The sequence below is a fragment of the Gossypium hirsutum genome, chromosome A01, assembly GCF_007990345.1.
Source record: "Gossypium hirsutum isolate 1008001.06 chromosome A01, Gossypium_hirsutum_v2.1, whole genome shotgun sequence".
NCBI lineage: Eukaryota > Viridiplantae > Streptophyta > Magnoliopsida > Malvales > Malvaceae > Gossypium > Gossypium hirsutum.
The window spans coordinates 10,920,323-11,064,501 of NC_053424.1; the positions used below are offsets into that span (position 1 = coordinate 10,920,323).

At 34.5% G+C, this 144,179-nt stretch overlaps 13 protein-coding genes, 2 long non-coding RNA genes, 2 other non-coding genes and 1 pseudogene across 18 annotated transcripts in view; 9 read left to right on the forward strand and 9 right to left on the reverse strand.

Moving 5' to 3' along the window:
* The first annotated feature begins 29,384 nt into the window (after nt 1-29,384).
* Nucleotides 29,385-31,998, forward strand: LOC107917792 (polyubiquitin). Its single transcript, XM_016847108.2, has 2 exons — nt 29,385-29,581; nt 30,227-31,998. The coding sequence occupies exon 2, from the start codon at nt 30,227-30,229 to the stop codon at nt 31,826-31,828; it is 1,602 nt and encodes a 533-aa protein (XP_016702597.1). The 5' UTR covers nt 29,385-29,581; the 3' UTR covers nt 31,829-31,998.
* Nucleotides 31,999-38,115: 6,117 nt separating this feature from the next.
* Nucleotides 38,116-38,612, reverse strand: LOC107917127 (2S sulfur-rich seed storage protein 1). Its single transcript, XM_016846509.2, has one exon. It carries the CDS (start codon nt 38,564-38,566, stop codon nt 38,147-38,149), a length of 420 nt encoding a protein of 139 aa, XP_016701998.1. The 5' UTR covers nt 38,567-38,612; the 3' UTR covers nt 38,116-38,146.
* A 3,775-nt stretch (nt 38,613-42,387) lies between these two features.
* On the forward strand, nt 42,388-44,281 carry LOC107916788 (protein translation factor SUI1 homolog 2). Its single transcript, XM_016846161.2, has 5 exons — nt 42,388-42,781; nt 43,399-43,480; nt 43,555-43,760; nt 43,851-43,904; nt 44,059-44,281. The coding sequence occupies exons 2-5, from the start codon at nt 43,444-43,446 to the stop codon at nt 44,101-44,103; spliced, it is 342 nt and encodes a 113-aa protein (XP_016701650.1). The 5' UTR covers nt 42,388-42,781; nt 43,399-43,443; the 3' UTR covers nt 44,104-44,281.
* Nucleotides 44,282-45,829: 1,548 nt separating this feature from the next.
* Nucleotides 45,830-46,772, forward strand: LOC107917532 (MYB-like transcription factor ETC1). Its single transcript, XM_016846865.2, has 3 exons — nt 45,830-46,069; nt 46,300-46,387; nt 46,489-46,772. Exons 1-3 carry the CDS (start codon nt 46,012-46,014, stop codon nt 46,574-46,576), a joined length of 234 nt encoding a protein of 77 aa, XP_016702354.1. The 5' UTR covers nt 45,830-46,011; the 3' UTR covers nt 46,577-46,772.
* Nucleotides 46,773-47,624: 852 nt separating this feature from the next.
* LOC121205284 (uncharacterized) lies at nt 47,625-48,662 on the reverse strand. The gene is made up of 2 exons (XR_005900372.1): nt 48,236-48,662; nt 47,625-48,152 (listed from the first exon to the last, which is right to left on the reverse strand). It is a non-coding gene; the product is annotated as an uncharacterized lncRNA (long non-coding RNA).
* A 566-nt stretch (nt 48,663-49,228) lies between these two features.
* LOC107917576 (uncharacterized) lies at nt 49,229-50,473 on the reverse strand. The gene is made up of 4 exons (XR_001689756.2): nt 50,365-50,473; nt 49,902-50,241; nt 49,449-49,617; nt 49,229-49,347 (listed from the first exon to the last, which is right to left on the reverse strand). It is a non-coding gene; the product is annotated as an uncharacterized lncRNA (long non-coding RNA).
* Nucleotides 50,474-52,439: 1,966 nt separating this feature from the next.
* Nucleotides 52,440-55,406, forward strand: LOC107916579 (DDRGK domain-containing protein 1). The gene is made up of 9 exons (XM_016845857.2): nt 52,440-52,595; nt 52,826-52,958; nt 53,040-53,148; nt 53,682-53,788; nt 53,884-53,985; nt 54,094-54,255; nt 54,574-54,630; nt 54,789-54,825; nt 54,942-55,406. Exons 2-9 carry the CDS (start codon nt 52,839-52,841, stop codon nt 55,145-55,147), a joined length of 900 nt encoding a protein of 299 aa, XP_016701346.1. The 5' UTR covers nt 52,440-52,595; nt 52,826-52,838; the 3' UTR covers nt 55,148-55,406.
* A 2,219-nt stretch (nt 55,407-57,625) lies between these two features.
* On the forward strand, nt 57,626-59,820 carry LOC107916938 (protein translation factor SUI1 homolog 2). Its single transcript, XM_016846314.2, has 5 exons — nt 57,626-57,869; nt 58,933-59,013; nt 59,099-59,304; nt 59,385-59,438; nt 59,529-59,820. Exons 2-5 carry the CDS (start codon nt 58,977-58,979, stop codon nt 59,571-59,573), a joined length of 342 nt encoding a protein of 113 aa, XP_016701803.1. The 5' UTR covers nt 57,626-57,869; nt 58,933-58,976; the 3' UTR covers nt 59,574-59,820.
* Nucleotides 59,821-66,401: 6,581 nt separating this feature from the next.
* On the forward strand, nt 66,402-67,988 carry LOC107917921 (thiamine thiazole synthase, chloroplastic). Its single transcript, XM_016847337.2, has 3 exons — nt 66,402-66,999; nt 67,094-67,582; nt 67,660-67,988. Exons 1-3 carry the CDS (start codon nt 66,577-66,579, stop codon nt 67,819-67,821), a joined length of 1,074 nt encoding a protein of 357 aa, XP_016702826.1. The 5' UTR covers nt 66,402-66,576; the 3' UTR covers nt 67,822-67,988.
* Nucleotides 67,989-70,654: 2,666 nt separating this feature from the next.
* Nucleotides 70,655-73,421, forward strand: LOC107917922 (COBRA-like protein 10). 2 transcript variants are annotated; one of them, XR_001689853.2, is made up of 3 exons: nt 70,655-71,432; nt 71,531-73,019; nt 73,130-73,421. XR_001689853.2 is itself a non-coding variant. In XM_016847338.2 (2 exons), exons 1-2 carry the CDS (start codon nt 70,853-70,855, stop codon nt 72,952-72,954), a joined length of 2,004 nt encoding a protein of 667 aa, XP_016702827.1. In that variant the 5' UTR covers nt 70,655-70,852; the 3' UTR covers nt 72,955-73,421. The 2 variants fall into 2 exon arrangements, 1 of the variants encoding a protein (XP_016702827.1); XM_016847338.2 differs by having other exon boundaries at nt 71,531-73,421.
* Nucleotides 73,422-77,472: 4,051 nt separating this feature from the next.
* LOC107917278 (rab GTPase-activating protein 22-like) lies at nt 77,473-87,150 on the reverse strand (annotated as a pseudogene).
* A 4,970-nt stretch (nt 87,151-92,120) lies between these two features.
* LOC121208308 (small nucleolar RNA R71) lies at nt 92,121-92,227 on the reverse strand. Its single transcript, XR_005903264.1, has one exon. It is a non-coding gene; the product is annotated as a small nucleolar RNA R71 (small nucleolar RNA).
* Nucleotides 92,228-97,919: 5,692 nt separating this feature from the next.
* Nucleotides 97,920-98,026, reverse strand: LOC121206614 (small nucleolar RNA R71). The gene has a single exon (XR_005901679.1). It is a non-coding gene; the product is annotated as a small nucleolar RNA R71 (small nucleolar RNA).
* Nucleotides 98,027-125,987: 27,961 nt separating this feature from the next.
* LOC107917279 (FBD-associated F-box protein At5g22730) lies at nt 125,988-126,826 on the forward strand. The gene is made up of 2 exons (XM_016846649.1): nt 125,988-126,269; nt 126,545-126,826. Exons 1-2 carry the CDS (start codon nt 125,988-125,990, stop codon nt 126,824-126,826), a joined length of 564 nt encoding a protein of 187 aa, XP_016702138.1.
* Nucleotides 126,550-127,994, reverse strand: LOC107917523 (germin-like protein 9-3). The gene has a single exon (XM_016846859.2). The coding sequence runs from the start codon at nt 127,839-127,841 to the stop codon at nt 127,212-127,214; it is 630 nt and encodes a 209-aa protein (XP_016702348.1). The 5' UTR covers nt 127,842-127,994; the 3' UTR covers nt 126,550-127,211.
* Nucleotides 127,995-129,374: 1,380 nt separating this feature from the next.
* LOC107917593 (germin-like protein 9-3) lies at nt 129,375-130,307 on the reverse strand. The gene has a single exon (XM_016846916.2). It carries the CDS (start codon nt 130,267-130,269, stop codon nt 129,604-129,606), a length of 666 nt encoding a protein of 221 aa, XP_016702405.2. The 5' UTR covers nt 130,270-130,307; the 3' UTR covers nt 129,375-129,603.
* A 5,814-nt stretch (nt 130,308-136,121) lies between these two features.
* LOC107918184 (electron transfer flavoprotein subunit alpha, mitochondrial) lies at nt 136,122-139,591 on the forward strand. Its single transcript, XM_016847716.2, has 8 exons — nt 136,122-136,450; nt 136,555-136,737; nt 136,941-137,152; nt 137,832-137,995; nt 138,264-138,422; nt 138,580-138,632; nt 139,126-139,266; nt 139,422-139,591. Exons 1-8 carry the CDS (start codon nt 136,379-136,381, stop codon nt 139,497-139,499), a joined length of 1,062 nt encoding a protein of 353 aa, XP_016703205.1. The 5' UTR covers nt 136,122-136,378; the 3' UTR covers nt 139,500-139,591.
* Nucleotides 139,592-143,742: 4,151 nt separating this feature from the next.
* The window catches only part of LOC107917620 (vascular-related unknown protein 4), a 923-nt gene continuing 486 nt past the window's right edge, over nt 143,743-144,179 (reverse strand). The window contains exons 2-3 of the mRNA XM_016846935.2: nt 144,022-144,093; nt 143,743-143,947 (exon numbers count right to left, since the gene is read on the reverse strand). Coding sequence (XP_016702424.1) covers nt 143,831-143,947; nt 144,022-144,093 — 189 coding nt within the window. The 3' untranslated portion in view covers nt 143,743-143,830. The remainder of the gene's footprint in view (nt 143,948-144,021; nt 144,094-144,179) is intronic.

Below are 144,179 nucleotides of genomic sequence, written 5' to 3' on the forward strand. Positions count from 1 at the left end.
GTTACCGCCAAAGGTATGTGACTGCGTTCGCACGTGCGCATAAAACAAACAATTTTATAAAATAATTTTAAAGCGTGGCTTTACTGCAAGCGTACAGGTCAGTTGTAATATTTATAGTGTTGCAATAGAACAGTAGAGTATTCCAAATATTGAACCCAAATGAGATGACGATTGAGTGATAAATAGCATACTCTATAAGTCTAAGCGGCTATTGATACGATTTTATAGTACGGAAAATCATAAAAAGAAAATTTTGCAAGCAAATTGAATATGCTAATCTAAAGATTAAATGGCAAAGAGTATAAAGCTAAGAAATTAACCAAATAAATTACTAATGGTGGTTGGTTATGTGGCTCACTGTACTTGAACGAGGGACTTAAATCACTTCAATTACTAAGTGGCTCCATTTTATCTTTAGATCTCAATTTTACCGACTTAGACAAATTAATGTGATTTATCTCTCAATCTCACCAGTTAATCCAGGACTAATGAATTGGTGCACAACAAGATTACCTCTTGGTCTCACTTGCCTAGATATTCCCTTAGGGGCATCACTTCCTAAGATTTTAGGTCTATTCGATTTAGTCCAATTTATAATGATTTAGTCTTTTGTCCAAAAATAAGCTTACCCACATATCCATCAACCAACCCCCTTTTAAGTTTAGCTATTCATGTTGAAAATAAAGAGAATGAACATGAAAATGAAGAGCAAAGAAGCCATTAAAGTAAAGCTTAATAAAAATCTAAAAATTTAGATTTTTATATAAGAAAATTTAAAGAACATGAAACTAAAGCCATTCAATAAGAAAATTTAAAGCAATAAACATAAAAAGAACAAAATTTAGCTGATTGAAAGTAGAAGAAACTAAAATACATTAAACAAAAACTAGAAATGTCTTACAACCAAGGTACATTGACTGAAAGTGTAAATAAACCTAAGCTACAGTGATAACTAACTTAACTAACACTAAAAACATCAAGAATAAGAAGTAAATGCAGAAAAATAAACTCTAAAACTAAGAAGGAAGAAGAGAAAATGAAAACCCTAGAAACATTGCAGGAAAACAAGAGAAAACCTAGAGAAAACAAAGGCTAAAATTAAACTAATGTGTGTCTTCCTCCTCCTTAGCCAAATTTGGTTGTTTTAGGCTGAATTCTGATGAATTTTTACTTTCAAAATTACCTCTACATGGGCCTTGGGTGATTGGTGGATTGGGTGGAAAAATACTACCTTTTTTTGTCCAATTTTGTCCCCCTCATGATGTCGATGTCATGATACCCAAAAGAGGATATTGCGACACCTTGGGCAGTTTCGAGCCTTGAAGTCTTCTTTGAAGGGTGGATATCGCAATACCCAAAGTGGATATCACGATACCACTGAAGGGTGGTCTTCAATATTTCATATTATTGGAGGTATCGCAATTTCAAGGTGTAAATATCGTGATGCCCTTTTCTTTGGTGTCATTTTTGCTCGTTTTCATCCTCCAACACGTGCCTCCACCACTCAACCAAATGTTAGCCCCCCAATTGCACTTTTGGCGAAATTAGATCACAAAATGAGTAAAAATGAGACATTTTCACTTATTAACTTAAAATCTAAAAATTACGAAAAACTATGCAAAATACACTACTTTGCCTGAGAATAAGCTCCTTAAGTATACCAAGAAAGCTTAATTTTCCATATCAAATTATGGCAAATCAACACGGTACACCGATTTGCTCGAACATTGTCCAAAATGGGTTCTGTAATGTGATTAGTTCGGAGTCAACTAAAAAGATTGACTGGTCAAACAACATATGTATCGAATTCTCTTTTATATTTCTCTCGATTCTTATAGGGCATGAAAAGAACAATTTCTGTATACATTTAACACTTATCAAGATCCACTAAAAGGAATTGAATATATATATGGTATGAAGGGAACATTTAGATGGGTTTTCTTCCTTTTGTTCCACACTCTGGTTTTTCTTCCTAAACCTAAATATTCTTTTCTTCTTCGTTAAACTGGAAGTTAAGGTTTTTAAGGTAATCGGTGGATGTTTCAACCTCCTAGTATGTAACGCCCCAATTTTCGGGAATTCTGTGAATGTTGGCATAGGTTTAATTATGTTAGTGGGCCTCTAGAAGGCCCAAGCTTAAGATAGAACCCGGCAATTTTAGTTAATTTTTGTTCCATAAGAAAAAGGGGGTGAAATTATGAAATAGAACCTATGTGAAAATGTTTGAAAATGCTATAGGCTAAATTGAAGTGGCCAAATAAATAGGAGTGCAAAATAGGAGGATTTGCATGACAAACCTCCCATTTTACATGAAGTGGCCAGCCATCATGTTGTTGTAAACAATATGAGCACTTGATATCCATAATTCATGGTACAAATTGATAATGGGTTAGGTAAATGTTCCATGATAATGGATTAGGTAAATATTCCATGATAATGGGTTAGGTAAAAGTTCCATGATAATGGGTTAGGTAAATGTTCCATAATGGGCATTTCATGTCTTTTGTATTAAAGAATTAAATTGATAAATATGAAATTTTATTAAAAGAAAAAGGGGTGAAAAGAACAAAGTTTTGTTCATCTTTGTTCATCATAGCCGAAAGTTAGAGAAGAGAAAGGAGAGGAGAAAGCTCTTGAATGTTCGGTCACTTGGGGAAGAAAATTGAAGGTAAGTTCATGGTAGTTTGCTTCTATCTTGATGTTCATGAGTTCTTCTTGATTCTACCTTAACTCTTGAAGCATATTTTGGTTTTTAGTTGTGTTGTGAGCATTTAGTCATGAATTAAAATGAAGGAAATGGTTGTTGTTTCATGTTCTTTTGATGAAAAATGGAAGATAGGTGAAGTTTAGCCAAACAAATGAGCATGCATGTGACTTAGATGCTAAAGGGAAAAATCGGCTAACATGTTGTGCTTTAAAATGATGAAATGGAGATTATACTTAAGTAAAATCATAGATATGTGATGATTGATTGGTGATATACATGTTTAAATAACAAGCATGCAAGTTAGGTGTGAAAGAGTGATTTGGTAATAAATCTGCTTGGGACAGCAGCAGTAATGTGATTTTGGAAAATCACCATAAATTGTGGGAGATGAATTAAAAGCTGAATAAATTATGTAATTAAATCTTATTGAGTCTAGTTTCAAATGAAATAAACAAGAACATATTTTGAATTCTGTACAATGAGAAATTTGATTCGTAATGAAGAGTGGTCAGATTTGTCAAACAGTGAAACATGGGAAACTTTGAGAAAAATCTGGTATTGATTGGCTAAACCAAAAATTCTGAAAATTTTATAAATAGAAGATATATGAGTATATTTTTAGGGAAAATTAACGGCACTTGATTTGGAGTTTTGTAACTCCAGTTATAAATGATTTAGTGACTGTTGCTCAGGAAGACAGCTTGCAGTGAAATTATGATTATGTGGTAAACACTGACAAAAATTTGTTAATAAGTTGCTTATTGATTTCTTATAAGCTTACTCTGATCTGTAGGTGTGGTTGGCCGAATATTGTAAGGGGTTAATACGTAGTTCGTATTTGAATAGTTAGATTAACGTGTTAGTAATTCAATTGTAGGCGGTTCGTGTGTGGATCTCGTCAGCATATCGTCGCAAATAGGTGTGTAACTAACACCCTCTTATAGACTAGATCGGCACAAGCCGAAAAGTCAAAATGCCGAAAAGTCGATATTTTGAGATCTTGCGAGTGTGTGAATGCTCATGAGATTAATAGTGTGCTGTATATGGTAAATTAAAGTGCTAAGACTGCAGAATGCGTGATTCTGTGCATTTCGATATTTTTGGGCTTAATGGGCCAAAAACGGGATAATGGGCCAATGGGCCCAAATTGGTAAGAAAACGCGATAAGTGTTTCTGATCATACGTAAATGGCTATGTTATGTATGAAAACCTTAAGAATAGTTAAATTACTTGAATACCCCTATGTATGCAAAATTACTATTATACCCCTAGGGTTACTTTTGACTGAAAAGCATGACGACCTGATTCTGTATGATGTATGCCATGATTATATATCTGTATGGGGACTTGGGCTATACTATAGAGGAAGCGTCCTGGTGGCTATGCCACAATTATCTGATCTGGTGGCTCTGCCACATATATCTGTCCTAGTGGCTATGCCACAATTATCTGATCTGGTGGCTCTACCAAATATATCTGTTCTGGTGGCTCTGCCACAATATCAGTATCTGGTGACTTCGTCACAATATCTGGCAGCCTCGCTGCGATTTCTGTGGTGTGTAGCGGTTGGGTGGGTCGAGTAGTCTCCCCACATGGTGTAAGGCTGGTACGGGGGTTTTATGGATAAATCTGGGTTGGGTTTCTACATAAACATGTAATATCTGTTCTGTTCTGTTATGGGCCTATGGGCTTTATTCTGAATTCTGTTCTGGGCTAAGGCCAACTTATTCTATTTCTGTGGTTTGAGTTGATATAGGCGATGGTTGGGTTAATTTACACACTGAGTTTTCCCAAACTCACTCATTTTATTTTCATCCACGCAGGTAATCCGCAACCATAGTGGGCTTGGAGCTGTGAGGGAATTCGGAGTGGCCACCCGTTCTGAAAGTTTGATTTTCTTCTGGTGAACTGGACATCCTTTTATTTACGTTTGAACTTTTGGGATTTTTTTTAAAATGTAATAAGGCCGCTTAATTATTTTTGATGGTTTTAATATGTATTACTAAGATAGGTATTACTTATTTTAACTGTTGAAATTGGATAGCTTTAGGGCGCGTTTTCAAAAACAATAATTGATTTCAAAATAACACGACAACAAGCAAAGCTTCCGCAATGAAAGTAATTTCCAAAATTAATCACTTTTCCTAAAAATGACTTAATAAAATCGGCTTCCTAGAAATATTCATGACGTTAAGGTGTGGCAATGGCGGTATGCATGTCTAGGATTGGATCCGAAGGGAGCTTGGTACTTAAGCAGTCCGATGGACTCACCACCTCTTTTCCGGTTTTCTACCTGGTGCACAGTTTCCATTTACTTTAACCTATAATGAAATTATCTTTTAAAACACTAAGTAAGTTTTTCTGGATCAACAATATAAAATGTTTTGAACGCTTCGATGTGGCATGTCAGATCCGGTCATAACGTCTGGGCCGGGTTTGGGGTGCTACATTTAGTGGTATCAGAGCCTAGGTTGCAACAACTCAGCTGTGGAATGGGTTTACAAAAACAAAGATTTTCGAAAGTGAAAATTTTATAAAGAATGCGAAAAACTCGATTTTCAAAATTTAGATCTTTAGAAGATGGCATTCCGAATCTCCGGCTCAAGTTTGTAAGTATTACTCTGAACTTCTCTGAATATTTTTCTGAATTATCTGTCTGTACTAAAATCCTGGTAGGATACTCTAGATAGGATGATACTGAAACCATAGAAAAATTTGATAAGAGATTGAAACTGTAGCTAGACTTCGATTCTACGAAAACAAACTTTGAATTACTATCTGATTCATAAAACATCTATAATAAACACTGGAATATTGAATCAATGCATAAAAATTCGTAATCAAGATAATACGATATGAGTACAAGCGCCGTTCGTGGAAGAGGCCGTGAACGGGGCCGAGGAAGTGCTTCAGCGAGATCTTCGTATTCGGGATATATGCCGGCGGTGGATGCACCGGTACCACCGGCAACAGAGGTGGAGTCTCATGATCGTGGTGCCGGGATGACGCTCTGTCGCAGGCAATGCTTCGTGTTCTGGAAAGGGTTGCTGGGACAAGTTCAGGCATCGGAATTCGATGATCAATTTCTGAACGACTCTGGGCTAACGGAGCGGAGATCTTTAGAGGTGTGTCTGGTATCACCTCGAATGTGGCAGAATATTGGTTGGAGGCCACAGAACGAATTATGGATACCTTGGATTGCTCTGTGAAACAGAAGCTGAAGGGAGCCGTATCGTTGCTACGAGACGAGGCTTACCAGTGGTGGTTCACTGTGAGAGAAGGAACCCCAGCTGATAGGGTAACTTGGGAACTGTTTAAGATGGCCTTTAAAGGGAAATATGTTGGAGCGAGTTATGTGGACGCCCGCAGGAAGGAATTCCTGAATCTGGTGCAAGAAGGTAAAACAGTTGCCGAGTACGAGGCCGAGTTTCTAAGGTTGAGCCGGTATGCCGTGGGCATAGTTGCTATGGAGTATGAGCGAAGTGTGCGCTTCGAGGATGGTCTTAGAGATGACCTCAGGGTGTTGATCGCTCCGCAGAGGGAGCGAGACTTCGCGGTCTTAGTGGAGAAGGCAAGGATCGTTAAGGAGGTTAAGCGTGCTGAAAAGCAAAATCGGGAGAAGGATCAGAACCGTTTCTGGAGGGATTCATGACCCTCGGGCGGTGCAAATAGGATTGTTAAGAGAGCAAGAGTGGAGGAACCAGTTCGAGCAGTGCTGATGAATGTGGTCAGACCATCAATCTGTGGAGACTGTAGTAAGGTACATTTGGGCGAGTGTAGGAAACGCTCTGGTGCTTGTTTTCGATGTGGATCTATGGAGCATAGAGTACGGGACTGCCCTCAGAAAGCTGATCAGGTTCAAGTTGCTGAATAGAGGATTGCTCAACCCGTAAGGGGTAGACCCCAACCACCGAGAGGACGTGGATTAGGTAGGGGTGGAAATGGAAACGGTCGAGGTCGGAGGGCACCTGGCAGGGGTGTCGAAAATGCTGAAGCTCGACAGCCAGATTTGGTGTATGCAGCTCGTCATCGAGAGAAAGGGGACGCACCTGACATCATAATTGGTACGTTCTTGGTTTCTGGCATGCCATATACTGCTTTGGTGGATATTGGATCTACTCATTCCTATGTTGCATGTGCCATATCTGGGTTGTTAGGTGTGCACTCTGAGAAGATAGTGAGTGGGATATCTGTGTTAAGTCCTTTAGGTCATTCGGTTAGGGTAGACAAACTATATAGGGATGTACCCTTAGAAACTCAAGGCAAGGTTTTCCCTGAAGATTTTATGGGGTTACCGTTCGGAGAGTTTGACCTCATTCTGGGAATGGACTGGCTTGTTAAGCATAGGGCGACTTTGGATTATACTACAAAACGAATGGTGTTAAGGACCACTGAGGGTGAGGAGGTTATGATGATAGGCGAGCGAAGGGATTATTTGTCCAATGTGGTGTCAGCATTAAGAGTCGAAAAGTGGATTCGGAAAGGTTATGAGACCTATTTGGCATTTGTAAGTCAGTTGAAAGGGGAGGGATTGTCAGTGGATAAGGTTAGGACTGTAAAGGAGTTCCAAGATAATTTTTTCGGAGGAGCTTCCAAGATTGCTTTCGAACCGAGAAGTGGAGTTTGGAATCGACTTATTGCCTAGAACGGCACCAGTGTCTATCGCACCGTATAGAATGGCACCGAAGGAGTTGGTGGAGTTAAAGGCACAAATTCAAGAGTTGTTGGATAGGGGCTTCATTAGGCCAAGCGTGTCTCCATGGGGAGCACCGGTGCTATTCGTGAAGAAGAAGGATGGTACAATGCGGATGTGCATTGATTATCGCCAGTTGAACAAACTGACAATTAAAAATAAGTATCCACTGCCAAAGATTGACGATCTGTTCGACCAGCTTAGAGGAGCTTTTGTATTTTCTAAGATCGACCTCTAATCTAGATATCATCAGTTAAGGGTCAAGGAGGCAGATATCCATAAGACGACATTCAGGACTCGGTATGGTCAATACGAGTTTTTGGTTATGCCATTTGGACTGACGAACGCTCCTGCAACATTTATGGATCTGATGAATCGGGTGTTCCAACCATTCTTAGATCGATTCGTAGTCGTCTTTATTAATGATATCCTGGTATATTCTGAAACTGAAGCGAACCATGATGAACATCTCCGTATAGTGCTGCGAGTGTTAAGGGAGAAGGAACTCTTTGCGAAGCTCAGCAAGTATGAATTTTGGTTGAGGAAGGTAACCTTCTCAAGACATGTGGTCTCTGCTGAGGGGATTAAGGTGGACCCTCGGAAAATTGAAGCGATTTTGGAGTGGAAGCCACCTAGGTCAGTGTCGGAAATATGGAGTTTCCTAGGACTGGCAGGATACTACAGAAGGTTTGTGGAAGGTTTTTCTGTGATGGCAGCACCTCTGACAAAACTCATAAGGAAAGGAGTACCATTTGTATGGACTGAGAAGCAGCAGGAAGCTTTTGAGAAGTTAAAGAAAGTTCTGACTGAAGCACCTGTGTTGATTCAGCCGGAGTCTGGGAAGGATTTTACTGTGTATAGTGACACATCACACGTGGGTTTGGCCTGCGTGTTAATGCAGGAGGGTAAGGTGGTTGCATATTTATCACGACAGCTTAAACCTCATGAAGGGAACTATCCTAGTCATGATTTGGAGTTGGCGGCAGTGATATTTGCACTTAAGATTTGGAGACATTACTTGTACAGGGAGAGGTGTATTATATACACAAACTATAAGAGTCTTAAGTATTTGTTGACTCAGAAGGAGCTGAACCTTAGGCAAAGGAGATGGATTGAGTTGCTTAAAGATTATGACTGCTCGATCGAGTATCACCCAAGCAAGGCTAATGTGGTAGCCGATGCTTTAAGTCGTAGAACTGTATCTGATCTGAGAGCAATGTTTGCTCGTTTGAATCTGTATGATGATGGCAGTTTGTTGGCTGAATTGCTAGTAAGGCCAACCTGGGTGGACCAGATTAAGGAAAAGCAGTTGGAAAATGAGTCTTTGGTTGCTCGTTTTCAACAAGTTAAGGAAGGGGAAACTTCTGAGTTCGGTTTAAATGGTGATGGAGTTCTGTGTTTCCGAGGAAGAATTTGTGTTCCGAGGGACTCTGATTTAAGGCAGACAATATTGAAGGAAGCTCATGGGGGACTATGTGTCATGCATCCTGGAAGGAATAAGTTGTATCATGACTTGCGAGAATTGTACTGGTGGCCTGGACTTAAACGAGAAGTAACGAAATTTGTAGGGAAATGTCTGACATGCCAGCAAGTGAAAACTGAGCATCAATTACCTTCTGGACTGTTGCAGCCAGTGAAGATACCACTTTGGAAGTGGGAGAGGGTAACTATGGACTTTGTGAGTGGGTTGCCTTTGACACCATCAAAGAAAGACTCGGTGTGGGTAATTGTGGATAGGTTGACCAAATCAGCCCATTTCATACCTGTACGTACTGACTTTTCGCTTCAAAAGTTAGCCAAGCTGTATGTGGTGGAGAGTGTACGACTTCATGGAGTCCCAGTTTTGATTGTCTCTGACCGAGATCCCAGATTCACATCTCGGTTTTGGTAAAAGTTTCATGAGGCGTTGGGGACGCGATTGAACTTTAGTACGGCTTTCCATCCCCAAACTGATGGTCAGTCAGAGAGGGTTATTCAGATTCTGGAAGACATGTTGAGGGGATGCGTGATTGACTTTCGAGGTAGTTGGGAGGATTACTTGCTGTTGGCAGAATTTGCATACAATAACAGTTACCAAGCGAGTATTCGAATGGCACCGTATGAAGCACTGTATGGACGAAGGTGTCGTACACCTAGTTGTTGGACTGAACTAGGAGAGCGACAAATTCTTGGACCACAGTTGGTAGCTGATACTGAGGATAAGGTCAGAATAATTAGGGACCGGTTAAAAAAACCATCTGATAGGCAAAAGTCGTATGCAGATTTGAAGCGTAAGGAGATTGAGTACTCAGTAGGTGATATGGTCTTCTTAAAGGTTTCTCCTTAGAAGAAGATATTAAGGTTCGGTAAGAAGGGCAAGTTGAGTCCGCGGTTCATTGGGCCTTATCGGGTTTTGAACCGAGTAGGCCCAGTGGCTTATCAGTTGGAATTGCCTCCAGAGTTAGACAGGATTCATGATGTTTTTCACGTCTCCATGTTAAGGCGTTATCATTCTGACCCTGCTCATGTCCTGCCAGTTGCAGAAATTGAAGTTCAGACTGGTTTGACCTTTGAGGAGGAGCCTGTACAAATATTGGCTCGAGATGTTAAGGTTCTTAGAAGGAAATCTGTCCCGTTAGAGAAAGTACTTTGGCGTAATCATGGAAGGGAAGAAGCTACTTGGGAATCAGAAGAGACTATGCGTCAATAATACCCTCAACTAGTTGGATCAGGTAAATTTCAAGGACGAAATTTCTTTAAGGAGGGTAGAGTTGTAACGCCCCAATTTTCGGGAATTCTGTGAATGTTGGCATAGGTTTAATTATGTTAGTGGGCCTCTAGAAGGCCCAAGCTTAAGATAGAACCCGACAATTTTAGTTAATTTTTGTTCCATAAGAAAAATGGGGTGAAATTATGAAATAGAACCTATGTGAAAATGTTTGAAAATGCTATAGGCTAAATTGAAGTGGCCAAATAAATAGGAGTGCAAAATAGGAGGATTTGCATGACAAACCTCCTATTTTACATGAAGTGGCCAGCCATCATGTTGTTATAGACAATATGAGCACTTGATATCCATAATTCATGGTACAACTTGATAATGGGTTAGGCAAATGTTCCATGATAATAGATTAGGTAAATATTCCATGATAATGGGTTAGGTAAATGTTCCATGATAATGGTTTAGGTAAATGTTCCATGATGGGCATTTCATGTCTTTTGCATTAAAGAATTAAATGGATGAAATATGAAATTTTATTAAAAGAAAAAGGGGTGAAAAGAACAAAGTTTTGTTCATCTTTGTTCATCATAGCTGAAAGTTAGAGAAGAGAAAGGAGAGGAGAAAGCTCTTGAATGTTCGGTCACTTGGGGAAGAAAATTGAAGGTAAGTTCATGGTAGTTTGCTTCTATCTTGATGTTCATGAGTTCTTCTTGATTCTACCTTAACTTTTGAAGCATATTTTGGTTTTTAGTTGTGTTGTGAGCATTTAGTCATGAATTAAAATGAAGGAAATGGTTGTTGTTTCATGTTCTTTTGATGAAAAATGGAAGATAGGTGAAGTTGAGCCAAGCAAATGAGCATGCATGTGCCTTAGATGCTAAGGGGAAAAATCGGCTAACATGTTGTGCTTTAAAATGATGAAATGAAGATTATACTTAAGTAAAATCATAGATATGTGATGATTGATTGGTGATATACATGTTTAAATAACAAGCATGCAAGTTAGGTGTGAAAGAGTGATTTGGTAATAAATCTGCTTGGGATAGCAGCAGTAACGTGACTTTGGAAAATCACCAAAAATTGTGGGAGATGAATTAGAAGCTGAATAAATTATGTAATTAAGGCTTATTGAGTCTAGTTTCAAATGAAATAAACAAGAACATATTTTGAATTCTGTACAATGAGAAATTTGATTCGTAGTGAATAGTGGTCAGATTAGTCAAACAGTGAAACATGGGAAACTTTGAGAAAAATCTGGTATTGATTGGCTAAACCAAAAACTCTGAAAATTTTATAGATAGAAGATATATGAGAATATTTTCAGGGAAAATTAACGGAACTTGATTTGGAGTTTCGTAGCTCTAGTTATAAATGATTTAGTGACTGTTGCTCAGGAAGACAGCTTGCAGTGAAATTATGATTATATGGTAAACACTGACAAAAATTTGTTAATGAGTTGCTTATTGATTTCTTATAAGCTTACTCTGATATGTAGGTGTGGTTGGTCGAATATTGTAAGGGGTTAATACGTAATTCGTATTTGAATAATTAGATTAACGTGTTAGTAATCCAATTGTAGGCGGTTCGTCTGTGGATCTCGTTAGCATATTGTCACAAACAGGTGTGTAACTAACACCCTCTTATAGACTAGATCGGCACAACCCGAAAAGCCAGTATTTTGAGATCTTGCGAGTGTGTGAATGCTCATCAGATTAATAGTGTGCTGTATATAGTAAATTAAAGTGATAAGACTGCAGAGTGCGCGATTCTGTACATTTCGATATTTTTGGGCTTAATGGGCCAAAAACGGAATAATGGGCCAACGGGCCCAAATTGGTAAGAAAACGCGATAAGTGTTTCTGATCATACGTAAATGACTATGTTATGTATGAAAACCTTAGGAATAGTTAAATTACTTGAATACCCCTATGTATGCAAAATTACCATTATACCCCTAGGGTTACTTTTGACTGAAAAGCATGACGACTTGATTCTGTATGATGTATGCCATGATTATATATCTGTTGCATGGGGACTTGGGTTATACTATGGAGGAAGTGTCCTGGTGGCTATGCCATAATTATCTGATCTGGTGGCTTTGCCACATATATCTGTCTTTGTGGGTATGCCACAATTATCTGATATGTTGGCTCTGCCACATATATCTGTTCTGGTGGCTCTGCCACAATATCTGTATCTGGTGACTTCGTCACAATATCTGACAGCCTTGCTGTGATTTCTATGGTGTGTAGCGGTTTGGTGGGTCGAGTAGTCTCCCCACATGGTGTAAGGCTGGTACGGGGGTGTTATGGATAAATCTGGGTTGGGTTTCTGCATAAACATGTAATATCTGTTCTGTTCTGTTATGGGCCTATGGGCTTTATTCTGAATTCTATTCTTGGCTAAGGCCAACTTATTCTATTTCTGTGATTTGAGCTGATATAGGCTATGGTTGGGTTAATTTACACACTGAGTTTCCCCAAACTCACCCCTTTTATTTTCATCCATGCAGGTAATCCCCAACCATAGTGGGCTTAGAGCTGTGAGGGAATTCGGAGTGGCCACCCGTTCTGAAAGTTTGATTTTCTTCTAGTGAACTGGACATCCTTTTATTTACGTTTGAACTTTTGGGATTTTTTTTAAATGTAATAAGGCCGCTTAATTATTTTTGATGGTTTTAATATGTATTACTAAGATAGGTATTACTTATTTTAACTGTTGAAATTCGATAGCTTTAGGGCACGTTTTCAAAAATAATAATTGATTTCAAAATAACACGACAACAAGCAAAGCTTCCACAATGAAAGTATTTTCCAAAATTAATCACTTTTCCTAAAAATGACTTAATCAAATCGGTTGCCTAGAAATATCCATGACGTTAAGGTGTGGCAATGGCGGTATGCATGTCTAGGATTGGATCCGAAGGGAGCTTGGTACTTAAGCAGTCCGATGGACTCACCACCTCTTTTCCGGTTTCCTACCTGGTGCACAGCTTCCATTCACTTTAACCTATAATGAAATTATCTTTTAAAACACTAAGTAAGTTTTTCTGGATCAACAATATAAAATGTTTTGAACACTTCGATGTGGCATACCGGATCCGGTCATAACGTCTGGGCCGGGTTTGGGGTGCTACATAGTAAGTCTAATAGCTCTACATATTATGATTTCGAAAGAGTAAAGGTGTTACAAAAACATAAATACAACAGGGAATGAATAGAGGACCTTGCATGAGGGTTGTCTGTAATTGATATATTGGTAAACTATCTGTAAATGGGGTTTTAATGGTAATCCCATGTTCTTTTAAGTAGTTGTTACTGCTAGTTTGGGAAAGACAATCTAATTTAGAACTCCAATCTGTAATAAAGGTGAGTTTTAAGTGAATCTTTAACATGAATCATATATGTTAAATTTACAATGGTTATTTGTATATTAGTGTATTCTCGAAAAACTAACTAATAAATGTGTATGTGAAGTATCATAAAGGTTCTGCATGTTTACAAATGAGACATATGAGTTGTTGCATAAATAAGATAATGTGTTGTATGTACTCATGTGAAATCAGGTATGGAAGAGTATGAATTTTTCAAGAGTGTGTGAATGATTCTAGGTAAGTGTGTTCTATGTTAAATAAGTAAAGCAACTATTTGTGATGCCTCTGGTAGGCCAGGTACATTGCCAACCGGACTGACAGATCACAATATGCAGATATGTGTAATACCTTGTGGTAGAGACCCATGAAATCATATGAGAAAGAAAATACTTATTGTAACACCCTCTACCCGATTCAGTCACCCGACCCAAGCTATAAGGTATTACAAATATAAAACTTTGACATCATTCAAAATTTAATAAAAAATAACTTAATAATTCATTTGTAATCATTTTCCATATTATTCAATCAAAACAAGACTTAATTCGATCATATGAAGCATTTAAAACAAATCAAGAACAATTTTGGATTAAAATAAAACTTTTACAAAAAATTGAGTAAAAAGTGTAAACAGGGGTCATACAATTGTGCGACAAAGCTCAGCCTGTGTGGCTCAAGAACATGGTCGTGTGGCCAAACTATGTAACAAACTATGCCCATGTAACTTAGGGTCACACAGCCGTGTAACTCTTTGAGGTCATATGAACAATCTTGTACCCAAAATCAAGAGACCGCACAATCGTGTCTTACGACTGTGTAGGGCACACAGTCGTGTGGTAGATCATGTCACAGGCCGTGTGTACCCAAAAATAAGTTTAAACTTAAGCCATTTCAGCTACAATTTCTTACATACCAAGTCATGCAATTGCTATCACATAAACCTATTCAAAATGTACCAAAACATGCCAAAATAGACCAATTCACATTTAACCTATGTGCCTAACCAATATGCCACAATTGGCACCACAATTCAAACATGAAACATCAATTATTCATGCTATTCAAGTCAATAATTCCAACATCAACAATTATCGGCATTCATAACCAAAATATGCTATTACCTAAACACATATAAAGTCATTCGAAACTTGACCAACATCATCTCATTACCATGTATCAAATACGTACTAAACATTTAATACATCAAAGTTTCATATAATATCATTCACAACCAAAATACCAAAACATGACCATTAACATAACATCCTATATACATGCCACAAGTAACCAACTATTGAGCTTTAAAATCTACCAAATTTAGTAACAGTAGATGTGAGCTTCTCGCTAATCTGATTGACACGTACTGAACATCCAAAACCTATAAAAAAAAGTTCAATATGAGATACTAATAAACCTATCAAAATTCAACCTATACAAATAAACTGACCAACTCAAATTCAAGGGCCCTCCGACGAACTCAAACTCAAGGGTCCTTGGACCCACTCAAAATTAAGAGACCTTCGACCAACTCAAATAGCAGGATAATGTGCATCAATGCACTCGAACCCACGTTTTCCTCCATTGGCAACAATGCCCATGCCAATCGAGTTAAGACTCAATTGACTTAATTTCGCTAAGCCTTCCAAGCCCATTTTGATTGCAATGACCCATTGGACAACATAAATGTAGCTTGCAACCACTCCAATGCTACATAGGCACACTTTTGCACTACTTAGGTGCCCTCAAACCTATTGCCTCAATAGGACACTACACTTGCTCCAACAATCCTCAAGTGTACTCTAGCTTGTTGTCTGTGGAAGCTTTCATTGGTTCTAGCAGTGGGAAATGGAAACGATTCTCATGTTTAAACAGAAGTATACTTTGATTCTAAATTGTTGGAAATATACTATTACAAAACAAAATTGTTAGCCCTAACAAGAAACCAAACTAAGTGTAAATGAAATAGCAATCATTGTGTCGTGGAAGAACCACTTCCTTAGAAGCAAATTAGCCCTGGTCAGTGTAATTGCGTAGTGGACGTTGTTGCCCAAAATTGACACAGTACTTCAATATTCGTACACCTGAATAAAGAAGGTTGAACATAATTGACATTGCTTCTCTAGAAAGGAATGGAAATTGAAAAACAAAAGCAGTTGATCGAAAAATAAACCAGAAGAAACAGGTGAAACCACACTAGATTCAATTCCTAGGAAAGATTGGAGGGGTCAAAGATGATTTTGCTTAAAACCTATTTTCCTAGACAGAATTTCCCTCTCGTGTGATTTCGCAGAACACCAGAATTTAGAGAACAGAAGGATAAGAGAAGTTATTTTTCTCTCTATTTTTCTCTTGTTGTGTTCTGTCTAAAATGAGGGAATGACATCATATTTATACAATTTTTTGAAGGGCAAAGTAGTAAAATATGTACAAGCAAAAAGGTAAAACTGAAACTGGCAGAAATAGTTTCCTAAAATTTGCAGTAGTTAAATAAAAATATTTTCTGCAATAGATTTTCAAAATCTAAACAAATTTATTTTCTGAAAAATAATACGTAAGTTGTGCCCAAAAATAATCACGTGTGGTACATGTCATAGACACATGTTAACACAAATAGGGATTAAGTGACTATGCACACGTGCTAAGCCTTTAACTCCATTACTTAATAAAGGAAAGAGGCAAATTTATATATAAACCCTCTTAGAAACTTATGTCTAACCAACGTGGGATTACCCAGTTCTTTTACATTACCAACAATTGGCTTGTTCTGTTTGTTGATAACCTTTGTCCTAGTGAGGTAGTTTCGCCCGCGATATGGCTTGAGTCCTGCTTTATTATTTTTTAGGTGGTGAAGGCCTGACGCAAGTGTAATTTATTTTATTCTTGTGTGACTGGTCTATACGCAAAGCATTCATACCATGTCTTTAATTGTAATTTCCAATGAACTTTTTATTGTTCTTGAGATCTTTTATATCCCTTTCTTTCTTTTGATGTTACAATAAATGAAAATTTGTTTTGAAAAAAAATTCTAAAATACTTAAATAAATCTAAACATGAATAAAGAAACCTTAAAAAAATATATTATATCTAAAATACGTAAAATTTGATTAATATCAATCCGTGTAATAAATAAGTTAAATAAATAGATTTAAAGTTAAAAAAGTGAATGATTATTGTCGAAACTATTTTTTTGAAAAACGGGAATCGACTATTTAAAATGAAAGTTTGGAGTCGCCACCGATCCTTTTTAATGAGGTGTGATCGGGTCACCTCAAAACGTGGTCGTTTTTCAACAAACAGATTGATTTATCAAAACAACGATTCTAGTCTGCGAAAATTAGAAAAAAAGGCTGGGGAGTCGATTACGTGCGAGGAAGGGTTATCACCCTCGTTACGCCCAACTTTGGTACCTAATTGATGATTCATTATCTTAATGTCGAAAATTGAAAATTTGACAAGAGTTTAAAATACGATCCCTCTTAGTGTTAATGCTTTTTTAAAGTATTTGGATGAATTAAAACATATGTCAATGACTGTTTCATCTCAAGGTAAAATGTTATATCCAGTACGTTAGAACACAACACCCCGACCCTCGAGTATGAGCTTGCCTTCTATTTCATTTAAAACTCATGTATTTAAATTTTAAAAAGGATATTCGAATATTTAGATCAAACAGAAAGTCGAAACCCAGTACGTTAGGGCACGACTACTCAAATTTCTAAATACAAAATATTGCATTTGTTTTATTTAAAACTCATGTATTTTAATTTAAAAGGATAATCGATTACTTAGATCAAATGAAAAATCGAAACCCAGTTCGTTAGGACACGATCTCTCGAATTTTCAAGTATCGAATATTGCCTTTACTTGAAAAATCCAGATAAAAATAATAATAAATAAAATAATATAGAGATAAAAAATGGAATAACAAAGAAAATTCAAATGAAAATTTAATTGAAATTGGGAGTGGGTAAATAAACACATGTACAACAAAATATTGAATGGAATAGTTTAAAAATAGGACGGATAATAAAAATAATAGTAATGATAATAATAAAGATAATGGTAATAATATTAAAAAATTAATATAATGATGATAATAGTGTTAAAAAATAATAATAATAAACAAACGACATATTAATGATAATAGATAATAACGATAATAATAATGGAAGTAATGAAAATAATAATAATAGAAACAATAGTAATAAAAGTAATAATAAAATAGAAAATAACAATGATACATTAATAATAATAATATACGTGCTAATAATAATAACAATATAAAAAAATAATACTATATTAATAAAAATAATAATAGTAGGTTAATAATAATAGTAATAAAAAGGTAAAAAATAATAAGGAAATAATAAAAATACTAGTACATTACTACTACTACTAATAATAATAATAAAGCAAACAGTAATAGTATATAGAATAATAGTAAAAGTAATAATAATAATAATAATATTAAAAGTAACACTCTCCCCCTCTCTTCTAAATCATCGGTCCGGCCTTACTCTGGTCCCCAGACTTCCACACACCGCCGTCGGCGCCACCGTACATGGCGGTCGGACTAAAAAAAACATTTTTTCGGCAATTTCAAAATGGGTAAGCTTTCTCCCCTTTATTTTTACTTTTGTATTAAAAAAATTGAAAGATAAAATAAAATAAACAAAGAACTTAAAATGAGAATAAACGAAAAAAACACCCCTTTTGCTTTGATTTTTGATTAATCTCGTGTATTTCTTGTATTGAAAGTCTCTCTTTTTCTTGTATTCGAATCTCTCTCCTTTTTTCTCCAAAAAATAAAGCCCTCTATTACAATGATTTTGAATGGCTTTTATAACCAAATTTTACAACTTGTTTGCTAACCGATTACCTCTTTCTTTTTGCAGGCAAGTAGGGTGATGGAGTTAGTGGCAAGTAGGGTGATGGAGTTAGTGGTTGGTTTAGTGGGGTGCTAATTGGACTGTTAACTTATTTGGTGTTTTGGGCTCTGTTTTTTGGGCCCGGGCAAAATTTAGGTCCTAGAGCTGCCCCTCTTTGCTCGTTGTCATGTAACGGGAACGAAGCAAAGACTTTAAAAGGGCCAATTTTGCCAGGTCTTGCCGAGTCTTGATTTCTTTCATGTTTCTTTTCTTCAAACAGTCTTGTTCCAAACCACTGCATCTTCAGGGGTGTAGGAATTTGTTCTTCGATTTGCTCCAATACTATTTCAAAGAGAAGAGATTTGTAGCTTGAAGCTGCCCCACTGCAACTTCAGGGAGATAAGGCTAGTGGCTTAAATTTACTCCATTGTCGCTACATGGAGATAAGATTCGCCCTCTTCGATCTGCTCCACTACTACTTAGGGAGATAAGATCTACAATTTTCAGTCTGCTCCACTGCAACTTCAAGGAGATAAGACTTGTATCTTGAACCTGCTCTACTGCAACTTCAGGGAGATAAGGCTGGTGGCTTAAATCTGCGCCATTGCCACTACATGAAGATAAGATTCGCCGTCTTCAATCTGCTCCACTGCTGGTTAGAGAGATAAGATCTGCAATTTTCAGTCTGCTTCACTGCAACTCAGGGAGATGAGGCTAGTAGCCTAAATCTGCTTCCCTACTACCTCGGGAAGATAAGATTCACCATCTTCGATCTGTTCCACTACTGCTTAGGGAGATAAGGCTAGTGGTTTAAATCTGCTTCCCTAGTACCTCGGGAAGATAATATTCGCCATCTTCGATCTGCTCCACTACTGTTTAGAGAGATAAAATCTGCAATTATTAGCCCGCTCCGCTACTGCTTAGGGAGATAAGGCTAGTGGCTTAAATCTGCTTCCCTACTACCTTGGGAAGATAAGATTTGTCGTCTTCGATCTGCTCCACTACTGCTTAGGGAGATAAGATCTGCAATCTTCAGCATACTCCACTACTGCTTAAGGAGATAAGGCTAGTGGCCTAAATCTGCTTCCCTACTACCTCGGAAAGATAAGATCCGCCATCTTTGATCTGCTCCACTACTGTTTAGGGAGATAAGATCTGCAATCTTCAGCCTGCTCCACTACTGCTTAAGGAGATAAGGCTAGTGGCCTAAATCTGCTTCCCTACTACCTCGGAAAGATAAGATCCGCCGTCTTTGATCTGCTCCACTACTTCTTAAGGAGATAAGATCTAAAATCTTCAGCCTGCTCCACTACTTCTTAGGGAGATAAGACTAGTGGCTTAAATCTGCTTCCCTACTACCTCGGGAAGATAAGATTCGCTGTCTTCGATCTGCTCCACTACTGCTTAGGGAGATAAGATCTGTAATTATCATCCTGCTCCACTACTACTTAGGGAGATAAGACTAATGGCTTAAATCTGCTTCCCTACTACCTCGAAAAGATAAGATTCGCCGTCTTCGATCTGCTCCATTACTGTTTAGGGAGATAAGATCTGCAATCTTTAGCCTGCTCCACTACTGCTTAGGGAGATAATGCTAGTGGCTTAAATCTACTTCCCTACTACCTCGGAAAGATAAGATTCACCGTCTTCGATCTGCTCTACTACTACTTAGGGAGATAGGATCTGCAATTATTAGCCCACTCCACTACTTCTTAGGGAGATAAAGCTTGTGGCTTAAATTTGCTTCCCTACTACCTCGGGAAGATAAGATTCGCCATCTTCGATTTGCTCCACTACTGCTTAGGGAGATAAGATTTGTAATTTTTACCCTGCTCCACTACTGCTTAGGGAGATAAGGCTAGTGGCTTAAATCTACTTCCCTACTACCTCGGAAAGATAAGATTCGTCGTCTTCGATCTGCTCCACTACTACTTAGGGAGATAAGATTTGTAATTATTAGCCCGCTCTATTACTGCTTAGGGAGATAAGGCTAGTGGCTTAAATCTGCTTCCCTACTACCTCAGAAAGATAAGATTCGCCGTCTTCGATCTTCTCCACTACTACTTAGGGAGATAGGATCTGCAATCATTAGCCCGCTCCATTACTGCTTAGGGAGATAAAGCTAGTGGCTTAAATCTACTTCCCTACTACCTCGAGAAGATAAGATTCGCCGTCTTCGATTTGCTCCACTACTGCTTAGGGAGATAAGATCTGCAATTATTAGCCCGCTCCATTACTGCTTAGGGAGATAAGGCTAGTGGCTTAAATCTGCTTCCCTACTACCTCGAAAAGATAAGATTCGCCGTCTTCGATCTGCTCCACTACTACTTAGGGAGATAGGATCTGCAATCATTAGCCCACTCCATTACTGCTTAGGGAGATAAGGCTAGTGGCTTAAATCTACTTCCCTACTACCTCGAGAAGATAAGATTCGCCGTCTTCGATTTGCTCCACTACTGCTTAGAGAGATAAGATCTGCAATCTTCAGCCTGCTCCACTACTGCTTAGGGAGATAAGGCTAGTGGCTTAAATCTGCTTCCCTACTACCTCGAAAAGATAAGATTCGCCGTCTTCGATCTGCTCCACTACTACTTAGAGAGATAGGATCTGCAATCATTAGCCCGCTCCACTACTGCTTAGGGAGATAAGGATAGTGGCTTAAATTTGCTTCTCTACTACCTCGAGAAGATAAGATTCACCGTCTTCGATTTGCTCCACTACTGCTTAGGGAGATAAGATCTGTAATCTTCAGCCTGCTCCACTACTGCTTAGGGAGATAAGGCTAGTGGCTTAAATCTACTTCCCTATTACCTCGAAAAGATAAGATTCACCGTCTTCAATCTGCTCCACTACTACTTAGGGAGATAAGATCTGCAATCATTAGCCCGCTCCATTACTGTTTAGGGAGATAAGGGTAGTGGCTTAAATCTGCTTCCCTACTACCTCGAGAAGATAAGATTCGCCGTCTTTGATTTGCCCCACTACTGCTTAGGGAGATAAGATCTACAATCTTCAGTCTACTCAACTACTGCTTAGGGAGATAAGGCTAGTGGCTTAAATCTGCTTTCTTACTACCTCGGGAATATAAGATTCGCCATCTTCGATCTACTCCACTACTGCTTAGGGAGATAAGATTTGTAATTTTCACAAGTGTTGTTACACCTTCCTCTCGGGGACATGTCCTGTAGACTCCATTTCATATGCCTATGTTTATGCCAAATGATTAGGATACTATGATCAGAATGAATCAGATGCTCCTAACCAAAATGCACTGTGAATGATATGAATGTAGAAATGTCATGAGAATGATTCCTTTTTAAATGCATAAAGTGTCATCACTCGTTATAAATCAGAGTTTTATCACCGACGTATTATGCTGCCTTCTTTACTCAGCTAGTATCTTCGATAGAAAATCATCTTCTTCAATCCATCCCACTGCAACTCAGGGGCATAAGATTTGAATCATTCCATCAATTTGTTCTATTTCAGCATTCTCCGGGTGTCATGACCAGATGTGTACACCCGATATTTTCATGAAAGAGGAATATCATTTCTCTTTTCTCAAGAATGATTGCCTTTTATGCCTCGGTTGACCTTGCTCGTTTTCGTTATTGACGCTATATCTTGTCTTCTTGTTCAACTGATATCTTTGTTTGAAAAATCCGAAAAGATAATCTCAATTTGGACTCAAATATTTCCAAACAATAGTCTTGTTTCGGGATCCTACACTGTTTAAAAACTTGTAGAGTAATATGCAAAACTCCTTTTGTGAAAGTGTTATTAGTCCATTAATCATTATTTCCATACGAGCGCTTGAGAAAGATTATAAAGATAGACAAAACTGAAATTTATTAGGAATAAAATTTGAAAAGAATGGATTAATCAAAGAAAGCAAACATTGTCAAAATACAAAAATAGGAAAAGGAAACAAATAAGTGCCCTAGATATCGCAGCATGAGCTTCTTTGTACGAACTCTTCGAGGACCATTTTGAGCTTAGCATGTGCACGGAGATCTAAAGTACTTTTTTGATGCCCCAAAACATAGCATACTTCCTCTTCGTTAATTCAAGCAGAGCAAGACTACCACATGCCTCATCTTCGATCGAAATTTGAACTGCCTTTTTCGGGCTTTCAATTCAAAACCTTTTTGGTCTCAAGGCGCCCTTTGCGGGTTTTCACCTTAGCCTTTTCTTTTAAGCGAAGTACCTCTTGACTGAATCCTAATTCATTGAGTTAGACAAGTTCTTGCCGTCCATCTCAATTAATATCAACACTCCTCTAGAAAAAGCCTTCTTTACCACATCAGGTCCTTCCTAGTTTGGCATCCATTTCCCTCTAAAATCTTTCTGCATGCGGGGATCTTTTTCAACGCCAGGTCTCTATCGTGGAATTCTTTAGGATGAACCTTTCTGTTGTAAGCTCACATCACACGTTTTTGGTATGTTTTGACTATGACGAGTAACTTTCAACCTCTTTTCTTCAATTAAGTTCACTGGATTCTTCTGCTTCATCCAATTCTTGACTCAATTGAAGCTTAGAGAGAAGAAATCTCGATTTTAATGGGTAAACCGCTTCCATTCTATAAACGAATAAGAAAGATTTTGCCTCGGCAAAGGTTCTAGCCAACGATCGATAAGCATAGAGGGTGAATGGTGATTTCCTATGCCAATATTTACAAGTCTTGGTCATTTTTCCCACGATTTTTTTTGCCTCTGCTGCGCTATTCATTTTAGGGTGATATGGTGTCTGGTCTTGAACAGACTACGAACTTTCGATATCATGCTATTGTGCATTGTCAGATGTGATCCTTTCTGGCATTCACTGTCGACACATAATCTTTTTTCTTTTCTTTTTTTACAGAATTTGATGACTGTCGACTTTGTAACATTGGCATATGAAGCGACTTTCACCCATGTAGTAAAGTAATCGAGGACCACAAAGATGACGATGTTTGCTAGAAGCTTTTGACGAGATCGGCCCAATAATATCTATGCCCCACATAGAGAAAGTCTTTGAAGGAATGAAGAAGGCACATGAATCTTGTCTCTATAAATTTGGTATTTACGGCATAAATGATGCGATCCCCTTTCATGGTGGACTAGCAATACCTGAACTTCATAATTTGTCTGGCCATTGTAAAACTATTAGCATGTGTTCTTCAGACACTCTTATGGACATTTTCTGAGATTTTCTTAACCTTAACAACATCCACATGTCTTGGTAACCTAGGCGTATCTTGATACAATCATGCGAAAATATTTTGGAATAACTCAATGACGTCTCGTTTTATCTCTGTGGTGATATAGGCTCCGATCTTCGCCTCTTGCTCACAATGTCCACTGACCTTTTGTAATATAGGATCTGTTTTTTCATCTTGTTCTACCATCTTTAACAAATCAGAAGATAAGTCACAATCCCTGTCATCTTCAAAGTCTTGAGATCCCCCTAAACACATATCTCACTCAAAATGAGACTCTGAGTCAATGACGACGTCATTCATGCCATTGATATCTGGGGACCTGTTGTAGGTATAAAGGCAGATTCCAAAGAATAAATGATTCTAAAGGTGATTATTGATTTGGTATGATCATGAATGAAGAATAAAAGAATATTTGAAAGAAAGTCCAATGAACAAAAGAATCTAAGAACAATTATTTGTACAACATGAAATGGAAAAAATAAAAGAATATTTACTTAAAAAAATGTATTTTATTGAAATAAAAATTCTGGACACAAGCCTATTTCACAAAAGGATTCTTATTGCTTCTAGGCTTAAAGCAACAAGCATGTTTTGAATATTACTCTAAATTAGTTCTATAAATACAGGGATCTCTTCCACAGTCCCATTGTTCAAAACACTCCCAGGTATGCAAGGGTTTGGAACCTTTTATTCCCCGGTTCCCTCTTCGGATATGTCATTCAGATTCTCTGATATTCCTTCCAGGCTTTTGACTTATTTAAGTCATTGCAACTCTTTTACCCCCACTTTCAAATATCGCATTTACTTTATTGTTAGAGCGATTAGGCTTTGAGGAATCGTCGAACTTCATAATTCCCATTTCAATGAACCTTTCGACCAACTTTTTAAATTTAGTACAGTTTTTGATTGAGTGTCCCGTTATTCCCGCATAGTATTCACATTGAGTACTTGCAACGTACCACTTAGGATATTAGGGTTGCATCAATTTTAAGTAAACAAGGGATACAACGTGTGCATCAAATAGACTTTTGTATAGCTCCCGGTACGTTATTGGAATAGGAATAAACTAAAGTTTCTCCGTATTTTACTTTGTATTAGGCTTTTGTCTTGGTGAAGCTTACTGGCCCGTGGCCACCGTTCTCGGTTGACTTACCGTGATCTATTTTAAACAAACAATGCTCACATTGTTGACCTTATTTTCTCTTTTCTTCGAGGCCGACCTCTTGATGCTTTCCCCAGCCTCTATCTTCCACACCTTATTGCGTTCTCTATTATTTCAACGAACATCACTATATGCGCGAAACTCTTAGTTGCGCTTCCCAGCATGTGATTAATAAAAAGGTGCTTTCAAGGTATTAATGAAGAGCATGGTTGTTTCTTTTTCTAGCAGTGGCGGTTGGACCTGTGTAGCGACTTCCCTTCACCTTTGAGCATATTGCCTAAAACTTTCACTCGACTTTTTCTTCATATTCTGTAACGTGATCCTCTCAGGTGCTATGTCTGTCACATGACCATGCTACTTCATGAAGGCCTGTGCTAAGTCCTTCCATGATTTAACTTGGGTGCGATTCAGCTGATTGTATCATTTGGCCGCAGCCCCAGTCAAACTGTCTTGGAAACAGTGAATTAACAACTGATAATTATTGACATGACCAATCATCTTCTGACAAAACATCGTGATGTGAGCCTCAGGGCAGCTAGTTCCGCTGTATTTTTCAAACTCCGGCATTTTGAATTTCGGAGGGAGCACTAGATCTAGAACCAAACTTAACTCATTAGCATCCACTCCACAATGATAATTAGCGCTTTCCAGCGCTTTGAATTTCTCCTCTAGTCATTTGTATCGGTATTCCAATTGTTTCGAGAGCTCCACCCTTGTCTTTTCTATTTCTTCATCGAGATCGAAGACAACGGGATTAATTAGGTTATTCTCCGGATTAGAGCCTGAGCCGACTTGGTAATTCATAGGAGCCGAATCACCAGCCTGAAATTGTTGGGGCTTGATTGTAACAGATGGCCTTCGTGTATACACCTCAGGTTGTGTCTAAACATTTGTCGAGGTAAAACCCGGGGGTAATAAAGATCTTCATTATCATTCCCAGTATTGACCATAAGGCTTTTTCCTTTTTCTTGCCCCCAAGTCAACAACTATGTCAATTGGTTCATCATGTTATTTTGGGATTTTAATATTTGGTCCCTCAAATCCAGTTGGATCTTAGCTAGTTGTTCTTGCATTTCCTTTTGCATTGGTTCCAACCTTTCCAGTTTTTCATCCATTGCTCTAGTTTTTCTTCATGTATAGTAAAGATGCGCACTTGGTAGGTTTTTATCGGTTTCCAGATTAACTGAAATAGTTTTTTAACTAATTAGGGCCCTTTTGTGACACTCAATGCATATGATAAAATGCAATGCAAATGCATGAAATGAATGCAAAAAGAGACGTTGATTCTAGTTCAATTCTGTTAGTACAACTTTTGTAGATAACAAATATCTTTACATAAAGCGAAAACATGTACGGCCTTGCCCGTATACACTAGGCGAAGACATCGATTTTTTTCTTCATATTTGGATGCTAAAATCAAATCTTGTGAATTATCTCCTTTTTGCTTGATCTGGGCTGCGACTCCTTGCTCACTCATCCTCGTGATGCTCGTCAGCTTCTTTAAGTAAGCCGAGATGTTGACGGTTCTAGAATAATCTTTGTTGGCTTGAATCTTGAAGCCAAGTAGTGTACTTCTCTGCGGACTCTCATCCTTCTCTTGTCGTGTTTACTCGGACTATATTCGGACGGCTGTATTGTATTCCGCTTTATTAAGAAATTCATTTTCCATGACAAGCTCTTTATTTAGCAACTGAATGTAAATCAACACATTTTTTCTATGATGAAAATGCAATGCAATCAAGACAAAAGAAAACATGTTAGCATAAGAGAAATAAATAACCAGAATAGAGCACCTATCCGAGTAACCACTAGGGTTTGGTGTGGCTCTACTTAGGGTAGGCTATTAGGGCTCTCTATATGCAGTTCAGCTCTAAGGGAAGAGTACCTGAACCGGCAGATTCCTCGATCCTCCCCTATTATAGGTTCATATGGACCGAGTTCAGTTCAAGGGAATACATTTTCCTATAGCCATGCGGAGATGAAAATCTCACGAAGACATAGGTACGGATGTATCCCGAAAGCGGTCCACTATCCCATGCGGAGGTGAAAACCTCACGAATGCGTAGTTTCTCACTCCCACTTAAAAGGGCGTGACCAACGGTCATGCAATGCAATGCGAGGGGGTATAAAAGCTCGAAATACAAAAAACATGAATAAAATGATGAAAACCATAACACCAATGAAATGCAATGAGAGGATCGTATGTTTAAAACTAAATTTTCAATTTTTTGACAAAAGGACAGAAAATAATCAATTTTACGGCTTGACTCTTTTATTGGTCCCCAGTAGAGTCGCCAAGCTGTCGAAACTATTTTTCTGAAAAATGAGAATCGACTATTTAAAACGAAAGTTTAGAGTCGCCATTGATCCTTTTTTATGAGGTGTGATCGGGTCATCTCAAAACATGGCCGTTTTTCAATAAATAGATTGATTTATCAAAACAACTATTCTGGTCTGCGAAAATTGGAAAAACAGGTTCGGGAGTCTATTACGTGCGAGGAAGGGTTATCACCCTCGTCACGCCCAAATTTAGTACCTAATTGATTATTCAGTGTCTTAATGTCGAAAATTGAAAATTTGAAAGGAGTTTAAATACGATCCCCTTTAATGTTAATGCTTTTTTAAAGTATTTGGATGACTTAAAACGTATGTCAAGGACCGTTTCATCTCAAGGTAAAATGTTATATCCAGTACGTTAGGACACAACACCCCGACCCTCGAGTATGAGCTTGTCTTCTATTTCATTTAAAACTCATGTATTTAAATTTTAAAAAGGATATTCGGATATTTAAATCAAACGGAAAATCGAAACCCAGTATGTTAGGGCACGACTACTCAAATTTCTAAATACAAAATATTGCCTTTATTTTATTTAAAACTCATGTATTTTAATTTAAAAGGATAATTGATTACTTAGATCAAATGAAAAACTGAAACCCAGTACATTTGGACACGATCTCTCGAATTTTCAAGTATCGAATATTGTCTTTACTTGAAAAATTCAGACAAAAATAATAATAAATAAAATAATATAAAGATAAAAAATAGAATAACAAAGAAAATTCGAATGAAAATTTAATTTAAATCGGGAGTGGGTAAATAAACACATGTACAACAAAATATTGAATGAAATAGTTTAAAAATAGGACAAATAATAAAAATAATAGTAATGATAATAATAAATATAATGGTAATAATATTAAAAAAATTAATATAATGATGATAATAGTGTTAAAAATAATAATAATAATAAACAAACGACATATTAATAATAATAGAAAATAACGATAATAATAATAGAAGTAATGAAAATAATAATAATAGAAACAATAAAAATAAAAATAATAATAAAATAGAAAATAATAATGATACATTAATAATAATAACAATATAAAAAATAATACTATATTAATAAAAATAATAATAGTAGGTTAATAATAATAATAATAATAATAAGGTAAAAAATAATAATGAAATAATAAAAACACTATTACTTACTACTACTACTAATAATAATAAAAGAACACAATAATAGTATATAGAATAATAGTAAAAGTAATAAGAATAAAAATAAAAATAATATTAAAAATAATACTCTCCACCTCCCTTCTAAATTATCGGTCCGGCCTTGTTCCGGTCACCGGACCTCCACGCACCGTCCTCAGCACCACCGTACATGGCGGCCGGACCTAAAAAAAATCTTTTTTCGGCAATTTCAAAATGGATAAGCTTCCTCCCTTTTATTTTTACTTTCGTATGTAAAAAAACAAAATAAAATTGAAAGATAAAATAAAATAAACAAAGAACTTAAAATGAGAATAAACGAAAAAAACACATCTTTTGCTTTGATTTTTGACTAATCTCGTGTATTCCTTGTATTGAAAGTCTCTTTTTTTCTTGTATTTGAATCTCTCTCCTTTTTTCTCCAAAAAACAGAACCCCCTATTACAAAGGTTTTGAATGGCTTTTATAGCTAAATTTTACAACTTGTTTGCTAACCGATTGCCTCTTTCTTTTTGCAGACAAGTAGAGTGATGGAGTTAGTAGTAAGTGGGGTGATGGAGTTAGTGGTTGGTTTGGTAGGGTGCTAATTAGACTATTAACTTATTTAATATTTTGGACTCTGTTTGTTGGATTGGGGCAAAATTTGAGTCCTACAATTATGATTCACTGTTCAAATTATGAAATAAATTAAAATATGTTAAAAATCGTTATAAATAAATAAAATATGACACATATAATCATGTCGAAATTTGTGTAAGATGAGCTATAAACATATAAAATTCAACTATACTAAATTTAAGTTTAAACTATATTAATAGTGATCCCATTATTAATATATTTTTTAAATATTTTATGTTGAGATTTTATTCCTTATTTATCTCTTTAAATGTGAGGTAACCTTAAAAAGCATATATTTTAAAAAAATTATTAAAATTTTTACTGATTTGATGATAAGATATTTATAGTTGTAAATAAGATTGGAGTCGTACTGCTCATCTTACTATTAAGAATTTATCCTTCTCCTATAATTCATAAAAAACCACAAAACTACTTTAATTTTGAAAATAATTCTAGAAGATTCTAGTATTTTTTGGGAGCAAAGAAAAGCCATAAACGGCAGCGTCGTCTTAAAGGCAAATATCTACCTTTCTTAAATCTCTTGGTCAAAGGAAAGACCAATCTTAGCGTGTAATCCAAGGTGATCCAAAATTCTACATAACACGTGGCTTCCTCTTTTCCGTACTTTTCCTCATTAAGTCGGCAATCTCCTCTTATAAATCTACGTTTTTCCTCCTAATTTCGCATCAAGTTCACAATCGTCTTTTCTTTTAATATTTGTTCAAAGCTTTCGATTACAAATCCCTCGCGAAAGGTATTCTTTTGTTTTCATCTTCTTTTCCTTCTCTCGATTCTTGATTTTCTTTTTAATTGTTGTCGTTGAACTTTTTTTGGGTATATTTTTGTTCGATTTATTAAGGATTTCGATCTTGTTGATTTCTTCAATTCGATCGGTTTTGAGATAAATATTAGCATCTGTTTGTATAATTATCTCTTATTTTTTCGAATTCAAGATCATAAATCCTCGGTTGCTTTGGCTGTATAATTGATTGTTAATATTAGGGTTTCATCGTTTATTGCTGATCTAGTTTCTGGATCTAAGTATAATTGAATTTTATTTCTTTCTTATGACTGTAATTTTTTTATGTTATCGATCCGTTGATTTTGTGCTATTTATTGGTGAGTCTAAGTTGGGTGGTCGGCCCAAATTGGATGTTATTGTTCATGTTATTCGATTGGTAGATTGTATGAAATAAATATTGTTGATTTCGGTTTTTAATTGCTTGATGTATTATTCATAATTTGTGGTGTAAGGTGTTATTTCAACTTTATATGTAGGTATAATCTATCCAGAATTTGATCTTGGTTGCTTCTACTCTACTTTTAGTTTTTTGCTCTTCAAAAAATGTTATAATTTCGTTCATGCGAAGTAAATCTGTGTTTCTTGTCGACACAACAGATGCAGATCTTTGTGAAAACTCTTACTGGTAAGACCATCACCCTCGAGGTGGAAAGCTCCGACACAATTGATAATGTCAAGGCCAAGATCCAAGACAAGGAAGGGATCCCCCCTGACCAACAGAGGCTTATCTTCGCTGGGAAACAGCTTGAGGATGGCCGTACCCTTGCTGACTACAACATCCAAAAGGAGTCCACCCTCCATCTTGTCCTTCGTCTCAGGGGTGGCATGCAGATCTTCGTGAAAACCCTCACTGGCAAGACAATCACCCTTGAGGTTGAAAGCTCCGACACAATTGATAATGTCAAGGCTAAGATCCAGGATAAGGAAGGGATCCCTCCTGATCAACAGAGGCTTATCTTTGCCGGTAAGCAACTGGAAGATGGTCGCACCCTTGCTGACTACAACATTCAAAAAGAGTCTACCCTCCACCTTGTGCTTCGTCTCAGGGGTGGCATGCAAATATTTGTCAAAACTCTTACTGGCAAGACAATCACCCTTGAAGTGGAAAGCTCCGACACAATTGATAATGTCAAGGCCAAGATCCAAGACAAAGAAGGTATCCCTCCTGACCAACAGAGGCTTATCTTTGCTGGAAAACAATTGGAGGATGGCCGCACCCTTGCTGACTACAACATCCAGAAAGAGTCTACCCTCCACCTTGTCCTTCGTCTTAGGGGTGGCATGCAGATCTTTGTAAAAACGCTCACTGGAAAAACCATCACTTTAGAGGTGGAGAGTTCTGATACAATTGATAACGTTAAGTCCAAGATTCAGGACAAGGAGGGCATCCCACCAGACCAGCAGAGGTTAATTTTTGCTGGGAAACAACTTGAAGATGGCAGAACCCTTGCAGACTATAACATTCAAAAGGAATCTACCCTCCATTTGGTGTTGCGTCTTCGTGGTGGTATGCAAGTTTTTGTGAAGACCCTCACAGGAAAGACTATTACCTTGGAAGTTGAGAGTTCTGATACGATTGACAATGTGAAAGCTAAGATCCAGGACAAGGAAGGTATTCCACCGGATCAACAGAGGCTGATTTTTGCTGGCAAGCAGCTGGAGGATGGGAGGACCCTTGCTGATTATAATATTCAGAAAGAGTCAACCCTCCACTTGGTGCTTCGCCTGCGTGGTGGAATGCAGATATTTGTGAAAACTTTGACCGGTAAAACCATTACGTTGGAGGTGGAGAGCTCCGACACGGTTGATAATGTTAAGGCCAAGATCCAAGATAAGGAGGGTATCCCACCTGACCAACAGAGGTTGATTTTTGCCGGAAAGCAGCTCGAGGACGGGAGGACTCTTGCGGACTATAACATTCAAAAGGAGTCGACCCTGCATTTGGTTTTGCGCCTTAGAGGAGGGATGCAGATATTTGTCAAGACCTTGACTGGGAAAACCATCACCCTGGAGGTTGAGAGCTCGGATACGATTGACAATGTAAAAGCAAAGATTCAGGACAAGGAGGGAATTCCCCCGGATCAGCAGAGGTTGATCTTTGCTGGGAAGCAGTTGGAGGACGGTCGAACCCTAGCTGACTACAATATCCAGAAGGAGTCTACTCTGCATCTTGTCCTTCGCCTCCGTGGTGGTTTCTGATTTGGGTCCTTTTGCCATTCTGCCTTTGGTGTGGTCTTGTTTTCTTTTTATTTCATGATGTTTAGCCATTAGATAAACTGTGTTTTTTAAGGTAATGATACTTTGGTGTGAAGTGGTTAGAGAGCCACAACTCACTTACTATATTAAATAAGGTTCGGACTATTTCATAATCTCCTATCCTAATATACTTTGGTGTGAAGTGGTTAGAGAGCTACAACTCAGTTACTATATTAAATAAGGTTCGGACTATTTCATAATCTCGTATCCTAATATACATTCATCTTGCTTGTTTCCCTGTCATGTGTTCCACAGGCATGTGCATTGTTGAGTGGTGAATGGTATCTAGCCTTTTGTTTTACGCCATAATCACTGTATCAGTATCTAGCCAAATTTGGGTGACTGAGTTGACGAATTCAATGGTAAAACAGATTCCATATGGGCAGACATTAGCTTTCATAAATAAATCACTGCAGCAAAACCAACAGTATTAATTTCTTCCCTTTTTCCCAAGAAACTAACCACAATTAAATAACTTCTCAATAACTTGCTGTATTTTTTTCAAAAGATGGAGGAACTATGGCCCCTGGAAATTAAGGTTCTCAACTGCCAAACTTTTGAATCGAGTATCCATTCATGTATAAATGAGATAACCTAAAGGTGAACCAGTTAATGGTAATTAAACAGTATTTACCCTCTAGTCCATTACCTTTTCAAATGACACAGAATTTCTTTGTTTTTACACTAATCTAAATCTCTTAAATTTATATTTGGATCTCATTCTTACTCCGAGTAAAAAAATTTTGTAAAACTATTTTGGTTTTCCTCTGAACTGACACAATCGAAGACGAGTATGAAGATGGTGGTTTCTTGCCGTTTCCATCATTCTTGTTTACTTGAGGGTTAGAGTGGTCAGCACTAACTCTAGTTGACTCTGGATCTGCTTTGGGCAAATATGTTTCATCAGAATGTAACTTCCAAGGTTCACTGGATTTCAGAATCAACGACACTCCTCTAGAGAACTCTGGTATGCTCGTGGTGTCGATTAAAAAGCCTTCAAGTGTCGCAAGTGATTTCAGTTGCTGCCCTAAAAGAACTGATGAAGAAGAGGAATGGAGGGTTTGATTTAGGGATTTTGATTTGGCAGCATTGAATTTGATAATTAATTTCGAGATATTTTGGACTTGACTCAAATTTGAAATTTGTAAAAAAATTCTAGTTGATTCGATTAATTCGATTAAAATAATTCAAAATTCGAATTTTATTCACCGCCTTGTTTCAATTGAATTAACAGTTGCCACCTTATTTTCTTTGATCAATTATCATTAGAAATTATGCTGTCTGTCTTCTTGAATGAGTTTTTCTTTTGCCAAGGTTTTATTTAACTCCACACTTGTGTTAACATTAATGGGAGACAACATTAATGGCAAACAATACAAAGTGGTGCAAGTTTAGCACCCTAAAGTTGACGTTGAAAAGTGGCATGGGATAATTTTTTTTGGTCCTTGAGATAATGGGCTATTTATTGTTTGGTCCTTAAACCTCAACTATAAATAGGCCTTCTCATTTCTCATTTCAATTCATCCCAACCAATCTTTCTCTCTTAGTTTTCTCTCTTCTCCCATTTGAGAATTCTTAAGGAATTCTATTTGTTTGTAATACTTTGGAGATAGTAAAGTTATCATCTGGTGTTAGTGCCCGAGGACGTAGGTATAATTTACCGAACCTCGTTAAAACTCTTGTGTTCTTTCTTGTCCTATTTTTCTTTCAATATTTGAGGGTATAATAGTAGTATTTAATTGTGCTATTAAATTACTATAGAAGGGATATTCTGTCTAAGGAAAGACTTGGTATTTAAGAGATCCATGTGATCCACCTCTCTTTCCTGGGAATTGAACTTTGTGTGATTTTTTAGTACAATAATTTACACGCTTCCGACCCTATTGGAACAACAAGTGGTATCAAGAGCCGAAGGTTAATCGTAGTATGCTCTGTGGTTGCAGTTTGAACTGATCTTCCACATCAGAAAAGATTTCCTTAGGTATATTGAAAGATTATGGAGAAAACGGTCGGTGTAGGAGCTTCAACATCGTCCATGTGGACAAGACCGACAATTGCAAATGCAAGATTGGCCGTGGAGATCTTTGATGGCACGGGCCATTTTGGTATGTGGCAAAGTGAGGTTCTAGATGCCCTTTTTCAGCAGGGTCTAGACATTGCCATTGATGAAGAGAAACCAGATGATGTACAGGAGAAAGATTGGAAGGCGATCAATCGGTTGGCATGTGGCACAATTCGATCATGCCTTTCTCGAGAGCAGAGGTATGCTTTTTCAAAGGAGACTTCTGCAAATAAGTTGTGGGTGGCACTTGAAGAAAAATTTTTGAAGAAAAACAGTCAAAATAAGCTCCACTTGAAGAAAAGACTGTTTCGCTTCACATACGTCCCAAGTACCACAATGAATGATCACATCACCAAATTTAATCAGTTAGTCACTGATTTGCTGAATATGGATGAGACATTCAAAGATGAAGATTTGGCTTTGATGCTGTTGGGGTCACTTCCTGAGGAGTTTGAGTTCCTAGAAACTACTCTACTTCATGGCAGGAGTGATATATCTCTAAGCGAAGTCTGTGCGGCCTTATACAGTTATGAACAGAGAAAGAAGGACAAACAGAAAAACTCAATCAGAGATACAGAAGCTTTAGTAGTCCGAGGTCGTTCATACACTCGGAAGAAAACTCAAAAGGGGAGATCAAAGTCAAAGTCCAGACTCGGGAAAGATGAATGTGCCTTTTGTCATTAGAAAGGCCACTAGAAGAAAAATTGTCCAAAGCTGAAGAATAAGGGAAAAGCTGCTGTAGATGCTTGTGTTGCAAAGCATGATACTAGTGACTCTGAACTATCACTGGTTGCATCATCATCGTCGTTCCATTCAGATGAGTGGATATTGGATTCGGGTTGTACCTTTCATATGTCCCCTAACCGGGAGTGGTTCTCTGATTTAGTAGAACTAAATGGAGGAGTTGTTTATATGGGCAATGACAATGCCTGTAAAACTGTTGGGATAGGTTCAATCCAATTAAAGAATCAAGATGGATCAACCAGAGTTCTGACTGATGTTCGGTACGTGCCCAGTTTGAAGAAAAATCTCATCTCATTGGGAGCCTTGGAATCCAATGGTTCAGTTGTTACTATGAGAGATGGGATTTTGAAAGTGACATCTGGCGCACTTGTGATATTGAAGGGCATCAGGAAAAATAACTTGTATTACTACCAAGGTAGTACAGTTATTGGAGCAGTCGCTACAGCTTCCGGTAACAAAGAATTGGACTCAATGCAGTTGTGGCATATGAAGTTGGGACATGCCAGCGAAAAATCCTTGCAAATTCTGGCAAAGCAAGGATTGTTGAAAGGTGCAAAGGCTTGCAAATTAAAATTTTGTGAGCACTGTGTTCTGGGAAAGCAAAAGAGAGTGAAATTCGGCACTGCTATCCATAATAGAAAAGGTATTTTGGAATATATTCACTCAGATGTGTGGGGGCCTTCCAAAACACCTTCGTTGGGAGGAAAACACTACTTTGTTACTTTTGTTGATGACTTTTCCAGAAGAGTTTGGGTGTATACCATGAAAACTAAAGATGAAGTGCTTGGAGTTTTTCTTAAATGGAAAACTATGATCGAAAACCAGACTGGCAAGAAAATCAGGCGGCTTAGGACGGACAATGGAGGGGAATATAAAAGTGATCCGTTCTTCGATGTGTGCCAAGAGTATGGTATTGTTCGACACTTCACAGTTAGGGATACACCACAACAGAATGGAGTGGCAGAGCGTATGAATCAAACATTGCTGGAGAAAGTTCGATGTATGTTGTCCAATGCTGGGTTGGGCAAGCAATTTTGGGCTGAGGCTGTGACATACGCTGGCCATCTTGTTAATCGTTTGCCATCATCTGCATTAGAAAGAAAAACTCCTATGGAGGTATGGTCTGGAAAACCGGCTACAGATTATGATTCCTTACATGTGTTTGGAACCACTGCATATTACCATGTGAAGGAGTCAAAGTTAGATCCGAGGGCAAAGAAAGCTCTCTTTATGGGAATCACTTCTAGAGTGAAGGGATTTCGTCTTTGGTGCTTAAGCACAAAGAAAATGATCTGTAGCAGAGATGTTACCTTTGATGAATCTGCCACATTGAAAAAGGTAGCAGATAAAGATATTCAGACGAGCAATACTCCACAGCAGGTGGAGTGTACTCCAAAACAGGTGGAGTTTGAGCAGATGGGGATTTGCCCAGTTAATAAGTCTAATTCTCCAGCCACAATGGAGGAATTAGAGGTTGAAGAGGTTCTGACCCAAGAACCACTAAGTACACCAGAACCAGTTGCAGTTGCAAGGCCACAGAGAGAAATTCGTAAACCTGCTCGATTTACTGATATGGTGGCCTACGCCCTTCCCGTTGTTGATGATATTCCTATCACTTATCAAGAAGCAATGCAAAGCTTAGAAAGTGATAAATGGAAAAGCGTCATGGATGAAGAAATGCAGTCTCTCTGGAAGAACAATACTTGGGAGTTGGCGCAATTACCGAAAGGTAAAAGGGCAATCGGATGCAAGTGGGTATTCGCAAAGAAAGATGGATCTCCTAGCAAGAAGGATATTCGCTACAAGGCAAGATTGGTAGCTAAAGGCTACGCTCAGAAGGAGGGAATTGACTACAATGATGTATTTTCCCCTGTTGTGAAGCATTCCTCCATTAGAATTTTGTTGGCCTTGGTAGCACAGTTGAATTTGGAGCTAGCTCAACTTGATGTTAAGACAGCTTTCTTGCATGGTGAGTTAGAAGAGGAGATCTATATGACTCAGCCCGAAGGATACACAGATGCTGGTGGTAGAAATTGGGTTTGTAAGCTGAACAAATCGCTATATGGATTGAAGCAATCCCCGAGGCAGTGGTACAAGCGATTTGATAGCTTTATGAGAAGGCAGAAGTACACAAGAAGCAAATATGACAATTGTGTATATTTGCAGAAGCTGCATGACGGATCTTTCATTTATCTACTCTTGTATGTTGATGATATGTTAATCGCTTCGAAGAGCCAAAATGACATAGATAAGCTGAAGGCTCAGTTGAATTAAGAGTTCGAGATGAAAGATCTAGGTGAGGCCAAGAAGATTCTCGGCATGGAGATAAGTAGAGATAGACCGAGAGGCAAGCTCTGTTTAAATCAGAAGCAATATCTGAAAAAGGTATTACAATGTTTTGGTGTAAATGAAAACACAAAACATGTAAGTACCCCACTTGCTTCTCATTTGAAACTTAGTGCTCAATTATCTCCGAAAACTGAAGAAGAAAGAGAATATATGGCGAAAGTCCCATATGCTAATGCAGTTGGGAGTTTGATATATGCGATGGTGTGTACGAGGCCTGACATTTCACAAGCTGTTGGAGTTGTGAGCAGGTATATGCATGATCCTGGAAAAGGACATTGGCAAGCTGTGAAATGGATTCTACGGTATCTTCGAAAAACCGTAGATGTTGGTTTAATTTTTGAACAGGATGAAGCACTTGGTCAGTTTGTAGTTGGATATGTTGATTCCGACTTTGCTGGTGATTTAGATAAACGTCGTTCAACTACGGGGTATCTGTTTACTCTTGCGAAAGCCCCAGTGAGTTGGAAGTCTACCTTACAGTCTACAGTAGCTGTGTCTACTACAGAGGCAGAATATATGGCAGTTACAGAAGCTGTTAAGGAGGCTATTTGGCTTAATGGATTGTTGAAAGACTTAGGAGTTGTTCAAAGTCACATAAGTTTATATTGTGACAGTCAGAGCGCTGTTCATTTAGCGAAAAATCAAGTCTATCATTCAAGAACCAAGCATATCGACGTAAGATATCACTTTGTGCGGGAAGTCTTTGAAAAAGGAAAAATTCTACTTCAGAAGATTCCGACAGCAGATAATCCCGCAGATATGATGACCAAGGTGGTAACAACAATCAAGTTTAATCATTGTTTGAACTTGATTAACATCCTGAGAATTTGAGCACCTTCAGGTGTATGGCGCTCGAGAGTGCATTTGTAGGCACTACAAAAGATAGCTTTATCGAATTTGGAGAGTTGAAGGAAGTGTGTGAAGATGTGATTATCCTAATCAAATCTTCAAGGTGGAGATTGTTAACATTAATGGGAGACAACATTAATGGCAAACAATACAAAGTGGTGCAAGTTTAGCACCCTAAAGTCCACTTTGAAAAGTGGTGCAAGTTTACCACAGTAACTAAAGGAGACATTACATTTATTCTTGAGAACATATTTTGTCTAAATCAAACTGCGAGATGGCGTGTCACACCTCCCAGGCTCCATCTCACATTCGGACATTATTTTCTTGGTAACCTTTTGCATGATCTCTCGCATCTGTTTGCTCCCCATTTGTCCTTGCATCTGTTGCATCTGTTGCATCGTTGCATGTCTTAGACCTTGACATCTGCATTGCGTATCCATCTTCTCTAGCTGCTGGCAACATGAGTCAATGTACCCGCCGGCTATATTGTCGCTGCCTTCGCCACCCAACTCTTCCTCCATGTACTTCTGGCAGTGCTTCAGGTGGGCTTGCTTCCTTATCTGCTGTTCACAGCTATCCCGATTTTCCTCGCTTTCGACCGTCACAGATGTGATTGAAGCATTGGCAAGGAACAAAATGAGAGCAAGGGTGGCTAAGTAAACTGCGAGCTTTGCCATTGTTGATTTATCCTGGTATGGAGAAAATAATCAGATGAGAAGGGTGAGAAATGGAGTGGAGGTGTGAAGGTAATTTATAGGAGAGTTGAACCTTTGCATGGGGAATACGTGTGATGTTGAAACTTGAAACCTAACACGTAGGTTAATTTCTGCATGCAAAAATGGACACATTTGTTTGGTTGGTTATGAAACTGCCTTAACTGGGATCGGTAGTATTCAGGTTCTCGATGTAATTTTAATATCTCCTGGGGATAAAATGGTTTCACTTTGCATCGGTGATCCAATTTGGAATCAACCCACAAACACTTAACACAATTTGGATATTTTTCAAGCCCATGTATATGTTCAAAATTTTAAAAATATATCATAAAAAAGGTTTGCGGTGCTTGGAAAACCTCCTTAAGTTGATCGTTACTCTCACAGACTTCATTAGGTCAACTTCAAAGATGACCTCACCAACATCTCACTTCACCTAACATTGCATGGCTATGAAATATACAAACCACCTTTTATGACTTAAAAAGTGGGTCTTTTTAATTTTCCACCAACTGTAGTGGTAGTTTAGATACATTTTAACACCTAATGAGTTTATTTTTTAGGTATTTTATAATTAATTATTGTATTTTCAGTAGTAGTAATTTAGGATTTAATTATTAATAAAATAAATATTTTTACGTATTTTTTGATGTCTCAATGACCTGTAAAGGTCAATTTAGGCCTTGATACTGATTAATGGCTAATTAAGTGTGTAGGATGTCAAATCAGGTCAAGAATCTTGTTGGGGATCAACTCAATTAAGCAACAAATAAGTAAAAATAGAGGAAGAAATTGAGAAATTGAACACACAAATTTAACATGGGAAAACCCCTCCAAAGAGGATAAAAAATCACTGGCAAAGATAAAACCCGGGCCCGATCCGACTTGTCTGTATTAATTTTTATATTATTTTTATATATATAATTCATCAAAACTACTAAAAATATCAAAATAAATATTTTCCAACAAATTGAAAATAAATTTTAAAAAATATGTATACTTAAATAACACTAAGATAGATGCAACTTAGCAAGCAAATGCCTCTAAAATAATAACAAAATTAAAAAATGCCTCTAAAATAATAACAAAATTATCAATAAAATAAGTTTTATACAATATCCAAACAATAACAACAAAATAGTAGCAACATAATAATAAAATAGTAGCAAAATAGGGAGAAAACAACAAGAAAATAGTATTAAAAAAAATAACATTTTTTTTTCCTTTAGTGAATTTGGACCGAGTCGAACCTGAGCCAAAAATGCCTTACCTGAGATAAGACCCTTTTTTTTTACATTTTTTGTTTAAACTCATTTTTCGAGCCTATATTTTTACCAAAATCCTCCCACATTTGGAGCAGGCTGGGTGGCCCAACCCATGAACAGGTCTATCTTCATCGTCAATCTTAACCTCAATATTCTTTAAATCATTCAAAAGAGTAATAAATTGACTAATGTGATAGTTAAGAAGCTCACATTCGTTCATGCGAAACGTAAATAGACGTCATTTCAATACTAAAAGGTTAGCTAGAAACTTATTCGCATAAAGAGTTTTTAATCTTTTTCACAAGGCGAATGAGGTTTTCTCCATCAATAACTTTTGCAATACCATATTCGCGAGACACAATTGAATTGCAGATAGAGCCTTTTCATCAAGCTCTGCCATTTTGTCTTATCTAGATTTTCAAGCTTTTTCCAAGTAACAACCTTTTTCAGGCCGATTTGAACTAGAATTGTCATAATTCGAACTTACCACATATTGAAATTTGTGACACCATCGAACTTCTCAATGTCAAACCTTATTGTTGACATTTCTAAATGGGTTGATCTATGAAAATTGAACTAACTCTGATACCACTTGTTGGGGATCGACCTGATTAAGCAACGAACAAGTAAAACATAGCGAAAAAATACACAAATTTAACGTGGAAAAACCCCTCCAAAGAGGATAAAAATCTACGAGTAAAGATAATTTTACTATAATGACAAAAGAACGAAGAGTATAAAAGATGGAGATAAAAAACTAAACCCCGAAACTCGAAAACAAAAAATCTTCAAAACGTAAACACAAAATTCTCTAAAAGTATTATGAGCTCTAATCTTTAATGGGTGTATTTTCTAAGGTTGTAAAAGAACATTTTTATAGGCTAAATTCGTAGGTCAAATAACAATAAAATAATCTAGACTAATCAGAGTTCGATTAAAACAAATAAACAAAGTTTAACTGGGAGATTATCTCTTAAATTTGACTGAAATATGAGTTATACTCAACAAATCCAAGAAACAATCGTCGGGTCGAGATACAAGAAAGCTCGTGTTGCAACATGGAACAACAAAATGACAAAGGCTAAAAATTCATTCGACATTGTGACGTGACAAGGAGTTTCCCACGTCACGATGACGCAATGAAGACAAATTAAAATGAAGTTGATTCCTTGGATGACACTTTTGAGATATTTCATTATTTGGACTCCAAGCATTTATCAAAATATTGCATTAATTAGAATCCCAAAGTGTGTCTAGGTTAAATTGTCACCAAGTCACCCGTAGCATATATAAGTAACCTTAGGATCACCTGAATGGTGGGCAAACTTAGACAGACAATTTTTACTAATCAAATTTCTTTGTATTTTTTTTTATGTTCTCTTCGTAGGAACCTCTCTTCGATGTGAAGACATTTGAAAGCTGAGATTTCTCCGGAATCACGCTTCAATATATTTATTCATGAGCATTCTCTTATCTCTTCTATTCTATTCTTTTATTTACCTTTCGTTAATCTAGTCAATTACTGTTTATATAAATAGTAGGATAGATTATTGTGCTTTATTTACATCTTGCATGATTCAATTTTATTTGTTAAGTAGTTATTTATTTGAAATTGGTTGTTTATTCAAGAGTACTTAGTATATAACGGAGTAACACCCCTGGCAGAATATCTAGATAGGTGACACCGGAAGGGTATCTTGTTGTGTATAACTTGTGCCAAGTAGTGAGATCAAAAGAGTATTCGTATACCTAGGAAGAGACCGGAATAGTGACTTAGGTGGTAATCCTTAGTGAAGATGAGACAGGAAGGATATTCTTAGCTAAGGGTGATAAATAACTTAATTGAGAATAATTAATTATTTAATTAAACAATTAAAAATTTAATCGATAATAGGCTAGAGGCTCGCATTGTTGACACTATGAGAATGAAAAGATCTCTTCTTCCAATCTCTTAAAAAATCATTTGCAGCTTCAACTTTAAAGTAAATTATCATCAACCACAAAATCCATTTTTATCCATCTCAATAAGAAATCTAATATTTTAAAAAATTAATTAAAAAATACCAAAATATTTCAAAACAATAAAAGATTGTTAAAAATTTAAAAAAAAATTGTTGACTATATTTTGATAATCACTAAATTGCCTGTTACGTCATAATACAACCTCACCGAAAAATGTATAAAATTTGGGTCAGTTTTACACATGATATTTATATCATACATAGTTTAACTAAATCACATTTTATCAACCTTAAATTTAGCTCAAATATATCAATGTTTACCAATAAATAATTCAAGCTCGTTTAAGCCAATCCATATTATTTTTATTTTTAAAAAAGAATCCTATTTTTATTTAATATTTAATAATTATATATCTTTTACAATCATTATATATTTTTCTTTTATCAAATTTATAAATATAAAAATTAAATATATATTTTAATATTTATATTATAACGTAGCATTTTTAATTTTCATATGGTATAAATTATATAATATATAAAACAAAAAAAAAAATTTAAACTTGAAAATATATCAGATCAAGTTCGTATTTTCAGTACCTATGTATTAAAATTTTTTGTGTCTAAAACAATTTTTCGAATTTAATTTTTTTTTTCCAAATCTTTTCAAATTCCAGTCAGCTTCTATACTTTTGAAATTCATAAAAGTTTGAGGGTTTGAATTTACAAATTAATTGAGACTAAAGCCTGTAATTTAGTTGAAGTACAGGGACGAAGCATAAAAATTGATATTTTGTAATTACGAGATATTTTGCTTATATGTTTTCTCTCTTCCCAAATTAACCCTCAAAACTCAGCGTCAGAGAGCTCAGACTTCGATCATCAATTTTAGGGTTTTTTCTATTATTTCATAATCAGATTCTTGATTATCCAAAACTCAATCTTCAGATCAGGTTTGTTTTCGCCGCTCCTTTACTTTTAATTTTATTTAGAATTGCAATCGATGATTTGATTGTGTAAATTCTCTTTGATGCTTGTTTTGGGTTTTATGTTTAGGGTTTTATTGTCCTAAAGGTCTTATCAGGGTGTTAATCGAAAAAAAAAAGTGAAATTTTTCGGCTCCTTTTTCTGAAACTATTATCACAACACTTGTTGGTACTCTTTGGGCATAATATAACTAAGCAATCCCTGCCTTTCTTACCAGAAAAAAAATTATTGATATAATTTAGCATTCCTTTTTGGTTAAAATTCACTGTTACCCTCTTTAGGTTAGATCAACATAATGGGTGCCCCTTTTGCGGAAAATGTCTATTTTTTGTTCGTGGCTTATGCTTGAAGCTGCAGAAATCTATGTATGAATCTATGGTGCTTTATCTTTGTGTAGGTTTTTACTTGACCAAGAATGCTAATTTTTTATTTTCATGAAATGTTTGTTTATGCTTTGATAGTTTGTTTTCCTTTTAGCAGAAAGTAATTTGATAAAATGTTTGATTGAGAGATGTGAAGAGAGATAAAACTTTATAATCTAGTCAAATGTAATCACTGATCAACATTTGGCCTTGCAATGTAGGTCTTAGTTTTCTAGTTGTTGGGTTCTTTCGACGAGCTAAGTTTCATGTCTGATCTTGACATCCAGATTCCTACTGCCTTTGGTAAGCATTTCCCTCTCATACCAAATTGTCTCGGTATCGAAAAATCTAACTAGTACCCATTGTCGTTCTGCTAGATCCGTTTGCTGATGCAAATGCTGAAGACTCTGGTGCTGGTGCCAAGGAGTATGTGCATATTCGTATTCAGCAGCGGAATGGTAGGAAAAGCCTGACCACGGTCCAGGGGTTGAAAAAAGAATTCAGCTATAACAAAATTCTTAAGGACCTCAAGAAAGAGTTTTGTTGCAATGGCACTGTGGTCCAAGACCCTGAATTAGGACAGGTGTGTGTCTAACCACCTAAGAAAGTGATCGACTTTGGCTTCCATCTTTGCTCTCGGTTGTTAAGTTTATTATACTTGGGTTTTTTGTAGGTTATTCAGCTTCAAGGCGATCAAAGGAAGAATGTTTCCACCTTCCTTGTTCAGGTCATTGCCGTTACCCTTTCATTTAGATATTCTGAAAACCAGCTAGAGTTTTCCAATTTCGACATAACTATTTTCTTTTGGTTAGTCATGCATGTGCTGAGCTTCGTATTTTCAATTCACCGCATGTTTAATTCTTATTTGCTTTTGTGAACAGGCCGGTATTGTGAAGAAGGATAACATCAAAATCCATGGCTTTTAAAGTTGCAACAGCTAAAATTTCTTCGAGTCTATCCTATTCTGAAACTCCTATGTATGTAATGTTATAATATGTTTATAGTGGTGTGATACTGATAAATGCACCCTGTGACTGTGTTTCTTGTTGTGCTTTCAACTCTTTAGCCCTATGTGATGTTGAATGGCGATATTAGCTTTAATTATTTCTATTTCTCACATAGTTGCTGCTACCATCATCTTTAGTAAAAACTATTTGACAGGTTATTCCCTTTCACATCGTATTTTGCCAGATTTTTAAGCCTTAGATTGAATTGGTATCGGCATATGAATAATAGGTTCTTAAAGTTGACCATGTTCCCAATGCTTGGTTACTGGATAAGTTTTTGGTGCATTTCTTTTACTTGTTTTTGCTCGAATAACAGTTAAAAGAGGAGTGTAAGTCAATAGTAATTAGTTTGATAAGATTTTGTAATTTAAGAATTCCAAACTTTTGAATCGAATATTGCTAGAATTTCGTTGGAATTTGGGCACACCATACTAGCTTCGCTTTGACTAGTGGTTGAGGTCGCAAGTGATAGTAGCGAGTCTACTTTCTTTTTTGGTGGTTCTGGTTGGTTTCCATGATGTTTTGGTGTCATTTTTTTGGCAATTTTTATGGGGGCGTGCATGCCGTTGATGGTAAAATTCCGCTTGGTCCCCGATCCTCCTGTTGTATTTTCTCTGAACTTTTCAGGCCTTACCGACTGTATCGTTCTATTCTTTAATGGATTGAGATGTTAAAATAAATAAATAAATAAATCTATATGTATAGCATTAAAAGGAGAGTCAGGCTTTGATAATTCGATAGAGACAGTTCTCAGATGTTATCTTACCCTACCTATTCTTGTTCGGTTATGATAAAGTAAATGGTTAATATACCATTTGCTACTTTTGATTTGGGTACTTAATTTGAATATTAAAGCCAATTAAAGTCAAATTTAAGTACTTAGAAGAGAAAGAAAAAGTCAAGTATCAAATTGAATATCGAAATTAAATTCAAATATCAAATAATATATTAACCCTAAAGTAAATAAAAACCACAAGCGAGTTTCAATGAAATCTAGTAGCATATGGCTAGCATACAGGGGAGTTCCAAGGTGAGGTCCATAAAAAGAACCAACGTATATAAATTGATGTAAAGTGAGTAAACCACTTTTTCCTGCTATGCAAGCATGCTGCAATGGTGGGTCCTCCCCATGCATATTTTGATGAGTAGTACACAACATTTCCCAACCAAGGGAATAAAATAATCCTCCCTTTTTGTTATCTTTGGAATTACAAGATTTGGGTGTTGATTTAGAACGTCACAGGGACTGTACTTGCAACGTTTTTCTAATTACAAATGGACTGAAATAGACCCCAAACCTCAAATCACAAGTTTAATTAAATAAATCTGCTTTGAAAATGAAGTTTTTAAAGTGTTCATCTAACTTTGCAAACAATTCTCAGCTGTAATATCAGTTAAAAACACCATGAGTCTTCTACAGAACAGTGCAGATGGATGAGAATAACCTGTTGAAAAAACTCTGGAAACAACATGATTGAATCGTGGCAAGAAAACTATTTATTAATGTTTCCCAAGTACAAAAACTGATTTGGATGCTACTTTTGGCACAATACACAACCTTTTTATTTATTTATTTAAACCAATGTGTTATGTCTGAAAAATCAACTTTATATCCCTACTAGTATAACATTTCACCTAACATATACCATCACCAAATTCCTTATTCCATTCGCCAACTAACTTTCCATTTCCCAACTAACATGTAGGAGAATTTTTTTTTTTTTTTTTTTGCTATATGATCACATTTGGAACTGTATTTAAATGCCTCTAAAACATCTCCTAACTCAAATCTCTATTCTGACTCTCTGACTCATAAATATTAAGAAAATGGCTGAATCTGAATATTCTTCGAGTGAAAATGCATCTACGGACTCCAACTCCATAGGTAAAATTTCCTTAGCCTTGTTCTTCAAAATCCCATGTTTTTCCTTTCCATTACTGTTGAGATTTTTCCTTTTTGCATCATTGCTTCTTCTTCTTCTTCTTCTTTTTTGAATGCTTTTGGTCTATGACAGGATAAAGCTAGTCTTTTTCTTATCTTTTACATTTTGCAGCTATTAAAAGTTTTTTGTTTTTGTAAAGCTTAAGTGAATTTTTCTAAACTCGATTTTACAGCGGAACAAAGTAAACAAGATTTGGAACTTCAATTCTCAGAAGATGAGGAAACACTAGTAATCAGGATGTTTAATTTAGTTGGAGAAAGGTACATGTTTTGTGTATATATCTTCAACCATGAGCAAACTGGGTTTATCTTTTTAACATTTTTATGTGAAAAAAAGGAGGTTGAATATGCTATTATATCAGGTGGGGTTTGATCGCTGGGAGAATCCCTGGAAGAACAGCCGAGGAGATTGAGAAATATTGGAACACAAGATACTCAACAAGCCAGTGAAAAAACATTCTGGGAATTTTGCTCAACTTTGATGGTAGACAGCATGATTAATTATGATGTTATTGTTGTAACATAGGAATGTTGAATGTAGATGTAAGTTGGATGCGTTTCTCGTATCCTATACATCCCTTCTATTCCAATTTTATTTCCCTCTAGTTTTTATAAGAAATTAGTGAAGGAAATCATATTTATTTAATTCCAGATTCTCTAATATCCTATCATCATCATCATCATCTATTCAGCACAAAATTGCAGCAAATTAGTTCTTGTTGTCTAATGCATTTCTTTTTAAAAACGAAACACAATTCCAGTACTAATGGCAAAACAAATAATAGCGCTTCCAATATGCAACACTCAGAGTGCGTTTGGTTCGCTGTATTGGATTAGAGATGTATTGGATTAGAAGTGTATTGGATTAGAGGTGTATTGGATTAGAGGTGTAATAGCAAATCAACTGTTTGGTTGAATGTAATGGAATAGATGCGTAATAGTAATCTTGTGTTTGGTTGAATGGAATAGAGGTGTAATAGCATAGTGGAAAAAACTAAAATGACTAGAATACCCTTAGCATAAATTTATTTTGGTAAATGATTATTGTTATTGTTATTTAAATTTTAATAAGATTATTATTATCAATAATAAATATTTTAATCATATTTAAACATAATTATTATTAAACATATTTTAATTAAAATATATAATTTAATAAAATTCTTAATAATTACCAAAAAATTGTTTTGGTAAATTATTATTGTTATTGTTATTTAAATTTTGATAAGATTATTAATATGAATAATAAATAATTTAATCATATTTAAACATAATTATTATTAAATATATTATACTTAAAATATATAATTTAATAAAATTCTTAATAATTAATATTCTTATATGAATTTACTCAAATCATAATATATTATATGATACTATAAAAGATAATTTGAAATAATTAATATTAAATATATTTTAATTAAAATATATGATTTAATAAAATTTAAAATAATTATAACTAATAAAATTTAATAAGTAAGAATTGAACTCTAAAAAATAAAAAAACATAACCATATCGAATTATCATCAAGAACTCGATTGAATTTACAACAATTCTGAATTAAACGGAAGTACTGCCTCAATATCTCACTTTCAACTAAAAATATAAAGCAAGCATTCAATAGAAGAAATTCAAGCCGATACAATATCTCTTTCACCTTGCTCTCAACTCCAATTGGCCTTCCATGAAACCGATTCTTCACTTCAAACAAAATAGCTCACCAATCTAGCAGGAAAACGAATACTGTCCAAAGTTGCCATTGAAAATAACCTCCAACTTCATGTGTCCATTCCACAAGTTAAGGGAAAAAGCAATCTCTGCCAATTCTGGATTTATATGATGCATTGATAAATCAGGAAATAGAAGGCCATGAGGTAAGGTTGCTAAAAAATCACAATGAATCAAAAGTAATTTACCTTTCCAGGAAGGCTAAATTGCCAAGAGCACATGTTTCCTCTAAAGCACCAAAAACCAGAAGACATATTTGTTGACAAGTTGCAGTACTGCCTCAAGATCTTAGTTCAACTACAATATAAAGCAAGCATTCAGCAGAAGAAATCAAAAGCTTACTTGTTCCTCGTTTTCAGCAGAAGGGAATCTCTACTTACTCTGCCTATGTCATGAGCACCAATGCCAGAAACTAAACAATGAAGCTGAATGATGTCCATCACTGATCCTATGAATTAAAACAATCAATGCAATCAGCTAAATTCAGAAAAACAATTCAGAAAAACAATTACATGACAATGAAACATGAAACATGAAATAGTATAAGAACAATTTTATTACCATAATCCAAGTTTTGGTTAGTTCCCATTGCAACGGTAACATAGACACAGAAACATGCTCAATCATAATGACAGATACAAACACAATAACATCAGTCGAGGAAGATTACCACCATTTGATTGATACGCATGAACCCCGCAATAGTACATTCAATGACATAGAGTTGCAACCAGTAGCTAAGGTTAAATCCAGACGCGCCATTGGCAGTTTCTAATGAAACTCTGAGTCAGTTTTGTACACCTCTTCTTAGACTGCCTACGACTCTTTCCCATTTGACTATCTCTAGATTTCAGAAGGATGACTTACAAAGATCATCTATGTGACTGTGTCTGTTATAAGAGAATGACACAATAGCACAGTAATTGTCTAATAATAACTGCAGGTATGCAGAGAAGAGAACAACAAAGTGAAATATTAATAATATTTGGGCTTTGCATAACTGAATGCATGAGGAAATCATATGCGAAGTGCTTGAATTATATTCCTTATAAGCTCACGGTTTTCTTTGGATTCCCCTCTGGTTCATCCTCACCAAAGAAACGAGATTCATAGGTTCACAGATTCACAGATTCTAACATGTAAGTAGTAGCACGAATTGTAAACAAAGAAAAGGATTTCATGAAGTTTATTACAATTGATTCTCCTAATTTGTGGTTGTTAATTGCATAAATATTATATTTGCATGAGCTTGCATTGTATTTTCTTACATTCCAAACATATGAAAATGGCACCTATCCTTCCTACAATTCACCTTTTAACAATTATAGACCTAGTAAGAAACCTATAACAATCACAAAAGGCACCAGCACTACTAAACAAACCCACACCAAAATAAAAGGATAAGCATTTACAAGTATTCTGAACAAGATCCAAGTTAGTAAGCAACTTTCCCATGTTTAGTTGTTACATGGCATGTTGAACATCTGCTATTCTGCAAAACTCCAAAAAAAAAGAGTACTTCAAAAGCTGCTTCAAGGTGTAATTCATAATTTGACGGGACACTAGGATGCGAGATTGGAAAGAAAAGAGTACCTTTGTGCAAAATGGTTAAAATATAACTGTAGAAGCTAAAAAGAAACTACATATATTTCTACAACTTCTGCTTTGACCTCGTCCTCATTCCAATTTTCTCATTCTCATCTAGTTTGGGAACTACGTTGTCTTCAAGCTTTGTGCCTCCTTCTGACACGTCTTTCATTGGCTACAGAATAAAAACACTTATGAACCGCAAGGATACAAAATAGAAAGACTGAAAAAGACACCCAAAAACAAAAGAACCTGATCAACTTGTATAACTATTATGAGAAATTTAATAACTTGATCATAAATGGGGAATGCTACTGTTAAAGACCCGGGGAACACAAATGAGGGGAAAAGCAAACAAAATACAAATGCACATTGTAAATAAGAGCCTAGTAAAATGTTGATACTGTCATCTGCATGCAAGAAAAAAGGAATTTGCATATAGCTAGAATCAGCCTTTACCTGATAGGGCTTGGTAACTTGAGAAACCCTTCCCCAAATGTGCTTCTTGAACAATTACTGGATCCCTAGATCCACCATTCTCTCTTGAAGCACTTGCAAGACTGCACATTCCTCCACTTTGAGGAATACCCTGCATTGATTCTGCTACAATATCCTGCAAATGATCAGTATTTCCTAGATTGGAAGAATCAACTACAACCTTTTTTCAAAAGTCTCTTCCAAAATCTCTGTTATTTTATCAACAACCAGTGCATTAGTCTCATCAGCTCCTCCTTGACTCTGATCATATGACAATGATACAGGCTAATCTGGAAGCGAATTTGGTTCAGTTGAATTTACACTGAAAAATAACAAACGTAATTGTAAACAAACCTCAGTTATCTGAATCAAGAAATAATCAAAATATCAGCACATTGTTAAATAACATGCCAAAAGAAATCAATATAAGAGCAGAAGTGGATACCTGTGAGCACAATTCTCTTCTTGAATTACAGAAGCATCTTTTGTTTGCCTCCTTTTTTTAGTACCACGTGAATGTGAGCTGTCAACTCTTATTTTCCTTCCAGCTTGAATCCCTTCTTCAGATACTAAAGACTTTCCCGCATTGCTTTTTTCAAATCCAGATTCCAAATGATGAATTCCTCCTTGACTCTGATAGAAAAAGGAGAAATTAAATGAAAATTTGTAACATAGGGTAGAAAGAGTGAAGAGAAACAGAGGGATTTTCCATTACTCGAGTGGCGAGCTCGAGAGACTGAGCGTTGTCGACGATAGAACCAGCTATGGCTACGGTGACAGTGGGGATATCGTCGGCTTTTTTGGTTTCACTGGTTGAGAAGAAGAAGGTCGACTGGTTGAGAAGGCAATCGAAAGAGTGGCAGAGCGAAAAAGAAAAGAAAGGAAACGGAGGGAACAAATCGGCAGCAAAGAGGCATAATGGACTGGGAGGAAATCGGCAGAAAACAAAAGCAAAGAAATAAGAAAGGAAATCGGATGAAGGAACAGAAGAGAAACAAGGGGATGGGGGAGGGCAAATCAGGGAGGTGATGCTCAATCAGTAGCTAATCTGGGCAAAGAGGGGGGAATAGAAATCGGTGGTTTTCACCGATTAAGAAGGTAATGGATTAGATGCGTATTACCAATACATCAAACCAAACGACGTGTTAGAGAGGTATTAGGTGGGGCCCACCGATTAGGGGTGTATTGGCTTAGCCAATACACCAAACCAAACAAGCTGTCAATTTTAGGAAGGCTAAAAACAATTCTAGATGTCACACATTTTTATCCACTCATTTTGATAACATCGGATTTTGTTTTTTAAATTAGTTAGGTTTATAAAGAAATCGAAATAATTATTAAAATATCTTTATATATATATAATATTACTTTAAAATATATGATAACAAAATTTATAGTAATATTTGCCTTAACATAATTACACTTAGAAAATAATTAATAATATCATTAAAAATTATTATTTTATTTTGATAAAAAAAAAGAAAATCAAAATTAGTGATATGCCGGGATAAAATAAAATAAAATAAAATAAAAATTATGTTAGTGATATATGGAGTGGAAGTGAAGGTCCTATTCTCATCTCTAACTAAAATTGTATATTCCATATCATAAAATATTTGTTTCATTTGGTTACTAGGATAAAAAAAACTAAAGCTTATCCTAACACCTCAATTTCTTATTAAATACTGCTCCACGTCTTCAAATTACTTATGTTATTTGAATTAAATATTATTTATCCAACTATGTATTTAAATTTTATTGCATAACAAAATTTAACTCTTAACATTTAAAAAATTCACACCATCACTGCATTAAAATATAATTAAATAAAAATATTATATAAAATAAAATAAAAAATACCCCCTCCCCCACTCTCTTCCCCACGCTCCCCCCTCTCTCCCTACCGTACCCTCCCTTTATGATTTTATCTTCTTTGTAATGGGTGGTGGTTTTTGAATCATCTCCGTTATTTGCTTTGATGGGTGTAAGGCTTTTTACCATTGTGGGTTTTCTTTTTCTTTGATTTTCTTTTTTTAAATTATTGTCTTTGCTTCCATGGAAAGTAGTAGATTGGTGGGATTGACTTATTTTCTCCATAGAGACGAAGGGTTTTTTTTTTTTTGGGGGGAGTAACCCCTCAACTTATTTCACACCCAATTGAGCCATTGTTATTAACTCAAAAAACTATTTAAGCATTTCTCAATAATTTTCATTTTTTAATTATGTTGACAGTAAAATAAACTAATAAGCTAATCAGATAATAATAAGTGGTCGCCCTAGATTTAATCTTTCATTGTTAATAAAACTATAAAAAATCATTAAAAATGTAAAAAAAATAAAATTGTAAAAATCATAACAAGTTATTGCAAATATAAAATTTATAAAAAATACTACAAAATTATATAAAAATTTTAAAATATATATATAAATCACAAAAAAAAATTATGAAAAAAAAAATAAAATTCTTGAATTTAAAAATAACAAGTTATAAAAATATATTAAGAACTTAAAGTTTTGTTTAATTATTTTTCCTTTGGCGGAAATTGATCCTCTTGTTAGTTTGGTCAACACCTGAACGACGTCGTTGCTCGATCCTTTATATTCCTCTTCCTTGTTAATAATCTGACTCAATCGACGGTGTCTCCTTGAATTCTTAAAAATTGCCTGAAACCTCAGGTAATCTAAATCTTCCTGCAAATTCACTCTTTTTTTACCTTTCTAAGCATCCAAATAGGGAGCCACTACCACTAATCGATCTGGGTTTTCTTTCTTCTTTCTCAATTTAGTGAAAGAATCTAAATATGACAATTATTTGACTTATTCCTTCTCTTTGTTAGGGTTTTATATTTTTGATCATTCAAATTTACACCCATTTATTTTGAATAGTAATTATTTTCTATTGGCAGTTTCTTAAAAAAAATGGAGGAAATAGTAGCTTTGTTTCTTTCAATGTTTCTCGTTCTAGCATTGGTTCCGTTATATATATGGAAACGCCGTCAGAATACTCGACCAACCGTTGAACATGTTGAAGAACGGCAGGTATGTTTGAAGTTATTCTAAAAGTCTTAAATTTGTTTTTAGTTCTGTGTTTTTCTTTATATTGGTTGGTGTGGGTTATAGGCTCCAAGAAGGGAAAATGTAGTACGTGGTGGGGCCGGTGCTCGTAGTAGGATGCGGAGGAGACCAGCTGCAGGAGGAGCTAGCTCGTCGTCTGCTGCAACTGCTGAAGGTTTGTGAATTGGATAGAATTCTGAAGTTCGAATTATTGTTGAGAATTTAACAAATTTACTGATTAATGACCATTGGGACTTTCCTGCCATAGTTGTGAATTCCGTGTGTGAAATAAGTAGAGGAGAATATATAAATTTGCCAGGATGTTATTGTTTCTGCCAATTAGTGTATTAATTTTCAAATAGTGGTATGTTTTCTCTCACTGATGCTTTATAGGGACTGTTTATAAGTGGACTAAGGACATAGCCAGCAGTGATTTATTTTTTATGTTCTGATGAGTTCTTTGTGAGGACTGAGAGTAAGCGTTGGTTCTTTTGTGAATACAAACAAAGCTTTATGTTGTCGAAAAGTCGTTGCAGTCATGTAAACACTTCTTAGTAAGCCCAGGATCCTTTTCTTCTCTTTGGGAAGGTGCCAAAGGATGCAACTGAATTTAACTCATAGGACAGTCTAGTCTTCTTATGCTCTTTTCTCTTCTTGGGGTTAGTGGCACTGGTTTTGAGCATTCTGTGTACCAAAATGTGAATGCAGAAACTGCTGATGGAAGTGAGGAAGAAGAGGAAGGAGATGGATATTATGAGGCTAAAGCATCCAAGAAGAAGGAAAAGAAACGGCAAGAAAGGGATGCACAACGAAGGGTACATCATTATCATCTTATTGTTTACTTATCTATTTTCTGTTTTACTCGGACTGTTGGCCACTGTTCACTAAGTTCATATGATTTTCGGTCAAGGCTGAAGAGGCTGCTCGTGAGTCAAGGCAGACTAAACAGGATCAATATGCTGAAATGCGGAGGAAAAAGGATGAGGAGCGTGAGGCAGAGGAACGTAGGCTGGTCTGTTGATTGCCTTCATCTTTGTAGCATGATGCATACAGAATCCAAACACATGACCCCTTTCATATATGATTTTCTGGTTCATTACATTTGCTATGGTTTATGCAGGAAGAAGAAGCTCAAGCTCGAAAGGCCAAGGAGGAAGAAGCTGCTGCCTTGGAGTTTGAAAAGTGGAAAGGAGCATTTTCTGTTGATGCTGAAGGAACCACAGAGAACGAATTGCAAGATGGAAGTCAGGATTTGCTTTCTAATTTTGTGGAATACATTAAGGTACTTTTGAGCCCGATATCTAAGCTAGTTAGCCATCCTAATTTTGTTTTTGATGAATGCTCAAAATTTTTCTTTGGCTGTTCTTCAGTCTTCCAGATCTCTTCCTTCTGGTCTTTTTTCATTGACAAGTAATTGAATTATCAAATGTGTATATCTGTTGCATGGAACATAATAAGCATTTTCAAATTACACGAGCTGCATAATGATTGAATTAGCATCAGTCCACTTTATAATTTTATTTGGTCCTAATAAGTCTTTGGAATGTATATTTTCGTGTTGCCTTTTGTTTTTTTAACCTATTTGTATATGATCGTGCAGAATCATAAATGTATTCCTTTGGAAGATCTTGCTGGAGAATTCAAATTGAGAACCCAGGTATATGATCTTAATAGCTAAGTAAAACCCTTTCATATGTGTACTTTCGGCCTCTTGATATATTGTAAAACCCATCAACGGAATGTGTGTTGCTGTTTTTTTTTAAATCCCATCCCCGTTTGCTTCTATTTTTAAAGTACAATGATTGTTTGATGCAGGAATGTATCAATAGGATCACCTCCCTTGAAAGTATGGGTATGTAACTATTATCTATTATCAATTCGGGTACTGACTTTAGGAAATGGATAATCAAAATGCTTGTCATCTACAATGTAATGATTTATGTGATCCTTTATTTGGTGTGTGTGCAGGGCGACTTTCAGGTGTCATGGATGATAGAGGGAAGTATATATACATCTCAATGGAGGAGATGAAGGCTGTAGCTGACTATATCAAGCGTCAAGGAAGAGTAAGCATTTCACATTTAGCTAGCAAATCTAACCAGTTCATCGATCTAGAGCCGAAAGTTCAATTTACAGAGGAGATCAGCACAGCAGAGGAAATCACTGTTGCTTGATTCAATTGTACACTCTTCCCTTCTCAAGAATATGTAGGACAAGTTACACTGAGGAAAAAATATATAGCAATTGCATCATGAAAGATGCCAGTTTGAAGGATTTCGTTTATACTTTTTTACATGTTTGTGGCATAAAGTCTAGTTGTGTTTCCGTTTAGAAATCTAATTTTCTTGGCCTGTAAGGATGGATGAGTTTTGTGGTGCTGTAATACACATGCAAACTATCATTAGTTGAATGTAAGATAGGTATTAGCATAAACATGAAAATTTCAATGATTTTACTTTAAGATAACTTGAACTGAAATGAACTTATGGCGTTGTATTTCATGAAGATCATGCATTAGAATTTAGAATCAATAGGGAAATTGGCATCATTTGAATTTGTGATCACTTTAATTGAGATGATGAATTTTCTGTAAATTTTTTGTTTAATATTTATCTCCTATTGGGTTGAACGGATAACCTTTGGACCATTAGCATGCATGAAGAAGGAAATTAGTATGAGAATTACAATTAATGATCATTATAGTGAATGTAGAGGGTTCTTTCCTTTAGGTAAAGGACAAACAAGTAAACATGAAGAGATGACGGAGAGACCTTAGAAAACAAGTGCAGAGATAGAGATAGGTGAATGTGATGGAAATGATAAATAAATCACAAGGGATGGTGAAAGCTCTAGCTGTTGCATAGAAAATTTTTTTAATTTTTAAAGTTTATCTAAACAACTTGAAGAAAACGTTTAAAACTCCATTCACAGTCTCATTAGAAAGTTATTAAAGAGTGAATGTGTTGCAAATAATAGATAGTGGAAGAACCTATTGTATGCCCGAAATAATGGGAGAGAGGGAAGTTATAAACATTACATGGAATGGTAAAGAGTACACCAGTTATTGCACGGGCTGCGGATCTAAGTCTAATGGATGTGCTCAAAATGTTTTATAGGGATCAATTGATCAATTGATCAAATGAACCTCATTTGATCTATTTGAATTGGCTCAAGTCATGAAATATGTAGAGAAGTCTATTGATTAATTCGATATGTACCGTTGAATCTGGAGGAGCTCAATTATAAATAGACACCTTCCCATTATTTGTAATCACTCGATTGTAATCCTTCAAAGTAATAGAATACTTCTGAGAGGATTTATTCAAACACTTGGTATGAGTTACTTTTCTGTAGCTTTAATGTTTAATCGTGGCTTCTTTCTCAACCTAAAACTGAGAATTCTTTTGAAAATTCTTTCAGCCACTGAGAAATATAATGGAAGTAGCTTGAAACGAAAGAGCAACAAGAAAGATGAAGAGCCACGGAAGCTCCCCAAAACCAATAGTACAGATTGAGTTACATTGACAGTTAAGATTAGAGCCTATCTACAATTGAGAGTCCTAAAAGATTTAAATTCTATACAATCTTATCCTTTAAGATTTATACTATTTACCTTAGTAACTTTAGTTTTACTGGAGTATTTCACTAGGTCACAAGGCTTTAAGTAGATAGACTTCTTCATAGGTTCAACGAATCGGGTTAGTTTAGGTTGGTTAAATGAGTCACATTTAATATTGACCTTTATGGGACGTTCTGTGCACAATGATTACAGGCTTTAATTCGTGGCCCGTGACACAAGTACAAGCATACTTTTTTTTTTTGAATTATGCAAGCCTATTTTCTAATTAACTAAAAGGGAAAGTATTTTCTTAGTAAATTAAAATAACAGGGCAAATCCCGAACAACAAAAGCTACTCGAACCCAAGCCACACCTAGGGCCGTGAATACCATTGACCATCAAATCATCACATGGGGTTCAAAAGGGGAAGAATTTTTATTACAAGAAAGGGTTAAAAAAAGTGTATTTATTGACAGTGTTTATAAATTTTTAATAGTTATCAAAATTTTTAATTGAAGCATTAAAAACTTTGGCATATACAGCAAGAGACGAGTGCTCTAAAAACAATCACATATTAAGAAACATTTCATGTTATTGTGTGGTTTGTTTACCAAAAAAATCACTTTGAAAATTATATTTTTTAGAACTAAACATTACTAACCAAACACAAATATTTAATATAAATTATAAAAAATAAAAATAAAAATAAAATATATTCGTGATTATTAAACAAAAATAAATCTGGAAAGTAATTTACCCATTGGGATGGATTCTAGCATAAAAAGAAAAGGTAAATAACGGAAAAACTGAAACGAGTCAACTTACTAATAACAAACTTGGAACAAAAATATCTTAATATTAAAACCCAACTTGATTCCGACCAAAGACGACAACCGGTCGTGCCCGAAAAGTCGTCGTTTTAACTTTTTTTTTTCTAATCTTTTGTTGTCAGAAATTCTACTCCTTCACTGTAGTGCATTTCAACAACTCCCTCCTTTATTCTTATTGAAGCACACACAGCTCCATCAAGCGCCACGTGTATGTTTACACCATCACAAGCTTCTCCTAGCGAGTACATTTTGCTAACCATATTCTATCACACGCCCATGAATCTCATTCACCATAACTTGCGTACAACCTCCGAAAATTCCAAAAAGAGTTTTAATTAGTAAATTAATTTCTAAGCCTTTCCTTTCAATTTCCAAAAACCAAAAATTGAACTCCACTCCGACAACACACACAAACGCCTCTCACATTTCTGCTTATTTTTAGGGTTCATTTTTTCTTCTTTTAATAACCTAAATTTCATTTCTCCATCCCAAAAATCCTTGGATCAGGTAACTTTTCCCTTAAAGCTCCTTCAGTTTTTTCCTTTAAATATTTTTGTGGGTTAAAAATCAAAATTTTTTACCGTCCATTTGTTCATCTAAAACTTTTTTGATCCTGGGTTTTGTCTAATGTTAATAAAAAATCTTTATATTTGCTTCGAATTAAAAATCTCTTCTGCATGAAGAAAAGCAGCAAAATTATGATTGTTCCTTTTCCGGGAATCTTGTTGTTCATTCTTGTTTGAAGATTAGATTAGATTGAAAATATTAATCTAAAATTCTGATTCTTTCCTTGTTTGGTTGGTTTGATAATGCGGTGCTTAGAATTAATAATAATGATGTTTTTGGAATGAAGTTGTAGCTAATGTTAATAGTTACAAGCCTTTGTGGGGGTAAAATTTTGCATTTTCTTATATCATTGAGTAAGTAGAAGAGCAAATAGGAATTGGAACCATGGGACTTGAATCTTCCTTAGAGAGGGTATATAACACATGTTAGGACAAACCTGGGTTAATGATGATTGTGGTCAAGTTTGAATCTTGTCATGACTAGATGTTGCTTGTTTTTGGCTTAGCCTATGGTTTTGATTTTTCCATGTTCAGCGACTTATTTTCTCACTTTCACCCTAAAATTTTACCACTTTGGTTTTTAACCTTCAAGGTTTAATCAAATTGCTTTGCTTTTAATGGAAAAGCTTATTGAACTGTTAAAATTTTAGTAGTCTTAATGCGACAAGCTGCATGGCGGTCCAGATGTGCTTATATTGTTAACATGGATAATTTTTCTTTATATTTTTTTATTAATTTTGAAATTCAACTTATTAAGTATAGGTGGATTGCCGCGAGAATTGTCAGGTCAATGTCGTTAAAATTTTATTGATTCAATTACTTTTTTCCGTCTAATAGAAAGTAATTTGACTAAATTTTAGAAGTTGAAGGCCAAAGTGATAGGAAAATATTTAGGGTCACGATAAACATTGTCTTTTTCATTAACTTTTGATCTTCACTTTTCTTTTCTTTTGTAATATATGATATGATGTTGATCTGATGTGGGTATTGCTTTGCTATTTTAGGTCCGAGCTTGTGGTTGTTAGGCCTCTTTGATCAACTAAGTTTCATGTCTGATCTCGACGTCCAAATTCCCACTGCCTTTGGTATACTTGGATCCTAACCTCCTCAATTCAGTTATTTTCATCGTTGTTGACGGATTTAACTTTTCATTTGTAATTGTCTTGATAGATCCCTTTGCCGATGCAAATGCTGAGGACTCAGGTGCGGGTGCAAAGGACTATGTGCACATTCGTGTTCAGCAACGGAACGGTAGGAAAAGCCTGACAACTGTCCAGGGGTTGAAGAAAGAATTCAGCTACAACAAGATACTCAAAGACCTCAAAAAGGAGTTTTGCTGCAATGGCACCGTGGTCCAAGACCCTGAATTAGGCCAGGTTCGTGTAACTATTACTCCTTTTAAGTCTTGTTAATTAGTCCGATGGTCAATTCTTTTACGTTTTCCATTCGTGTTCAGGTTATTCAACTTCAAGGTGACCAGCGTAAGAACGTATCTACCTTCCTTGTTCAGGTAATTGTTATTGCTTTATGGAATATTTAAATTTCTTAGGTGACCTTAAGCGGAAGTGCACTGATGCAGTTTCTTTGTGTTTCTGAGCAGGCTGGCATTGTGAAGAAGGAAAACATCAAAATCCATGGTTTCTAAGTTGCAGATGCTTAAAGTTTTTGGCTAGGTTCACTCGCCTTCTATTGAAGTAGGAAATACTACCTGATTTGGGATATATACATATCCATAGTTGTTACATCTTTATGTTGATTTAATTACAACATATATGCAACTTGTATTTCATGTACTTTCCGGTTTTCCGGAATCTGTAGTATTGGTTGACTATGAACTCTATGGAAGTTTACTGCTCTGTGATTTAAAGTTAAAACAAGTATAGTTTTAGTCATCTGAATACCGTCTTTTGCATTTGGATTTCATTACACCAGAATAAGCAAATAAGCATCAAAGTTGTCACTTCTTATGCTAATTGGGATTTCATGTTTTTCTTCATTTCAATAAAAAGCAACCCATTATTCAGCTTTAATGTGGGACAATTTGGAGCTATTGTAAAGAGGGAGGCAAAATTTCCATCACCCTCTGTATTGGTCCCAAAATACAATAATACTTTCTTGATATTTATTTATTTCAATAGAAACCGAGTTAAAGATTCTTTGTCCCTAAGGTTCTTAATGATTTCAATTTTTTCCTACAATAATATGCTTCATAATATAATTAATATAATGACAAACTTTTTCTTTTCTACTTGAAGACTAGTTAGGAATGTGCCCACCTTTGTTGCAAAATGATGTCATTTTTCCTTGAAAAATATTAAAACTTGAATAATCCATTTACACTTTGTAGTTGTTCTTAATAATTTCAATTTCACTGAACGGCTGTGATTTTATGTGCTGGAACACTAAAAAAGTTGCAATGTATTCTCTTTTGTGTTGGTGTACACTACGCAACAACACCAAAATGTCTACATGTCTTTCTTATCTTTTAAATTCAATTTATCCCATTTACAATAATTGCAGCCTTACTATTTTACATTTATAACGAGTTTTCTCTCAAAGCGCCTTTCCTAATTTAAGTTGTTAACACTTAATTGATAAGTGGAATTATAGAAGATATTTGAACAACATAAAAACTCTTAATTTTCTATCATGCTAAATCTACTCAACAATAGTTCTTCGTTACAAAGTGTTGAAAAAAACGGGTTTGGAAAATTTTTTTGATTGTGATATCTAAAGTAATAAACATTTAATCAAAATCGTACATTTTCGATTTGTCTAGGATGAATGCTTCGATTGAGTAGCCTTCTTAGCCACGTCTATCGAGTGTGGGTTCGTTTCAAATCAAAAATTTTTTCACAAAATTACTAGTGGAGTAATTTCATAATTTCTCTAAACTTTTGAGTCAAATTGTAAATCAGAAAATTTCTCTAAAAATTTTATGAAATAATCTCTTTAGAGAATTTTCTCTACAAGACCAACCGTCGCCGGCTGCCAGCACCGCTGTGTCCAATGATGCAAGTGCGACACCCTTACAGCACCCCGAGCCGGTTCAGTCTAGGTCATTGACAAACCTGTCGGTCCAGTTTAGCCACCGGTTGGACTATTTGTCCAGTTTGACCAGTTTTTGAGTTTTAGTCTAGATTTTGGGCTCCTAGGCCCAATTTACGATCTTAGGTCCAATTTTCAAGTTCAATTACCCATTGAGCCAATTGTCTGACTTGAAAATTAATTTTCCTAAAAATCACTTTGATTTTCGAAATTAATTTTTCAAGAAAATTCTTTAATCAAATTCTCTAGTTGAACAATTTTCACGACCACTTAATTTAATTCCACATCAAATAAATCGACTCAATTAAATGATTTCCAAAGTTGTAGAATTTTCTTCTGATTCAAATGCAGTTCGATCGAGCTTTTGTTGGGCTACCGGAGGGACCAATGGGACATATAGAATTAGGCTCTAGTAATTGCAATTATGTCTAGAAGCATCTTTCCAATAATTCACAATTATTTAATCATGGAGTCAGTCCACAAGAAGTACCATGATTGAAAACTCCTTATTTATACTATTTATGAAAACAATTAATCCAACTATTTTGTCCAATGACCTAGTCATGTATGTGTTACCCTCATATAATATCCTTCATTCCTTTGAGCTAAATCCTTTCACTCAATACAATCATATTTTATCTCATTGTCACCATTATTTCTTTTAATGATTAATATGATCACTGTTAACAAATGACTGAGATAAATTGCTTATTCGAGAATAAGCAACCTGTTGTCAGGTTCCATATTTATCAATCTATACAATGCCAATGAGAGGGTATCATTAACTCTTTAATTGAGTTATGAATTCCACTGTTGCTAGTAAAGTCATGTCATACACAAGTCATGTAACCAACGTACCGGCTATGGGCTCGATCATCGTTAGAGCATAAGCCTCCACTTATATCAAAACATATGAGTTGCATACGCATGGTTAGTGACTAACTTAGGATTTAGGCAAATCACACTATGAACGTCACAAGTGAATTATTTCATAAATAGATTCATAATTAATTCATCTTGGGTCAATCCAATGTATCATTCTACCAATGAATATACCTACGTCTCTACCCGTGGAGTCAATTGCTCTGATAGCCAAGACTAGCCATCTCCCCAATTGGAATTGTAGACGACATAATAATCCTTCTCAGTATTTTAATCAAATGCTCACTTCGATTTTTTTACGGGATTACAAACTTATTTAGATTATCTACTGAAGTAAGTTATCTTTCTCGCAATGTAAATGTTCTTACAATGCCATTTATCTTTAGTTTGAACTTAGACAATCAATGAGTTAATATTTACTTGCCACAAGTTCGCTTTGCATGCAAAATATAAAATATAGAAATACAAAATACACAATAGTGAAATGTGAAATTAACTTTATTTATTTATTCATCATTCAAATAAATAGAAAATAGTTGCATGTTTACTACAATATGGATACATTTTCCAATAGAACGTGCTCACTTAATTCCCTTTCTATAAAACCGTCAAATATATCTTCTATATATATCAAGGTCGACTAATCAAGTTTTGCATAAGCTCCATGTAAAGTGTGATAACAAGTTATCGTTCTCATTTTTTAAATGCATTATCTCCAAGCGTATCTTCAAGTGTCATGTTTGGATTAGGGTTACCGACACTGTTGATTTCCATTTTGAGATAAGATTCTTTTTAATACAAATAAAAATCTTACTTTTTTTGTTGATTATAGAACATATTTAAAATAAAATGATAATTATTGTTGATGTAATTTAAGTGAAAGGGAGGGAAGATGTAGGGGGAAAGGAGAGAGGCGAGATGGAGGGAGGAAGAAAGTTCACATTGTTGAGTGTCGAGAGCCTAGTTGGATTTCTAAATGTCTTCTTATGTTCTAGTGATTGGGAGCTATATATACATACTCTTAGGTAGGTTTCCTCTCATTGATGTTCATAGGATGAGTCATGTGGCCTTGCTGATAGGTATACTAATGTATGTTCCTCGACCTATGTCCCACCTTGTTGAGTCTTTAGAGTCTACACGACAATGAATTGACGAACCTTACAAATGGTATATGAGACTTGGTGAGGTCTTTGCTCTTGATAAGACAATGGTCTTTGACGTGATGGACACTTGGCAAGGTCTCCATTCGAGCAAGGCAGACTGGGGTAAGGTATATAACAATTGCCCCTTCCCCCCATGTTGAGGGGAATGTTATAAAGTGATGTTCCTCGAAACTTAGAAAGTTTTCAGTTTCTTTCTGCATCTCTTTTCTTTTCCGTATTTCCTTTTGGCAAGTATTGGCGAAAGAGTTTTTTTTCCAATATTGCAGTTATGTTATAGGATAGTTTCGATTAAAGTATATTTGTAGTTGTGGAGTAAAGGGATAATTGAAAATGCAAGTATATAAGATAAAAAGAAGTGGTGTTGCTTGATTTATCCACAACATCATTTTACTTTTCTATAGCATATGTATGTGAAACTATGATTTGTGGATGGAATCAACTAATATTATAATAATTCTCAAGAAAGGTCACATTAGAGACTATAAATTGGTAAGGGGATGAGGAAAAATTCATTTGTGTTAAGGGTTTCTTTTTATTTTAGTAAGTTTTCTTTATGCTCTAGTACCATTTTTTGGTTTGCGACATCCTTTACTATGGGTGAAAGATTTATTGTAGTATGAGGTTTTGTTATTTTTGGAAAGTGTTATGTTGTTATTCATTAGTTTTAGTAGCTTTTTATTTTGATTTCAAATAGGTGATAGGATAAAGTTGTTTCATGTTTCACAATTTTAAGAATTTTGGTGGTTTAGAAATTAAGAATTGGTTAATATATTATACATTGCAAAAGTGTGAGTAATAAGGTGAAATAAAAAGGTGCTTATGTTGAGATATTGATGGAGGTGGTAAGAGAATGAATAATGTGAGGAGTGTGGCAGAAACTTCTGATGAGAGAAACATGGGTAAAAATTTTTGGGTTGTGGTTGTTCTTATGGAAGATGCCTTCGAGTGCCATACAAAACCTAATTTCATAAGGCGAATATTAGTTACAATGGGCTTGGAATTAGAAATTTAGTTTCTTTCTAACATAGCAGTGAAGATGAAGAGGAAGGAGTTGCGGCGAAAGACAAAGCTAATGACCCAATGGTAAGAAATGAAGAACTAGAGGTGTGCATGGGTCGGGCTGGGCCTAGACAAAATTTTAGGCCCTTTTTCTAAGCCCGGGCTGGCCCGAAATATGAGCCTAAAAATTTGTCCAAGCCCTACCCGAAACAAAATTGTTAAGCCCGAGCCCGGCTCAGCCCGGTCCATATTAATTTTTTTTAGCTTATTTCATTAAATAAATTTTTTTAAAAATATAATAAATCAAATACATTTAAAACAAATATTAAAATAAGAAATAAATAAAAAATGATACTAAAATAATTCTTAAAACAACACACAAATTGAAAATATAATAAAAATAAAAAGTGATTATATTAAAATTGAAAATAAAATGTAAATATGATTAAAAAATATATATTTAGTATATAATTCAGGCCGGGCCGGGCTCGGGCCAAAAAAGTTTTACCTGAGCCCAGCCCGTTTTCTAAACGGGCCTCATTTTTTTGCCCAAACCCATATTTCGGGCTTATATTTTTACTCGAACCCTCCCATTTTTGGGACCAGCCTTCGGGCTAGGCCGGGTAGCTCGGCCCATGCACACCTCTATGAAGAACATTGCCACTTTCCATTGTTTATATAATAAGAAATAATAACACTTAAAACATGTACATGGCTTGCTTGCATGAAAACCCAAACTCACAGTAGTACTAAACACTTTAAAAACAAACATTATTAATATGAAATTGAAAGAATCCAAAGAATGTTTCCATATTATTTTAGAGCTCTTAACTAATCTTGGAATCACCATCAGGCCTGGCCCTAGGGGTCATCTGGAGGTGCGGCCGCCCAAGACCCAAGGTTGAAAGGGGTCCAAAATATTATTTTTTAATTTTTAATGGGCCTAAATTTTTTTAACTTTTAAAAGTAAAAAAAAATTATCAACTTTTAAGGCCCCCAATTTTTTTTTTACCCTTTAAGGGTAAAAAATTTTTGTTTACTAACTTTTAAGGAATTTAAAACCCCATTTTATTGTTTTGCCTAGAGCCCAAAAATATCAAGAACGAACCTGATTACCATTAATGACTTTGCTTATTCATCAATAAATTACTTAACTGGCATAAATCACCTTTAGGGACTTATCTATACTCGTCAATGAGTAGCTCATTTTTCAATTGGGATTTCCTCATCAATATTGTAATTTTCCTCCTTCTCAATTAAGTAATTTCATCCAATTAGGTAACTGGGGATTGGTTTTATGGTAGGAATTAAGTAATTTCTTCCAATTGCGTAATTGGGGATTGGTTTTATGGTAGGTATAGAGAATCAATTTAGTAGCTTGAAAATTACAATATTGACCAAAAAACTTTGAAAATTACAATATTTACTAAAATAAAATGGGTAAACTATATTGGTAGTTGTTTAACTATTAATAATTTTTTTAGTAATTACACTATGAAAAGTTACAAAACAATTACCAAACTATTAGGTAGTAGCTTTTAAAATTGATATAATTGCAACTTTAATCCTCAACATTTTATAAATTATGTCAACTTAGTCTTGATTCTAAAAAAAAGTTAACTATCAACATTTACACATTGTGTAATTTTTTTTTTGCAGTTTTGATTTTTTTTGTGACATTAAAAGTTAATTTTAAAAAAATAATAAAAGATGAAATTTATTATCTTAGATTTTTTGGTGTTTCTATTTTTTGCATATTTTATTTTTTAATCAAATTAGATGATAAATTTATTTTTTTAGTTTTTTAGATGAAAGGGTCACAAAAGCATAAAATTACAAAACGAATCAAATTACATAATATATAAATATTAATGGTTAAAATTATTATTATTTTAATTTTAAAAATTATTACTGTTAATCAACTAGTGACAAAAAAAATTAAATTAAATAATTAAATAATATTTTATAATAAGATTATAAAGGATATTAATAATTAGAGACTACTAATATAATATATTTAAATAAAAAAACACCATTGTGAATGAAAAATCCAAGATATTCTAATCAACTACAAATCCGTAGGATGAGAAGGTGACAAAAAGATTACCAAAAGTTGAGCTTTTAATGACAAAAGATCATCAAAAGGCGTATTTGACAATGACAAAATAGAGAAAGTGGGATGAGAGAGAGTGCTTAGCCAACAAAATGCCTCAACACTAATGCACCAAATACACCATCTTTCTTGCCCCACATTTGATTCATATATAAAATGATATTATATTTATAATATTTTATATTATATTTATAATTATGACAATTAAATTAATATTTAATATATAAATTTATATAATGTTAGGTATTAGACCAAAAACAAATCTTAACCATTCTAGACCCTTCAAATCCTATCCTCTTCCCACGTGTCCTCCCAGATATTTTCTTCACTTTTCTTGTTCCACTCTTACATATTTTGTCAGTCTCTTCACTTCTTTCTACTATCTCACCTCTCCAGACTTCCGAGGAACACCAAAACCTTCTTTTGTTTTCTTCTTCTAATCAATGGCATCTTCCATGGCTACAACTCTCACTTCCTCTTCAAAGCTTTGCAGGAACACTTCTCTCTTCGAGTCTTCCTTCCATGGGGTTCCAATTAAGCCACTTTCTTTTCATTTCAAAACAAAGTCTTCCCATTGCAACGCATCCATTTCCATGTCTGCAGCATCACCTCCACCCTATGATTTTAATAATTTCAGGTTTGACCCCATCAAGGAGTCCATCGTCTCACGTGAGATGACACGCAGGTACATGATGGACATGATCATCTATGCTGATACCGATGTGGTGGTCGTCGGTGCCGGCTCCGCTGGGCTCTCTTGTGCCTATGAGCTTAGCAAGAACCCCTCCGTACAGATCGCTATTGTCGAGCAGTCTGTTAGCCCCGGAGGTGGTGCCTGGCTCGGTGGACAGCTTTTCTCTGCCATGGTAAATCTTAAAAAAAAATCATCTTGGGTTCTCTTTTATGAAATTTCTTTTGTTTTAGGGCCTTGAAATTGTCTCAAATTCTATGTTTATTCAGGTAGTGCGGAAACCAGCTCATCGCTTCCTCGACGAACTCGCCATTGAATATGATGAACAAGACGACTATGTTGTGATCAAGCATGCAGCCCTTTTCACATCCACAATCATGAGCAAGCTTCTAGCCCGCCCCAACGTGAAGCTGTTCAACGCTGTGGCGGCGGAAGACTTAATAGTGAAGGAAGGGAGAGTTGGTGGTGTTGTGACAAACTGGGCTCTAGTGTCAATGAACCATGACACACAGTCCTGCATGGACCCTAATGTGATGGAGGCCAAGGTGGTGGTGAGCTCTTGTGGTCATGATGGGCCATTTGGAGCCACCGGGGTGAAGAGGTTGAAAAGCATTGGGATGATTGATAGTGTGCCAGGGATGAAGGCACTGGATATGAATACAGCTGAGGATGCTATAGTGAGGCTGACTAGGGAAATTGTGCCTGGGATGATTGTCACCGGGATGGAAGTTGCTGAGATTGATGGATCCCCAAGAATGGTAATTTTATTCCCACTTGCACAATCGTTTTTATTACTGTTGTTGTTGGACTATTATTAACATATTAACAAATATAGGGGCCAACATTTGGAGCAATGATGATATCAGGGCAAAAGGCAGCCCATCTTGCCCTGAAATCATTAGGATTGCCTAATGCAATTGATGGAACACATGTGGGAACCATTCACCCGGAGCTAATCTTGGCCGTTGCAGATTCTGCCGAGACCGCTGACGCTTAGTTGTAAGGGTCATAGTTGCTAAACTGCTATGGAGATAGGAGGAATTGGAATAATGTGCAGTCATTGGTAGGATTTCGAATAATCTCCTGTAACTTAGTAGCAAAACCTTAGCATTTTGTAGCTTGTCTTCTCCTTGCGTGCCTTTTAATTGAGTACTGTTTTCTTTCTTCTTTGTCTTCAATTAAGCCACATGTAACATCCTGAAAATTTTTACACTAAGATATTATCCTTAATATAATAAAATAAGGAAATAAAGTGACAAGAAGAGGAAAATTGAGTTATGTCACTGGGAAGTATATTATGACATATTTGATTCAAGAAAGGATTAAACTGTAAAAGTGAGAAAAATTTTGTAGTCCAAGAGTAAATACTCAAAATTTAAGGGATTAAAGTGTAAATATGAAAAGTTGAAAAACTAATAGTGCAAATATTTTAAGGGTAGGATGATCTAGAAACCAAGGAAAATTGATGAATAAAAACCAAATTGAATAGGTGAAAAATTATGAGAGACTAAATTGAAATTTTACCAAATTAAGTAATGACTCAAGAATGGAATTTTAAAAGAAAATAAGGGTGTTATAAATATGGTAAATAAATATCTTGCACTAAAATAGTTTTGGACAGCAACAGTAGGTTAATTTTGAAAAATCACCATAAATTTTAGTTTTGAAAAATCACCATAAATTTTGGAAATCTAATTATGAAAAAAATATGAAATTAAATCTTATTGAGTCTAGTTTATTATGGAAGAAACGGTGTAAGCAATGAAATTGTGAATTGTGAGATATAATAAATTTAGTGAGGCAAGGTCAGAATGATTTTGGGTTCTCCTGTTCTGACTTTGAAAAATCATAAAAAATTAGAGAAAAATAATTATGATCTTAAAGTTATATTTTTAAAATCCTTAATAAGTCTATTTTCAATAGAAACAAACGATAACATCATACAAATTCTGTACAATGAGATAATTAATTTTTAGTAAAGAAGGGTCAGAATTGTCAGACAGCAGAGCAAGAGTGAATTTAAAGAATAAACTGTACTTATTGGCTGAACCAAAAATTCTTCAAATTTTATGGTAAGAAGATATGTAAGTCTAGTTTCATATAAAATTAGCGGATCTTAATTTCGAGTTCTACAGCTCAAGATATAAATAATTTAGTGACTATGACACAAATGGACAGTTTTGAATATACATATAAGTAAATAGTGAAATTATTGATAATGTTACTTATAGCATGTTATATAAATAAAGGATGTGGAATGGAGAGGAGGAGGAGAAAAATATGTATGAATATTTATCTAGTATGGTTAATTTGCATGTTTTAGGCTCAGGGACTAAATTGAATAAAAATAAAATTTTATGGGTAATTTTGTAAAAATGTTAGAAATGACCAATTTGCATGAAATGGATTATTTTATTATTTGAAACTACAAAATTGAATGAAATTATTAATTTAGTTCAAGATCGGGAAAAAAACATGTTTTAAGGATTAAATTGAAAAGTGTTGAAATTATAGAAAATTTTCATATTTTATAGAATTCATGGGTTGTTATAAATTTGTGTGAGAATAACGGCTGGAAATAAGGATTAAATTGCAAGAATTTTATTTTTTTGAGCCTAAAGATGAAATCGTCATTAATTAAAAGTTTAGAGATAAAATGGTAATTTTGTTTAGAGCATTAATTGAATGTATTAGAACATGAAATAAATGAAAACGATGATCAAATTTATTTATAAAGATCTAGATGACTCGAATACGAGAATTGAACGTGGAAAAGAAAAGATACCGAATTAATGAAATTATAAACATGAACAAACAACGAGGTAAGTTAGTGTAACTTGAATTGTATATTTTAAATGCATGAAATATCAATATAATAAATTAACTGATTTATGTTTATGAAGAAATGGAAAGAGAATGATATTTATCATGACATTTATCATGACATGTAAATATGTGATTAACTTTGATACGTTAATACAAGGAAATTAAGTATATTGAGACAAGTAATAAATTCAAGTAAAACACGCTGAGGAAAAAAAATAAGTACAATATGTTTGATTTTAATTGGTTCCAAATATGAACGTTAAATAAAATAAAATATCTAATAAATAAATCAATAACTCCGGTAATGCTTCTTAACTCTATTCCAGTGACGGATGCGGGTTAGGGGCGTTACACCATCATTGTTGCAATAATACCAATTAGTACAGAGTTTCACAGAACAACCTTGAAGCTAAATGAAGGAACACAAACAATTATTAAATAACTGCAAAAAACAAGGTTGATCAAGGCAAGAACATTACATGCATACTTATCAATCAAATCAAACTGTGAAGGAATGTAACAATAAACCTATGTCCAAAGTTGGGTTCCTAGCGAGGTTTGGTTAAGTTTGACCTTAAGTATCATTTTATTAAATAGTAATTGTAAAGAGAATGTTTTACATATGGATTGGCCTTACATGTAGGAAACATTTGAATCAAAGAAAAAACTTGGGTGTTGCAGTTTGGAACAACATTTGGAGTTAAAATGGTGTTACATACAAAGCAATATCAGTTAGTTGCTTAAGGGTCCATTTCAACATCCACAAATTAAAGAAGAATGTAAACCATTTATGTGCGAGAGAGGATTTGCTTGCTATAAAACTAAAACATTAACAAATCCAAAACCTTAACCAACAATCTAAAAATAAAACTACAAACATTATTATCCTTTTTACTGGACAAAATTAAACAAATAATTAATATAACTAATTTTCCATGTCCGAAGCAGCCGCAGAAACTAGAGGCAGAGAATATAGCTAAAGACTTCACGTCCCTCTTCTTCTCCCTTATAACCCTTTCTTCTGTAAACTTCATAAGGTTTCACTCAGATAGAATTCTTTCATCGCCTCTCTTCTCTTTCCCCTCCCCTAGCCGTGCCGTGGCCGCGCGGCTTTCTTCTTTGCGTTTTCCTCCGCCACTCTCCGCCTTGGCCAGCAAAAAAAGAAAAAAAGGGTTTGAAAGGTAAACAAAAGAAAAGCAGGCATGAAAGTGCCTGGGTTGAAACTCATATGTCTTGCTTTTCTATTTATCCACACAAGAATCCTGGTGTGTTACGGCGCTCTAGACGATGCTGTCGACGACTATACGGACGAGACACCGGCTAAGCCGCCGCCGCCCGAGATGGACAATTGTAATGGTGTATTCTTGAGCTATGCTTTCACGTCAAGGACTAAAGCATTACCCCTCCTGAAAAACGTTTCAGCTCAGCCGTGGACGTTTAACGCCATGGCCACCGTTGTAAATTCTGGGACGGAAGAGGTAAAAGGATGGAAGATGTATATTGGGTTTCAACATAAAGAGATATTGGTGTCCGCAACCAACGCCGTCCTGATTGATGGTGGCGGGGATTTCCCGACGGCGGTTGGAAATGGAACAACCTTAGCAGGGTACCCCAAGGCAGACCTCAAGACATCTATTGACACTGCTGGGGATTTTAATCAAATTGCCGTCCAGGTTGAGCTCAAGGGTTCCATGTTCGGATTAGGTGAGAAGGCCACTCCTATGCCTAAGACCATCAGCCTCAAAAACGATGGCTGGAGATGCCCCACGCCTACTAAATATAGTGTGTTTCAAGTTCCAATGCAATGATGATTTTCATGCTTTTAATGAGATGCTATCTAACGCAAGCTAACATTATTTTTTTGTTTTCTTGTTCTATAGAAACCTACATGCATGCATGTTGCAAAAGGGATCTGAAATTCAAAGTGAATTCCAATAAGAAAAGCAAGTTCGCGGCTAGGCAAAATGGAGACCTCACCTTCATGTACGATGTTGTTAAATCATATGAAGGTAGCTACGAGGCCCAAGTAACGATGGACAACAGCAGCCCCATCGGCAGGCTGGACCGTTGGAACCTGACATGGGAATGGATGAGAGGGGAATTCATTTACTCCATGAAAGGAGCCTACACTCCTAGATTTGATACCTCCGACTGCGTTTATGGCTTAGCTGGTCGTTACCTCAAGGGTTTCGATTTCACGAATGTTATGAATTGTGAAAAAAAGCCAACCATTACTGATTTGCCACTTACTAAAGTAAATGATACCCAGATTGGTAAGATCCCTTATTGTTGTAAAAATGCAAGTCTGTTGCCACCACAAATGGATCCCAGCAGAGCCCGAGCCATTTTTCAATTAAGGGTGTATAAATTGCCCCCTGATACCCCACCCACTATTTTATACCCACCACAAAGATGGAACATTACCGGCGTCCTTAATGCTCGCTACCACTGTGGGCCTCCGATTAGAGTAGATCCCTCAGAGTTCGCTAATCTAAAGGGGTTCGATGCTAAAGTATATGCCATCGCAAGTTGGCAAGTTGTGTGCAACATGACAAGACCAGAGAAAAGGAAAACTAGGTGTTGTGTTTCCTTCTCAGCTTACTACAGCGATGGTGCTATTCCATGCAGCACCTGTGCTTGCGGATGTGATAATATCGACACCGATAAATGTAATCCCGATAAACCTGCGATGCATCTCCCACCCGATGCACTCCTCCTTCCTTCCGAAAACAGGACTGCTAAAACTAAAGCCTTTGCTAAACTCAAGAAGAAAGGGATTCCCAAGAAGTTGCCTTGCCCTGACAACTGTGGGGTCAGCATCAACTGGCATATCAACACCGATCACAAGGCCGGATGGTCGGCTCGGATGACGCTGTTCAATTGGCAAGAAGCTCCATTCGTGGACTGGTTCGTAGCCGTTGAAATTAAAAAAGCATACCCTGATTACGACAATGTGTTTTCCTTTAATGGAACCAAGAAGCTCAAAGGCATCAAGAACACCATTTTCTTCCAAAGCTTGAAGGACTTGAATTACCTGGTGGAAATGAAAAATGGGTCTAAACCGAGTGATCCTAAAGTCCCTGGAAAACAGCAATCCGTTATTTCATTCACTAAGAAAAAGACGCCCAATATAAAAATTCGAAAGGGCGATGGTTTCCCTTCCAAGGTCTACTTCAATGGCGAAGAATGTGCACTTCCTCGTAGTTTCCCGAGTTCAGGGCACCGTTCTCATCTTTCCATTGCAAGTTTCATCTTGATATCTATTACCACCACTTTCTTGCTCATCATAACCCGTTTCATTTGATCATCATTACCTTTTCCTTTTCTGTTGGCTCGGAGTATGTCAGCTTTGGTAAAGATTATTGATATGTAAGTATCTGTATTTTTGAATAACTCTCCCCAGCCCCATCAAAATCATTCATCTTTTATGACTGAAAATTTGATTTGATTTCTCGTCTTTTTTTGGGGGGGGGGGGAAGGAACATGAAAATGCTGATGAACTAGACATTAGAGGGCGGATATATCTAAAGGATGAAGAGAGAACAATGGGCTAACTTCAAATTCATGGCTTGTTCTGCTATAGTTATAAGCAAATGTAACAAACTGTGGAAAACAAAATTTTATGATAATTATGACAAGGGTTCCAATATAGTAATGCTTTGGACTAAACTTTTTGGTTTTTGCTTTCTTTTTTATGTATGTATTCTACTGCAAGAGTCATAGGATTCAGGTTCAGATTTCAATGAATAAAAGACAAATTCCTTTTCTTTAGTTTAGTTTCTTTTATGTATAAGATTGTTTTAAGAAAAGATAATGAACTAGCCAATGAAATGTGTGATAAATACACTCATCACATTTTATTTTATTTACATCATTTTTGGCTACCAATACTTTCCTATTTAATAATTTGTATATTCTCAGTCCTATAAATACAAATGATTAAATGTATGGTATAATTCTTAACATCGCATTCAAGTCTTTGATTCAATGATTATCTCTATTGGTACTTTAAAATTTGAAATGTATTCCTTTATACTTGTCCCTAAACTCATCTTGTTCCTGCATAACAAAAACATTGGTGAAATGATTAACATGTTATTTGCCTACAATGATTGTGATGCCTTAACTTTTGGTTTCTCAGAAAGGAAAGGTGAATTAAGTAAATTTAGCAAGGATTAAATTATAAAAGTTTAAAGTTGAAGGACTGGAACTGTAAATTTACCATTTTAGAAAAGGGGTGAAATTTCAAGAAATATTCTTTTTTTTATGAATATGGAAAATCGAGATCAGAACTAAATTGAATAAAGTGTAAAAGTATAAAGATTAAAGTGCAATTTTCTTATTTTTGCATTTGAGGGACCTAAATACAAATTTTCCATTTTAAAAATGATATTTTGAGACACAGTGATGATGTTAAAACACCTAAGCTGTGATATGATGGAATTTAATTGGTTGGTGAAATAAGGATTAAATTAAATGAAAAGAGAGATAAAGTGGGACGACAGCAACATGGGCAACAAAAATAAAAGGGCAATAAATAAAAGAAAGAAAGAAAAAATTCGATGAATTTTCCTTAGATCTCCCTTAAAACCATAACCTTAAAGAATTAAGTAAGTATTTAATTGAATTCAAGCTTATTTATTTTAATTTGAATATTTGAGTATTTAAATTTTAATATAAAATAATTAAATAAGATACGATTAAGATGATTGAATATGTATATTGAATTTAGTAGTGAACATGCAATTAAAAGTATGTTAGTAATGTGAGAAAGGATAAAATGATATTTTAGGGGTTATGAATTTTTATGAAAGTAAAGATTAAATTATAAATAGTGAAAATTTATTTATTTGTCATAAATTATAGATTGTATAAAATATGTTATATGAAATCAATATTGTGATTAAATACTTAAATGAAGTGTTATGTGATAGTAATGAAGCGTAAAGTGATATAATAATTATTGAATTTTCACGAATTTAAAGACTAAATTGTAAAATATTCAAAAGTTGTCATGTGCGCTAAAGTAGTTAAATAAGAAATTTAAGTGTTATGAGAAAGTAAACTGCTTAATGATAATTAATTGAAATATGAAATGCTAACTGTTGTGAATATATTATGTTTGTATATTTATGAATTGTGAATAAAGTGAATATTTGAAATAAAAATGTAGGAATGTGTTTATGTGATTCAAAATGAATAAATATATGATACAAAGTGATATAAGTGTGATATATCAAGTATATTATATGAATAAATGCATTAGTGAACTTAGAGGAAATATATTATATTATAATGAAATGATTTTGGAGTTGAGAGGGATTGAGGGTTCGAATGAGAATCGACTTGGTGATATGGGGGTTCGGAGGAAATTAGGAGAGAGTATTGAGTTATGTGATGTGTTTATTGGGGTTTTTGTATATTTTTCTGGAGTTCGTATTATCAAAGTTCCGTTATAGGCCAGAAGTTTGTGTTTTGGCTTGAATCTCTACAATGTATTGAAATTATTAATGGTATTCACTAAGGACTACAAAAGTGATATATGAAAGTAAACATGTATATTTATGTGTAATAATATGTGAAGATAAAGATAAAAGTGAACATGAGAATTAAGTGTTAAAAAGATATATGTGAATTAAATGTTTATGTTATGTTAGTGAAATGAGAGAAATATTTTGATACGTGAATGTGAAAGTTAATTAGTGACAATATATGTTAAAAGTTAAAACTATAAGTTATAAAGTTAATTTAAATGATTTTATGTTTTGAAAAATGAATTAAAAGTTGAAGTATATTAGTGAATAAATGTTATTAAAAATTTATTTAAATTGTAGATGTATAAAAATGGTAAGATTGAATTTAGTTGAGTACTAAGTCGTTCTCGTAACTTAACGCGTAGGTGATAGATAAGTTTAAAAAAAAAATAGAATTGTTACTTTAGCTCGGATTACATCACTCCTCACTCCTCAAGCTTCAAGTCCTTTGGTGTGTGTATATATATAATTTGGACCTTAGTTTGGCATATAATTAAGCTTATTCGTAATAATGTGAATTATGTACCAATAATAATATTTAATGTTATAAGTTACCTTGGTTAAAGTAAAACAAAAAGATGTTTAAGTGGTGAATTTAGTGTTTAAATGTAATATCTTTTACTTGAATCTTACAATGATTTCAGAAAGCCAAAGTGCTTTTATAAAAGGTGGTAACATCTTTGACAATACTCTTTTGGCTCATGAATTAGTTAGAGCTCTAATAATAAATTTTAATTTTTAATGTTTACATATTTTATCAATTTAATTCTAAATATAAAAAAAATAAAAGAATAATTAGCTCTCAATGTTTACTGAACTTGTCATTCTAGTTCAAAATCTAAAAAATTCAATAAATTTAGCTTTCAGTGTTTACAAAAATTATTATTTTAGCCCTCTAAATGATTTATTCCCGTTTTGTCCAATTAGATCAAGCCACGTTAACTCTACAACGGTATGGTCAAGTGCTGAGTCAACCATGGCAGCATCCAACTCAATTTGAGTCATCGCCACCCGGATGTGCTCGCCTCCAATCTCTCCTCTTGTTCCCACCTCGTCAAAGTAAAAGACAATACATTCCCTTTTAGTATAGTTTTATTTGATTTTTTAAATAAAATTTGTAATTATTTTACGATTTCCTTCGATGATCAACCTCATAAAAAAGGGATTTGAATTTAATAAATTAAGAAGGACTTCCGACAACCACAGTTGAATTTGATTTAATTATTTACACATTTTAAGAAAACATGAATTTAATTAAAATTTAAAAGAAATTAATATTAATTTACTCATTTTTATAATAAATGCACTATACTTTATATAGTTTATATTCACCTTTAAAGAAGCAAAGATATAAACTAATGTAAGTATAATATTTGTGGGTTTGTTTAATTTGGAAGGAAGTTGGGCAAAAATGATTTGTTTCCCTGAAAGTTTCTCCTATTTGGATCCCAAGTTTGTGGATAGTCTTTTGATTGCGGAACCTTTAAATGGACCAATTTTGCAAAAAATATTACTCTTATTTTCCCTTGGTTTGTTTCATTCTACATACCACATTTTTTTCATCCATTGTTTAGCTTATGCTACTTGGACTTGAGGTGAGGCTTGGATAGGGGTATGTGATCTACATTAATTTACTCATTTTTGGAATATATATTTATTAGAGGGCTAAAATGAAAAAATTTGTAAATTAAGGGTTAAATTTGTTGAATTTTTATGTTTAGTATCAAATTGATAGAATGTTTAAACATTAAAGTGCTAAATTTGTTATTCGACCAGAAAAAAAAAAGGCTCACATCAGTACAGCAGTCAAATTTCAAATAGCAGTTAATATTCGGTGACCAAAAAATTTGATTTCGAATAGTTTAGTGACTTAAATTGAAAAAAAAATTAAAAAAATATTAGCCAAAATAGAAGCGGAAAATAATTTAGTGAACATTTCCATATTTTACCCTTATATTTATAATTAACTTAATAGGTATGAAAATGGTGTATTTGTGTTACTTATTACTAAGTTATATATTTTACACATTATTATTTATAATAAATTATAGATAAAACTTATATATCATAAACATCCATTAAATTAAATTTTTATTTAAAATTTGGAATGTATAAAATCTTTTAATCCTTGATTTTAAATATTTTTATTGTTGCATAGATTATTTAAAAAGATAATCATAGTAAAAAGGAAAAAGAAATGATATATGCATGAAGTGGATTCACATGGAAACTTATGCCTTTATAGAACTCAACTTCATAAAAATAAAAATGGAGAATAGATTGTTTTGCTTTAGGATTTAAAACAGTTGAACTGAATAAATAAATTGTTGGAGATTGAAGAATTCTGATCCTTTATCCAGGTTCTCTCATGTTCTTTATGAAAGCCAATCTTCATTTGGTTGGGATTTATTTTCTTCTTTGATTGGATATCGGATTGAATTCTTAATTTTGCTTGATCAGGATTGATGAAGCACAAGATATATTTGGAATACAACGATGGACGTGTATAGATTGGAAAACCTATGCTTTCAGTATGCAAATTATGTGGAAGTCTGATGTCTAATACAACAATTGCTTCAATGGCAACATTGGATGGTCATGGTCAGGGCAGCTGCAAAATTCTGTAATCTCGGAGCCAGGATCCCATCTGGAAGTTCATTATTCTCTTTTCCGAGATCAAGTTTTCACTGGATGGAAAATCATCCCATGCTTTTAGAATTACAATGTGTCTTGGCCTGCGATCACAACATCAAATGAAGGAATTTTAAACATAAAGCAAGGCACAAATGAATCCTCCAGCGCCGTTACTTTTGTGTTGCATCAAGATCAAGAAGGATGACAATGAAGTAGCAGTACCTTTACATATTTCTTATGAAGCTTCAATGCCCCAGTGCAGGCTTTCTTGGCATCCAAATTTCCAGTCATGTCGTTCAAAATCTGAAAAAGCCAAAGCGCTAAGGTGACATAAGACAGCTTTGAATTTTGGCTATCCCACGAGTTGTAGATCAACGTAAGGAAATTGTAATCTTACCTTAACTACATCATCCAGCCCCCAAGCTTGATGCAGTAGTACCGAGCTCTTATCTTTTAAGACACTGGCAACAAGAAAAACAGAAATGGGGAGGGGTGCATCCACGCTTTTAATTTTCATATTTTCTCTCTCGTACTTCCTATACTTCTGGGTTGGTTTTGATTTTCCTTTAGAACCCTCGGCTTTCTCCATATTCAGTTCAAGTTCTTCATACAGAGAGAACAAGTCTGGATCATATTCCAAAGCCCACATCATCTGTAGAAAGTTTAGGCAACCAGAATGCGTAAAAGAATTCATGTGAAGTGTATTGGGACACACAAGTATATCTTCCATGAAGACTACAATATGCATCTACTTATCAGTTAATATGCAAAGCAGTTTAGCATGCATTTTGAATCTGAATCAATAAAATCAGTCAAAGGATGATAACTGTTGAACATACCTCCCATAAGTACAATGAATCACAGAATGAGAACTCTCGACGAAACAAAACTATTAGCATTCGAAAAGCAAAGAGATAGTTACCTCCACCCAGTGTTTCTGTAGAACCAAAATATAAGAACAGAAATATTAGTCTTCGAAGAAGATGTGCAAAGAAAGCACAATGCATAACACTTGAGAACGAAAGATATAAGCTTCAATTCGTACCTAAGTGCTGATGAAGTTTCGGATCAATAACTTGAGTTACTGTGGCCAAATTACTAAGTTGTGTCTGTACTCCAACAAAAGTCTCAGTGCATTGGAAATTTCCTCGCTTTAAGATTTCAAAAAAGAAAGAACACATGTCATAGGAAGGCCACTTAAAAGAAGAAAAAGAGCTCAAACCTTGACAATAGAGATACATAAGCTTATATTAAACCAGTAGGAAGTAGGAACTAGAACTTATCCCAGTACTGGAAAATAGACTTGAGTGCGTAAGAAAAGATAGGCCATCTTGCTGTTATACCTCTGTAAAGCAAAATAAAGTCGAATATAGAAAGTTACCAATCTGCGCATTAGACGCTCAAAGCACCAAAATGCATCTGCTTCATTTTCGAGAAGAATAATCATGGGGGAGCATAGATCACTCATTCCTGCTCAACATTGTTATTAAATCTAACTTTCATAATTAGTATTGGTTACAAATTGCACATAAAAGAAAATGATTAGAAACATATATACGTATATGTCAAGCATATGCCACAACAATCACATGCTAATGAAAAAAAGGTAATGCCATTTTAAGGTGAATAAATATACTTGATTGAGGCAATTAAAATTACAGAAACTATAATCATCAATTTAAAAAGCTGTCCTAGTAATGAAACAAAACTGCATGTAATTACACACCTTGACAATATCCTACATCTATATCTATCCAGGCATAAACAGAGAGAATATCCTGAAGTTTCGATAAATTCTCTGGCTTATTGTAGAATAGCAAAGTCCTGTCGGTGCGTTTGACATAGAGGCCTGAAGGAAACATAAACACAAGGAATGTGGTAATGATTAAGAGAAGAAAGCAACAAATCAAAGAGAGAAATGTATTTGAAATTGAAGACAACAAACCAACCTATTTGATGCAATGTATGCATCCACTGGACTACTTTCATGTCCAAAGGACCATTACTGGTTAACTCCTTTGCCATTTCTGTCCTATTAGCATTTGCATCTGAATAATTCATTACATATCACTACCTGGTTTATTTCACTTTCAGTAAACTATTATTATAAACATGTAAAGTGCAAGTTGTTGTTCCAATAGGGTCGGAAGCGTGTAAATTATTGTACTAAAAAATCACACAAAGTTCAATTCCCAGGGAAGAGAGGTGGATCACATGGATCTCTTAAATACCAAGTCTTTCCTTAGTCAGAATATCCCTTCTATAGTAATTTAATAGCACAATTAAATACTACTATTATACCCTCAAATATTGAAAGAAAAATAGGACAAGAAAGAACACAAGAGTTTTAACGAGGTTCGGTAAATTATACCTACGTCCTCGGGCACTAACACCAGATGATAACTTTACTATCTTCACAATATTACAAACAAATAGAATTCCTTGAGAATTCTCAAATGGGAGAAGAGAGAAAACTAAGAGAGAAAGATTGGTTGGGATGATTGAAATGAGAAATGAGAAGGCCTATTTATAGTTGAGGTTCAAGAACCAAACAATAAATAGCCCATTATCTCAAGGACCAAAAAAAAATTATCCCATGCCACTTTTTCAAAGTCAACTTTAGGGTGCTAAACTTGCACCACTTTGTATTGTTTGCCATTAATGTTGTCTCCCATTAATGTTAACAATCTCCACCTTGAAGATTTGATTAGGATAATCACATCTTCACACACTTCCTTCAACTCCCCAAATTCGATAAAGTTATCTTTTGTAGTGCCTACAAATGCACTCTCGAGCGCCATACACCTGAAGGTGCTCAAATTCTCAGGATGTTAATCAAGTTCAAACAATGATTAAACTTGATTGTTGTTACCACCTTGGTCATCATATCTGCGGGATTATCTGCTGTCGGAATCTTCTGAAGTAGAATTTTTCCTTTTTCAAAGACTTCCCGCACAAAGTGATATCTTACGTCGATATGCTTGGTTCTTGAATGATAGACTTGATTTTTCGCTAAATGAATAGCGCTCTGACTGTCACAATATAAACTTATGTGACTTTGAACAACTCCTAAGTCTTTCAACAATCCATTAAGCCAAATAGCCTCCTTAACAGCTTCTGTAACTGCCATATATTCTGCCTCTGTAGTAGACACAGCTACTGTAGACTGTAAGGTAGACTTCCAACTCACTGGGGCTTTCGCAAGAGTAAACAGATACCCCGTAGTTGAACGACGTTTATCTAAATCACCAGCAAAGTCGGAATCAACATATCCAACTACAAACTGACCAAGTGCTTCATCCTGTTCAAAAATTAAACCAACATCTACGGTTTTTCGAAGATACCGTAGAATCCATTTCACAGCTTGCCAATGTCCTTTTCCAGGATCATGCATATACCTGCTCACAACTCCAACAGCTTGTGAAATGTCAGGCCTCGTACACACCATCGCATACATCAAACTCCCAACTGCATTAGCATATTGGACTTTCGCCATATATTCTCTTTCATCTTCAGTCTTCGGAGATAATTGAGCACTAAGTTTCAAATGAGAAGCAAGTGGGGTACTTACATGTTTTGTGTTTTCATTTACACCAAAACATTGTAATACCTTTTTCAGATATTGCTTCTGATTTAAACAGAGCTTGCCTCTCGGTCTATCTCTACTTATCTCCATGCCGAGAATCTTCTTGGCCTCACCTAGATCTTTCATCTCGAACTCTTGATTCAACTGAGCCTTCAGCTTATCTATCTCATTTTGGCTCTTCGAAGCGATTAACATATCATCAACATACAAGAGTAGATAAATGAAAGATCCGTCATGCAGCTTCTGCAAATATACACAATTGTCATATTTGCTTCTTGTGTACTTCTGCCTTCTCATAAAGCTATCAAATCGCTTGTACCACTGCCTCGGGGATTGCTTCAATCCATATAGCGATTTGTTAAGCTTACAAACCCAATTTCTACCACCAGCATCTGTGTATCCTTCGGGCTGAGTCATATAGATCTCCTCTTCTAACTCACCATGCAAGAAAGCCGTCTTAACATCAAGTTGAGCTAGTTCCAAATTCAACTGTGCTACCAAGGCCAACAAAATTCTAATGGAGGAATGCTTCACAACAGGGGAAAATACATCATTGTAGTCAATTCCCTCCTTCTGAGCGTAGCCTTTAGCTACCAATCTTGCCTTGTAGCGAATATCCTTCTTGCTAGGAGATCCATCTTTCTTTGCGAATACCCACTTGCATCTGATTGCCCTTTTACCTTTTGGTAATTGCGCCAACTCCCAAGTATTGTTCTTCCGGAGAGACTGCATTTCTTCATCCATGGCGCTTTTCCATTTATCACTTTCTAAGCTTTGCATTGCTTCTTGATAAGTGATAGGAATATCATCAACAACGGGAAGGGCGTAGGCCACCATATCAGTAAATCGAGCAGGTTTACGAATTTCTCTCCGTGGCCTTGCAACTGCAACTGGTTCTGGTGTACTTAGTGGTTCTTGGGTCAGAACCTCTTCAACCTCTAATTCCTCCATTGTGGCTGGAGAATTAGACTTATTAACTGGGCAAATCCCCATCTGCTCAAACTCTACCTGTTTTGGAGTACACTCCACCTGCTGTGGAGTATTGCTCGTCTGAATATCTTTATCTGCTACATTTTTCAATGTGGCAGATTCATCAAAGGTAACATCTCTGCTACAGATCATTTTCTTTGTGCTTAAGCACCAAAGACGAAATCCCTTCACTCCAGAAGTGATTCCCATAAAGAGAGCTTTCTTTGCCCTCGGATCTAACTTTGACTCCTTCACATGGTAATATGCAGTGGTTCCAAACACATGTAAGGAATCATAATCTGTAGCCGGTTTTCCAGACCATACCTCTATAGGAGTTTTTCTTTCTAATGCAGATGATGGCAAACGATTAACAAGATGGCCAGCGTATGTCACAGCCTCAGCCCAAAATTACTTGCCCAACCCAGCATTGGACAACATACATCGAACTTTCTCCAGCAATGTTCGATTCATACGCTCTGCCACTCCATTCTGTTGTGGTGTATCCCTAACTGTGAAGTGTCGAACAATACCATACTCTTGGCACACATCGAAGAACGGATCACTTTTATATTCCCCTCCATTGTCCGTCCTAAGCCGCTTAATTTTCTTGCCAGTCTGGTTTTCGATCATAGTTTTCCATTTAAGAAAAACTCCAAGCACTTCATCTTTAGTTTTCATGGTATACACCCAAACTCTTCTGGAAAAGTCATCAACAAAAGTAACAAAGTAGTGTTTTCCTCCCAACGAAGGTGTTTTGGAAGGCCCCCACACATCTGAGTGAATATATTCCAAAATACCTTTTGTATTATGGATAGCAGTGCCGAATTTCACTCTCTTTTGCTTTCCCAGAACACAGTGCTCACAAAATTTTAATTTGCAAGCCTTTGCACCTTTCAACAATCCTTGCTTTGCCAGAATTTGCAAGGATTTTTCGCTGGCATGTCCCAACTTCATATGCCACAACTGCATTGAGTCCAAGTCTTTGTTACCGGAAGCTGCAGCGACTGCTCCAATAACTGTACTACCTTGGTAGTAATACAAGTTATTTTTCCTGATGCCCTTCAATATCACAAGTGCGCCAGATGTCACTTTCAAAACCCCATCTCTCATAGTAACAACTGAACCATTGGATTCCAAGGCTCCCAATGAGATGAGATTTTTCTTCAAACTGGGCACGTACCGAACATCAGTCAGAACTCTGGTTGATCCATCTTTATTCTTTAATTGGATTGAACCTATCCCAACAGTTTTACAGGCATTGTCATTGCCCATATAAACAACTCCTCCATTTAGTTCTACTAAATCAGAGAACCACTCCCGGTTAGGGGACATATGATAGGTACAACCCGAATCCAATATCCACTCATCTGAATGGAACGACGATGATGATGCAACCAGTGATAGTTCAGAGTCACTAGTATCATGCTTAGCAACATAAGCATCTACAGCAGTTTTTCCCTTATTCTTCAGCTTTGGACAATTTTTCTTCCAGTGGCCTTTCTCATGACAAAAAGCACATTCATCTTTCCTGAGTCTGGACTTTGACTTTGATCTCCCCTTTTGAGTTTTCTTCCGAGTGTATGAACGACCTCGGACTACTAAAGCTTCTGTATCTCTGATTGAGTTTTTCTGTTTGTCCTTCTTTCTCTGTTCATAACTGTATAAGGCCGCACAGACTTCGCTCAGAGATATATCACTCCTGCCATGAAGTAGAGTAGTTTCTAGGAACTCAAACTCCTCAGGAAGTGACCCCAACAGCATCAAAGCCAAATCTTCATCTTTGAATGTCTCATCCATATTCAGCAAATCAGTGACTAACTGATTAAATTTGGTGATGTGATCATTCATTGTGGTACTTGGGACGTATGTGAAGCGAAACAGTCTTTTCTTCAAGTGGAGCTTATTTTGACTGTTTTTCTTCAAAAATTTTTCTTCAAGTGCCACTCACAACTTATTTGCAGAAGTCTCCTTTGAAAAAGCATACCTCTGCTCTCGAGAAAGGCATGATCGAATTGTGCCACATGCCAACCGATTGATCGCCTTCCAATCTTTCTCCTGTACATCATCTGGTTTCTCTTCATCAATGGCAATGTCTAGACCTTGCTGAAAAAGGGCATCTAGAACCTCACTTTGCCACATACCAAAATGGCCCGTGCCATCAAAGATCTCCACGGCCAATCTTGCATTTGCAATTGTCGGTCTTGTCTACATGGACGATGTTGAAGCTCCTACACCGACCGTTTTCTCCATAATCTTTCAATATACCTAAGGAAATCTTTTCTGATGTGGAAGATCAGTTCAAACTGCAACCACAGAGCATACTACGATTAACCTTCGGCTCTTGATACCACTTGTTGTTCCAATAGGGTCGGAAGCGTGTAAATTATTGTACTAAAAAATCACACAAAGTTCAATTCCCAGGGAAGAGAGGTGGATCACATGGATCTCTTAAATACCAAGTCTTTCCTTAGTCAGAATATCCCTTCTATAGTAATTTAATAGCACAATTAAATACTACTATTATACCCTCAAATATTGAAAGAAAAATAGGACAAGAAAGAACACAAGAGTTTTAACGAGGTTCGGTAAATTATACCTACGTCCTCGGGCACTAACACCAGATGATAACTTTACTATCTTCACAATATTACAAACAAATAGAATTCCTTGAGAATTCTCAAATGGGAGAAGAGAGAAAACTAAGAGAGAAAGATTGGTTGGGATGATTGAAATGAGAAATGAGAAGGCCTATTTATAGTTGAGGTTCAAGGACCAAACAATAAATAGCCCATTATCTCAAGGACCAAAAAAAAATTATCCCATGCCACTTTTTCAAAGTCAACTTTAGGGTGCTAAACTTGCACCACTTTGTATTGTTTGCCATTAATGTTGTCTCCCATTAATGTTAACACAAGTAACTTGCCTAGATTTGTCTCTAAAGCTACTACAGGGTTTCGAATGGGTTGACAATCTTCGGTGATTACAGGTGCTGTAATATATTTTCCACTTCCAACAACAGGAAACATTTTACTACATTCATTCTTCAATCTAACATATTGTTCCCTGAGATATAGAAGTGAGAAAAAGAAACTCAGAAAACGATCTTGTGATGAGGAAAGAGGATTGGCAGAGAACGATCCCTCAAGATTCAATATCCAAATAGATCAAAATCGTTAAACAGGTGAAGTGGACTACCTTCGGTGCTGTCGTATCTGCTTCCTTTCATCAAATGTGCTCATAGGATGATAACAGCCAAGTAGAAACTCCCAAACTTCTCCTCTAATTGATGGATGGATCCCCTATGTTTGCCAAATACATAAAGAAATAAACTTGATGGGCAGAGACAGAAACAAAAGAGCATAAATATGTACATGCATTGAAGTCCCATAACCATAGCCATGCACAACATCTATGATCTTCTACATATAAGATTCAGAGCTAAATGTTACATGAAACACATAGATGAGTTCATTTTTTGTTCTCTTGTAGTAAGAAACCATCAAGACTCTTTCATGGATTCATTCCGCATGTTCTAATTCCTTTTTACGGTGTATGGATCAATTCTCACTGATGGTCTAAAAAATCAAAAGGATAACAATCTACATTTGAATATTGTTTTGCTGAGTTTCTTTATCGACTGCAAATAAGAGATGGACAGGGTGTTAGTTGCAAAGGATATCAAATATATGAACAATTGCATATAAAAGTGCAAGCAAATCATCCATCTAACTTAAATATATTTAACATAACTACAATTTTGTTTGAATCAATTGAAATGTAGAAAAGATAAATAGTTTTGAACATTAACATGAACTTACCCCACGATGAATCCAGTTTAGAGTTTTGCCTATATCCAATTGGCCATCTGAAGAAAATGCAGCTAGCCATTTTCTTACACTTAAGTTTTACCAGGCTGCATAAGCAAATACAAAGATATTCATCATATAAACCATATGCTTTAATCTGGAAGTAGAATTTTAGTTTATTTTTTTGCCATGAAAAGCATTGACTTGAAAATGTGATGATCATGACAAGAAACTACATTATAAACCAAGTTCATTGACTCAGTTTTTAACTGCACTCTTTCTACGTACGTATAAATTCAAGATCAAATCTCAAAATGATCATACCATCAAATCCTCTATTAGATAAATTCACCGCTAATGCTAAAGTCCAATCAAATTAGAGCCAATAATGAAGATAAAGATATTTTCCCCTTAAATCTAAACAAAAATAAACATGCTTCCTTTCCAAATTTTTCTTAAACATGGATACAAATCGTCAAAATTTTTTTTTTCAATTAGTAAAAACAAACCTTGATCCTAAATCTGGTTGCAAGAACATCAGTGGAATCAGGCCGGACCTCATAATAAGAATCGGCGGGTTCTGAAGGAGCCCCCCACATTTACCCGGAAAGGACTAATAAAAGTTTTCTGTTATTTTGTTTCCCCCTTTTTTGCACCCAAAAAAGGGTTTTTTTTTCTTTTGTTATTTGCAGCTGACCTACCAAAAGCTGAAACCTTTGAATAGAAGAAGAAATACCTAGAAAGAAAAAAATCAAAGGAATGCAAGGGAAAGCGGAGAAAATGAAGGGCTCAGCCAAGTTAAGTTCTTCAAAGAACAAGGGGAAAAAGACTATTTGTCTTCCTTTGTTTTTATTCTTTTTTGGAACGAAGGTTAAAAAAAAAAAGAACAAGAAGTCTTCTATTCTTGGTTGTTGATGGATTTATAGCTTTATATGGTGAGTGATGGTGATGGTGGCAGCCATGGTCGTAGGAAAGAAAGCTGTCATCTCACATACACACGCACAAGGATATTAAAAATTAAATTACATAGAAAAAGTAGTTAGCCGTTTTATGCGTTGATTTTAACCGTCTCCCTCTTGTTTTCTGTCTTTTGTCTAAATTTAACCGTCAATTTTCAAAAATAAAAAAATAAAAAAATTATGTACTTATTTAAATCCCACCAAAATTTCAAGCTCCTGTTTTTATATTTAAGGCTTAATAGCAACTTTGACTACTAACATTTATATATTTTATCAAAATAGTCTTAATTACATCTTTGAGCTTTTTTTAGCCATCAACTTTTTTTTTCAAATTACGTTTTTTAATATATTTGATTAAAGTATCATTAAAAAAGTTAACGAGATGATGTTTGTCGTTAATCATGTTCCATCCACTATATAAGATGCAGACATTTTGACTAAGCTTGTACCACCCTCTCGGTTTAATATAGTTCAAATTCAAGTTAGTGTTGTCTCTTATGAAGTTCTTAAGACCAAGAAAATGTTAAGAGTAACTATATTTGTTGAGTCGGTTGGTATTTGTTATAGTAGTTGTAACAGTTGGCTTTGTTGGTTAGTCAACTAAAAAGTTATACTTTCAATTTATCGGTTAGTTATTATGTAACACCTCATACCTGTACCCGAGATCGGAATAGGATACGAGGCATTACAGAAATTTTCAGAATAATTTCAATTAATTTATATCATTTAGTATTCATTTTCATGTTTCATGTAACATCCTTTTCATATTATAATTCTCGTATCATATCAATTATTCTATCCGTTGAATCATTGGAGTTCCAATGGATTTTTAAACAGTACACTCAAAGCGTACATTTCCATATTCCATCAATTCATATTCAGAAATAACCCTTAGGACGTTTAATCATTAAGCATTCTCTCGAGTCACATCTCATGCAACTGTAGTGAATCAGGATTACCTTTTCAGGTCAAATCCTACCCACCTTAAGTTATCATAAGGAATCATATATCGTGTAACCGTAGCGAATTAGGATTACCTTTTCAGGTCAAATCCTATCCGCCTTAAGTTACCGTAGTGAATCAGGAATAAATCCTATTCACTTTAAATTACTATAGTGAATCAGGAACAAATCCTATCCACTTTATATTCTCGAAAAGGCTTTTGTCAGATTAACTGTCCAAGTTATCTATTTCTGCAACACATGCAAGAACTCTTTCATTTGGGAAATCACCTATATCCATCCGGAACCCAATATTCAAATAGATTTTATCCCTTTCAAGTAGTTTCAAAACATGTATTATTTATTTCATTTCAACATCTATACATTTCACATATTCAATTCAAACATATTTACATTCTCATTCAAGTTATACGAACCTACTTGACTAAATTGCAGAAATACAAAGATTTTGGGGCATTTTGGTAATTTACCATTTTCCCAATTTTCACCCGATCTTAAATTAATAATTTCATTCAATTTATTAATTTAGATAATAAAACAATTTATTCCCTTCAATTTGGTCATTTTTGATATTTTACAAAATTGTCCCCTAAAGTTTTACTTTTATTCAATTTAGTCCTTGAGCCTAAAACATGCAAATTAACCATACTAGCTGAATATTCATATATATTTTCCTCCTCCTCCTCTCCATTCCACATCCTTAATGTATATAACATGCTTATAAGTAACATTATCTATAATTTCACTATTTACTTATATGTATATTCAAAGCTGTCCATTCGTGTCATGTCACTAAATTATTTTTATCTTAAGATACATAACTCCAAATTAAGATCCTCTAATTTTTCCCTGAAACTAGATTCACATATATTCTTACCATAAAATTTTCAGAATTTTTGGTTTGGCCAATAAGTACAGTTTATTCTTTAAATTTACCCATGTTCTGTTGTCTGACAGTTCCGACCCTTCTTCGCTAAAAATTAATTATCTTCTCGTATGAGATTTAGATGATGTTCCCGCTTATTTATCTTGAAGATAAACTCCTTAAATATTTTAAAAATATAAATTTAAACACTTAATTATTTTTATCCAATTTTTAATGATTTTCCAAAGTCAGAACAGGGGAACTCGAAATCATTCTGACCTTGTCTCACAAAATTTATTATATCTCATAATTCACAATTTCATTTCTTACACCGTTTCTTCTATAAGAAACTAGACTCAATAATATTTAATTCCATATTTTTTTCATCCTATAATTTGATTTCTAAAATTTATGGTGATTTTTCAAATTTAGCCTACTGCTGATATCCAAAACTGTTTTGTGCAAGATGTTTATTTACCATGTTTATAACACCCTTATTTTCTTTCTTTACACTATTTCTCATTACTTTCTCTTATTTTCTCTTCACTAACATATCAAGAACATAAAACCTTATATAAGAAAACTCGACATTAACATCATTTCCATACTTTTTTCAATAGTATCAAACTTAAAAATATATTGAAATCTTGATGTTCTTACCTTGTCTCATTGATTTCAATCTTTAACTTGATTCTCTCTCTCCTCCAGCTTCTATTTCTTGAATCTAACTTGATATTCTAGCTCCTCGTAGTCTCCTTGTCATCTTTCTCTCTTGATAGCTAAGGAAATTCTTTTGATTTCTAAGTGAAAATGGTGAATTTTTGGTGGAAGGACCAAATTGTAAAGAAAAGAAAACTTTCTTTCTTCTCTTTTCTTCTAACGTGAATTGCATGGATGGAAAGATGATAGAAATTCTTCATCTTTCCTTCATTATATATTAAATAAATTAATAATAAAATAATAATAAATAGTAAAATATATCATTAAAATATTAAAATAATATTTATCTTAATTAAATAATTATAAAATATCATCAACATCATCATTACTTTCTAGATTTCTCTCTCTTCCAATTGACCATTGATAAACCATAATATATACATATTTTTACCCCATGCTTGACATATTTTTGGATAAATTATCATAAGATTTAGTGAATTTGATGCTACTAATCCTTTAAAATCATGTTTTATACTTAGGTAAGCATAAGAAGGTGAAAAGGGCAAGTAACGGGCCAAAAACAGACAAAATGAGCTTATCTCAATATTTCACATAGCCTAGGCACTTTCACGTGGGTAAACCACACACCTGTGTGAGACACACGGGCAGGCCACACGGCCGTGTGGCATGGTAATGTCGATTAAAAACCAACTCAGAATTACACACAGCTTGAGCACCTTCACACGGGCGTGGCACACGGCCGTGTCCCTGTCGAGCCCAAGTTTAATTATACTCAAAAAGGCTAATTTTTAGGGTTTTGAAGCATTCTAAAGTCCATATAAACACCCTAAAAGAGGATAAAGGAAGACACGAAGAGCAGAAGGCAGAAAATACTCAATAACAACTATTGGAATAACTCGGAAGCAGGAATTACGTCAAGACTGAAGATCTCCATTCAATTTCTACTGAAGTTTTTAGGTTTCTTATGTTTTGTTATTTTTCTAATTTTGAGATATTTTCCCCCCTCATTATGAACTAAACTCCTTAAGTACTTGAGGGAGATGAAACCTAAGACAGATCTTATTACTATTTGAATTATATGATAAATACTTGTTCTTATTCTTAATTATGTGTTCCTAATTCTTGCTTTAATATTTCAGGATATTAATTCAAGTTTGATGTGCTTATTCAGTGGAGCAAAAGTCCCTGTTTAAGAGTAGATCTTCAATAATTAATCGGAGTTGCATGCAATCCTAAAGATAGGACGATATAAATCTGCCGGATTAGAGTCAAATCTAATAAGGGAGTCCATAGATCGAATTAATACAACAATAGGGGTTTTAATTAGAAAGAGATTTCAATTAATCAACCTAGAGTCAGTTGTTGTTTTAGTCTCGATAGAGATATTAACATAAATCAGGGATTTCTACGGATTAAGTCAAGTGAATAAATCGTCTAATTCTGAGGTAATAAGTGAAGTCTAGGTAGATTCTTCTTTGGGTATTGTCTTCTCCATCGGTTTTCCAACAGTATTTTCCAACTTTTATCTCTATCGTAATCTTATTCAATAAAATAATTAGTCTTAGTTTAAAACATCCTTTAATTCTTAGGCTAGATAATAAAAAGATAGTAATTACTAGTACTTTTAGTCCTTGTGGATACGATATTTCCGGTCTCACCATAACTATACTACTATTCGATAGGTGCGCTTGCCTTAGTCGAATTTTTAGTTAGTTTAGTGATCATCAAGTTTTTGGCACCGTTGCCGGGAACTAAGATATTATGAACACTTAATTTTTATTACTTTAGCTATTTTTATTTTTATTGCAATTTAATTTTGTTTTTATTACTAATTTTTCTTTTATTTACTACTGGCAGGTTTTTATAGTTTATGACTAGAAGAAACCTGTCAGGATCTCTACTTTTTGACAGCGAAATTGAAAGCACAGCTCGTAGAAATTGTAGAGAAATAATGCGAAGTTTACGGTATATAGAGGAAGAGCACGATGACGACACCACTAATACCGAGGAGATGGCTGAAAATCAAAATAATCCGCTGCCGCCTGTGGTTGTCGCAAATCCAGTGAATCAATATCCTACTATTCGTACTATGTACGACTATGCTAAGCCCAATTTAACAGGAACTGAATTGAGTATAGTTAGACTTACTGTTGCTACAAATAATTTTGAACTGAAACCTAGCACGATTCAAATGATACAACAGTTTGTTCAGTTTGATGGTTTGTAGGACGAGGATCCAAACACTCATTTAGTGAATTTTCTAGAATTCTACGACACCTTTAAGATCAATGGCGTTTCTGATGATGCCATTCGCCTTCGGTTATTTCCCTTTTCATTACGAAATAAGGCTAAACAGTGGTTGAACTCGTTACCACGAGGGTCAATCACTACTTGGGAACAAATGATTGAAAATTTTTTACTTAAATATTTTCCTCCGACTAAAACGGAAAAGTTAAGGAATGATATCTCTTCTTTTGCGAAGGAATGATATCTCTTCTTTTGTGCAAATGGATATAGAAACACTTTATGATGCATGGGGGAGATACAAAGACTTATTGAGAAGGTGCCCTCACCATGGGTTACCTCTTTGGCTACAAGTTCAAACTTTCCACAACGGTTTGAATCCCTCAACTAGACAAATGATCGACGCAGCTGCTGGCAGAACCATCAATAATAAGACACCCAAAGAGGCTTATGAGTTCATAGAAGAGATGTCACTGAACAATTATCAGTGGTAAGTCATGAGGACAAAGCCGAGAAAAGCAGCCGACGTTTTTAACATCGACTCGGTTACTATGCTTTCAAATCAGGTAGAACTTTTGAATAAAAAGATTGATGGTTTATTTGGTTCTATGCAGGTACATCCAGTAATGCAGTGCGATGCAAGTGGAGGTGGAATAAGCAATTCAGGATACCCACCCTACGGCCCCAACATGGAGAACGAGCAAATGAATTATATAGGTAATAATCCTCGACTTCAAAATAATCCTTATAGTAACACTTATAATGCAGGTTGGAGGAACCACCCAAATTTCCCATGGGGATGCCAAGGGAATCAAAGACCACCACCCCTCCAGGCTTCCAACAACAACCTTACCAGCAAGAAAAAATTCCGAACCTTGAGGAGATGATGAAAAAGTTTGTTTCAATAGCGGAAACCCATTTTCAGAATACTGAAACTACACTTAAAAATTAACAAGCATCAATTCAAGGGCTCGAGAATCAAATAAGATAGCTGGCTAAGATGATTTCAGAGAGACCACCAGGGACTCTACCTAGTAACACTAAACCCAATCCAAAAGAGCATGCGAAAGCAATTACACTAAGGAGTGGGAAAGTGTTAGCTGAATCTGAAAAGAAGCTGCCACAAGAAACTGACAGAAACGAAGATGAGGAGGTAAAACTTAGGAACAATGAAAAACCGGTGCTGAAGGTATATAAATCACCAATCCCATATCCAGCAAAGTTGAAGAAAGACCGCATGGATGCATAATTTGGTAAATTTCTTAAACTTTTTAAATAGCTGCGTATTAATTTACCTTTTGTTGAAACTATCTCACAGATGCCGACTTAAGCAAAATTTTTAAAGGAGCTTCTAACAAATAAGAGGAAGTTTGAAGAGTTGTTTATAGTAGAACTCAATGAGGAATGCTTAGCCATACTCCAAAATAAACTGCCAACCAAACTGAAAGATCCAGAAATTTTTACTATTCCCTGCTTAATTGGTAGTTTAAATGTTGAGAAGGTACTAGCTGATTTAGGCGCTAGCGTTAATTTGATGCCTTACAAAATGTTCAAGTAACTTGGCCTTCGGGAGCCAAAACCTACTAGGATGAGTATTCAACTAGCTGATAGATCTGTTGAATATCCTAGGGGATTTATTGAAGATGTACTTGTAAAAGTAGATAAATTCATATTCCTTGTTGATTTTGTTGTGCTTGACATGGATGAGGATGTTGAGGTGCTTTTAATTTTAGGTCGCCTATTTTTAGCCACTGTTAGGGCTATTATTGATGTGGGTGATGGTAAACTTGTGCTTAGGGTAGGTGACGAAGAGATTATGTTTAAAATTTATGATGCCATGAGATAATCTAGAGAACAAGAGGACTCATGTTATTTTATTGATTCTATTGATCACACTACTCAAGATTCTTTACAGGAAATCATACATAAGGACACGTTGGAACTGTGTCTTGCCCAAGGAGAGGAGGTAAATAACGATGATTCTGTGATAGGTAAGACAAAAGCTAAACTAAATTCTAATGACCCTTCACTAAGACAGAAGAGTTATGAGGGTATTGGGGTATTAAGGTAAACAATGAATTAAAATTAAAACCCTCCGTTGAAGAACCTCCTAAATTAGAATTGAAGCAACTACCAAATCACCTAGAATATGCGTTTATCAAAAATAATTCCACATTACCAGTTATCATTGCTTCAGATTTACAGCCAACTGAAAAAGACGAATTACTTCAAGTATTGAAGGAGCATAAAAGTGCTATAGCTTGGAAGATTTCTGACATAAGAGGGATCGGTCCTTCTTTCTGCACACATAAAATCTTAATGGAAGATGAATATAAACCTTGCATGCAAGCTCAAAGACGACTGAATCCTAACATGAAAGAAGTCGTAAAAGTTGAGGTAATTAAACTTCTAGATGCTGGAATTATTTATCCTATTTCTGATAGTTTTTGGGTGAGTCTTGTGCAGGTTGTCCCTAAGAAAGGAAGCATGAATGTTGTGGCTAATGAGAAGGACGAATCGATCCCAACACGAACAGTCACGGGGTGGAAAGTTTGCATTGACTATAGAAAATTAAACGATGCTACAAGAAAGGATCACTTCCCCTTACCATTCATTGATCAGATGTTGGAAAGATTATCTGGGCATATGTATTATTGCTTCTTAGATGGACTCTCGAGTTACTTCCAAATCCCAATAGCTCTTGAAGACCAAGAGAAAACGACATTTACATGTCTATACGGTATATTTGCTAATCGACAAATGCCTGTTGGATTATATAATGCCCCTGCTACTTTTTAGCGATGCATGTTGGCCATTTTTGATGAACTCGTAGAAGACATTATGGAGGTATTTATGGATGACTTCTCGGTATTTAGTAACTCTTTCTATCTTTTCCTTAAAAATTTAAAACGTGTCCTAATGAGATGTGAGGAAACGAACCTTGTGCTGAATTGGGAAAAATGTCACTTCATAGTTCGTGAAGGGATTGTGTTAGGTCATAAAATTTCTAGCAGGGGGATCGAGGTTGACAAAGCAAAAGCTGAAACTATTGAGAAATTACCTCCCCCTAATTCAGTTAAGGCTATTCGAAGCTTTTTAGGTCATACTGGATTTTATAGAAGGTTTATTAAAGATTTCATGCTGGATTTTATAGAAGATTTATTAAAGATTTTTCTAAAATAGCTAAACCTTTAAAAAATTTACTAGAAAAAGATGTGCCTTTCAATTTCAGGCAAGAATGTTTAAAAGCATTAATACTCTTAAGGATAAATTAATTAATGCTCCAATTGTACTAGCATCTGATTGGAATTTACCCTTTGAACTAATGTGTGATGCGAGTGATTTTACAATAGGTGTGGTTCTTGGATAGCGAAAAGACAAGTATTTTCAACCGATCTATTATGCTAGCAAGACATTGACAGCCGTACAAGAAAATTATACGATGACTGAGAAAGAATTGTTAGGTGTGGTTTTTGTATTCGATAAATTTAGACTATATTTAATATTATCTAATGTTGTCGTTTACACTGATCATTCCACACTTCGATACCTCCTTACTAAAATAGATGCAAAACCTCGACTAATAAGATGGATTCTATTGTTGCAGGAATTCGATTTAGAAATTCAAGATAAGAAGGGAGTAGAAAATCTTGCAGCAGATCATCTATCTAGATTAGAAAACCCAGATCTCAAGGAGCTTGATGAACATGAGATAAATGACTCATTCCCTAAAAAACAACTCTTTGCTATATCTGACTCTGAGGAACCTTGGTTTGTAGACATTGCGAATTATTTAGCTGCTAACATTACACCAAAAGGGTTGACACATCAGCAAAAGAAACAATTTTTCATTGATGTGAAAAACTATTTTTGGGAAGATCCTTTTCTTTTCCGCATATGTGCAGATCAAGTAATTAGAAAATGTGTCACGAAGTCAGAAGCAATTAAGATCTTGGAACATTGCCACTCAGGATCGACTGAAGGACATTACAGTGGGACTAGGACCGCACATAAAATGCTCAGATCAGGTTTTTATTAGCCCACACTATTCAAATATGCCAACAGGTATGTTACTTCTTGTGATAAATGCCAACGAACAAGTAATATCTCTAAACATGACAAAATGCCGTGTCTATTTGGAAGAATCGAAGCATGACTTACACGGGTAGACCACACATCCGTGCCTATTTAACAGCCTTGACCACGATCTGAAGCAATCGCACACGGGCATGTCACATGAGCGTGTCACACAGGTGTGTCCCTGTCGAGCCCAAGTATAGTCCTATTTAGAAAAGGCCACTCTTGAGGGCTTTTAGGCATTCTAAAGCCTATTTAAATACCTAAGGAGGCACTTAGAAGGAACACACGGGGTAGGAGGCAAGGAATTACTCAAAAAAGCCGATTGATCCATCTCAGAAGCTGAATTATCCTTCAAGACTAAAGATCTCCCTTCAATTTCCCTCAGGAGTTTTGGGTTTTCTTTATGTTTTGTTATCATTATTCTTTCGAGATGTTTTCTTTCATAATTATGAACTAAAACCCTTAAATACTTAAGGGGAATGAAACCTAAAAAGGATATTGTTATTATTATCTGAATTGTATGATAAATATTTGACTTGTTCTGAATTATGTGTTCTTGATTCTTATTTTAATATTCCAGGATATTGATTCAAGTTAATGTGCTTATTCAAAGGAGCAAAAGTCCCTGTCTAAGAGTAATTTGTTGTAATTAAGCGGAGTTGATTGCATGCCTGGAGATAGAGTGACAAGATTTTGCCGAATTAGGGAGAAACCTAATAAGGAAGTCCATAGATCGAGTTAATGCAACACTAGGATGTTAATTAGAGAGAGATTTCAATTAATCAACCTAGGGTTAGACGTTATTAGTCTCGAGAGAGATAATAATATAACCTAGGGATTTCTACGGATCAAGTCAAATGAATAAATCATCTGATTTAGAGTCAAATAACAAGTGAAGTCTAGGTGGATTTTTCCTTGGGTATTGTCTTAATTAATCGAGTTTTTCCCAAAAGCTTTTCCCCAATTTTCTCTCTGTGCACCCTTAGTTTAGTTAATTAGTTTAGATAAACAAATCCCTTAATTTTTAGGCCAGATAATAAAAAGAAAGTAATTACTAGTACTCTTGGTTCTTTTAAGTTCGACAATCCGGTCTTGCTAAAGCTATACTACTGTTCGATAGTTACACTTGCCTTCATTGTGATAATAGTTAGTTTCTAGAACGGTCCATTATAAAATTATAAAACTTATTGTACGTATCATATATCACATCATATCACGATCAAGTTTTTGACGTCGTTGCCAGGGAACTAAGATATTAGGAGCACTCGATTTTTATTACTTTAGCCATTTTACTTTTATTGCAATTAAAATTTTTATTTTCTTTTCTAATTTTTCATTTATTCACTTCTGACAGGTTTTTATAGTGAATAACTAGAAGAAACCCATCAGGAACATTACTTTTTGACAGTGAGATCGATTACACAGCTCGCAGAAACCGTATAGAAATAAGGTGAAGCCTAAGATACAAAAAGAAAGAGGAAGAGGACGATATTTCCACCACAATCGAGGAGATGGCTGAAAATCAGAAAAATCCGCTACCTCCTGCGATTGTTACTGACCCAGTAAATCAGAATCCTGCTCCACGTATTATGTATGATTATGCTAAACCTACTTTAACAAGAACTGAGTCAAGTATAGTTAGGCCTGCTATTGCTACAAATAATTTTGAACTGAAACCTAACACAATTCAAATGATCCAACAGTTTGTTCAGTTTGACGGTTTGTAGGACGAGGACCCAAACGCTCATTTGGCTAATTTCCTAGAGTTTTGTGACACTTTTAAAATTAATGGCATTTCTGATGATGCCATTCGCCTTCAGTTGTTTCCTTTTTTGTTGAGGAACAAAGCAAAACAGTGGTTGAACTCGTTACTACGAGGGTCAATCACTACTTGGGAACAAATGACCGAAAAATTTTTACTTAAATATTTTCTGCCGGCTAAAACGACTAAATTGAGGAATGATATCTCTTCTTTTGTGTAGATGGATCTAGAGACACTCTATCACGCATGGGAGAGATGCAATGACCTCTTAAGAAGATACCCTCACCATGGGCTGCCCTTATGGTTGCAGGTTCAAACATTTCACAATGGCTTGAATCCTTCGACTAGATAGATGATTGACGCCGCTGCTGGTGGGACTATCAATAATAAAACACCTGAAGCGACTTACAAATTTATTGAAGAAATATCACTGAATAACTATCACTGGCAAGTCATGAGAACAAAGCCGACGAAAGCAGCTGATGTTTTCAACCTCGATGCAGTTACTATGCTATCTAACTAGGTAAAACTCTTAAATAAAAAGATTGACGGTTTGTGTGGTTCTACTCAGGTATATCCAGTGATGATGTACGATTCAAATGGATAAGGAGCATACACGAAATATCAATCCTTCAACCCTAGCAACGAGGAGGAACAAGTCCAATAAATGGGTAACAATAATTCTAGACCTCAAAATAACCCATACAGTAATACCTATAATGCAGGTTGGAGGTGCCATCCTAATTTCTCATGGGGTAGTCAAGGAAATCAAAGGCCACAACACCCTCCGGGTTTTCAACAACCACTTTACCAGCAGGAAAAGAAGCCTAACCTTGAGGAGATGCTAACAAAGTTTATCTCGGTGTTGGAAACTAACTTTCAGAATACTGAAACAGCACTTAAGAATCAGCAAACGTCGATCCAAAGGCTTGAAATTCAGATAGGGCAGCTTGCTAAATTGATTTCAGAAAGATCATCAGGAAGTCTACCTAGTAACACCGAACCCAATCCAAAAGAGCATGTGAAAGCAGTTACACTAAGGAGTCGGAAAGCGTTAGCTGAATCTAAAAAGAAGCTACAACAAGAAGCTGACAGAAACGAAGGAGAGGAAGTAAAACCCGAAAATAATCCAATGCCAAAAGAATATAAACCACCAATCTCATATCTAGCAAAGTTGAAGAAAGACCGCATTGATGCACAATTCGGTAAATTTCTTGAACTTTTCAAACAACTGCATATTAACTTACCTTTTGTTGAAGCTATATCACAGATGCCTACATATGCAAAATTTTTAAAGGAGCTTCTAACAAACAAAAGGAAATTTGAAGATCTATCTACAGTGGAGCTTAATGAGGAATGCTCAGCCATATCCAGAATAAACTACCAACCAAACTAAAAGATCCAGTAAGTTTTACTATTCCCTGCTTAATTGGTAGTTTGAATGTTGATAAGGCACTAGCTAATTTAGGCGCTAGCATTAATTTGATGCTATATAAACTGTTTAAACAACTTGGTCTTGGGAAACCTAAACCCACTAGGATGAGTATTCAATTAGCTGATAGATCTGTTAAATATCCTAGGGGAATTATAGAGGATGTACTTGTAAAAGTCGATAAATTTATATTCCCTGTTGATTTCATTGTACTTGACATGGATGAGGATGTTGAAGTGCCTTTAATCTTAGGTCGTCCACTTTTAGACACTGCTAGGACTGTTATTGATGTGGGTAATGGTAAATTGGTACTTAGAGTAGGTGACGAAGAGATTATCTTTAAAATTTATGATGCCATGAGATTTCCTAGGGAACAGGATGACTCATGTTATTTTATTGACTCTATTGATCAGCTACTAAAGATTCTTTTTAGGAAATCATACATAAGGACACGTTGGAACTGTGTCTTGCCCAAGGAGAGAATGGGGTGATAATTCTGAGATAGGAACTTGACTGAATCTGAATGAACCCTCCCTACGACTAGCAGAATATGAGGATATTAAGGTAAATGGTGAACCTAAGCAAAAATCCTCTATTGAAGAACCTCTCAAATTGGAACTTAAACAATTGCCGAATCACTTGGAATATGCATTCCTTGGAAATAACTCTACATTACCGGTAATTATTGCGTTTAACTTGCAACCCAAAGAAAAAGAAAAATTACTCCAAGTCTTAAGAGAGCATAAAAGGGTCATAGCTTGGAAAATTTCTAACATTAAAGGGATCATCCCTTCTTTTTACACCCACAAAATTTTAATGGAAGATGAATATAAGCCATGCGTACAAGCCCAAAGACGACTGAACCCCAACATGAAGGAAGTTGTTAAAGCTGAGGTAATTAAACTCCTAGATACTGGAATTATTTATCCTATTTCTGATAGTTCTTGGGTAAGTCCAGTGCAGATTGTTCCTAAGAAAGGAGGTATGACTGTAGTAGCCAATGAGAAGAATGAATTAATCCTAACAAGGACAGTCACAGGTTGGAGAGTTTGCATTGATTATAGGAAGCTAAATGATGCCACGAGAAAAGATCACTTCCCCATTCCATTCATTAACCAAATGTTGGAAAGATTGCCGGGGCACATGTACTACTACTTTTTAGACGGACGCTCTGGCTATTTTCAAATCCCAATAGCTCCTGAAGATCAAGAAAAGATGACATTTACATGTTCATACGGTACATTTGCTTATCGTAGAATGCCTTTTGGATTATGTAATGCTCCTGTTACTTTTCAGTGCTACATGATAGCCATTTTTGACGAACTCGTAGAAGACGTCATGGAGGTATTTATGGATGATTTCTCAGTTTTCGATAACTCTTTCCATCTTTTCCTTAAAAATTTAAAACGAGTGTTAATAAGATGTGAGGAAACAAACCTTGTGCTTAACTGGGAAAAATGTCACTTTATGGTTCAAGAAGGTATTGTGTTAGGACATAAAATTTCTAGTAAAGAGATTGAGGTTGATAAATCTAAAATTGAAACTATTGAAAAACTACCTCCCTCTAATTCTGTTAAGGCTATTAGAAGCTTTTTAGAATATGTTAGGTTTTATAGAAGATTTATTAAAGACTTTTCTAAAATAGCTAAGCCTTTGACTAAATTACTAGAAAAAGATGTGCCTTTTAATTTCGATCAGGAGTGTTTAGAAGCATTTAATACTTTAAAGGATAAACTGACTAAAGCTCCAATTATAATTGCATCTAATTGGAATTCACCTTTTAAACTAATGTACGATGCGAGTGATTTTTTACTAGGTGCAGTTTTGGGACAGCGAAGAGATAAACATTTTCAACCTATCTATTATGCTAGCAGAACTTTGACAGCCGCACAAGAAAACTACACCACCAAGGAGAAAGAGCTGCTAGCTTTGGTTTTTGCATTCGATAAATTTAGGCCATATCTAATATTGTCTAAAGTTGTCATTTATACTGACCATTCCACTCTTCGCTACCTTTTGACTAAAACTGATGCAAAACTTTGACTCATTCGATGGATCTTATTATTGTAGGAATTTTACTTGGAGATTAAGGATAAGAAAGGAGCTGAAAATCTCGCGGCTGACCATCTCTCTAGGCTTGAAAACTCAAGTACCAAAGAGCCATGTGACGTTGAAATAAATGATTCATTCCCTAAAGAACAATTTTTTGCTATATCTGATTCTAAGGTACCTTGGTTTGCAGATATTGCAAAATTTTTAGCCGCTAACATTATCCCAAAAGGGTTGACACATCTGCAAAAGAAGCGATTCTTCACTGATTTGAAAAACTACTTTTGGGAAGACCCTTTTCTTTTCCGTATATGTGCAGATCAAATCATTAGGAGATACGTTACAAGGACAGAAGCATTGAAAATCTTGGAACATTGCCACTCAGGACAGACTGGAAGACATTATAGTGGAAATAAGACAGCATATAAAATCCTCGAATTAGGTTTTTATTGGCCCACTCTATTCAAAGACACCAACAAGTATGTTACTTCTTGTGATAAATGCCAAAGGACAGGTAATATATCCAAACATGATGAAATGCCTCAGACATATATGCTCTTATGTGAAATTGTAACACCCTTAACCCCGTCCCGTTACCGAAACAGGATTACAGAGTATTACCAGTCATTATAGTATATTTGCACATAAACAAGTATAAATGCAATATTATCCATCTAAATATAACTTTAATGGGTCCACAGTACTTTACAATTGTAATTAAAATAAACCGGGATTCGATCCTAAAGCTTAGTAAAATTTTCCTGAAATTTTAAATTTTCTTGTTTTGAACAGTACTACATGCCCGTGTAGCTAATTTAACATGCCCGTGCGGCATGGGACACGAACGTGTCCTCAACCCGTGTACAACACTGACTTTTAAACACGGCCATGAGACACGTCCGTATGGCTTGCCCGTGTACTAAACTGACTTTATGACACGGCTGTGGCAACCAAGGCACACGCCCGTGTGACAAACTATGTGAACTCAAAATGAACCTTGTATTTTAAAAATTTATCAATCCTGCAAATACCAATATTAAACCAATCCAAACGCATTTTATATATTATCTAATACTTAAATTTAAACACTTATCATGTATTATTATCAATTATCAATTTACTTATTTCACTATTACAATCACAATCCAATATAACACACTTAAGACATCCTAGGTACATGCCATTACCGATAATTAACATGCTTTACTTTTTCTGAGTTTGGGATCGACTTATGATGCTGATTCGACGATCTGTCTTTAATCTAGCCTGTGCACGAAAACAAACCGTACGCTGAGTATGAACTTAGTGGTATTTCTAAGTGGTATTTCTATAAACCGATACTTAAGTCAACAATAAATCATATATCAATAAACCTTGAGAATTCAATCTATTACTCCTAATAGTTCAATCATTTGATTTTGAAATATAATGCTAAGATCTTGTTAATCACTTTCGATGAAATGTATACAGTTTCAATGTTTATTCATTATCTGTCGATTTTTCATATTTATTTAGTAATAACTTGTGTTCAGTATCATTTAGACATTCAATAGCAGTCCATTATTCAATAACAATTAGTTTTTCAGTACTTTCACTTATAATTCATTTGAGTAATTATATTATTCACCTTTCATTCAATATTCTGTACTATCTCATTTCAATAACAGTTAATATTCTTTGGTAACAACCAATTGATCTTTATCGTTCAGTATCAGTCAGTCAACAATAATAATCGGTTAATCAATAGTATTCATTTATTCAGTATCAATTGTTTATTCTGTAACAGTCAATTATTCAGTAGCAGACAGTCTTTAATACTTTTCATTACCCCTATTAACATGACTCGGGCCTGGACGGATACACAGATCCAACCCACACACCGGGGATAGTATACAGTGTTTAATCGGCCGAAGCCAGAATACACCGTAAGGGTAATAGTAACAATAGCGGTACACAAAGTACCTCATCAGAACAAATCCGAAACAGTAACAGTCAGATATGGAGTACCTCTTCAGAACGAATCCGAAACAGTCAAAGTAGTCGACACATATAGTGTCTCATCGACACACAGGCAGAATATCCCTGAACACTTCCAATCCTATAGCATGCCAATTATATCCGACTAGCCCGACACTGTTAATAGGGTATTCAGTCAACTTTCAAATTTTCAATTTCATTCGTAATTTAATTTCACTTCATTTCAATACCTTTCTTTATCAATTCACATGTAATTCAATTTTAATACAACATACCTTTTAATTCATTTTTCAATAATCATACATTCAAATATTTCATACTTTAATTACTTGTCAGATATCAATCATGATACAACAATTAATAATCAAATTCAATAAATTATAAAACATTATAATTCTTACCTTAGCATTTCCATTCTCAAGCAATTCAAATATTAACATAACAATTAACTATTAAGTTCAGTTTATAGAAATACAAACCGTAGTTTCCAAGCTAACTCCCGTTGTCTTTGTCTTGTCTTTGCTTAACCGAGATTTCCCGAGACAACATTAGCTAAGAAATTAAAATAACTATACCATTAACTTTCAGCACTTATTATAATAATTAATTGAATTTCTATTCAATTGACACTTTATTTCCAATTAGGTCCTAACTAATTCATTCACTTTACTAATTTAATTCATTCTCCATTTCTATTCAAATTCCATCCAAACTCAAATTTAACTGTTAAAATTTTATCTTATTTCATTAATTTTGAAATTTCCTCAAATTAACCCTACAACATAAAACTTATGAATTACTTTACAATTCAATTCTTATTTCATTTCTAACTTGATTTTTTATCAATTTAACTCTTAATTCATCATTTTATTTAACATAAACAATATCTAGAAATCTAATAACTTTCAAAATCTTAACTTAATTTCATCAAAACCTTGTTCTAAGGCTTTTAAAACATCAAAATTAAGTAAAAGGGCTTGATCGACTTACCTATTAAAGTTTAAAGCTTCAAAACCTTGATTTTCCCTTTTCTCCCTTTCTTTCTTTCTTTCTTTCCTTGCTTTCTCCCCTGTTCTTCACTGTTTCTTTTGCTTTGTTTCTCTTTTTCATTTCTTTTGTTTCATTTATTTATTTGTTTTTATTATTAAACTATTATAATATTTATTATTTATACATGCGTATATTTATTAATACACATGTATTCATTTATCACCTTACAGTTGTCATAACTTTTATTTATTTATTTATTTAATATAAAATAATATTAATATAATATACTTTAATTATTATTATTTTACTTATATAACAAGTAAATACACATGTATAATACATGTGTACCATTTATATTTGTACACATTTAACTTATTTTAACCATACATTTGTCACCCCTTTTTGGCTTATTTCCTATTTAGTCCCTTCACTTTTCTTTATTCTCTAATTAAACTTTTATTCTTTATTAAATTTAATCCTTATACTTAATTATTCTTTATTAAGCTAAATTCTCTTAGTTAAGCTTTAATTAACTATTCACTTAACTTCGTAAATATTTTTAAATAAATATTTACGAATCCAGTTTTCAAAAATAAAGACCCAAAAATGTACTTTTTTGATAACTGAAAAATTCGGGTCATTACAGAAATATTTGACGTTTGGGGTATCGACTTCATGGGTCCGTTCCCTAGCTTATTCTGGAATAAATACATATTAGTAGCCGTTGATTATACGTCTAAATGGGTGGAAGCCCAAGCTTTACCTACTAATGATGCTAGAGTGGTAGTACGATTCCTTAAGAAACTCTTCTCTCGATTTGGAACCCCTAGAGCAATTATCAGTGATAAAAGTACTCATTTTTGTAATGCCCAATTTGATAAGACCCTTAAGAAATACGGAGTTCACCACAAAATAGCTACCCCTTATCATCCTCAAACTAGTGGACAAGTCGAAGTAGCAAACCGAGAGCTCAAACTTATTCTAGAAAACAGTAGAGTCAAACAGAAAGGACTGGGCGATGAAAGTAGATGATGCTTTATGGGCTTATAGAACTGCTTTTAAGACCCCTATAGGAACATCCCTTTATGGACTTGTTTACGGAAAAACTTGTCATCTACCATTTGAGTTAGAACACAAGGCATTTTGGGCTATAAAATTTCTAAACCTTGACCGCAGTTGAACGAGTTAGATGAGTGGCGAGCCATTGCATATGAAAATTCGCGCCTATACAAGGAAACAACGAAGCACCGCCACAATGCCCGCTTGAAGCAACGAAGGTAATTTGAAGTTGGAGATCTTGTCCTGTTATACAACTTGAGGCTCAAATTGTTTCTTGGAAAGCTTAAATCACGATGGTCAGGTCCTTTCGTAGTCCAAACTGTGTTTCCATATGGCACAGTAGAGGTAAGTCATCCATCACAAGGCACTTTTAAGGTAAATGGACATCGTCTCAAAATTTTTAACAGTGAGAATTTCAAAGACAATAAAAAGGAGCTACGGCTCCACGAAGTTACCTAAATATACCCACAAGGTAGAGTCGAGCTTAGACTATAAATAAGCGCTTCTCGGGAGGCAACCCGAGCACTAATGGTGCTAACTTCTTTAAATTTTAGTTTTTAGCATTTAATTCACTAACTGAGCCACTAATTACAAGATTTCCAGAACCACATGGCCAGGCACACGGGTGTGTCGTAGGTCGTGCCCATACCAAGGGAGGCAACACAGCCGTGCGATACGGTCGTGTCAAAACAGAGCAAAAAATTTCCCCAACACGAGATTCGATAAGTTGCCACGATCATGCGACATGGCTATGGGCAATCTTGCCAAATTAACACGGGCATGCGACACGCCCGTGCCCACCGACCATGGTCGAGCCTGTGAAAACAACAGGGGCGTGGGAGAAGCGAACGAAGAATGATACAGTCATGCAACATAACTGTGTGCACCAATGCGCCCAATTTCGAGAACCACGAAACGCACGGGCTGAAATGAGGGCACACGGGCGTGCCCCACGGCCGTGTGCCCCAATTTCTTTATAAACACCTATTATTTATTTTTACTTTTTTTATTTTATTTTTATCTTTATTTATTTTTTGAAATTACTTTTTATTTCCCTTTAATACTATTTTATCTTTAGATTTTATAATTATTCGGCTATTTCTTTACGAGTAATTATGCTTCTTTATATTTCCTAAAAGGTTCCTGATTCTATCATAGTTATAAAGAGCTCCAAAGCTCACTATTACTTAGGAACTTGCAACTCCATTGGAAAAGGTTCTCCACGACTTCCATGTCCTGCCCGACCACCACGATAACCTCTTCACTGGACACTGTGGTTATGGAACCCAACCTCTACCACCACCGGAGTATCCTCTTCCAATCTCATCATTGCCTTGACCGATTATTCTCCATAACTCCAATTCAAGGAGTCCATTCATCATTTAGGAAGTTTCACTTCTCTCCCTATCTTATGATCTTATATCTATATTTTTCTTTAAATCTAGCTTTGTACATTGAGGACAATGTACACCTTAAGTGTGGGGGGGTCATTTATATCATTAATCAGAAAAATCCCTAAATTTTGTCTTATTTTCATGTGATCTTCTCATATCATTATTAGAATAAATTTTGATTAATTTATGATTGTTATTGATATATCTTGAATTAAAACATAGGCATTCATACATTGATTGTTCAAACTTTAAGGAATTAGAGAATCAAGTAGGATACATTGATTTTTGAGAATTAAAAATTTTTAGGTTGTTTCCCCAAGTTTAGGTATTATCTTGAGTTAAAATTCATAAGGTTAACATCAAAAAGCCATAATTACTGTGAGATCTTGAGCCTTTAGAGCATCTATTATTTCTTTCATGCTCACTTTTATTATTGCTATGAGTGTGTCAATATTGATTTGTTATTCTAGAACTTGCTTGATTATACATGTTAAGGCCACACCTTTGAGTTGATATGTCAAGATGATAAAGGCACTTAGGTTTAACCCACTCACTCCATAAAAGTCTACCCTCACAACTAACCCTTAGTGAACCCCCTTGAGACCAATAACCCATTTATTGATGTACCCTCAACATTAACCCTTAACCCATTATTGTAGAAATCCCCTTAATTAATTTGATCATTATTTTTGTCAAGATTTGATTTGAATAATTTACTTAGCTATGTTTTATTTTTGATAATTAACCTATGTTATTTGACTTGTTCTAAAAAAAAATTACAATACATTCATATATTAGTAGTAATTCGTTGTTTTCGAGCTTAAGTGTTCAATTCCATATTTTGAGAAGAAGCTCACAAGTATTCAAGTAATGACTAGTTATTTTTCTAGTTAGGTAATTGATGCGTGATATTCGTAACAGGTATTAAAGATTTATAAATGAATCATTCTTGAGACTAACTTATTATCATGATTAAGGCAAGTGTACCTATCGAACAGTAGTATAGTTCAACAAGACTGGATTGTCGAACCCAAATGAACTACGAGTACTAGTATTTACTTCCTTTCTATTATCTAGCCTAAAAATTAAATGGTTTGGTTATCTAAACTAATTATTAACTAAGAATGCACAGAAAGTAAACTTGGGAAAATACTTTTGGAAAAATTCGATTGATTGAGACAATATCTAAGGAAAAATCCACCTAGACTTCACTTGTTATTTGACATTGAATCAGATGATTTATTCATTTGACTTAATCCGTAGGAATCCCTAAATTATATTATTATCCCTCTCGAGACTAATAACGTTTAACCCTAAGTTGAATAATTGAAATCTTTTTATAATTAACACCCTAGAATTGCATTAACTCGATCTATGGATTCCATTATTAGGTTTCACCCTAATCTAGCAAAATCTTGTCACCCTATCTCTAGGCGCACAATCAACTCCACTTAATTATGAAAATTTTACTCTTAGACAGGGTCTATTCCTCCTCTGAATAAGAGCGTTAACTTGAACCAATATCCTAAAATATTAAAATAAGAATTAAGAACAAATAATTAAGAACAAGTTAAATATTTATCATACAATTTAGATAATAATAACAAGATCTGTCTTAGGTTTCATTCCCCTTAGGTATTTATGGGGTTTAGTTCATATTTATGAAAGAAAACATCTCAAAAGCATAAAGATAACAAAACATAAGAAAACCCAAAACTCTTGAAGGAACTTGAAGGGAGATTTTCAGTTTTGATGATGAATCTGGCTCTTGAGATGGATCAATCGGCTTTCCTTGAGTAATTCCTTACTTCCTACTCTGTGCTCCCCTTCTAAGTGCCTCCTTAGGTGTTTAAATAGGCTTTAGAATGCCTAAGAGCCCTCAAAATTGGGCTTTTTCGAATTGGACTAAACTTGGACTCGGCAGGGACACACCCGTGTGCAATTACTTAAGGCCGTGGTCAAGGCTGTTAAATAGGCACGGGCGTGTGATCTACCTGTGTAAGTCGTGCTTCGATCTTACCAAAGGGACACGACCATGTGACACGGCCATGTGACACACCCGTGTGAGGAAGTCCAAGCCGTGTTGATTTCCCATGTGGGTCCATCTTCTCCATTTTCAGCCTGTTTCTCACCCTTTTTACTCTCCTATGCTCACCTAAGTATAAAACATGAAATTAAAGGATTAGGAGCATTGAATTCACCAATTCTAAGGAGAAACCATCCATAAAATATGTTAAGCATGGGATAAAAATATGTATAAATTATGGTTTATCATTAATTTTTCACTTCAATCTCAATTCTAACATTTTTTTTCAACTTGTGACCACACCCCCTAACCAAAGCCACATTACAACCTTCTAAAGACCTTTTTGATTGATGTATCATCTCAATTTATAGTGGTAGAGATTTGATTTTCATGTAAGTCTATGGTAATAAATTTTCATATTGACTAATGAGTGCTTCATTTGGTTATCCTTAAACAGTTCAAGTGATTTGAGTGAAATCCTTAATGAGAATGTTAAAAAGCCGTGATATTTTGAATAAAAGGTAATCACGTAGATGATGGGAGACACCTATGTTTACATGACAAAATGCTCAACTTGGAATGTTTGAACCTTTGATATTCTTCTAGTTGAATTCTTAATGTATGATTACTTATGGATTATTTTGAGAAAATTTTATTTTGATTGTGAGTTGAGGATTTTGCTTGAGGACAAGCAAATGCTTAAGTGTAGGGGTATTTGATAAACCATAATTTATACATATTTTTACCTCATGCTTAGCATATTTTTGGATGAGTTATCCTTAGATTTGGTGAATTCGATGCTTTTAATCCTTTAATTTCATGTTTTATACGTAAGTGAGCATAGGAGAGTAAAAAGAGCAAGAAATGGGCCAAAAACGGAGAAAATAAGCCAACATGGGAAAACAACACGGCTTGGACTTTCTCACATGGGTAAGCCACACGGCCGTGTCCATTTGGCAGAATCGAAGCACGACTTACACGGGTAGACCACACGCCTGTGCCATTTAACAGCCTTGACCACGATTTGAAGCAATCGCAAATAGGCGTGTCCCTGTCGAGCCCAAGTATAGTCCTATTCGGAAAAGGCCACTCTTGAGGGCTTTTAGGCATCCTAAAGCCTATTTAAACACCTGAGGAGGCACTTAAAAGGAACACACAGGTTAGGAGGCAAGAAATTACTCAAAGAAAGCCGATTGATCCATCTCAGAAGCCGATTATCCTTCAAGACTGAAGATATCCCTTCAATTTACTTCAGAAGTTTCGGGTGTTCTTTACGTTTTGTTATCATTATTCTTTCGAGGTGTTTTCTTTAATAATTATGAACCAAAACCTCCAAATACCTAAGTGGAATGAAACCTAAGGCGGATATTATTATTATCTGAATTGTATGATAAATATTTGTCTTGTTCTTAATTATGTGTTCTTAATTCTTGTTTTAATATTCCAAGATATTGATTCAAGTTAATGCGCTTATTCATAGGAGCAAAAGCCCCTGTCTAAGAGTAAATTTGTCGTAATTAAGTGAAGTTGATTGCACACCTAAAGATAGGGTGACAAGATTTTGCCAGATTAGGGTGAAACCTATTAAGGGAGTCCATAGATCGAGTTAATGCAATACTAGGGTGTTAATTAGAAAGAGATTTCAATTAATCGACCTAGGGTTAGACATTATTAGTCTTGAGAGAGATAATAATATAACTTAGGAATTTCTACGGATCAAGTCAAATGAATAAATCGTCTGATTCAGAGTCAAATAACAAGTGAAGTCTAGGTGGATTTTTCCTTGGGTATTGTCTTAATCAATCGAGTTTTTCCCAAAAGCTTTTCCCCAATTTTCTCCCCATGCACCTTTAGTTTAGTTAATTAGTTTAGGTAAACAAATCCCTTAATTTTTAGGCTAGATAATAAAAAGAAATTAATTATTAGTACTCTTGGTTCCTTTGGGTTCGACAATCTGGTCTTGCTAACTGTTCGATAGCTACACTTGCCTTCATCGTGATAATAGTTAGTTTCAAGAACGATCCATTATAAAATTATAAAACTTATTGTACGTATCATATATCACATCATATCACGAGATATCTACTTTTTATTTAGAATCCATTTATCAAGTTGCATATTTAAATTTAGAATCTTATGTTTTAGGAATCATTTCTTAAGTAGGATTACTTGCCTTTATTGGATAATAATTCTTTTATTAATACACTATTTTATTGTCTCAGAAACATTATGACAAACACAAGGGGTAAGAAAATTGCCGTTCCTATTCTAAAAAACGGAAAAGAGCGACATCCTAAACTGTGACCACTGAGATACGCAACCCCTTCCTCCAATTTCCACCAGGACCTCAAGAGGAGTTGTTTCAAATTCTACATGCCTGACCCTTTAGCGTTGGCCGATGCATCGACTGGGCTGTATTAGAACAAGTCCACCTGGCTGACTCAGATTGGACCCTCCTCGCTACCACTCCTTGGGACTGATTCTTCGACATTATTGAGCCAACATATCTAGAGTTCAATTTAGAACTTTGTTCAACCTTTCAACTACAGACGGTTATGGAAGAGTATAACAACCCAGGCACAGTCCAATTCCATCTTGGCGGTCTAGTGCGGCAATTGAGTGTCCCAGAATTCAGAGTTACTTTGGGACTTTATGCAGACGAATTTATGGAGGACGACAACTTTCCCTATCTCTACTGTCACATTCACTACGCACCTTCCTCATGTTGGGCAGCTCTCATTCTTGCTACGGGCATCTATGACCCTTAACAGGGCGACAAGAAAGCAGCGGCGTTGTTAACACTCACGACGCATACTTCTTGTGGAGCATGAGGCAATGGTATGTTTTATTATCTCGCATACTTCATCGCCCTCGTCTTTCTCCATCAAACCAAACACCACCAAAAAGGAGTCATCAGCATTGACCCTTATGTGACTCGTTTAGCTTGACACTTCGGTCTACTGAACACATTGGCGCAATCTTCATCACTCACACTCATCGGTCAAATATCCCCACAAGGAATCTCAAGTATGCTCCACATGCCAATGATAGAGCGTCATCGTGGGTTCAATCCTCCTCAATACCGACTAGCACAAGCCACCAATGAGGATGACCCCGAGGATATTCCTGACGATATCCCTTCATTTCATGAGGACCCACATTCTCCACCACCGCTGAGTCACAGACCAGTTCATGCGGCTGCTTCATTGACAGAAATTTCTGACCACCTGAATCAATTTGAACAATATTGCACTCAGCGATTCGACAGCATAGAGGCGACTATACAGCAGCTTTGCCAGCATTTCTACATTTCGCCTCCAGCACCACCACCTTACGATCCAGCTACCGATGAGGACTTTTGAGTCCATCTATTTTCACTTTATTTTGTTTTTCCTTTTGCTTTTATTTTTCTTTATTTTTATTTCTATTTCTATTTTTCATGTTTAAAAAAAAAGACTTTGATTAGTATATTTTAGATCCCTTAATTTTATGGTTGTTTCTTTATGAATAACCATAACAACACCATCGATATAACTCTCTAAAATATTACTGGTGATACGAAGTTTCAAAAGGTTCAGTCGATTGGTGCTACTCAGGAATACACAAACAATCCTATGGGGACAGATAATCCACGACTGCCATGTCCTGCTCGACCACGACCATAGCCACCATAACACCAACCACCACGATAACCTCTTGTCTTAGAGTTGTGATTGTGGAACCCAACCTCTACCACCACCTTCACCTCTGCCTAGTTCCACATGCATTTTATCCTCAATGTCTACAAATCCACTCCCACTATTCCAAGGACTACATCCAAATTCAGGGCAGTTTCGCTTCTTCCCTTCTATTATGATATTATGCTTATATTGTTATTATCTATATATGTACATTGAGGACAATGCACATCTTAAGTGTGGGAAGGGTAATGATATTATGAAATCCCTGAATTTTATCTTGCTTTTAAATAATTTTCTCATATTACTATTAGAATGAATTTTGATTGACTTATGATTTTTATTGATATATTTTGGATCAAAGCATAGGTAATTGTGCATTGATTGTCTAAATCTGAGATAGTAGAGAATCAAGCAGGATAAGTTGACTTTTGAGAATTAAAATTTCTAGGTTATTTCCCTAAATTGAGGTGTTATCTTGAAGTTCTAAGTATAGGATTGCCATCAAATACCCATAATTTTTGTGAGATTTTGAGCCTTTTAGAGCATATATCTCCTTTGCTCACTTATTTTATTGGTTATGAGTGTGTCAACAGTGATTTGCTATTTTAGAACTTACTTCGATTATGCATATCAAGACCACACCTTTGATTTGATATACTGAAATGATAAATGCACTTAGGTTTTAACTCATTTACACCATAAAAAACCTACCCACATAATTGACCCTTAGTGAACCCCTTTGAGCCTTAACCATTGTTTATTAAATTTCCCCTTAATGTTAACCCACAACTTAACCCTTTTTGATTTTTTAAGAATTTATCCCTTTTTATTAACTCCCTTTTTATCGAGATTTGATTTGATTAGTTACCTAATATTCGTTCATTTCAGTTGTTGAATTAATTCTTATTATGTACTTTCCATACTTGTTCTTATTCTTTAAAAAAATTGTATAGTTATATTCATTCAATTACATATTGTTTTAAAGAGCTTGGATAAGTTAAAGTTATTATATTGAGGGAAAGCACACTTCATTTTAGAAAGTTTTAATTTTGGTACTTATTTGTAATTCAGTAATTAACTTTATTCTTTTAAGTTGGGTAATTTATGAAATTAATCTCGATTCTAACCCTCTTTTTCAGCCTTTATCCACACATTTAAACCAAGCCACATTACAACCCTGTTAAAGACCTTTTAATTTGTGTATCATCTCATGTATAGTGGTGGAGATTTGATTCTCATGCAAGCCTATGGTAATAACTTTTCATGTTTGACTATTGAGTGCTTAATTATTGAACCTTAAACACTTCAAGTGATTTGAATGAATCTTTAGTGAGGATGTCAACTCTTTTTGATTTGGAACTGAAGGTAATTATTTAGATAAGGGGAGATACCTATGATTTTATGATTAAAAAGCTCAACTTGGATTGTTTGAAACTTTGATGTTCTTTTAGTTGAAATTCTCAATGTATGATTATTTGTGGATTATTTTGAAACATTATTGATAAGAATTATAAGTTAAGAAGAATTAATTTTAATCGTGAGTTGAGAATTTTGCTTGAGGACAAGCAAATGCTTAAGTGTGGGGATATTTGATAAACCATAATATATACATATTTTACCCCATGCTTGACATATTTTTGGATAAATTATCATAAGATTTAGTGAATTTGATGCTACTAATCCTTTAAAATTATGTTTTATACTTAGGTGAGCATAAAAAGGTGAAAAGAGCAAGCAACGAGCCAAAAACAGACAAAATGAGCTTATATCAGTATTTTACACGGCTGTGTGGCATGGTCGTGTCGACTAAAAACTAACTCAAAATTACATATGGCTTGAGCACCTCCACATGGGCATGGCACACGACCGTGTCCCTGTCAAGCCTAAGTGTAATTCTACTCAAAAAAGGCTAATTTTTAGGGTTTTAAAGCATTCCAAAGTCTATATAAACACCCTAGAAGAGGATAAAGGAAGACACGGAGAGCAGAAGGCAGAAAATACTCAAGGACAGCTATTGAAATCAACTCAGAAGCGAAAATTACGTCAAGACCGAAGTTCTCCATTCAATTTCTACCGAAGTTTTTGGGTTTCTTATGTTTTGTTATTTTCTTAATTTTGAGATATTTTCCCCCTCATTATGAACTAAACTCCCTAAATACTTGAGGGAGATGAAACCTAAGACAAATCTTATTACTATTTGAATTATATGATAAATATTTATTCTTATTCTTAATTATGTGTTTTTAATTCTTGCTTTAATATTTCAGGATATTAATTCAAGTCTAATGTGCTTATTCAGTGGAGGAAAAGTCTCTGTTTAACAGTAGATCTTCAATAATTAAGTGGAGTTGCAAGCAATCCTAGAGATAGGACGACATAAATCTGTCGGATTAGAGTCAAATCTAATAAGGAAGTCCATAGATCGAATTAATGTGACAATAGGGGTCTTAATTAGAAAGAGATTTCAATTAATCAACCTAGAGTCAGTTTTTTTTTAGTCTTGATAGAGATATTAACATAAATCAGGGATTTCTATGGATTAAGTTAAGGGAATAAATCGTCTAACTCTGAGGTAATAAGTAAAGTCTAGGTGGATTCTTCCTTGGGTATTGTCTTCTCCATCGGTTTTCCAACAGTATTTTCCAACTTTTATCTCTGTCGTAATCTTAGTCAATTAAATAATTAGTCTTAGTTTAAAACATCCTTTAATTCTTAGGCTAGATAATAAAAAGATAGTAATTACTAGTACTTTTAGTCATTGTGGATACGATATTTCCAGTCTCACCATAACTATACTACTTTTCGATAAGTGCGCTTGCCTTAGTCGAATTTTTAGTTAGTTTAGTGATCATCAACCATTTTTCCCTTTATTAACTTTTAAAATTTCATCGTTGAGTCATTATTTAATTTGGTAAAATTACAATTTAGTCCCTCATAACTCTTCACCTATTCAATTTGGTCCTAATTCATCCATTTTCCTTAGTTTTTAGATCATTCCATCCTTAAAATATTTACACTATTGGCCCTTAAACTTTTTCATATTTATACTTTAACCCCTCAAGTTTTGAGTATTTACTCTTAGGCAACAAACTTTTCACACTTTTACAATTTAGTCTTTTCTTAAATTAAGATATCATAATTTACTTCCCAATGTTGTCATAACTTAAAACTTCCCTTTTTGTCATTTATTTCCTTATTTTTCTATATCAAGGATAATATTTTACTATAGAAATTTTCAGGGTATTACATATTAAGACTCCTATAAATATGTAATCAGCCTAATTGATTGAATAAAATTAGTTGATCTGTTATCATTTTGATCAAAATTTTTCTCATTAGTTTCTGAGTAATTTCTTTATTGTTCTCTTCTCTTTAAGCAATCTTTGATTCTTTCTATATTAAGTATGGGGTGTGTCTCACATTTATTAGACACGTTGCAGGCACCTTAGACAAGAATCTACAAGCAACCAAAGAAGGGCCAAAACAAGCCCAACATCGGACGAGGAGCGTCAGCTCGTCGGGAAGACACGATAGACAATGTCATGATGAGGCGAATGGGATGTTGCGACGTCACGACGTGTTCTCCTATTTGGCAATCACGTTTTAGACTTCAAGCAAGCTAATTCTCCCAGTTAGACTCTAATTATTCCAATGATATTTTAGTATGATTATAACTCTAATCTTAGCCTATTTAAAGGGATAAATGTATCCCTATTTTGAGAGGTCAATTAAAAGACAATTAAAAGATGTAGTACTACGGAGTTTTTCTTTTGGGGTTACAAGATGTAGTTACAAATGAATTTTAGTGAGAGTTTCGTAGTAACTATTGAGAGAATTTCATACCCCTTTTGAGAGAACTCTATGAGAGTTACGGTTTTGGGTAATGTACAAGGTGTACATTTTAGATTATTTTATCCATATTGTACTCCCGTTTGTTTACTCATTTAGTGAAAAGTCAAAGCCTCCTTTACCCGTGATTTTTATCATCTTTAGAGGATTTTTCGCGTAAAATATATGTGTTCATTCTTCTCCACTTTTACTATTTTATTATTTATAAAAGTCAATCCCCAACAAATTGGTATCAAAACTATGGTTTAGCTTCCGCAGATCAACTTGTTCGATGACATAACTAATTTGGATATTGAGAAGTTCGACGGGATCACAAATTTCAACTTTTAATAGTTTCAGATAATTATTGAGGTAGCTGATATGGCCGATAATGAGGGTGATTATTCGTTATTCTCCACGTATAATCCGGTTGAAGGTGGAGTTGTAACACCCAAGTATCTCTATTGACCCGAAATCTAAGAAAAATTAGGACTAAACTGACTGAATTAGCAAATTGTAGGACTTTATCGGGGAATTTAGAAATTTTAATGGCAAAATTTTGATTTGGTTGGATCTCAATTCTAGTTCGGTTAGGATGAAACTGATTGGTTCCATGGTAGGAGACAAAATGATTAAGGATGGAGGGTTGACATGGTCGGTGAAGACCTTGACTTAGGAGTATATATATGTGTGAGAAGACAAAATTTTCTCAAAATTTTCTCAATTCTATTTACAAATCTTATTATTTCCATAAAATCATTTTCTTCAAACGTACTAAAGAAGAATAGAATGTAGCTGAAGGGAGCTTTGCATGTTGCAACTGACAAAAAAAATTGAAGTCTGATAATAGAGAAAGTGTAACACCCCTAATCCGTATCCGCTGCCAGAATAGGGTTTCGGAGCATTACTAACATTTACAGATCACTAAAAAAAATTAAAATACTTATTGATTCAATGCATCATATAAATAAATATATTACCATTCAATCAACAGTTTGACACTTGTATAAGCATCAAACAGCAATATTGTTAGTATACTTGCACATATCTCATATAAATTCAACATTGATATATCTATTTTCTCGACATATCGCACTTGAGTTTAATAATAGTCTCAACTTACATAATTTCCTTGTATCAACATATCAAACATAATCATATATGTACATGTCATGAAACATATCATGCTCTTACCATTTCTTCATAAGCATATATCATTCATTTCATTATATCAATATTTTATGCTCCATCATTTCCATATATTTTATGTATATTTATTCCGGTAATAGCTTATATCAAACTTAACATAAATTATATTCCATGTACTTATACTTATTTCGTTTATCTATCTTCATAATTATTTCATATAACCATTCGTCATCTGATACATATTACCTTAATATCAATTGTTCAACAGATGTTAGAGCGTCTCCTATCCATGGTCTTATTTATCTTTGACATGATGCCATAGTGTCTTTCAACTATGGTCTTACTCATTTTCTGTCATGTTGCCATGGTATCTTTCAACCATGGTCTTGTTCATTTCATATCATGTTGCCATGGTATCTTTCAACCATGGTCTTACACATTTCATATCAGGTTGCCATGGTATCTTTCAACCATGGTCTTACAAATTTCATATCAGGCTGCCATGGTATCTTTCAACCATGGTATTACACATTTCATATCAGGTTGCCATGGTATCTTTCAACCATGGTCTTAAACATTTCATATCAGGCTGCCATGGTATCTTTCAACCATGGTCTTACACATTTCATATCAGAGAGCACACTCCCGCGAACCTCATCCTTACAGTGGGATTACCAGTCCAGGCTAAATCCCCTGTAATATAAACTCATAGAGTATTGTCAGGATTACCAGTCCAGGCTAAATCCCCTGCAACGACAATTACTCTAATGAGCTTGATCTGAATTACTAGTCTAGGCTAAATTCAGACCGTAATTCAGATTACCTATCCGGGCTAAATCCATTTTACACGTATTCTTCGGGAGGGCTATATCAGAATAGGATCACCCGTCCAGGCTAGATCCTTTTTACCGTCAATTCCTTTTCAGAGATCCATCGAATTTTCCTTTCATTCAACTTCGGATATATGGGACTTATATAGAGGTGCATTATTATGCACTATTAAACAGAGAACACTGAAGTGCAATACAGAAAGCACAAATGTACTGAATGTGCTAATAATCAGAAAGCATGCTGAGGTCCCTTAATATACTAGTAGTTCTAATCTTGTCTACTTGGGCAAATTATTTCATGCACGCATATCACTTTTACACCTTTCGCATGATACTTTTACATGCTTTACAATTTAATCCTTGTACCAATAATTCATATACTTATATCTTTTGTATCTTCAATACATGTAATATATTTCAAAATTCACTATTCATTCATAATTCTCTAATAATCCTTATCATGTACTTCATATATTACTTTTATATATTTTGTAATTTAGTTATCAGCACAATATTTCATGTAGTAATATAATTTGCTTTTAATAATACATATAGCATCATATTCATCATCGACATGTATTATAAAACATTTATTCATACCATTTTTTATACCACTTTATCATAATCAACTTTCTACTCATATACTTGAGTATCGCTTTTAACATTATCGGAATTCGCTTGGTTGAAAAACATCTTTTTCTATAAATAAAACAAATCTCATCAGAGTCGAGAGATATCACACTATCACATATTATAATGACATGTGTTTTTAGACTTCACATATACTACGTTTGGTCCGAGAACCGACTAAACCATAGCTCTGATACCACTAAATGTAACACCCCTAACCCGTATCCGCTGCCAGAACAGGGTTTCGGAGCATTACTACCATTTATAGATCACTAAAAAATATTTAAATACTTACCGATTCAATGCATCATATAAATAAATATATTACCATTCAATCAACAGTTTGACACTTGTATAAGCATCAAACAGCAACATTGTTAGTATACTTGCACATATCTCATATAAATTCAACATTGATATATCTATTTTCTTGACATATCGCACTTGAGTTTAATAATAGTCTCAACTTACATAATTTCCTTGTATCAACATATCAAAGATAATCATATATGTACATGTCATAAAACATATCATGCTCTTACCGTTTCTTCATAAGCATATATCATTCATTTCATTATATCAATATTTCATGCTCCATCATTTCCATATATTTTATGTATATTTATTCCGGTAATAGCTTATATTAAACTTAATGTAAATTATATTCCATGTACTTATACTTATTTCGTTTATCTATCTTAATAATTATTTCATATAACCATTCGTCATCTGATACATATTACCTCAATATCAATTGTTCAACAGATGTTAGAACGTCTCCCATCCACGGTCTTATTTATCTTTGAGATGATGCCACAGTGTCTTTCAACTATGGTCTTACTCATTTTCTGTCATGTTGCCATGGTATCTTTCAACCATGGTCTTGTTCATTTCATATCACGTTGCCATGGTATCTTTCAACCATGGTCTTACAAATTTCATATCATGCTGCCATGGTATCTTTCAACCATGGTCTTACACATTTCATATCAGGCTGCCATGGTATCTTTCAACCATGGTCTTACACATTTCATATCAGGCTGCCATGGTATCTTTCAACCATGGTCTTACACATTTCATATCAGAGAGCACACTCCCGCGAACCTCATCCTTACAGTGGGATTACCAGTCCAGGCTAAATCCCCTGTAATATAAACTCATAGAGTATTGTCGGGATTACCAGTCCAGGCTAAATCCCCTGCGACGACAATTACTCTAATCAGCTTAGATCTGAATTACCAGTCCAGGCTAAATTCAGACCCTAATTCGGATTACCCGTTCGGGCTAAATCCATTTTACACGTATTCTTCAGGAGGGCTATATCAGAATAGGATCACCCGTCCGGGCTAGATCCTTTTTACCGTCAATTCCTTTTCAGAGATCCATCGAATTTTCCTTTCATTGAACTGGGATTTATTTTCAATTTATATCGAGTATTATCAATATTTCATCAAATATCATGAATTGAACATTCAAATCATATTTTCATCACATAACCACATATTTCAAGTATTTAAAATACAATTCAAGTTACACAAACTTACCTCATTGCTTGTTTGTGTTTATAATTTCATTAATCCGATATATTTTCTTTTCCACGATCAAGTCTCATATTTGAGTCGTCCGTATCTTTATAAATAAATTTGATCATCATTTTCATTAATTTCATCTTCTAATGCATTTAACTAATGCTCTAGGCAAAATTACCATTTTGCCCTTAAACTTTTAATTAATGGCGATTTCATCCTTAGGATCAGGAAAATAAAATTCTTGCAATTTAATCCTTATTTCCAGGTATTATTCTCATATATATTGATAACAGTCCATGAATTCTATAAAATATTAGAATTTTCCATAATTTCAACACTTTTCAATTTAATCCCTAAAACATGTTTTCCCCCCGATCTTGAACTAAATTAATAATTTCATTCAATTTTGTAATTTAAATAATAAAATAATCCATTTCATGCAATTTGGTCATTTTTAAATTTTTACAAAATTACCCATAAAGTTTTACTTTTATTCAATTTAGTCCCTAAGCCTAAAATATGCAAATTAGCCACGCTTAATGAATATTCATATATGTTTTCATCCTCCTCTCCATTCCACATCCTTGATGTATGTAGCACACTTGTAAGTAACATTATCTATAATCTTTATTATTTACTTTTATGAATATTCAAGCTGTCCATCTGTGTCATAGTCACTAAATTATTTATATCTGGAGCTATAGGACTCCAAATTAAGATCCGCTAATTTTTCCTGAAACTAGACTCATATATCTTCTTACCATAAAATTTTAATAATTTTTTGTTTAGTCAATAAGTACATTTTATTCTTTAAAGTTACCCCTATTTTGCTGTCTGACAGTTGTGACCCTTCTTCACTAAAAATTAATTATCTCCTTGTACAGAATTTGAATGATGTTCATATTTGTTTCTATTGAAAATAGACTCATTTAGGATTCTAAACATATAAATTTAAGCCCCTAATTTTTTTTATCCAATTTTTTTTTATGATTTTACAAATTCAGAACAGGGGAACCCAAAATCATTCTAATCTTGTCTCCCAAAATTCATCATATCTCATGATTTAGAATTCCATTGCTTACATAATTTCTTCTATAAGAAACTAGACTTAATAAGCTTTAATTTCATATTTTATTCATCCTATAATTAGATTTCTACAATTTTTTATGATTTTTCAAAGTTAGACTACTGCTGCTATCCAAAACTGTTTTAGTACAAGATATTAATTACCATGTTATAACATCCTTATTTTCTTTTTCTACACCATTTCTCATCACTTTCTCTTATTTTTTTCTTCACTAACATATCAAGAACATAGGACCTTATGTAAGAAAACTCTACTATAACATTATTTCCATGTTTTATCAATAATAACAAACTTAAAAACATATTGAAATCTTGATGTACTTACCTTTTCTTATTGACTTCAATCTTTAACTTGATTTTTCTCTCTCCTCCAGCTTCGATTTCTTGAATCCAACTTGATATTCTTGCTCCCCATCATCTCCTTGCTATCTTTCTCTCTTGATGGCTATGAAAAGTCTTTCAATTTTTAGGTGAAAATAATGAATTTTTGGTGGAAGGACTAAATTGTAAAGAAAGCAAACTTCTTTTCTTCTTCTTATCTTACGTTAGTTTGCATGGGAAAGGAAATGTGTTGATAATTCTTCATCTTTCCTTCCTTTTATACTAAATAAATAATAATATAATAATAATAAACATCTCATAAAATATTAATAAAATAATATTTATCTAATTAATTAATTTAAAATATCATCAACATAATCATTACATTCTAGAATTCTCTCTCTTACTAATTGACCATTTTGCCCTTCATGATCTTTTAGAATTCCATCCTTGAGTCATCACTTAATTTGGTAAAATTACGATTTAGTCCCTCATAATTTTTTACCTATTCAATTTGGTCCTAATTCATCAATTTTTCTTGGTTTCTAGATCATTCCACCCTTCAAATATTTTCACCATTAGTCCTTCAACTTTTTTTATATTTACACTTCAACCCCTTAAATTTTGAGTATTTACTCTTGTGCAACAATACTTTTCTCATCTTTGCAATTTAGTCCTTTCTTGAATTAATATATCATAATAAACTTCTCAATATTGACATCACTCAAAAATTCCCTTTTTGTCACTTTATTTCCTTATTTTACTATATCACAGATAATATTTTACTGTAAAAATTTTCGGGGTATTATAGAAAGTTAAGAAATTGGTAAGTTTCCTTACCTCTTTGTACTTATGGATTGAAGAAGGGGTGAAGTAGTAATTCTTAAAAGCTTCTACATGATTCTAGATTTTGGGTTGAAGAAGGGGGGGTGAAGTTGAAAATTTTTGTTAGATACTGTCATATGATATTACTATATGTAAACCATGATGAACGAAGCTTTGGGCCTTACAGAGAAAACACTGCGGTGTTCGAGCATCAATGTTAGGATTACGAATGGAAGAATGGGCGAAAGAATAGAGAAAAAGGAAAATAGAATTCCATTAAAATATCGCCATCCGAAATTTTTGGGAGTAGACCGCGAAGTGCGAAGCTTCAGGCCTTGCAGGGGGACTCTTCAGTGTTTGAGTATTAAGGTGAAAAGGGAAACAAGTCCTTTGGGACGACACCATGACAACGATTATTAAGTTTCAAAGAGCAACACCACGGTGGCGGTCAGCAGTTTCTATGGGACGACACCACGACAACTGTAAAATCCTACGGGACAGACACCTGGAAAGAGGTTAGATGTGCAAGACCACTGTCGAAACCATTTTTTTGAAAAACAGGGTCAATTTTAGTTTTGAAAATGATAAACGAAAATTGGGAGTCACCACCAATCTTTTTTATTTAGGTGTGATCGGATCACCTAGAAATTTGGTCATTTTAATAAAATATTTTGATTTACTAAAACAATGATTTTGGTCTACGAAATTCAAGAAAATGGGTTCGGGAGTCAGTTACGTACGAGGAAGGATTAGCATCCTCGTAACGTCCAAAATTGGTACCTAATTGATTAATTAATGTCTTGATATCAAAAGTTTAGAAGATTTTAAAATAAAATTTAAAATATAATCCATTTTATGAATGTTTGGATAACTCGAGGTGGATATTAAGATTCTCTTGTTTCGAAGAAATAAAATATCACATCCAGCACGTAGGACACGACATTTCGAACCTTCGATACCAAAATCATCTCATGATTTACAAAACTCATGCATTGAAATTTTAAAAAGGATATTCGGTTGTTCAGTCAAACGATAAATCGAAACCCAGCACGCAGGGCATGATTTCTCGAAATTTCCAAACACGAAATATTGCCTTGTTTCAAATTTTTATGATCCCCTTTTATGAATGTTCGTTTTACAAAAATATTTGAATAAATCGAAGCGGATGCTAAAGACCTTCTTATCGAAGTAATTAAATGTCACATCAGCATGTTAGGACACAACAGTTTAAACCCCCGGAAATAAGCTTGCCTTTTGATTTAAAAAACGTATTTAAATTTTAGAAGGATATTCGGTTATTTAGATTAAACGAGAAAAATCGAAACCCAGTAAGTTAGGGCACGATTTTCTCGAATTTCCAAGAACGGAATATTACCTTATTTTATTTTTGTATATTTAAATAAATATGTATGCAATATTTAAAACCATGCGTATCATTTGGGTTTTAGTGTAAAGAATGAACCTTTAACATGGCTCATGATGTGATTGGAATAATAATAGAATGATAACACGAATAGACAGCATAACGACATATCTATAATAATAAAACAACGAGTATACAATGGCAATTATCAATTAAATCTAATATTAATTAAACCATGATATACATAAAAAATAATAATGAAAGAAAGTGGAACATGAATAAAAATAAACATGAAAGTACCAAAAAACAAATAAGTAACAAAGAAGGATTAAAATAATGTAAGGATGATAATAGTAAAATTTCACGTGAATAAGAGATTATAAACAATTATATTTTAAGAGAATAATAATAATAATAATAATAATAAAACAAATAAATGAATGAAAAATAGGTAAAATGGAATAATAAAAAGTATGTGTATAAAAATATATAAAAGAGAATGCATATAAAGGAACAATCCAACTTGAAATACTAAGAAACAAAATAAAAGAAAATGATGAGAACGTAAGTAGATAAAAATCATTAATAAAAGAATTGGTTAAAGATTGGAACTGTACAAATAAATAACTTGAACGACTTGAAATAATTCAAAATTTGAAGAATAGATAGATATACATATAATATTGAATTTAAAAGTAAAGATAATGAACAAATGGTTAAAATAATATTAAATTTAAATAGTTTAAAGTAGAAGAATGATAAATTGATAAATCAAATATAAATAACATTGAATCTAAATATTTTAAAAGTAAACGAGGAATGAGCAAATAAATAAATAAATAAATAATACTATTATTAAATTCAAGTATGTAAAATAATGAATAAATAATGGAGTTAAACAAATTAGGATTTAATCGAAATCAAAACAAAATTAAAAGAAAAAAATGGAATAAAATAAAATATCGGGCCCAGATTATGATATGCGAATGAGATGGGGGACCAAATGTGGCAATATCCCCGTCCCCCAAAACGCATAAATTCAATAGGGACTGAATCTGAACTTTTTAAAAATTACAGGGTAAAAATCAAAAGAAAAGAAAAAGGAATAAGGCCGAATTCCAACATACCACAAAAATGGAGGGATCGGATCCATAAATAACCCATTAAAACGGAAACACGCGGGTCTTGGCATGGAGTGGGTCGGTTTTTCGGGTCTAAACTTCAAAACGACGCCGTTTTGGCGCCTGAAACCAAGGCCCAAAACGACGTCGTATAATCCCTTTATAAAAAATTCATTCTCTTTCTCTTCTTCTGGGCTAAACCCAGAAACTGGCCAATAAGGCCACCGACAACCGATCGTCGCGCCACCGTGGCTCAGTGCCGTTGACCGCCATGCGCGGTGGCCGGAGCTCGAAAAGAAGCCCCTTTTTTCAACCAATCGGAGAATAGGTAAAAATAAATCCTTTTTTTATATATTTTGATATATATGTATATAAAATAGTTTCGGCAAAAATAAGAAGAAGAAAATAAGGCAAAAATGAACAGATACCCTGTTTTGAACTGGAGTTTTGTTTTCTCTCTGTTTTTTTTTGTATTTTTAATTCGATTTTTTTTTTACAATCGTCTTTCGGTGGCTTTTTATATCTGAATACAAAAGGTTTGCTACATATTTCTACTGTTATTTGCCTACTGTTCCTTTTGCTGTTTCTTGCTCTGCTGTCTGTCGTGTTTCTTCTTTTGTTCTTTTTGCAGGCGCGCGAAGGGGTCAATAGAGGCGGATGTTTCGGCTTTTGGCTATTTTGGCACGATGAGGGCAGGCCTCAGGCGTTGAACGTGCTGGCGAGGCACGTGGGGAGCGGCTCAAAGCTACTAGGGTTTCTGACCCTTTTTCTTTTGCTGAAAATGTTCAGCTTTGGGCCATTTTGGGCTTGTTCTAGTTTTGGGTCAACTTGTAAAATTTTGGGCTTAATGGACTGTTAAAAACTTGGACTTTGGTTTTTTGTTGATTTGGGCTCGGGCCGGGCAAAATAGGCCTGTTACAACCATAGCTCGACGGTAAATATACTTTTCAACAATGTGAATGCATCATGGGGAATATGAGCAACATCAATATTTCACATCATTTGCTCAAGAGATGGACTATACTTCACTCGTATACCCATTATTTTATGATCGATACGCCTAATCTAGCCAACTTCAAATCCATTTCCCATGAAGTAACAGGGTATTCACTGAAGAATTTGGAATCTATTGTGAGCGCTGATATTCATTTTGTAAGCGAATATAATTATCTTCAAGCTGATGCAACAGCATTGTTTAGAGGGATCTGTAATGTTCGTTCACTTGTTCTGTCTGCTACATCTCTGATGGTTTGTTTCTTTGACTTTATTTTGCAATCTCTAGATTTTTAGATACTTTATCATCTACTGACACTGTGCAAATTTTGTGACTGTCATAGCTTTTAAGCTGTGAACCGCTTCCTGTTTTTGCCAACTTGATGGAGCTGGATATGCGTCATTATTATGGTCTTATTGATTAGTCGAGTTCGGATAAAGGACTTGAAACTTTGCTGACAAGTTCTCAACTAGAAAAGCTTTACTTTATTCAGGTATATTCTATGTTTAAGCTTTTATTTAGGTTGCAGGCTCTTACTGACACCCGTGGTTTTAGGAAGTTCTCTGCTCTCTGCCAGCAGAAAGTGCCTTGTTGTTTGTTGTATAAACTTAAGACCATCAAAATTACAAACTTTACAGATGAAAAAGATCGTATTGGAAAGGCAGAGTATATTCTAAAGAATGGTGGAGCGCTACAGAAGTTGACAATACGCACAGGATTATACATTTCTGAAGAAGAGAAATTGGAGATATATCAAGTGCTGTTGGCTTCACCAAGGAAATCAAACCAATGCCGTATCTTGTTTATTTGATATAAATATAATATTGTATTGTTGGTACCATGTTTTTCTTGGCCTATTGAATGACTCTTTCTTCTCTGTTTATTAATTACATCTTGGTCATGATTTCTTTTCAACTTTTCTCAGTGTTCTTCCATCGTCGATTTCTGGGTCATCTCCATAAGAAACCTGCTCCCCTTTCCCATTCTATATCATAACAAGTTATTTGATATTGCAACAAAGACCAAGAATGGGTTTATTACACCTTGATGTTTATTTTACAAGTCACTCCTAAAAAAACAAAGCAAATTAATAAATCCTCATTTTGCAGCACAAGACGACCAAACAAACATACATATGTGACCAAATCTTAAAACCCCATAGGTGGAATTATTGCTAATAGCTTAGAATCTCCATCTCAGGCCTTTGGTGCAAACCCTGCTTTGAGCTTCTGAATTGTGTACACATCTGTTTTGAAAGACTGCGTTAAGATCTCATCATCAATGCCTGTTGCCAACACCGTAGAAGGAACTGAAACAGTACCAGCAGCTGCGCTACCGAAAGCAGAAACCGCGACCGCAAAATCGTTCTCGGCACAGTTGAACTGATAATGGACTAATCCCTTTGGGAACGCAAAAATATCACCAGCTTGAAGTCTTTGCGTAAAGAGCTTGTTAGTAGTGTCAACAAATCCAACTTCAAGTACACCATAGGTGAGAAACAAAAGCTCAGTGGCACGAGGATGAGTATGAGGAGGGTTAACTGAACCAGCAGGTTTTTGTAAAACAGCATAGGAAACACTTTGTCCATTAAGAGCAGGGAATTCAGCCATGGTTGCTTTAGTCACAGTGAAATTTGTTGGTGGATCAGAGTTAATGAGTGGCCTCATGCCAGTAAAGGTGAAAAAGTTTCCATCTAATAGAGTATTATTGACTCCCATTGGAACCACAAAATCAGATATAATATCAGGGTCTCCACTTATTGCAGACAAAGGGAAGGCAAGAACAAGAATTGCTAGGAAGAATCGTTGCTTGACAGTCAATGCCATGGCTGAAAAAAACCTGGAAACAAGCAAAGCTGCTATGCCGTTAGCAGAAGTTACATGTGTATAGAACCGTTTCTTTGTTTTGCCAGTTAGATATTTGTTTGGTCAGTAATCCTTAAAGTTGACGACAAAGACAACAGCTATAATCATGGCAAGTTGGCAACTACATGCTCTAATTTTCTTGTCTATGTTCCAAGGTTTTCTTTAATGGGAAACTATGAAAAGTCCAGATTCTTTAGCTGAGGCATATCCATATTTCCTGCCTTAATGCGATTGGAATTTCGATGGAGATAAATTTTTCCGCAGTTCCTATATATATATATATTATATTAATTTTATTTCATTTTGGTCGTTAATTTATTTTGAATTCCATTCTTTCTTTCACTCGTTTAATAAACAAATTATTTATTGAATTTAATAATATATTACAACTTTAATAAATAATACGAATGAACATATTACTAAATCAATAGCAATAAAGAATTAAAATTAAAAAAAAAAATTGGCTCTCTAACTTTACACCAAAGTTATTTTAACCCTCCATTTTATTTTCCATCTCTGTTAGTATTAATTAATTATTTTAAAATAAAATAAAAAACATTTTTTTAACAATATTATGCTACCTTAGTAAAGTTATAGATGTGAACTTTTCTATTCATTTTGAAGTGATTTGACAAATAACTTAAATTTAAAAGTTATTAAAAGAAATATAAAATTAAATAGAGAACTAAAATAATTTTTTATGTAAAATTTGAAGACTAAATAAATTATTATGCTTATTTTCATAAATAATTTTTCTCCGGATCTATTTTTGTAATTAATTTTTTTATATTATGATTATAAAGAAAACCAAAAAATTATAAGTAAAATTTACACCAAATGTTACCCAGTGTGTGGTGTTGTAACACAGTGCAACACATGGCTAACAAATACAAACACAGAAAAAAGAAAAAAAAATAGTAACCGTAAAACATTGTAACGATTAAAAACAAAACCAACCTTGAGATCAACGGTTGCAATTCCTTCCATATCGAAATCAATCAAGATGGTGCATGAAATATCCTTTTCTAATAATTAGTTCGTTATTATATTAACTTATTAAAATTAAAAATTCTATTACACACGTATGTGTATAAAAATTATAAATATATATTTAAAAATAATATAAATAATAAAATATGCATAATTAAAATTAAAAATAAAATTAATATCAAAATAATATTTTAGTTGAATGATAAATTAAAAATTTTACTAATATAATTAATTTAAATTGATCGGATAAAAAGTTACACCAATTTAATATAATAGTATAATTATTTTCGTTTGTGAAGTAGGACGTAACCCATGATTCTGTTGTACTTGTTAAACCTGCTACCTTGGTGTTAGTAGCATGAAGCTACTAACCAACTGAGCCATTTGTTATTTTCATGGTGGTGGGCAATCAAGAACTAATTGAGGTTGTTTTTTTTATTTTCCAGAGGCAGTTATATGCCATATTAAAAGGGTGCTTTGGAAGCATTTTTCACTGTCTTAAAACTTAGAATTTAATTTATTTAAGAAAAAAAAACACTTGGGATTCATTGCAACAAAGACCAAGAATGGGTTTATTACATCTTGATGTTTATTTAATAAGTCACTCTCTAAAGAACAAAGCAAAATGAAAAATCCCCATTTTGCAGCACAAGACGACCAAACATGCATATGACACCAAATCTTAAAACCCCCATAAGTGGAATTAATGCTCTAATAGCTCAGAATCCCCATCTCAGGCCTTAGGTGCAAACCCTGCTTTGAGCTTCTGAATTGTTTGCACATCGGTTTTGAATGACTTTGCTAAGATCTCATCATCAATGCTCGTCGCAAACACCGTAGAGGGAACCGATACGGTACCAGCAGCTGCACTACCAAAGGCTGAAACCGCGACTGCGAAATCGTTTTCAGCACAGTTGAACTGATAATGGACTAATCCCTTCGGGAACACAAAAATGTCAGCAGCTTGAAGTCTTTGAGTAAAGAGCTTGTTAGTAGTGTCAACAAATCCAACTTCAAGTATGCCATAGGTGAGAAACAAAAGCTCAGCAGCACGAGGATGAGTATCAGGAGGGTTAACAGAACCAGCAGGGTACTCTAAAACAGCATAGGAAACACTTTGTCCATTAAGGGCAGGGAATTCAGCCATGGTTGCTTTAGTTACAGTGAAATTTGTTGGTGGATCAGAGTTAATGAGTGGCCTCATGCCAGTATAGGTGAAAAAGTTTCCATCTAATACAGTGGCATTGACTCCAATTGGAACCACAAAATCAGATATAATATCAGGGTCTCCACTTATTGCAGACAAAGGGAAGGCAAGAACTAGAATTGCTAGGAAGAATCGTTGCTTGACAGTCAATGCCATGGCTGAAAAAAACCTGGAAACAAATAATGCTGCCATGCCGTTAGCAAGAGTTTCATATGTATATATAGATGGAACAGTTTCTTGGTATTGTCAACTAGATATTTGTTTGATTGTCAATTACTTAAAGTTGATGAAAAAGGGACCGGTTATAAACATGGGAACTATAAGCTCGAAGTTTCCTGGCCATGTCCCCAGGCTTTCTTTATTCAGGAATTTTGGAAGATTCAGATTATTTATCCAAGGCATATCCATATTGACTGTCTCGTGATTGGAGTATAGATGGAAATAATTTCAGCCCCCAAGTAGAGGTGTGCATGCGCCGGGCTACCCGGCCCGGCCCGAAGGCCAGTCCAAAAAATGGGAGGGTTTCGGGTAAAAATATAGGCCCGAAATATGGGTTTGGACAAAAAAAAATGAGGTCTGTTTAGAAAACCGGCCGGGCTCAGGTAAAATTTTTTTGGCTCTGGCCCGGCCCGAATTATATACTAAATATATATATTTTTTATTTTTAATCATATTTACATTTTTTTTAAATTTTAATATAATCACTTTTTATTATATTTTTAATTTGTGTATTGTTTTAAGAATTGTTTTAATATAGTTTTTTATTTGTTTCTTATTTTAATATTTGTTTTAAATGTATTTGATGATTTATTATAATTTAAAATTTTTTATTTAATGAAATAAGTTAAAAAAAATTAATATGGGCCGGGCCGGGCCGGGCCAGGCTTGGACAAATTTTTAGGCCCATATTTTGAGCCGGGCCTGGCCTAGAAAATGGGCCTAAATTTTTGTATGGGCCTGGCCCGAACCCGGCCCGGCCCTGCCCATGCACACCTCTACCCCCAACACCCTTTCCTTTTTTAATTTTTATATCACTTTAATCCTTAATTAATTTTAAAATTAATTTGTTAATAAATTGAGTTTGATTAAATATATTTCTATTTGTTAGATTTATTTGTGTCCAGTTCTTTCATTAAAAGAGTGTCAAAATACTTTCAAAATAAAATAAAGTCTAAATTACATTAACTATTATTCAACATTGGAGTAGCTGACAAAAGAGTCACTCAGATTTCAGTTTAGTCACTCAATTTTCAAAAAATAATAAAATAGTCACTAACATTATCGAAAAGTAGCAAATCAGCCACTCATTAACATTTTCTGTTATAGAACTAATGGGATAGGTGATGTGGTTAGTTAGCTTGCTGACACGGCCAGTTAACTTGGCACGTTGGGCAAGGCAAAGTTAGGGACTCTTTTTTTCCTCCTTCCTTTTCTTTTTTTTTATTAAATGACCCAATATTTTTTATTTTTTACGTAAATGGCTCAATATGCTTGTACTTATTCTTCTTCATCCCAAGAAACTTGCCGTCGATGCCTCTGCTACAACTATCATTGACCTCCAAACCATCACCACCTTATCTCAATCATCCAATCATCCATTCAACAGTCAACAATCTAGATCAAAAGATGTTTGGAAAGCACCTAAGAAGAGCTCACCTTGTTCAAGCCTTGAAGAAAAAATGGTTCCTGCTAGAGAAAGAACTTAGGAATGGGAAGTCAAGATTGAGCAGGTTGTTGACATCAAGAGATCAGTGCGAAATAGTGGAGGTAGAGTTATTGGCATTGTGGAATCGATCAAAAGAGAAAGAGTTAGGGGAAGAGTAAAGGAAGGTTGGGAGAAGGGATTGTTTGGAAGAATCCGAAAGCAAAGCCATTTGCTGCAAAATTTGAGAAAACAAAAAACGTGTCGAAAATTTGAAAAATCAAAATACCCCAATCTATCATCTCCACTGTTAGATATAGACGAAATCAAAGTTTGAAAGTGGGTTTATGTAATAGCCTGAATTTTTAGTGGTGTCGGAATGGTGATTCGAGATCACTAAATCTGACAAACGAGTAGAAAATATTATAAATTTAGTAAGTATAAGTTAAATGTGAAGTTAGGAAAATTTTTGAAATAGTGAATAGTGTACTAGGAATAAATATTAAAATAATTAAAATAAAAAAAACGAGGTATCGAGACCTCGAAGATTTTAAACCGAGCCATAAATATTTTTAGAAATATTTATAGAGTGTCATTGAGTTGGTATTAAAGTTTCGTTAGAAAATTTTAACGTTTGGATAGTTAATTAACTAAAAAGGACTAAATTGGGAATAGTGTAAAATTTGTTAAATTGTGATTAAATAGCTTAAGTGACTAAAGTGGAGGGATTTAAAAGGCTATTAGACCCAAATTATATGGGCTGGACGGTTGGGTAAGAAAAATCAGCAGAATGTAAGGAGAAACAGGGGCAAAATTGGAAACTTAACAAATTAAACATTTAAAACAAAGACAAAAGTGAAAAATCTAGAGATCTCTTCACAATTTATCAGCAAAAACGCCATAGGAGGTCTGGAATAAGCTGGTTTTTCATATTTTTGAATCATGTAAGTTTAATTCTTGATTATTTCTTCTAATTTTTGTGATTTTGATACTTTTACAATTAGGTCCAACTAATTATTTCATTAGTTTTTGATTCCATGACTGATTTTGAAAGTTACCATTGATTAGTGTTGGATTTTTATGATGAATAAACATGAAATTGAAGCTTTAATTTTGTTATATGATGATTTTATTAAGTAATTTTGATAGAAATTGATTTTAGGGACCTAATTGTGAAAAAGTTGGGAATTAAGGTTTGGTGTTGCGGTTTTGAGTATGAAAGGCTATGTAGTAGTCTAAAATAGTTGGAAAAAGGTGTTAATTGAGAAAAATTAGATCAATTGAGGGGTTAATTGAGTAGGGATCAAATTGTAAAAACTGTAAAGTTTGGGGTAAAAGTGTAACTTCGAAAATTAAAGGGCATAAATTGTGAAATGAATTAGAATTGAATTAAATGCTGATGAATGAATAAATTTGCATTTTAGATCGAGAACCTGAAACAAGTCGAGGAAAAGAAAAAGTAGCCGATTAGTCCCTGAACTTTTACAAATTCTGCAAATCGATCCAGGTAAGTTCATATGGCTGAAATTTAATGATTAAATGTTAATTTCATGAATTATACAATGTATGATGAAATGTATTTATTGTTGAAATGAGAATAAAATAAAAATGTGAAAATAGAATAAATGATCAAATTAAGTGGAACACCGGATTTGAGTACTTCTGATCAAGAAACAAAGTGATAAGTGGCTACACTTATCTAATCAAGAAACAAAGTGATAAGTGGTTACACTTATCTGATCAAGAGACAAAGTGATAAGTGGCTACACTTATCTGATCAAGTGATAAAGTGATAAGTGGTAGCTTCAGCTACACTTATCTGATTAAGTGGCAAAGTGATAAGTGGTAGCCTAGCTACACTTATCTGATCAAGGACAAGTGATAAGAGGTCATATGTCAAAGTGAAAGTGAAGTACTCAATTTTCCGTAACCGTTCCTTAATTTTGATCAAGGATGGTAAGTGACAAATGGGCCCAAAGGAATTATGGTAAAAGAATAAGTAGTAGTGAGTTTATACCAAGGAACTCACCAAAGATTGTGGTTGACAGGTAAATTTAGTAATGGTGTATATTGTATAAGTGTACAAGTGTTTGGTAAGATTTATGTTTTATGCCTATGAACTTACTAAGCTTTTCTATAAGCTTACATGTGTGTGTTTATTGTTTTTGTAGATTAACGTATTTATACATTCGGAGGATCGGATCTACATCAAGAATCACACTATCCAGATATGCTCCGGTAGTTTATGTTAAGCAACTTTTTGGATTTATATGGCATGTATAGGGAATTGAAGTGAAAAGTAAATTTGAATGTTATGGTTGCGTTAGATATCGAAATATATACATGTTTTTAGTTTGAAATGGTTGATTGGTTGAACTTCATTAGTATTTAAATGAAGTAGATGAAATACTGGAATTGGTTGTGATTTGAAATTTGCAGGGAAGGTTAGACAATTATAAAGGGGTTATATTGAATTTTTTTAAAAAATTGCAATGGAGCAGTTCTTGGACAGCAGCATTGATGTAACTTTTAAAAATCACCAAAAATAGTGGAAATATAATTAGAAGTTGAGTGAGATATGAAATTAAAGCTGAAAGAGTCTACTTTCATATAAAAGAAGTGGAGTAAGCAAAAGAATTATATACTTTTAGATATTTGAATTTTAGTGAAATAGGGCAAGAATGTTTTTGAAGTCCCCTGTTCTGACTTTAGAAATTCATTAAAAATTGTACAGAAGGAATTTTGAGTTATAATTTATATGTATAGACTCCTTAATGAGTCTATTTTCAGTAGAAATAAGTTTAATCACCATATGAAGCCTTTAATAAGAGATAATTAAATTTTAGTGATGAGTGGTTAGGATAGTCGATTAGTGAAACAGGGGAGACTTCAACTAATAAACTGTACTAATTGGCTAAAGAAAAAATTCTGAAAAATTTATGATGAATATATATATGAGTCTAGTTTTATGGAAAATTTACGGATCTAAATTTCGAGTTTTGTAGCTTGAATTATAATTATTTTAGTGACTGCTGTACAGGAGGACAGCTTTATTATGAATGATGAAATTAAATTTGAAAGTAAATTTTTATGCCCCGAACTTTTAAGTTAAGTCAAGTAACGCCTCATGCTCGACTCCGACCATGGTCTCGGGTAAGGGGTGTTACAGTTTAAGGAGTTTTGAAGTTAAAGGTGATACGCCATTGGTGATGAGTAGAGCTTTGGAAATTTTCTCTTCTTCTTTTTCTATGCTTCTTTTTTTTTCTTTTACTGCCCAGCCCAACTAGGGTTTTAGATTGGGGTCGTTTACATTAGGGGTGAGGAAAATCCGATTCGATTCGAAAAACTCAATAAAAAATTCAAATTTTGAATTAAATAGTTCGAGTTATTTGAGTTAATCAAGTTATTCGGATCAACTCGAATAAAAAATTAAGTTTTTTGGTTTAACTCAAATATGAATTATATAATTCGAGTTATCCGAAAATCCGAATAAGAAAAGACAAAACTACGTTGTTTTGATATATGTTTACTTTTTTAAAAGTTAAAATTCAAAATAATTAAGTTAAAAAGCAAAACTACGTCGCTTTGATAAATGTTTACCCATTAAGTTAAAAGGTAAAATTATTATATTGTTTATGCAGTTAAATAATCTTATACTTCGTCCACTAGTTAAATAATCGGTCCATCTAAACGCAACATTAAGTATAAATAATAGTATTTGTTAACTCAACTCGATTTGACTCGAAATTTTTTGACTCGATTCGATTTGATTCAAAAAAAATTCAAATTGAGTTTGGTCGCTAAAATAGGATTTGTTAACTCGACTAACTCAAAAATTTTTTACTCGATTTGCCTTTACTCGATCGAATACTCATCCCTAGTTTACATAATAGTATGTCATGCCACTTTTTTGTTATGTTTGTAACGAAAAATGATTAAAATGACTATTTTGTTATTTTTCGAAAGTTAAGTAACTGAATTGAAACCTGAGTGACTGTTTTGTCAACTACCTAAAATTGAGTGATTATTGGTATAATTTACTCAAAAATAAAATGAAAAACAACAAAATCTCATTTGTATCAACATGTTTAATTCAAAAGAAATAGAAACTTTTAACATTGTAAATTAATTGGTTAAACTGGCTGTCAGGGTTTATACTGTAGTTAAATAAAATTTAATTTTTTTTATAAAAACAAATAATTTAATCTTATACTTTTAGACAAAATATGTCTAAAATTATTTATAGTTTATTCTAACTTATAAATAAGAGAATAATATATTTTAACACACTCAAATCGAAATCCTCCTCTACAATAATACTTATATCAATCGAATTAAACCTTAATTAAAAACTCAATATCACATAAATGTTATAATACAGGAATCGTAGTTTGACCAAAATGATTCCATCTCGCTGGTGGATGTTGTGGTTCATAAATAAAAGGTTATTTCATTTAATTGGGCTGCTAAAAGTCGATTGGGCCATTCCTGAAATAGAAAACGCAGCGTTTTTCTACTGTGAGGGTGGAGGGGAGGAAGCCGTCTCTCCAGATTCCGTCGCCATTTGGATAATCGTTAATCGACCGCCAACTTAATCAGATAATTCCCAAACAATCCCTAGAATCAGAGATCTTCCAAAACTTGAATGAAGAATTAGAAATGGCGAGTCGTTTACTTCTTCAAAATCTGTCAAAACGACATCTACTTCGTTCCACCTTCGCTTCTAGATCCGTAAGTTTCTTCTTCTTCGTCTTCTTTCTTTATTTTTAATATTAATATAAGACATGAATATTTCCTCTAGTTTATTTACTTATAATTTTGCTCTTACTGAAAAGGCAAGTACGTTGGTGTTAGCCGAGCATGAAGGTGGCTCGATCAAGGCTCAGTCATTGAGCGCGGTGGTGGCTGCCAACTCCCTAAGCCAGGACAATCCCGTTTCCTTGCTATTGGCTGGCTCCGGCTCTTCCCTTCACCAAGCCGCCGAGAAGGCCGCCACGTGTCACCCTTCTATTTCTCAGGTAACCCCTGACGTCAATACTCTCTCCTTTTTTACTATTTTCATTTTTATTTAGTTATAAATTTTCACTTTTTCTTTTTTCTTTTTAAATTACACTCCTAATTCTACCTTTTAATCTGCGGGAAATCAAATTAACAGATTAAATTTAATTTCTAATTGAAGGATGAAAATTATTTGATAAATATATGTATGCTTCCTTTGTAGGTTCTTGTAGCTGATTCAGAGAAGTTTGCATATCCTTTGGCTGAGCCATGGGCTAAGTTAATCCAATTGGTTCAGCTAAAAGGAGACTACTCTCATGTAATTGCTACTTCAGATTCATTTGGGAAGAACATATTACCTCGTGCTGCTGCCCTTTTGGATGTTTCTCCTGTTACTGATGTTGTTGACATTAATGGCCCTCGTCAATTTATCAGGTAACTTTTATGTTGTCATACTATTTGTTTACTATAGCAGAATGCACTGTGGTGGATGCCATTTGTATGTGAATTGCTGTTGCTTGTCGCGCAAGTTAAGTTAATTGAGTTGTTGGTACACTTGAGGTTTTAAAACAATGGACTTTTGTAAGAAATGGCAAGTACATTACGGTTTAGGAGGAATTGTATTTTGCTATGTTACCCAGACTTGGAGGTTAGTGTCAGACGGCATATGTTTTTGTTACCCAAATGCTTAATTATCTTTTAGTTCTTCCTTGCAGTTGGAGTATTATACTCCACATGCCCATTTCAGTTATATTCCAGATACTGGTATTAGATACGGATATCAGGAAAATGGACAGGCTTTGCATCAGAAGTATTTTGGGGTTCGCTCCATGTCTACTAGTTGGTTGCTAGTCAAGGGCAATAGGGTCTTGATTTTGAATTGTGTTGAAGTTATTTAGGTTATTTAGGTTATTTAATACTTGTAGGCAGCAATGTATCTTCTTGTTAATTGTGACCAGTTTTATCATTGGATACTTGGTTCCTGTATGTATTTATGATCAATAAGTAACTTTAAAGCTTAAACTTTGCAGTTACTATGTTTGTGTCATTTAAGAAGCTTATACCTCTTGTTAAACTGACTTTGATGTAAGGTGTACCACTTTTTTTGTAACAGGCCAATTTATGCTGGAAATGCTCTTTGTACAGTTCGATACACTGGTGCCAATCCTTGTATGTTGACAGTTAGATCTACCTCTTTTCCGGTGCGTCCTATCTCTGTTGATTCGAAGTCTGGTGGGGCTTCTATTTCTGAGGTTGATCTCTCAACCTTAGATGAAGGTCTGTGTACCTTCTACTGATGCACAGATGTTCAAACTTCAAATTGACTTTTCTCTGTCTTGTACGGTATTCTGCCTTACTGCTTCAGAGTGGAAAGGAACTAAAGAAGAATTTTCTGTTCTCGTAGTTTTTGCATCGGAATTATGATGTTGAGAAATTCTATATTAAAATTTTTTTCATTACTAACTCGTTAGATTTACTTGGATATTGGGTTTGCCACTGGAGTCTATGCCATGTCTTGAAACCATCATTCTTACTCTGATTGCAGATTCTGTTGGTAAATCTAGATTCATGAAGCTATCATCCCAAGATACAGGTCGACCTGATTTGGGAAGTGCAAAGATTGTGGTTACAGGTGGGAGAGCTTTGAAAAGTGCTGAGAACTTCAAAATGATAGAGAAGCTTGCAGAAAAGCTCGGTGCAGCTGGTAGCTTCCAGAACTCTACTATGTTGAACTTAAAATATCTTCATTTTAGTGTTGTCCTTGTCACATCTTTTCTCCAATGAATATATAGTGAATGTTATCTACTAGTCTTTTACATTTTTATGATATTATGCTTATTGGTTCTTCTCTTGTGCTATAGTTGGTGCTACCCGTGCTGCTGTTGATGCTGGGTTTGTTCCCAATGACCTTCAGGTAAGATGCATATGGTTCTTTCCTGCTGACAAGTTACAAGCATGTGATAAGGAACTTGTATCATGTCATTTTATATTTTTTGGCTGGTTCTTTGGTTTTGTTTGAATGGTTTCAAATGGAACATTTAAACTACTGTTGTCATTGGTTGCTTTGTTGAGGTTGGATTCCTAAGATGTTGTCCTTTTTCTCTTATTTTCCACAAAAAGAACACATGCATGCATGTAGAAGAGAAAACTATTTCATGATTTAAAGGATCATTTGTGATGCATTCATTGAATTATAAAATCAAGAGATTACATACCATTGAATCAGTCAGTTATTGCATCATTCAGTTATCTTTCTTTGTTCTCCTCAATCCTTGAAGAAATATGCATTTGCATTTGGATGAGAATCTAAAAAGAAAAATAGCTCAAAGTAATAAACTAGCATATTGCTGCAATATCTTTTATATGTTTTTCCTTTCTGATCTGCTGTGTTTTGACTATTTTGTCAGGTGGGCCAAACTGGGAAAATTGTGGCCCCGGAGTTATACATGGCATTTGGTGTTTCAGGAGCCATTCAACACTTAGCTGGCATGAAAGACTCTAAGATTATTGTTGCTGTTAACAAAGATTCTGATGCACCCATTTTCCAGGTGATCCTGCTTTCCTATCCAGACATGCATATATGCCCTGTTTGAGAGATGTGAATGCATGCTGCATACACAAAAAAGGGTGCATATATGACCTTGATTGTTAGATGCTGGACCCTGATTGATCTCGCTGCATTCTATATTCTTATACGGTGCAGGTAGCTGATTATGGACTTGTGGGTGATCTTTTCGAAGTGATACCAGAGTTGTTAGAGAAGCTTCCTGAGAAAAAGTAGACCTGTATACTTCCCAAAGTTGCAAAAAATTGTTGAATGGTGTTTAAAGTTTCAAAATGGATAGCAATAAAAGTAAAAAATTTACTGTTGAATAGCTGACATTTCTAACTTGATGTTTAAGTTGCTAGCCTCTGGTTGGGAGCAAAGCAGATGCTTTAACGGGTTCCTTTACATACACACATGGCTCTGCATTGTTGTGGTGAAATAGATAACTACATTTATGCTTTAGCTAATTGCAGTAAAACTGAGGTAAACAAAGATAAATTGTGCTCTTTTATCACATTAAAGAATTCTTCATTTGTCAAAGCACTCAAAATTATACAGAGTACTGATGTTTGCGCTCTGTTTGATTGTTATATATATAAGAAGGAACAAACTGAACTGTGTTCCAATCTCAAAGTTGCAAGAAAGTTGGCGGAAAAAAGGAAGAGTAAATATCTGGTATTAATAAAATATTTGAGAATTATGCATCTAGTGTAGTGGTATCATAGTACCCTTCCATGTTACCGGCTGGGGTTCAATTCACCGTATGCGCATACGTTAAAGGTTGCCAAAGAAAATTTTGCAAATAGCTTTTCATATGTAGATATTGTTGGCTTGCCTTAGACCTGATCATGAGCTGGGCGGTTCAGCCAGAAGGCTCGCCCGAAAAATAGGAGGATTTAAGTAAAAATATAACTATTTTTTATTATATTGTCAATTTGTGTATTGTTTTAAGAATTGTTTTAGTATCATTTTTATTTGTTTTAAGAATTGTTTTTATGTTTTTAAATATATTTAATTTATTATATTTTTAAAATTTTTATTTAATGAAATAAGCAAAAAAAATTAATATGGGTCGGGCCGGACCGGGCTCGGGCTTAATAATTTTATTTCGGGTAGAGCTTGGATAAATTTTTAGGCCCATATTTCGGGCCGGGCTGGACCCAAACCTAATAGACTGGCTTAAAATTTTATTTGGGCCCGACTCGAAACCGGGCCGGCCCATGATCACCTCTAGCTTGCCTACCCTACTTGTAAGTCGGGCTATTTAGGGGCAACAACTGATTTTCAAGTGATAAATTATTATTATGATTGTAATAGAAGGAACCAAATTTGAAAAGTAAATGGTATTTAGTTAAAAATGCATGTATTTAGGTGATTAAAATGGGAAAGCATATCTTGTTGGAATATTTCTTTTGTGTGACGAAAGCAGTTCCTGTATCTGACCCATCCCTTCGAAAGTCTGTATTTGGTGCCACATCTCATGCATTTTATATGATTCAACAGCCGCAATATGGATGGGGCGCCGTATTTCCCCTTTCTTTACTTGTGCATTCTCTATTCTTTTCCATTTTTATTTTTTTTAAAATTTAGGAGGTCTAATCCATAAATTTCAATGTGTTGCATTTTATTATTTAAAAATTAAATATCAATTAACATGTATTCAAATTTAATAGCAGTTTTTATTTTTAAATTTTAAATTCCAACAACTAAATAGATTATCATGTCTAATTCACTATATATTTATTAATTTAAAATAATTTTGAAATTAGTTTGACAACTAAAATGATTAACAATAAAAATCATATAAATATAAATGATCTTTTTGTCTTCATTTATGATGTTATAATATTTGCATAAAAAATGATATTATTTTAACAAAAATAAATATTTATGTATGTATTTTAAAAAAATATTTTTAATGTAATTTCATATAAATTAACACATATATACCAAATAATATTCACATTAAAAATTATTGTTATTTCATAAATCTATAACTATGGTAAAATTTAAAAAAATCAATATAGAAAAAAAAATAAAAGACTATAGTATCGTATATTTTTATATTGATATATTGTTTAAGATATTATTATCTCTCACATATAGTTTATATGATTTTTTTAATAATAATTAATTATATTCATTTAAAAAAAAAGTTCAAACTAACCTAAAAGAGGGCTCCAAAATAAAAAAACTGGAAAATTCATTTACATATTGTTAATTAATAAATATAATTAGAGATAAAATAAAATAATGAGAATAACGTTAATAAGTCAAAAATGTATAGTAATTGACATTAGAGGTATTTGAGAGGGTAGAGGAGACTGCCTAACTTCGTAGAATTACTGTTTCAGAAAAATAAAACCAAACATATTTTATACTTGAAGAAAAGAAAACTTTCCGTATTGGAAGCAATTTGGGTGATATATACTCCCAAATTTAGAAACATTTGGTAACCCTATAGGCTGCTACTTACAAACCATGGTTGCAATAATAGTTCAATTATGATATGCCAATTCGCCTAAACCCACATCTTTTCATCTTTCCTTTTATGCCTCATCATCCACTCCTTTCTTCAATTATTTGTGTAACTTTTGTCAATTCTTGTATATCACATACTAGTATCAGATTTTAATGCCACTAACCACTAATTCTTTTATTAACACTCATATATTTTCTACAAGATGTGGCATTGAATGTTGTTGGGTGTTTACGTGCTATATCAGATGTTGTTTTAGGAAGAGTTATGGTTAGACTTGAGCAATGTATGGAGGTGGGAAGATGTAAGATATTGGTAGTAGATTTATGATGGTTCTATTAGGATGTGATAAGATAAGTCTCGATCATATCTTAAAGAGATTATAGTAAAAATGATGAGAGAAATCTCCAAACAAATCTTAATGTGATTTGACGACATCCATGTGGTATGTAGGAGTCTTTAATTGGACGATTTATCAAAATGATTGATCTAATCAAATAGTTTGGAGGAGGTAGCTATATATATTTAATACTCTATTTAAGTTCTTCATTAAGATTTTTGATAAATTATAAAATTAAGTGTTAAAAAAATTAAATATTGAATTTAAGGGTAAAAGTACTTGGGTAGTCCCTCTAATATCAAGAAGGAAGCAAACAAGTCATTCTATTGAAAAAATGGACTAATTAAATCCCTATACCTTTAAAATAAAAACAAGTTGGTAAAATTAATAACGGTGTTAATAAAAATCATCCAAAATGTCTAGGATATAATAAAATAATAATTATTTTTAATATAATGCGAATTTTAATTAAAAAAAATACATGTATTGAATATTAATTTATTATAAAAACTGAAATTTTATTTTACTTTAGCAAATAAATTAAATTGGATTGGTTCTAGTTAATAAAATTAACCAAAAATTATTTCCAAATTTTATTTTTAGTTAATTAATTAAAATAATTATTAAATCAAAATAGTTCCTTTCAAAAGTAAAATGTCAACTTTTATAACAAATTAATATTTTCCACTTATTATTAAATAAAATCTACATCATTTTTTATTATATCCTAATCATTGTCATCAATGCCATCTATAATCAGTATTTTAGATGATTTCCTTCCAAACTGTTAACAATTCTTCTAAAAGTATAACAACTTACTTGGTTGATTTTTTAATTAACACAAATATTTGTTCGCTTACTTTTTGATATTAGAGGATCTGGTTACCGACTTTCACTCAATTTAACTTATAAAATTTACTTCATATATTTCATGAGTGTAAAATTTAGTTAGAGGGTCCGATAAATGGAAATTTTAAATTTAAATTATATGTTTACCTTTATTTTTTTAAAAAATTAAATTATTTTAAAAGATAATATTAAAATAAAAATAATTAAAAAATATATATTAAGTGATAGTTAGCTCCTTATCTATTTATCGTTTTATATATATTTTTTATAAAAAAGTTGTTGGTGTCATCCATCAATCGAATTTTAACTCAATCAAAAAAATTAACAAAAACTCAATTTTTTTTACAAAATAAAAAATATACTATAATAAATAAATGTACAAAAAAATACATTTAAAAAAAATTAAAAATCTTAATATTACTATTTGTATCCAAATTTGTAAGATATGTTGAAACACAAAACCAACCCCTTTAGAAAGATATTATAGTTTCTTGTTGACTTCTAGGTAGTTGGAACCTATATGTCAAATTTTTTTTAATTGATTTCTCAGCATATTTATAATTATTTGACATAGAGAAAATGTCTTAATTTGATGGCTGAGAAAAAGAAAAAGTCTTTAATTTTAGGTAAATATTACTACACTAATGAATATTTTTAAGGTTATTGTCTTAATCATTTCTGCTGCGATCTTAATTAAAAGGTATTTGTCTTTAACTAAATATTGAACACCATTTGTTCTTCTCCTAAACATTTTTTTTTTCCATTCAAAGTGCATCATTGTCCATATATACTTCCAGACAACAAAAATATGAAGCAACATTACTGTTTTGCATTGATGCAGGTGAAGACAGGGAGAGAGAGAGAGTGATATACATAGGATTGGTAATAAAACTGAAATCAACCTAGGTATTGTACTACCATTGACAATGGAACTAAACAAAGACCCTTTTTTTTTAGTTCGGTTTCATCGTTTCTCTCATCTGTCTGTCCTGATGAACCGCTTCCTTTGTTCTTCTGTAATAACAGCATTAATCAATAATAATAATAAACCCCATTAATTAATCAAGACGAAAGGATAGTTTCTTCACCTGAGATTTGTCCATAGCATCTTTCATCTTCAGGTTCTTATCAAATTGGTTCTCCATGTTAGTGTTACAAATCTATAAAAGAAAAAAAGGAAGTTGACATTTTAATTTCATTTTTCTATTTTAAAATCCAATGAAAAACTGGTTAATATAATGTTTAA

Coding starts and splice junctions, on each gene's coding strand:
- LOC107917523 (XM_016846859.2), bottom strand. CDS start 127,841: ATGGCATTGACTGTCAAGCAACGATTCTTCCTAGCAATTCTTGTTCTT.
- LOC107916938 (XM_016846314.2), top strand. CDS start 58,977: ATGTCTGATCTCGACGTCCAAATTCCCACTGCCTTTG. Junction 59,014..59,098: donor CCAAATTCCCACTGCCTTTG/GTATACTTGGAT, acceptor TTGTCTTGATAG/ATCCCTTTGCCGATGCAAAT. Junction 59,439..59,528: donor TATCTACCTTCCTTGTTCAG/GTAATTGTTATT, acceptor GTTTCTGAGCAG/GCTGGCATTGTGAAGAAGGA.
- LOC107916788 (XM_016846161.2), top strand. CDS start 43,444: ATGTCTGATCTTGACATCCAGATTCCTACTGCCTTTG. Junction 43,761..43,850: donor AAGACCCTGAATTAGGACAG/GTGTGTGTCTAA, acceptor GGTTTTTTGTAG/GTTATTCAGCTTCAAGGCGA. Junction 43,905..44,058: donor TTTCCACCTTCCTTGTTCAG/GTCATTGCCGTT, acceptor TTTTGTGAACAG/GCCGGTATTGTGAAGAAGGA.
- LOC107916579 (XM_016845857.2), top strand. CDS start 52,839: ATGGAGGAAATAGTAGCTTTGTTTCTTTCAATGTTTCTCGTTCTAGCA. Junction 53,789..53,883: donor AAAGGGATGCACAACGAAGG/GTACATCATTAT, acceptor TTTTCGGTCAAG/GCTGAAGAGGCTGCTCGTGA. Junction 54,631..54,788: donor AATTCAAATTGAGAACCCAG/GTATATGATCTT, acceptor TGTTTGATGCAG/GAATGTATCAATAGGATCAC.
- LOC107917532 (XM_016846865.2), top strand. CDS start 46,012: ATGGCTGAATCTGAATATTCTTCGAGTGAAAATGCATCTACGGACTCC. Junction 46,070..46,299: donor TACGGACTCCAACTCCATAG/GTAAAATTTCCT, acceptor TCGATTTTACAG/CGGAACAAAGTAAACAAGAT. Junction 46,388..46,488: donor TTTAATTTAGTTGGAGAAAG/GTACATGTTTTG, acceptor CTATTATATCAG/GTGGGGTTTGATCGCTGGGA.
- LOC107918184 (XM_016847716.2), top strand. CDS start 136,379: ATGGCGAGTCGTTTACTTCTTCAAAATCTGTCAAAACGACATCTACTT. Junction 136,738..136,940: donor GTCACCCTTCTATTTCTCAG/GTAACCCCTGAC, acceptor CTTCCTTTGTAG/GTTCTTGTAGCTGATTCAGA. Junction 139,267..139,421: donor CTGATGCACCCATTTTCCAG/GTGATCCTGCTT, acceptor TATACGGTGCAG/GTAGCTGATTATGGACTTGT.
- LOC107917921 (XM_016847337.2), top strand. CDS start 66,577: ATGGCATCTTCCATGGCTACAACTCTCACTTCCTCTTCAAAGCTTTGC. Junction 67,000..67,093: donor GACAGCTTTTCTCTGCCATG/GTAAATCTTAAA, acceptor ATGTTTATTCAG/GTAGTGCGGAAACCAGCTCA. Junction 67,583..67,659: donor TTGATGGATCCCCAAGAATG/GTAATTTTATTC, acceptor TAACAAATATAG/GGGCCAACATTTGGAGCAAT.
- LOC107917127 (XM_016846509.2), bottom strand. CDS start 38,566: ATGGCAAAGCTCGCAGTTTACTTAGCCACCCTTGCTCTCATTTTGTTC.
- LOC107917792 (XM_016847108.2), top strand. CDS start 30,227: ATGCAGATCTTTGTGAAAACTCTTACTGGTAAGACCATCACCCTCGAG.
- LOC107917922 (XM_016847338.2), top strand. CDS start 70,853: ATGAAAGTGCCTGGGTTGAAACTCATATGTCTTGCTTTTCTATTTATC. Junction 71,433..71,530: donor CCCCACGCCTACTAAATATA/GTGTGTTTCAAG, acceptor CTTGTTCTATAG/AAACCTACATGCATGCATGT.
- LOC107917593 (XM_016846916.2), bottom strand. CDS start 130,269: ATGGCAGCATTATTTGTTTCCAGGTTTTTTTCAGCCATGGCATTGACT.
- LOC107917279 (XM_016846649.1), top strand. CDS start 125,988: ATGGGGAATATGAGCAACATCAATATTTCACATCATTTGCTCAAGAGA. Junction 126,270..126,544: donor TGTCTGCTACATCTCTGATG/GTTTGTTTCTTT, acceptor TTTAGGTTGCAG/GCTCTTACTGACACCCGTGG.